This window comes from Indicator indicator, chromosome 10, assembly GCF_027791375.1.
Source record: "Indicator indicator isolate 239-I01 chromosome 10, UM_Iind_1.1, whole genome shotgun sequence".
NCBI lineage: Eukaryota > Metazoa > Chordata > Aves > Piciformes > Indicatoridae > Indicator > Indicator indicator.
In genome coordinates, this window is record NC_072019.1 from 35279665 (window position 1) to 35394724 (window position 115060).

Here is a 115060-nt window from a genome sequence, read left to right on the forward strand (position 1 = left end):
CACACAAGTCATCCATGACTGTGATATTTGTGCTGCTATTAAGCAGGCAAAGCGGATCAAGCCCTTGTGGTACGGTGACCGATGGTCCAAGTACAAGTATGGTGAAGCCTGGCAGATTGACTACATCACTCTACCTCGTTCTCCATCTGGTAAGCAGTATGTGCTGACTATGGTAGAGGCAAGCACTGGATGGCTGGAAACTTACCCAGTTCCTCATGCAACTGCACGTAACACCATTCTTGGTCTGGAAAGACAAATCCTATGGAGACATGGAACTCCAGAGAGGATTGAGTCAGACAACGGAACTCATTTCAAGAACAATCTTGTAAAAAACTGGGCCAAAGAGCATGGCATCGAGTGGATATTCCACATTCCCTACTATGCACCAGCTGCAGGGAAGATCGAACGCTACAACAGTTTGCTGAAAACCACTCTCAAGGCCATGGGGGGTGGATCTTTAAAAAACTGGGAGAAACATTTAGCACAAGCGACCTGGTTGGTGAATAGTAGAGGTTCAGTGAATCGAGCTGGACCTGCCAATCAGATTTGTTGCGAAAGGAAGAAGGTGATAGAGTTCCTGTTATCAGAGAAAAGAATCTGTTAGGCAAAACGGTTTGGGTATTTTCTCCTTCAGGAGAGGCCAAACCTGTCCGAGGGGTGGTTTCTGCTGAAGGTCCTGGTCACACCTATTGGGTGATGCAAGAAAATGGTGAAATTCAGTGTATTCCACAAAGAAATCTAACTTTGGCTGAGAGAGGTTAAATTCAGAGTGTTGCGCAGACACAGCATCGTGCCCAAGAGGAGAGTTCATGAGATCTACGGTGCACGAACCCTGAGAGCCCTGAGTCACCTGAGAGTCCCTGTTCCTTTCTTCGCTCCATCTGCGAGGAAACAAGCTGTTTGCTGTTTTTCCTGTGATTTGACTCTTTTGAATCATCTACATCTGAGATAGCCGGAATGGACTATGGTCTTTATTCACCTAGTGTTGTAGATATTATTTTAGATTAGATAAATGATAGTAGCAGCCAATGGAATTGTTTAGAAGGGGTGGACTGTGGTGGTTTGAAACTGTCTTTTTAATTTTTCCTTGCAAAGTTCAGAACAGAGAAAGTGAAAGAATGTAAATAAGTCACTATTGGGTGTAAGAAAGCAAAATAACGATTGTTCTAAACACTTCCATTGGATAGATAGAAATGTTTAAGAACTATTACCCAAAACAAAGTAGGCACTCTGCACATTCTGCGTTCGGCAGTGGGGGCAGTTGCTGGGCTGTCTGGTTGCTGTTTCTTCTTCTCTTCTGGCTGAAGATAACACACTGACCTTGGCAGCTAAGTTAACAACTTTCTGCTTAACTAACTCTGCTTCTCTGTCCAGGGGGGTCTGGGGGGGAAGCTCCTGGGAGAGAGAGGCCCCTTTGGGAGGGTCCCCTTGGGGGGAAGCAAAGGGAGATCGGTTGTGCTTTTTCTGCTGATTGTATATATTTGTGAATGTCGTGAATTTTGTATATTTGTACATATTCATTGCATTTCATTGTAGATTTTAGACTCTGCTTGTAAATACAGCTTTTCATTTGCTTCCAGACTGAGCTAGCCTGGTTATTGTTGTTGGGGGGGGGAATTTCAGCTCACACCGACACAGGATGTGATTGACTTTACAGGCTTTCATGCCTAAATGGAGTGCAGACACCTCTCTGTGGTGAGAGATGACTGCTGTTAGAGCAGCAGATGCAGGACTCTGTACCTTACAGAAGGAAAACTCCTATGATGGAACCTGAAAAGCAGAATTGATGCCTACCCTGAACACATCTGTAGCTCCCTGTGGCTTGGGAGGTCTAGGGGCTTGTAATGCCTCAATAATTAAGGAACAATATTTGCTTGTTCTGCTGGCCTGAATGCTCTGTGCTGGTTTGGAAGGAAGGACAGCATGCCCTAACACTAAAAGTCTCTGTGGGAATACAACTAAGCTTCCATCGTATCAGGAATAGAAGAAGGAAAAGAGATATTCCATTAACTGCAGTCTCTTCCAAACCTGTCTTTAGTGGCTGTCCACAGGCAGAAGCTTTGTGAGAAGAGGGATGTCTTGCTCCATCCATACATCTCCAGCTATTGGTGCCTTCTCATCTTAAAGCCAGCAAGGAAAAGAGGTTTGGTTCTATTGCAGGAGAAGTGATTAACCACTTCACCTAGCAGTACTCACCATCCCATCTTTATTTGCTCCCTGCAGCACCACTCATTAACAGACTGCTACGAGTTTGCTTTGTCAGCCTGTGAAATACCTAAACTATCCTGTGACTCAAATCTGCCAAAAGACTCAGCTGAGCCAAATCCATTCCCATAGAGCATCTTCCAGGATGTAGAGGTGCAACCATTGCTACTTTCTAACTGATGGGATCTGAGGGTTTGTCACTTAAAACAGGAGCCTGGCAGTTCCTGTGAACATTGTGAGCAGTGATTCTGTGCTTCCAGAATGGCAGAAGTAGCTAATCCAAGGTAATCATGAGTCCCCATTAATGTGTTATGTAACCTTCTCAGTCTTCAGCTGATTTATCCTTACCATGCAACACCCTGTTGAATTAGAAAACTGCTTTTCATTTGTTTATAGACAGGAGGCAAACCCTGTGTTCTTGTGGTCACTTGGCCATGAGATCACAGGAGAAGTCTGAGACAGTGCATAATGAATTGAATTTAAGCACTGACCACCCTTCCCATACTATTGATCTCATCCATTTGGGGTTTTGTGGGGCAAACCCTTTTATGAGTTGCAGAAGTATCAACCAGTGTGTTCCCAAGTAGTTAGGAATGTAATTTTATTTATTGCCTTCTTAACTGTATGTGAAATCAGAGGCTACAGCAGGGAATTTAATGCATAAATTTAATTTGCAGCTTGGTCCTTAGTGAATGAATGCAAAAAATGAGGCTGTTGTGGAGCCTCTTTTCCAAATGCAGTGAAGCTGGGTATTTCCAACTGTTGTTGTTGCAAAGGGCTGTGCTCCCCCACTGTAAGACAGGCAGCCACAGTATTCCTGTAGAAAAACCTGCCTGGCTTTCTCTCCTCACTGTTTCTAGTTCTCAGTTGGAAGGCTGTGATCTTAGCCAGCTTAGTGCCTGGGGGGGTGGTGGGGTCACATTTCCACTGTGACTGCAATGAAAGAGGGCTGTCTTGACGTGAAAATGCACCTGGTCCTTCAAAAGAGGCACACACTTAGCAGAGGGCAAGATAAAAGGCAGCCTGAGCTTTCCAAATGCAGCTCAGTTCCCAGGTGACACATATCAACTACCTTCTGCTAGTAATTACCTCATTCTTACAGAAAGCAGAGAAAGGACTCAGGTCATTTCCAAGACTGTCCACCTGGCTTGAAGATGAAGCTTTCTGTCTGCTTTGCAAGGATTACAAATCACTTTACTGTTGTCAAAAAGGGACTGCAATGGCTGTTGGTTGTAGAATGGAAAGCAAGAGCTCGTCAAATGGGGATGTTAAAGCATGACTGTGTTTTCTGAAGTGCTTTAGAATGGCTGCCACAGCACGGGGGAGCCTGCAGTTTAATAGTTTGGAGCATTATTTAGATCATCTTTTTTTTTTTGTGTATTGGGATACGTATTCATCTGACACAAATAAGCTTAGCTGCAATTAAGTGATTTAAATAGCAACAGTTAAGACTGGCTGAGAATACGAGTAACTGCATTAGTTCCGCAGACTTCTGTGTTTGGGCTGGGAGACAAAAGCTCTGTGGAGTTTGTGGGATGCAAAAGTGCTCAGGCTGTGTCTCATTCTCCCAATTATAATTCCTGCACAAGGATTTATGACAGCAATGCACCACTTCAAAACCTCCTTGGCATTGCCAACATCCTCAAGAACCTCTTTTAGGTTCTCTTCAGTGATGTTTCATGACACAACAATCTGCAGTGGCTTCCTTCCTCTCAGTAGTGTCTCTACGGCAATGCAGTTGCAAACTAAGCAACAAAGTGTCTGTCTCTGGTAACTGTGTGTTCCTTTGGGTTACTTGCCAAATGATTTCTTCCCTAGCTGTACGCAGTACACCACCCTTAATTATCTTCTCTCCCTCCTCAGCACTCTCCCCTAGTGTGCGTGCTTTAATTGGCTGCGTTCCCTTTCTTTTTAGCAAGGGGAGGTAACTTCAAAATAAGGTTGACTGTTGCCAGTTAAGAAATATGTGCTTTCCACATACACTTCAAAGTGTTCTGTGCAAAAATTAGGGCTTGATTGGTTGACTGATTTCTCTTTTTTTAATATGAAAGCTTTCAGACTATAAAACTTTTTTGGTTTTATGCTCTGCATGTAGAAGCAGCATATTTACCAATGCAAATCTTGCACTCTGACTTGATAATCAACAGCTTCATTATTTCTGTTGGAAAGAAGTGCAGAGCTACAGGCTGGGGTCAGAGTGGCTGGAGAGCAGCCAGGTGGAAAGGGACCTGGGGGTACTGGTTGACAGGCACCTGAACACGAGCCAGCAGTGTGCCCAGGTGGCCAAGAGAGCCAATGGCATCCTGGCCTGCATCAGGCACAGTGTGGCCAGCAGCAGCAGGGAGGTCATTGTACCCCTGTACAAAGCACTGGTTAGGCCACACCTTGAGTACTGTGTCCAGTTCTGGGCCCCTCAGTTTAGGAAAGATGTTGAATTGCTGGAGCATGTCCAGAGAAGGGCAATGAGGCTGGTGAGAGGCCTTGAGCACAAGCCCTATGAGGAGAGGCTGAGGGAGCTGGGGGTGTTTAGCCTGGAGAAGAGGAAGCTCAGGGGTGACCTCATTGCTGTCTACAACTACCTGAAGGGAGGTTGTAGCCAGGAGGGGGTTGATGTCTTCTCCCAGGCAACCAGCACCAGAACAAGAGGACACAGTCTCAAGCTGCGCCAGGGGAGGTTTAGGCTGGAGGTGAGGAGAAAGTTCTTCACAGAGAAAGTGGTTGGCCATGGAATGGGCTGCCCAGGGAGGTGGTGGAGTCACCATCCCTGGAGGTGTTCAAGAGGGCATTGGACGTGGCACTTGGTGCCATGGTTTAGATAGGCATGAGGTGTAGGGTGACAGGTTGGACTCGATGATCTTTGAGGTCTCTTCCAGCCTTCTTGATTCTATGATTCTATAGCTGGAAAATGTGAACAGTGCCATGCATGCAGATGTGATATGGAACCTGCTGCTAGCCCATCAAGCTGCTTGACAGCAAACACCATGAGATGCAGAAAACAGCCAATGTGAAGGAATTCTCACCATGAAAATGATTTTAACTTCAGTGCTTGCCTCTCCCTAGTTAACAGTGGTGCCTTGTGTTCAGTACAGCATGACTGCAGTAGCAGCCAGAGGCTCCAATCAAGGTGGCACTGCCCTAAGCAATGTATAGTTGCCAGAATTAAGACGTGAAATGCTGTAGGCCTCTAGTTAGCAATAATTGGTACCACAAATCATAAAGGTCAGGTGAGAAACTGGTGTACTGTGTTCCTCCCAGCTGAAGGGGAAGCACATATTGATTAAACCCCTGAGTTTTAAAGATCTGAACAGTATAAAGGGAAAAAAAGAAAGCATTTCAAACTTGGAAAGCAAAACTGGGCACTCTTTGAATAGGGTTTGAATGCAGAAGGCTTATTTGAAACCAGCCTGTTGATTCCATACAATACGCCTTCATCCATGAGAATTCCACATTCCCTGCTTGCCAGAGTAGGGCAAAATTGTGATTTTTCTTTGTTCTGTAGGGCTTGTGTAGCACAACTGGCTGCTGCTTCTGGTCTGTGATGCTTTATCTCATCTGAAGTTCTCCCTGTAGAATTCACAGCTTCTTAGCGCTGGAGTTGGCTTAGACCTCTTGAGGTGTGACTAAGCTCAAGAGTGTCAGACTGATAAGCTGGCAAAAGGATTTGCACTTTGTAGTTAGCCAAAGGTTGTAGGTGGCTGGAGAAAAAGGCAGTGGTAAGGCTAGAAGCTTGTCAGACTATGGCACCTTGGCATAGTGTGTGGGCAGACTCATCCAAAATCACTTAGTTTGGAACTACTCACTCCAAATCTTGGATCTACTTGGTGTCTTTCACCACAGTTTTTATGTATGTGCAGCAGTTGTAAAGTGTTAGGTGACTGGTAGGATTTTACTGTCACTTCAGACAGCTGAGGCTGACTGTGAAGTTGAAACTTGATGCTATAGTTTCTTTGCTGGCAAAGCCAGCATGCAGAGATCCTGCCCTCTCCACATGAGCCTACCCTGCTGCTTACTCTTGTCCCTGTGTCACCCCTTCCCTTGTGTTGACACAACTGTCTCTTGGGACTGTGCTTAAAGCCATATGTGAACTGGTTTGGATTAGAAATACTTTTCATCTGATTGTTCTTCTGGCCTCTTGAATAACTGGGTCTGTACAGCTGGGAGAGGAGGGAAGGCAGTGCAGGAAGGAATGGGCAGCTGGGGAAGGATGAAGGGGACCTCCTGGAGCTGTCAGTGCTCCTGAAAGGAAAGTGTAAGATGTTGTGTTTGTCAGCTGTGGCTTCTTCCCCTTCAGAGAGGCACAGAGCAGCCCAGCTCTCTCTAACCACTCAGTCTACAGAGCAGGTCCATTCTAGAACTTGTTCAGGAGCAAATTGTTCTGAATAATTTCGGTTCTTCCCTGTTCTTTGTGTTCTGTGTTTGTTGTTTTCACCCTAGGATCAAATCAGGAAAATAGTTACCAACTGTAGGTATTTCCAAATTAATACCTAATTCCTGAGGACTTACAGGCAATAGGATGTATGTTTGTTCCTTCTGGCTTTACCACTCCATAGTTCAATTACCCATAGTACAGCCCTCTGAGGCCAGTAAGTAGACCATGGCAAAAGAAATAGTCTGAGCAGGAGCCCTCAGAGCAGAGGTGCACATTCCAGGAAACCCACTGATCATGTGCATGAAACCCTTCTGCTTCTGGTGAGTGCAAAAACTGTGCTGACTGGGTTCTTTTTTTCTCTGCAGATGTGAGGAGCATATTACAATACCAGGCACAAGGGATCTGAAACTGATATGCCACGAGTAGATAAATGTAGTATGTCAAGTGTGTGATCACTGGGTCAAATCCTAGCTTCTGGAAGGCTTTTTCTCACTTCCGCTCTGCATTTTGGCAAAGAAATAAGAAGACAGCAGTAGCAGAAGTGCTCAGCCAGCCTGGGTTAAATGGCAGGTTTATTAAAAACGTTCTCTATCACAAACATTGGAAACATACCCAGCAGATTTTATTGTAATGAAAGATTCAGTAGAAAGGGAGTGCCTGTCAGTGTAGGTGAACCACTGAATTCTGAGAGGAACTGGCCAATTTCCACAGCAGACTCCTCACAAAGACCCCAAGCATTGCTCAGCATCATCGGGTTCCAGTTTGTGTTCTGTCTGCCCTTAGCATGAAGCCTCTGGTTCACAATCTTGAGCTTTGGGTTTGCACATATTTACAGGAGGACAGATTACAGGAAGAGGACACATTAGCACCAGTGCCTATGGGTTAGGGCTCACCTTGCCTCTGCCACTGCCTGTGCATGGTGCTGGCTTTGCTGGAGAGTTAGGTTAAAAACAGTTTTAAGTCTGGCACTTGGAAGGCAAACTGCTGTGCAGTGACCTAGGAACTCTGTGCTATGGATCACATCTGACTGCCTGTCTCTGAAGGCTGCCCACCAGAGTGTGCTTTCTTGCAAGGATGCCTACTTTGCTTTATCTCTGCTCAGAGTGTTAGGTAGTAATATACATAACCCCTTGAGACCAGGAAATCAGCGTGGTTTTCTTACTGCTCTTCTAGAGCTAAGCACAAACTCTGTATTTAGCAAATATTATACAAAGTGAGTATCTTTAGCAGTTTTGGTCAGCCTTTTTTAACACAGCAAAACCTCTACATAAATACAGTGTTCAGAATTATTGATATTCACACACACACAAAAAAAAAAAAAAAAAAGAAAGAAAAAAAAGACAAAGAAAAAGGCTTTGGTTAGAAAATCCAAAAGGGTCACATAAAAAACAAGCTTATAAAAAAGGAAGCCAAAGGAGTGTCAAACACTACACTGGAGTCAAATGAGTGCAGAACGAATCAGTTGTCCATTAGTTAGTTTCCAGTGTTCAAATCTTCCACCTAAGAAGCCCCTGTGTCCGTCAAGCTGTGTGCCTTCCCCGCTGATCACAGCTGGTCTGCTAGCTCCAGTGCAAGCAGGGTGGCGAGAATCCCACATTGTGCTGTTCAAGGCAAAGAGTCCCTCTGCCAGCTGTGAGGTAGAGATTGGGTATCAGGGTGTGAGACACCACTGAGTGCAGCAGTCACACGTTTGTTTCTAGTTCATTTATTTCAATAGTGCAGTGGTCTTTACTGTTGGATTTCTTTGTGTGGTTCTCTACTGAGCTTTCTTCTTGCTCCACTTGTACAGGTATGTGCTGCTGAAACCCTTTCACTGTGTCGGGTCCACGAGTTTCATTCATGGTCTTCACACAGCCATTTCTCTGGTAAGCCACAATCTGATGGATGTTAATAGGCTTAGTTTCACAGATCAATGGCACCTATGTGAAAAGCATTAAGATCTGGAATTCTGCCACTCTTTGCTGTATATGACAGGAGAGGAACTTAGACTTTGAAAGCCTGTGGGCTGTTCTACACTCTCCAGGATTAACCAGGGCCTCCACAGACTTCCAGAACCTGTTTCTCATATACCCTGGAAGTGACAAGACTGGTGAGGAGGCTGGAGGGAAAGTCCTGAGGAAAGGCTGAGGGAGCTGGGGGTGTTCAGCCTGGAGAAGAGGAGACTCAGAGGGGACCTTATCACTCTCTACAACTACCTAAAAGGAAGTTGTAATCAGGGGGTCAGGCTCTTCTCCCAGGCAACTTGTGACAGGACAAGAGGGCATGGGATGAAGCTGTGCCAGGGGCGGTTTAGGCTGGATATTAGGAAGCACTTCCTGACAGAAAGGCTGAGTAGGCACTGGGATGGACTGCCCAGGGAGGTGGTGGAGTCACCACCACTGGAGGTCTTTAAGCAAAGCTTGGATGTGGCACTTGGTGGCATGGTTTAGCTGATGTGGTGCTGTTAGGTCATAGGCTGGACTTGATCTCAGAAGTCTATTCCAGCCTCAGTAATTCTGTGATTCTGTGATTTTTGCACCATCTGGACAAACTGAAAGTGTCCTCTGAATACGTCAACATGTAAACTCAGACAGTACTAACTACTTGCATCAGTAAAGTGATGTTAGTAGGGTAAGTAAAGACTAGACTTCGAGGGCTAAGTGTGAAAGGTAGAGTCTCAAAGGCTGCTGTGCTGAGCTGGGGGAACTGCTTGCTCCTGAGTGCAATAACACAGATGAGTAGCTCATTTGTTGTTGCCTTCTGCCTTTCTTCTAAGCCAATAAGCTAACACCTGTCTTTTCAGTCTGCACTGTTTTAAAAGAGGATTTTATTGACTGAATCATAAGTTAAATATTGCCAGATGTTTTGATGGGGAAAATAAGACATAATGACTGGCAGAGAAAAAAGGTGGGCTTGCAGCTGAGACAATTTGGCCTTTGGATATCCACTGCTAACTCCACAAATTATACAGCCAAAACATATGGCAGAATAATGGGATATTTTAAGACAATTATAGAGCAATTATAGATGCAAAGAAAAATCTCATCACAGATGACTAAATAATCCCATAGGAGGGATTTTATATTCTTGGAACTTCTCTTCCTGAGTTCTGGGCAAGTGCTAAATACAGCAATGAAATGCAGGAGGCCTATGTTATGCAGGAACTCAGACTACACTTCTGGCTTCACAACAGATGCCATACCTTACCATTTCATGGTGTGTTCAGGGGGGTTTGTAGCTACCTATATGTGCAGCACCCACATTCAAACCTAATCTTGTCATCAAGTACTGCAGGTGCTAAGTAACTTGGAGGATAAGGCCTTGCTATATAAAATGTGAAAGAGCAAGAATTGTAAAGGCATATGGCAGGAAGGCCTGAGAATGGGAGTTACCAGACAGACTCTCTGTAAAACAGGAGGAATAATAATAAGACTTAGCTATTTATACTGTTGTCCTTTGCTGAGTACTAGAAATTATGCAGAGAAATGAAACATGCCTTGTGAAAATTAGTCCTGATGAATAAACATTTCCTGCATAAACTATTCTGTCTTTGGGGAAGAAAGCTGGTGTGAGTCTGCCATGAAGTTCAGTGATTCGAGATTAGCACCTCCAGATGTGATGGGTTTGTGGAATTAGGAATCTCCTTTGTCAAGGATTTGAAGGAAGAGCATGAGAAGGAGTTCCTAGTATAAGGAAAGATTGAATGATGCATGCCAAGGAGGGAGACAGGGGCAGAATACCTCTGTATGTGTGGTGTATGGAATGAGATCTGGAGAAGGAAAAACAAGGATGTAAGAAGGGAGTCATATTGAATGTAGAAGGCATGAAGGTGTCTGAGAATACAATCCAGAATGGAGCAGCAATATGCTTGTGCTAGTCCAGAAAGGAAATTGCTGCAGTGGTGGCTTCAGATTATGCTAACACAGAGGCTATAAAAAACCAGGGTAGCTGCTTTTGTTGTTATCTTATAGGTACCTGTACCTCCCCCTACACACACGTTTGTCCTTGCTCTGTTGCTGGTCACGTTTTCAGAAGAAGGACAGCTGAGTGGCCAGTCAGGATTGGGTGCTGTGTGAGACTCACAGCTTCATCTTCTCCTGCATTTGCAGGGTAGTGCAGCTGCTTCTCCTGCTCCCAGACCTGCTGTGCCAGTCACAGCTGGGTGATAAGCTTGGAACTTGAGTGGCTTTTTGCATGACCTCATGGAAAAGGCTCCCTCCACCCTATCCAGTTCTGTCCTGTCTCTGAACCCCCTTTCTAAACTGGGTGAAGCAGCTGTGGGTGGCCCAGAGGTGGCTGGCTGTGTGCCGTAGCGCAGCACTGCTGGCACCCTTGCTCCTGCCATAGTTACCTCATCCCCATCCTTGATGAACTCCTTCCGGCAGATGTGGGCCATGATCCCTGCAGCCAGTGCATCTCCCAGGACGTTGATCATTGTTCTGAACCTGTCTCTGGAAAATTAAATAGGAAAGGCAAGTTGCTGTTATTTGGGTACATTCACAGGATCACAGGATGTTAGGAGTTGGAAGGGGGGACCTCCAGAGATCGAGTCCAACCCCCCTGCCAGAGCAGGACCATAGAATCCAGTACAGGTCACACAGGAACACATCCAGATAGGTCTTGAAAGTCTCCAGAGAAGGAGACTCCACAACCTCTCTGGGGAGACTGTTCCAGTGCTCTGGGACCCTCGCAGCGAAGAAGTTCCTCCTCATGTTGAGGTGTGTGGCAGTTCAGGCTGGGTGCCCCCTGCCACTGCCACATAAATTACACCTCTGGTGTCCTGGGTGCCCACTCAATAGGGGTGGACACAGGAAACGGCGTATTTCTACCCATAAATCCTGCACCCTATAAAGCCATCTGCAAAGTCATTATCTTTCTCTTTCTTCCCTCTCTGCTCCCATGGGAGATGTCCTCTCTTATCGGGTAATGCCGGGGGAGTATCCTCAAGGCCTCTTAGGCCTGTCTAGGCCTAATGCCAGGAGGAGAATGGAGGGGGGCACTCTCAGACCTGGCCAGCCTGAAACTTGCCTAGCAGCGGGAGGGGGGAAGAAAGAGCCCTGGGGATTTGGGTTTACCCTCAGGTGGGGGGAAGGGAAGGATTGGGAAGATTTGGGAATTCTGTGAGGGGTTCTGTATGCTTTTGGGATATTCTTGGCACTATCCTTTGTAGTCTTTTGTAGCTTCACCAATTGCTTTTCCATTTAAACTTTCCATCACTCTCCAATCCGTTTGTGTGAGTCTCATTCTTTTGTCCCTTTCGGGGCAAGAGAGGATCTGTCTGGCCCCAAACCAGTACAACGTGGAACCTCCTGTGCTGTAGTTTATATCCATTGCCCCCTGTCCTACCACAGGGTGCAACTGAGCAGAGCCTGTCCCCTCCCTCTTGACCCCCAGCCCTCAGATATTTATAAACATTTATTAATCCCCTCTCAGTCTTCTCTTCTCCAGACTAAAAGGCCCCTTGTCTCTCAGCCTGTCCCCATCACTGCAGCAGTCATAGCTGAGAGCCAGTTTTGCTGGCTTTGAGCTAACAAGTTTAGGAATGGTAGTGAGGAGTTTGGCATGGGACTGCCACTAGTTCCTGAGCTGCTCAGCTGGGTTTTCCAGCCTCTTCTGAGCTAAAGGCACTGAGCTGCCACATTTTTAACTGAGCTAACCAGAGCAGCTATGCCTCCTTATACATGCAAGCTCAAGACTGCATTTATGTCTGAATTTTTATGTTAAGGTCCAGTATTAAGGCTTGATTTGGAGGCTGGTGCTGCAAAACTCTTATGCAATAAAAGTAGGGAGCAGCCCCTGCAGCCAGAACCTTCTATTAGTTATCAGGGTCCCAATTTCAGCAACCTCAGATTATTGTAATGGTAGGACATGCAGAATACGACCCAAATTATTCAGAGGACTGCTAAATAACCCCACTCACAAAGTAAGCAGGCCCTGCCCATATTTAAATCATTGCTGATGAAGTCATGGTTGCTATGGCTACCAGTGGCCCTTAAAGATTCTCAGCTTTTCCAATGTAAATGTCTGTGCCTGACAGGAGTTTGCATATATACAGCTTCACTATATTTCAAGTATTCATTTAGGGGATCATTTCCTCCTTCTTTACACCTTATACCCCACTATTCAAATACAGGCTGCAAATGCAGTAAGTGGCTGTCACAGGCAAGTGTTGTGCTTGAAGCAGCTTGGACTCTGTTAGTAAAAATGGATGAGGTTTCCAATGGTCACTGTGGGGTTCAAGTGAACTCTATCACCTCTGTTCCAAGAAAAACACACACCTCTGAAAACTCTCATCTTGCTAACTTCATTTATAAATCTGGCTTAGAAAAGGGAGGGTCAGAAATCCCTCCAGATGTTTGGCTTGTTAAAGTCAGTGGCAGTCCAACATCAACAGTGCCCAGATTTCTGATCCTGCATCTTAATATAGAAAGAATTGAAGCTCTGTGCCCATTCTTTCTTTTTTTTTAAAGGCATTTTAAACACGTGCTCTGTGCATGTAGGAGTGGAGCAGCTGCTTGCTTAATTACCATGCAAGTTCCTGTGTGGAAGGTTATTTACAGTTGCAAGTACCCTCAGCAATAATAGTCCACAGCCTACACCATGGTCATTGACTCCAGGACCCAATCCTGCCCTTGTTTGCTGGGTCCATTTTTCTAATTCCTGCTGTTCTGACTTTGGATTTTGCTTTCAGGAAAATTCCCCCAAGAATATGTTAAGCAGGGAAAAAACACTGTTACAGCAAACAAAAATAGACATTCCTGTTACACACAGACTTTGTTTACTTGCTTGATCATCAGATTTTGATTCTTGGAAAGACATTCTGAGTTGTTCGTTTTGGATTGTGCCAAGAGTCAATTGTTGTCGGGAAGAAGCTGTAGGAGTGGAGCTCAAGAGTTTGGCCTCCATCTTGGGCTCTAATGAGCATTTCTTGAAGAGAGGATTCTTCTGAGGAATGAGTGCACCATACTGAAACCCTGAAGAACATGGACTGCCTAGCATGGTGTTTGCTCAGTTCTGGTTAGTCCATGTTCCTCTGTGCACAGAGTCATCTGTACCGTGTGTGTAGAACTGCACCACACACCACTGCCATTTTTCTACTAAGAGGCCAAGCTGCTGCTGGTGGCATTTATTTAAGTGCAAGCATATGAATCAGGTGTTGCAGTGCTATTTTAGCTTTAGATTATACTATTAAAGATGCCAACATTTTGCCTGATGTTTAACAAACTAGCTGAGAAATGGTTTGATTTCCTCCTTATGTCCCCAGGCACCAGCTAAAGGTAGGAAGCTCACATGCCTCTTATGGCTACCTAAACGAGTTGCAGTACCTGCAGTGCATTGTAATTGGGACTTCAGTCTCATGAGATCAGCCTTCTTCATACTGCAGCACTTCCAAAACCAATACTGAAAATATTCATCATCTCAACCACGTTGACACTTTGCATCTGCAGGCTCTTGAAACCACCAAGTGCCCAAATAGAGAAATATACTTTTTGTATGAAAGGTCATCTACAGAAGACAGAAAATTGGATCTGTTCCTTGCTCACTTTTTAATACCATCTGGAACTACAGTCTGAAAAAGTTCTTTGTCTGTTGTTTTGAGAAGTTCTGTCAAACAAAAAAAACCCTCATTCCCATATATGCTGGAAGGTTTGCTGGAAAAACAGGGAAATGTTGATGGTACAAGAGCTGGGTGAAAAATGAGTGATACAGAGGGAAAGGCTTTTGCAGTGCAGCTTGAAATACTTTGATTTCATTGTGCTTCATTAACTATTGAGCTTCAGTGGCTAGCATTAGAAAGGCTGCTTCAGCAGAACCTGAACTGGTATTTCCAAGCTGAGGTGTCCACAGCAGGTGTTACTTAGCCTTCACAGAAGAGTATTCCTGATAATCCTAAAGTAAAATGTCTTAAAATATGCATACAACACAACACTCATGGGTAATAATAATAATAACACACTGAACAGGAAAGTAAATAATTTCTTCTCAATTCTTTGTACCAAAAAAAAAAAAAAAAAGAAAAAAAATCAGTAGCTTTAAATGAAATAAATTAGGATCTGTAACAAAATGGATTTTTAACACATTGTTACCCAGAACCTTGCAGTAATTTAACTCCACTGTATGAATAGGGATATATTGTAGAGATTGAACAGAAAAGAGTGTGGACTATTTCCTTGTGGATTCTTATGATAGTAGGTAACTGAAATACTAATGAGCTAGGGATGAGGATTTTACAATGCATCTTCCTAGACTATTCAACATTGATTGATTTAAGACATTTATATACAAGTTAAGAGTTTGAATCAGCCACTCCTTATGAACTTTCAAAGTGACTCTTCTCATGGGTGACCTGATTCTCATTTGTTCTGTGTTAAGTTTTAGCCTCTGCTTCTGCTGGTAAATGCTCAGTGATCAGGGATGCAGCAAAATAACCTGCCTCCAGAATGGCTGCATTTGCAAAGTGTGGAGCAACCTCCCTTGCCTGACTATCCTTCTGGATAAAAATACTTCTTAAACTTACCTGTGATCTGCCTCAAGGTACTTCCTTTGCTCTGCTTCTCCATCCTCCTTTATATCAGAAACTGCTGTAGTGATTTAATGCTTCAGCCTTTCCATGTAGGTCCTATTGTCCAAGTCCCACCTAGACTCTCATTTGCCTGTCTTTTTGCAATATAATGCCCACTTGCCTTTTTAGCTTAATGTTACTTACAGTGCCCAGTCAACAGCAATAATCAGTGTGATGTCATCTGTTGGGAGCCCAACCGAGGTCAGAACAATGACCATTGTCACCAGGCCAGCTTGGGGGATCCCTGCAGCACCTATGCTGGCAGCTGTTGCTGTGATACTTTAACAAAGAAAGAAAGGAATGAGTGTTACCTTGGCTTGCAAGAAGCCACACCATGTTTCTGCAGGAGCTTTCTTAAACTATAATACTTCTCCGTGGGACAGCAATGTGTGCTTGTGGCCAAGAGAGCCAGTGGTATCCTGGAGGACATCAAAAAAAGTGTGTCCAGCAGGTCTAGGGAGGTTCTTCTCCCCCTCTACTCTGCCCTGCTGAGACCACACCTGCAATACTGTGTCCAACTTTGGTCTCCTCAGTTCAAGAGAGACAGAGACCTGCTGGAGAGAGCCCAGTGGAGAGCCACAAGGATAATCAGGGGACTTGAGCATCTCCTCTATGAAGAGAGAGAGACTGAGAGACCAGGGAATGTTTAGTCTTGAGAAGAGCAGATTGAGGGGGGATCTGATCAATGTCTATCAATATCTGAGGGGTGGGTGTCAAGTGGAGGGGGCCAAACTCTTTTGGGTGGTGTGCAGTAATAAGACAAGGAACAATGGATATAAACTTGAACATAGAAGGTTTCACCTCAACATGAGGAAAAACTTCTTTACAGTGAGGGTGACAGAGCACTGGAACAGGCTGCCCAGAGAGGTTGTGAAGCCTCCTTCTCTGGAGACTTTTAAGACCTGTCTGGATGCATTCCTGTGCAGACTACCCTAAGTGATCCTGCTCTGGCAGGGGGGTTGGACTCGATCTCTGGAAGTCCCTTCCAACCTATAACATTCTGTGATTCTTACATAAGCCGCTGCATGGAAGTGCCAGTGTTTTGTGGACAGAGGCCAGGCCAGATAGCAAGAACAGACCAAACTCTCTGCCCAGTGCTAGACTCTCATCCTGTACCTGTGCTACCTTGGCACTGGTGTAGCAGTTCTGTTATCTCTTAATATCAGAAGTGCAGAGAAAGGAGGGTAGCCAGGCTGTGGGGCATCTCTGAGCTATGTCAGCTTCTTGTGGGCCATGGCACCAGGCAGTACTGCGTGCCATGAATCTGCCAGCACTCCTCATCGCTGCTTCACCCTTGGCAGCAGAGCTCCTAGCAGACATCTGTGAGTCAGCAGCAGCAGTTCCTGTGCCAGGCAACTCGGCGGCTGGCTGCAGCTAGGGCCACTAATGCCAACCCATCAGCAAGGGGCTGGACCAGGGGTGAAGGCCTTGCATAGAATGGGCTTTGCATGCTTGGATCTAAATAGGAAGCATGTGTGAATGTGACTGCATCTCTTCAGTATCTGGAAAGCATTTTTACTTGACTTTCACGCTGTTTTTTCAGCCAGGCAAGCAGAAACAAACAGGGGACTAGGGCAAGAGTGGACATGGCAGGCTTAGCATTTTTTCTCATAATGCTGGTTTTAGGGGAGGGATTTAATTCCTTTTCCCAGGAGCAAAAGTCACTTGGATGTATTCATTTCCACCCACATGGCCACTTGCAGGAGCTCAGCCATGCAGCAGAAAGACAAAACCCAAATGCTGACAAATGAGAAAATATGACATAAAGCACACAGACTGATAATCCACTGCACCCATCAAAGGCAGTGCCAGAGCTTTGGGCAGGCAGCTAGGTCTCATTAACCTCTTATGATGGAAAAGGAGGGTAACAGGATTCATCCATATGGAAACTGAGACACAGATATCCAGTAGCCTGCTCACAGCTGTACAATGTACCAGTAGAGCAGCATCAGTATATAAAGCTAGAGTCCTTTCCTACAGAGGGAGAACCAGATTTGCAAGTGGGTGTGATGGGGACCGAGAAAGAATGAACACTGCACTTTGAAAAAGCCAGCTTGTGTAGCACTGTAAGAGAACAGAGAGAGAAAGGATGGGGTAGAAGCTCAGTTGTTGAGTAAGAGGTAAATCTAGCGACCATTAAAAGGTTCTTGAGTCAGTGCTACACGCTGGCTAGCTGGCTAGGGCTGCCTCTGTCTCCTAAGTCAGTTCGGGCCATAAAGTCTCATGACTGAATTGGGAGCAAACCAAAGAATGTTCAGCTAAGATTGTACAGAGAAGCTCATCTACTATTCCGTTCAATTTTGACCTTAATGTAGCTGTTTCTTGCCTTGATATGCTCAACTGATGGGACTAGGATCTTTATTCTCTTTTTCTGCTGCATCTAGATTTGCACAATCACAGATCTCTGGGTCCTAAACTATCAAGCTCTGGGGCAGCTTTGGCCCACAGAATACACTTAGAATTTAGCTTCAGGTATTCAAGGTACTGAATTCACTGTGATTTCCTATTTACCTCCTTCTTTTGCAAGTCTGTTTATTTCTTTTCCTTCCTTGAATTTTTCCAATCTTCATTTGTATTTTCCTTCAGCTGTCTTTAATCCTCTCTGGTCCATATATACAAGCAGTTAAAATGGGGAGGGAAAATCAAGAGATAAAATAGGGCTCTGATAAGAGAAATCTTCCCATTTACTATCACCCTCCTCGTCTTCCATTTCTCAAATCCCCATTCTCTGCTTCAAGATGTGTATAATGTCTGCCCATGCTCTGGACCACATTCTAAAAGCATCTCGAAATGCCAAAGTACCAACGCCTAAATTTTAGCACAGTATTTTTCAGAGAGAGATTCTGAAGCAAGAGCTCATGTGGCCACAATTTATTTCTTCTGCTTCTAATCTAACCAGATCTTGCCAGAAGCCCATCAGCAAAGAGCTGTCATCGGGTTTAGTGTCAGGACTCTCCTCTTGTCATGAAGGTTTTCAAGTCCGGCAGAAGATGGGCAAAGCCCAGAATTGTAAACAGGGCAGCGATGAGGTCACAGGGTGGGTAGGTAAGCAGATCTCAAATGTGTTGCACAAGGCTCTGGCTCTGATCAATGTCTTTCTAATCATTTGTTCCCTGCTGGAGACCTGCAGGTTTCAGTCCCTGGGGCATTTTTTGGCAGTCCCTGGAGTTATTCTGGCAGTAACTGTTCAGCTGGATCTTCTAGTCCCTTGGAGCCATTACAGACCTTTGAAGGACAGATCCTGCAGTTCCAGCACTACCCACTGCAAGCACAGCTGCTTATGAGGTTTCTGCTTAACCAAACAGCAGAGAAGACATTCAAAGACTATCTCAGTGAAATGACATCTTCATAAGAACTTGCCTTGACAGGAGCAGGTGTCCTCCTTCCCTGTTCCCCTGCTCCTCTGAGGTTTGACAAAGAGCCTCCTAACACACACTGTTACCTGATACAGGATCTCACAGGATCACACAGGGTCACAGGATGTTAGGGGTTGAAGGGACCTCCAGAGATCATTGAGTCCAACCCCCCTGCCAGAGCAGGACCAGAGAATCTAGTGCAGGTCACACAGGAACACATCCAGATGGGTCTTGAAAGTCTCCAGAGAAGGAGACTCCACAACCTCTCTCAGCCTCTCCTCATCAGGCAGTGCTCCAGTCCCTTCATCGTCCTTGTAGCCCTCCCTTGGACTCTCTCCAGCAGATCCGTGTCCCTCTTGAACTGGGGAGCCCAAAATTGGATGCAATAGTCCAGGTGTGGCCTCACCAGGGCAGAGTAGAAGGGGAGGAGAACCTCCCTGGATCTGCTAGACACACTCCTCTTAATGTACCCCAGGATCCCACTGGCCTTCATGGCCAGAAGGGCACATTGCTGTCCCATGGATACCTTGTTATCCACCAGGACTCCCAGGCCTTCCACAGAGCTGCTCTAGTTTTGCATTTTTTTTAACCTTTTCCTCTCATGTAAAAATGCAAAGCAGACTTAAAGTGGAAAATATTTCTGATGCTTAAAATAGTCTTTTAAACACCAATAATAATAACAGCAAAATGTTCCCATCCTAGTAAATCATAGAATCATAGACTCAGTCAGGGTTGGACGGGACCTCAAGGATCATCCAGTTCCAACCCCCCTGCCATGGGCAGGGACACCTCACACTACATCAGGCTGGCCAGAGCCTCATCCAGCCTGGCCTTAAACACCTCCAGGGATGGAGCCTCAACCACCTTCCTGGGCAACCCATTCCAGGCTCTCACCACTGTCATGGGGAAGAACTTCTACCTCATGCCCGGTCAGAATCTCCCCACTTCCAGCTTCATTCCATTCCCCCCAGTCCTGTCACTACCTGATAGCCTAAGGTCACCTCAGAGCCTTCTCTTCTCCAGACTGAACAGCCCCAACTCTCACACTCTCTCCTCATAGGAGAGGAGCTCCAGCCCTCTGCTCATCCTGGTGGCCCTTCTCTGGACACCTTCCAGCATCTCCATATCCCTCTTGTAACAGGGGCTTCTGAACTGGACACAGTACTCCAGGTGGTGTCTCCCCAGAGCGGAGTAGAGGGGGATGATCAGTGGGTTGCTGTGAAGTAAAATCAGGCTGTTGTCCTCCAACAGAGGCACGTTTTCTGGTGCCCACATGTGTCTGTTGAACAGCACCAGCACAATTTCTCCTTGTGCAGTCCCTGTTCTCTGCGTTACTTGGAACTAACTGTCCTATAAGGGGTGCATCCTTGGAGAATGGCAAAGCTGGGCTTTGTTCTGAGCACTGCCACACATGGAAATCAGCAGTGTCAGGCCCAGCCAGAGCAGCAAATAGCAGCACCTGGAGTCAGAGGCTCTCACCTGATAGTGATGATCTGCCCAAAGTCCAGCTCATAGTTGTTCACCTGGGCGATGAAGATGGCAGCCACGGCCTCGTAGAGAGCCGTCCCGTCCATGTTGATGGTGGCTCCCACGGGCAGCACGAACCTGGCGATCCTCCTGTCCACGTGGTTGTTCTCCAGCAAGCACTTGAAAGTGATAGGCAGTGTGGCTGAGCTGCAAACCAGCAGAGCAGTGCACAGTGAATTGCTTTCATTTCTGGGGAATTGAACAAACTGTACCAAACCCTCTCCAGGGAGGATAAGTTTTACACTGAGCAGCTGAGTGCTGCTGCTCACTCCTTGGTCCGTACCTGTTCTCACCTGACCTGGAACTTACTCCTTTGTTTGGTGGAGGATAAAGACAATTACATTTGCAAATGTTACTGCAAATGTTGCTTTCTCAGAATTAAAAATGTCTTCCTCTCTTCCCTCCTCCTAAGGGAAAGGGACAGAAATCCCTTGGGGGCACACTCACCTACAAGACAGGAGAAACACCCTGCACAGCTTATTAATGCAGTCTCTGCAAACTGAAATAGAAACCCATTTTTAAATAGCAAGAGTAACCATAAACCAAGGAAATGTACAAAGCAAGAAAGGCTCTTAACTCACTGTAAGGAAATATTGTGTAAAGAATTGTCATAGAATCATAGAATCAACCAGGATGAAAGAGAGCTCCAAGATCATCCAGTCCAACCGATCACCCAGCCCTAAGCAATCAACTAGACCATGGCACTAAGTGCCTCCTCCAGTCTTCTCTTGAACATCTCCAGTGATGGCAACTCCACCACCTCCCTGGGCAACACATTCCAATGGGAATCACTCTCTCTGTGAAGAACTTCCTCCTAATATCCAGCCTAGACCTCCCCTGGCACAGCTTGAGACTGTGTCCTCTTGTTCTGCTGCTGGGTGCCTGGGAGAAGAGACCAACCCCCACCTGCCTACAACCTCCCTTCAGGTAGTTGTAGACAGCAATGAGGTCTCCCCTGAGCCTCCTCTTCTCCAGGCTAAACACCCCCAGCTCCCTCAGCCTCTCCTCACAGGGTTTGTGTTCCAGACCTCTCCCCAGCTTTGTTGCCCTTCTCTGGACACGTTCCAGTACCTCAGCATCTCTCTTGAACTGAGGAGCCCAGAACTGGACACAGGGCTCCAGGTGTGGCCTGACCAGTGCTGAGTACAGGGGAAGAATAACCTCCCTTGTCCTGCTGGCCACACTATTCCTGATGCAGGCCAGGATGCCATTGGCCTTCCTGGCCCCCTGGGCACACTGCTGGCTCATGTTCAGCCTACTATCAACCAGCACCCCCAAGTCCCTCTGTGCCTGGCTGCTCTCCAGCCACTCTGTCCCCAGCCTGTAGCACTGCTTGGGATTGTTGTGGCCAAAGTGTAGAACCCTGCACTTAGCCTTGTTCAGTCTCATCCCATTGGCCTCTGCCCACCCATTGAGCCTGTCCAGGTCCCTCTGCAAGGCCCTTCTACCCTCCAACAGATCAACACCTGCTCGTAATTTCGTGTCATCTGCAAACTTACTGATGATGGACTTGATTCCTTCATCCACATCGTCAATAAAGATATTGAACAGGATGGGGCCCAGCACTGATCCCTTAGAGACTGTTCCAGTTCTTAGTGAATATTGACAGTAAATTGATGACCAATTTAGGCATTGATGGCAGGGAGAGCTTATAAGAGCTTGGAATGCTGCTTGGGTTGAACTCTTAAAACACCCCAGTGGGTGACAGCTCTGACCAAGAACCTGCTCCTTGTTTTGGCATATAATGCATGAATGGAGTAACATGCACCTCAGGAAGAAACAGTTTAGGGAAAGATCTCACCAGCAGCACGCCTAGACAGAAAACCTGCAGACCATACTCTTGTATTCAACACCATTGCCTCTGTGGGACACATCTGCCCATGGCCCTTGTGTGATCAGACAGCAGTCAAGTGATTGCAGGTCGTGTCATCACGTGTACAGATGTGAACGAGATGTAAATAAGTGTGTGGAATGGTGTGGAATGCAGTGGAATTCCAAGGTTCTTTAAAGACATAAGCAGTTCTGGGGGCAATATCAGCATCATGATACTGAGGTCTTTCATTTTATTCTATTCTCCTGTGATCTACATGCCCCAAGGTGGTGGAACACTGGAACAGGTTGCCCAGGGAGGTGGTTAGGGCTCCTTCTCTGGAGATATTCAAGGCATGACTCGACAAGGCCCTGGCAACCTGAGCTAGTTGGGGATGCCTCTGCTGGCTGTGGGGAGGTCAGACTGGATGACGTTTGAAGGTCCCTTCCAGCCTGGACCTTTCTGTGATTCTCAGTTGTGAAATCCAGCATCTGTCCACGTTTGGGCAGTTCAGCTTGCACACTTGCTGTGTGTTGTCAGCCTCACATCAGCAATCTGGCTCTGACATCAACATCTTACAATGACCATTATCTGTTCCTTGTTGAAGACAGAATCATAGAATGGCCTGGGTTGGAAGGGACCTCTGAAGGTCATCTAGTCCAACCCCTTCTGCAGTAAGCAGGGGCAAGATAAGACATTTGATATACAAATGAGTTCTCAGTTGTTACAAGGGACTTACAAAAGCACAGAGAGATTCCAAAAACTCTGCAGTTACAGCCCCCAGTTTGCAGGAAGGCATTAGCAAAGTGTTGCAAAGTGTAGCAAAGTAGGAGGTTGGCATTTTGTGTTTGTGCAAGCTGTTGTTTGAGGAAAGTAGAAGTGTTTGGAAAGGAAAAGCAGCTTCCTGCAATAGAGATAGGGAAGGAAAAGGCAAGTCCATGCTTTCATTATGGTATCTTGGTTTTGTGTAACCTTTCACAGTCTGGCTGGTGAATGATTTACTACCTGCCCTGATAATCTGGACAAAAAATAATTCTCTAAGTATGCAAATAAACAGAAAGGGCAAAAAAGCAATTGAAATCTCATTACCTCTTCTCCCTGGAGTACATTAAACTTTTTCTTTCCAACAGTCCTAACATTGAATCAGTATTTACTTTGAACAGTGCACACAGAGCAAAGCATAAGCCCCCAAGGTACCCATCAGATGGCATTTCTCTCTTGGCATGCCTATCATGCTCTTCTCACTTGTGCCCTGTGATAGGACAAGGGGCAATGGATGGAAACTACAGCACAGGAAGTTCCACCTCAACATGAGGAAAAACTTCTTTATTGTAAGGGTCACAGAGCACTGGAACAGGCTGCCCAGAGAGTTTATGGACTCTCATTTTCTGTAGACTTTCAAGCCCTATCTGGATGTGTTCCTGTGTGACCTGCACTAGATTCTATGGTCCTGCTCTGGCAGGGGGGGTTGGACATGAAGATCTCCAGAGGTGCTTTCCAACCCCTAACATCCTGTGGTCCTGTGATCACTTTTTAGATACACATTCGTGAATGACTGAAATCCTTTATGCCTTGTTTACCTTAAAATGTTCATAAAATACAAGGGTGAGCCTGAGGCTTGCAGATAATGTAGAAACCCCTGGAGTAGCTGCAGCTGGGAGCAGACTGCCACAGCAGCACTTGTAGACGTTCCTAAGCATGGCCATGGCAGGAAACATTCACTAAGCTTACTGCTCATTGTCTCCCCTCCCTGTGAACGTTTTGCTTCTTATCGCTTTTAAAGACTTTCCTCAGTCATTTGTTTTGCTGTGATGGAACCCTGTCTAATTTCTTTGGGGTAAAAAGAGGAGAAAAAGGTCATCTTGCAAGTCCTTCCCACCACAGAATTTTAAACCTCAACATCTTAGAACAAGAGGGAATGGCCTCAAACTGCAACTGGGTAAGTTTAGACTGGACATTAGGAAATTCTTTTTTCCCAGCAAGAGTGGTCAGAGATTGGAATGTGCTGCCCCAGGAGGTGGTGGAGTCCCCAAGCCTGTATGTGTTTAAAGGTGGTTTGGATGTGATGCTTGGGGATATGGTTTAGGGGTGAACCTTGTAGAGTAGGGTTCTGGGTTGGATCCTGAGGGTCTTTTCCATCCTGAATGTTTCTGTGATTCTGTCTTCCTGGTCTGAAGCTGTGTAACAGGCTAATCTTCTGGCTTGTTTGAGATGTGACAAGGACCATGCCAAACAATCCTAGAACACCAAAGGCACAGCCAGCAAACTGTGTGTCTATTTCACTGTTGCAAACAGAAGGTGTGATGCTTTTTGTAAGTATTCAACTACTAAACTTCTGCATTGTCCCCAGAGACAGGTGTGTCTTTCACTTGAATGCTGTGCTGTTAGAAGAAAAATTTCTAAGGCATGGATCTGGATGGAGCCAGTCCAGAGGAGGGCCACAAAGATGAGCAGGGGGCTCGAGCATCTCTGCTACAAGGAGAGGCTGAGGGAGCTGGGATTGTTCAGCCTGGAAAAGAGAAGGCTCCAAGTAGACATAATAGCAGCCTGCCAGCACCTGAAGGGGGCCTGCAAGAAGGCTGCAGAGGGACTGGTTGCAAAGGCCTGCAGTGACAGGACAAGGGACAATGGTTTGAAATGAGAGAACAGCAGATTTAGATTGGATGTTAGCAACAAGTTCTGCACCATGAGGGTGCTGGAACTGTGCAACAGATTGCCCAGGGAGGTGGTTGAGGCCCCATCCCTGAAGATATTCAAGGCCAGGCTGGACAAGGCTCTGACCAAGCTGATCTAGTGGAGGATGCCCCTGCTGACTGCAGGTGGCTTGGACTAGATGACCTTTGGAAGTCCCTTCCAACCTAAACCATTCTCTGATTCTATGTTGGTTGAATTGGTTTATTAAGTGTTGTCATAAAAAATGAAATGGGCAGAATGTAAATGCAAGCTGATGGAAAACACTGCAAGATCCTGAAAGGAAGCACATTGGCAGGTCACAGATTCTTGTACCTTCCTCACAGACAAGTGCTACATCCAGTTTCACTCCAATTTCTGACACCACATCTTTCTGAGAGCTAGCATACTCTGGCCTAACCATTCCTATTGACAGCCTTTCCAGAACTCACTGTTCAGATGAGAAATCCAATTTGTTATCTAGAATCATTCTTTCCACTTTCCACTATGTTTGCTTTTATGTGCTCTATGCCCTTCTCCAGCTGGTACAACACACATTGAGTTTTGTCCCTTCTCAGCCTGTCTCAGACTTTTCAAAGTCTTCTCTTACAGGATTGCTACTTTACAACCCTAATTACCCTTTCAGCACCTGCTTCAATCTGAATGAACTTTTCCTGGATATAGGTGACAAGAGCTGTGTGGAGCATGCTAGGCAAGGCTGTCTGCCCAGCCAGGGGTCATTTTTACTCATGAAGTGTAATCTGGCACACCTCATACTGGCTACTGGTGACTTATAGGTGGCAATTAAACAAAAAGGTTCCTGCTGTCATTTTTGAGTTATATTAATAGATCATGTCAATGCCTGAAGAACAAACACTGTCAGATAAATACTTGGATTTTCTTTCCAGTTCAATTAGGTGAAGTTTGTTTTCATCTCATGTTGGAGCAGTAACATGAAAGCCTGGCATGTAACATTTATTAGGAGCAAAAAAATACTCTGAAGCACTGATCTTAACCTGTTCTTTTAAAAACTGCCCTCAAGCTTTCAGCTAAGAGCAGAGGTATCTCCTCCCAGCATTCTCTCTAACAATTAAAACGACATTTTGAAAGTCTTATCTCAATTTTGGGATAAAAGGCTGCAGCTGAAGTGACTAAACACCAGCCCATGCTGGATCAAGCCAAGCTCTTACTAGTGTGAGCCACAAAGCCAGCGAGTCACCATGAAGAACAGCTGTTCAGCCTGCTCTGTTTATCTTACCACTCAAATGTATTTTGATATTTGCTCCAAAAAATCAACAAACTGATCTCATCTCCCTTTGGCTAAATCTGCCGTTAATTTACACTGTGCAAGAGCCAAGATCTTGGTGTTTCATAAGCAGCAAAAACCCTTGAAAAACTCATGGTGCATTATTTGTCTTCAGAGAAGAAGAAAACTGCTTCTTTTTGATGGGATTGTGCCACTGAGAAGATGCTGCTTTAATTCACTAATGATATGGAAAGATGACCTAAAAAAATAACATTCCCTCTTACCACGGGAACGAGGAAAGCTAAGCTCCAGAGGAATTTTGCCTGCAGGCCAAACCGTGCATTTGCAGTAGAGTAAGAGGTGACAAGACCAGGAGGATATGTTGGGCAGCAAATTGACACCCACAGCTCTGCAGCCTGGACACCAGAGAGCAGGGCAAGGTGGGCAGTGGCAGCACATGCTGCAAACATCTTACTGGGGTTGTGAAGAGGAGCTGTGTATGTATGCCATGGATGCCTGCTGCCAACTCCAGCCCTAATGAGGCCAAGAGTTTGGCTTCAGGGGCTGGCTGAACAGGTGGCTGGTGAAGGGATTGGTGTTAGTCAGAGGATACAAGCACATGGTGCCCTAAATGGTGCACCAAAGGAACAAGACATCTTCTCCTCTGTCCCTGCCTCTCCAGTTAATGTCTGTGCAAACTGAAATATTGCTGGGGCTGAGATTTCTTGAGAAATATAAGGGGAGTGAAATGTGGTCAGAACCTTTCACTAAAGGGAAATGGGTTGAAATAATGTTCAGGTTCAGTGAAATCACTGCCATGAGAGGGCTGTTTAGTGCCTTTCAGGTTCCCTTGTGTTACATCCTAGGTTTTGTAAATGGTATTACTTTTGATTCTTGCAGTTTGACTTTTAGCTTAAACCAAAGCCTTCCACAGGTGCAGAGTAGCTGGGATGAATATCAGGATACTGATCTGTGGTCTTCTTTCTATCTTTAGATGTAGACATGAACCAACACAGAAGCATCCCCAAGAAACACATCAGTATGCTTAAAACCAACTCTTTGTTCTCCTCTAAGATGATCTGAAAATCCAATACCCACATTGTGAATGTTATATAATGCCCCTGTGGCAAGTATTGTTTAACCAAATGCAGATGTGTTGACTGTCAGGAGAAGCAGCTCTTCTGTCCAGCCCTGATTATTTGTGCATGTTCTTTTGGCAACAGCTCAGTTATGTGCAGTATCCATTCCTTTCAATGTAACAAAGGTGAAAAGTTCATCTCTCTCTAGACAAGGCACTGCTATTTGAGCAGAAAAACATTAAAGCTGTGTTGTGCCTGTGTTGGATTTGCAAAATGTACACACTTTTAAGATGGGGCAAACGGTGCTAAATCTGTCCAACATGTTCAAACCCCAAACCCAGAAGTTCAGAGCCTTTCCTCAGGGCTCACCTTGACTTTGGTAGCACATTAGCTTCTGACAATAAAGACACTGAACTGGGTAATAAGTCCTGCTGGTCACTCTCGACAGGCTGAGCTGCCAGCTGGTGCCACAGCTCTGTTCCTAAACTGCACCCTCTCTGGCCCTGTAAATATGAGATAATTCCTTGCAGAGTGGAAGGGGAGAGAAGTGCTAGCTCAGAGTACTCAATATCAGGAGAGGGATCCTCTCCTGGGAGTCAGAACCCAGGAGAGTGAGAGGCAGCACTGGTTTAAGGGACAGCTGATTTCCCAGGGTATTATTCCCCACTGTCAGTGGGCACTCTCACATCAGCTTGGGGTAACAAAATGGGCCTGGAGAAAACTCAGCTAAGGACTGGTTCACCTTGAAGAGATTCAGCAGACAGAGACATCTTTCCCTCTTCAGTTCTGCAGGCTGAGATATTTTCTTTACAGCTGTGCCTGCTGCCTGCCTAGCTCTCCTTACCACGCTTGGCTTTTGGGTCTCTTTCCTAGGAGCCCAACTCTCTCAGTAAGGAGTTGAGTTCCAAGATGAGCCACAGGCATCCTACCTGGTCAAAAGCTGCCTAAAAGTTAAGCTTTGCACAGTGCTGATCCCTGTGACACACAGCACATAAGCTAGCTCACGTTTGCTAGAGCTTCTCTATGCTTCTACAAGTAACTGAGAGAAAAAAGTAACACCTGAGACTTCTCCAACCAACCAAGGCTGGACTTCTCCAAGCAGTAACATAACTTAGGTACTCATGTGAGACAGGGAATCAAACCTCTGCAGCCCTTTATAGGTCTTTGATGACTCCATAGCATCCCTGTCGTTTTGCTTTAGTACTACGATTGGTGATAGTGGAATTGGAGCTTTTCTAAGCCCAAAATACACCCCAAGCAACTTGACCTGAATATAATATGAAGGACAAAGAGGGGACTTCATGATTGTAAAGTAAGTTGACAGAGCTAGAGTAAGGAGAGGAGATCCACTGAAGAAACAATGAACTGCCTTGATAGGAATGGCAGATCACTAATTCAAAAACACAAGCTCTGAAAGTTCCCAGACCAGGCCAGGACTAGTAAATTGGTTATAAAATCAAAGTGAGGCGCTGGTGCAAAAGAACAAAAATTAGGAAAGGTCATTTGTTTTTTAATATGGTGGAGTATCTGCTGATCTTTTAGGTCTTGATTAAACCTCTCTTAACAAAGGGATCTCTGGCTGTGAAAAAGTTGGGGATTTTTGTTGCTCATTAATAGAAAAGAAGAGGGGAGGACAAACTCTTTTATAGATGCCAAAGGGGAAAATGAGGAACAAAGTATTTCCTTTTCTTTTCGTAAAAAAAGAAGTGTTCAGATTAGGTTTTTAAGATCAAATCTCTTTTCCTAGAAAAAGAGAAAGAATGGAATGGCACAGATTAAACCCCTGAGCTGTCAGAAACAGTTTTCTTGGAAAAGCTTGACAAACCTTTTCCAATGCTAACGTCTTTGAGTGTAAATTGAATCTGGAGATATGCCAACTTCTCAAGCTACAAACTTCTAACGTTCTAATAAAAAAGCTTGCCTTAATTATTGAAGCCTAATTTGAGTTGGAAACACCACCCAGCACATCATTTTGTCTTGATTTTGTATTTCACTGTGTGTTGCTCTTTATAGATCATTTTGGAGCAAACTTTTAGATATGAAACCACCTTGTAGAATGAAACATAGTGGAAGGCCACTACCTCCCAACTGTACTGAAATCCTCATTCCCTGCTCTCCTTTCTTTGCATTCCTATATATTCCTTTTGCTCTGCTAATTCCTGCCCTAGCATCTGTGTGTATGTTCACAAGAAACAGCCATCTGCATTTGACCTTCCTGCCCCAGATTACCTTGTCAGACCTTACTAGAACTACAATGAGCTGGGGAGAAACATTTCAGGCTCTTTTCCCAGGTCTGCCAAAGGAGCAGCACAGCTGAAGTGTTCACTTTGCCATAGTCCCCTCAGTAAAAGAGAGATTATTTCTCTTTCAGCATTGCTGCTAATTGAAGATTCTGCAACCAAAATAAGTTTTGCAGGAAGATAAAGCAAAAATTAATGACCTCAGCTCATCTGAGTTCAGGGAAGCTATGTTGTTATTCCTCTATTTATTTATTTAGTTAGCTCATCTGCAGAAGAGTTCCAGGTTTCTGTAAAACTCTCAGAATGACTTAGCAGTGCTGATGCCCTACACAAAGCCAGATGTGCTGATTACATAAGGGCCTGTGTATTGGTGTGTGTTTGACTGCTTTTCCAACCTTTTGATCTATGTCATTCTTGCCTTTTCCTCTTACAATCCCTCCAATTACCAAGGTCCTTCATTTCTAACGGGGTCAGTCCAGTATAGGAGAGATCAGGTGAATTCTTCCTCAAGATGCTTGGGAAGTTGTAGGGGAAATTAAGATTAGAGGCACAAAGGATAGGGAGCTAGTACAATGCTACTGCCTGCAAGGATATTTTAGTCATCAGAGCTCAAGTTATTAAGGGCTTGTGGATGCTGGTGGATGAGAAACTCAACATGAGCTGTCAGTGTGCACTTGCAGCCCAGAAAGCCAACCAGAGCCTGGGCTGCAGCAAGAGAAGTGTGGCCAGCAGGGCGAGGGAGGTGATTCTCCTCCTCTACTCTGCTCTGGTGAGACCCCACCTGGAGTACTGCATCCAGTTCTGAAGCCTCTATTACAAGAAAGATCTGAATGTGCTGGAACATGTCCAGAGAAGGGCCACAAGGATGATCAGAGGGCTGGAGCTCCTCTCCTATGAGGACAGACAGAGAGTTGGGGCTGTTCAGTCTGGAGAAGAGAAGGCTCTGAGGAGACCTTCTTGTGGCCTTCCAGTATCTCAAAGGGGCCTAGAAGAAAGATGGTGACAGACTGGGGGGAATGGATCCAAGCTAGAGGAAGGGCTGATTCAGATTGGATGTGAGGATTGCAGTTATTAAACAAGGATCAAGACCTCTTCCCCAGAGAGAATCTAGGAACTTCAGATCTCCTGCAGCCAATCTTTCTGGCTTGTTAAGGACATCTCCTGTGAAGACAGATTGAGAGAGTTGGGGCTATTCAGTCTGGAGAAGAGAAGGCTCTGAGGAGACCTTGTTGTGACCTTCCAGTATCTGAAGGGGTCCTACAAGGAAGCTGGTGAGGGACTTTTTAGGGTGTCAGATAGTGGTAAAACTAGGGGGAACGAAGCAAAACTAGAAATGGGTAGATTCAGATTGGATGTTAGGAAGAAATTCTTTCCCATGAGGGTGGTGAGACACTGGAACAGGTTGCCCAGGAAGGTGGTGGAAGCCTCATCCTTGGAGGTTTTTGCAGCCAGGCTGGATGTGGCTCTGAGCAACCTGATCTAGTGTGAGGTGTCCCTGGCCATGGCAGGAGGGTTGGAACTAGATGATCCTTGAGGTCCCTTCCAACCCTGACAATTCTATGATTCTATGATGTATGATGACATGGAAGAAGGAATCATTATTCAAGTGTAACTAGATTAAATACTCCTCACTCATTATTGTTTGTAGAATAAGCATTTGGGGGTTAATAAAACATTTATTTTAATTGTTCATTATGTTTCCTTATAAATCAATGTTCCAGATTTCTCACTGATTTTGTACTAATTGCTAATTTGAAGTCTAAATTAGGTTGATGAAGGTAGGTGTTTGAAACTCAGCTGTCACCATGTCAAAATCTGAATGTAGTACTTTGCAGTGTCTCTGTGAGATGACAATAATAACTTTAAAAATCCCAAATCAAAGATGAAGTAAAAGAAGGGGGTCTAGTCCTTTCTTTAGCCCTTTTGCTTTGTAGCTGGCAGTAGAAAGAACAGATATGTGAGATTTGCTAAAGAGTTCTCCCTGTTGACCTTGCATTTCTACTTGCACTTGCTGCTTAACACATGGGAGGTGTAGCTGCTCCTGATGCAGAGTGACCAACTGTTGCAGCCCCTGTTCTAAGGGCAGCTGCTGGATACGTGCAGAGTGTAGGATTCCTTAGCTGGCCAATTCCTTAGCACTCTGCCTTGAGTAAAACAATCACATTCCCTGGGTGCCAAGAACAACATCCTCACCTTGGCACCCTGTGATTGGAACATGCTGCAGAAGCCACCTCCTTGACATGCTGGCACCTCTCATTGGGAAAAGATTGTAGCTTATCTGTGTGGTTGGGTTTTACTGATAACAAAGAGAATAGAAATAGCCACTCTGAGCAAGAGTCACTGAGGTTAGGGAATTAGGTTAGGAACAGCTTGGTTGGGGTTTGGGGCTGCTAGGAACTTCTGCTTCTGGTAGTGAGCTACTTCTGGTCAGGGCTTCAGTGTAGGGATGCTGCTAGGGATATGCTCAGACTTCCGTTAGCTGCTTTGTCTGTTAAGGCCTTTGGGACTTCTGCTGCTGAGGAAACTCTCAGTCTCTGAACTGCAAAGGATCCTACAATGCAGTAATAAAGGACTTCTGGGAGGACTTCTGATCTTCTCTGCTCTCTGCATTTCTGGAATCTTGTTGCTATACAGCAGCAGGGTTTGTGCCTCTATTCATCACCCAATGGCACCTCCTTATAAGGGCTCTACAACTAGATTCAGCTCCCCAGACCAGGGGAGCAATAACCAGCCTCTAGCCACAGGTGCCATGGAACTTTGCTTTCATGATGCCAGCTACACAGAAGTGTTCTTTTATATGTTGTTCTTGTCTCCACTCCATGCAAGTCAATGCCAGCCCTCCTAGCCCTTCTCATGCACCACTTTACCCATGGTGGGATAGCCAACCAGTCTCATAGCCAGTTCACAAGCTGCTTCCCATTTTCACTGTACCTTTGTTCATCTGTGCTTAAAACTCACTCTGCATCACCAAAACTATTATTGCTGGAGTAGAACTTTCCCTGTGTAGGACAATAGTTTGAAACCACAGCCTTTCCTTAATGTGCCAAGGAACAAAGACTAAGATGAATCACAGAATCCTAAAATGGCTCAAGTTGGAAGAGACCTGAGAGATCACAGAACCACAGAATTGTCAGGGTTGGAAGGGACCTCAGGGATCATACAGTTCCAACCCCCCTGCCATCAGCAGGGACACCTCACACTAGATCAGGTTGCCCAGAGCCACATCCAGCCTGGCCTTAAAAACCTCCAGGGATGAGGCTTCCACCACCTCCCTGGGCAACCTGTTCCAGTTGTCTAATCTAAATCTCTTCCTGATGTCTAATCTAAATCTCCCCTCCTCTAGCTTGGATTCATTCCCCCCATCCTCAAAAGTCCCTCCCCAGCTTTCTTGTAGCCCCCTTCAGATACTGGAAGGCCACAAGAAGGTCTCCTCAGAGCCTTCTCTTCTCCAGACTGAACAGCCCCAACTCTCTCAGTCTGTCCTCATAGGAGAGGAGCTCCAGCCCTCTGATCATCTTCATGGCCCTTCTCTGGACATGTTCCAGCACCTCCAGACCTTTCTTGTAATAGGGGCTCCAGAACTGGACACAGTACTCCAGGTGGGGTCTCACGAGAACTGTGTAGAGGGGCAGAATCCCCTCCCTCGCCCTGCTGGCCACACTTCTCTTGCTGCAGCCCAGGCTCTGGTTGGCTTTCTGGGCTGCAAGTGTACACTGGCAGCTCATATTGAGCTTCACCAGCACCCCCAAATCCTTTTCTTCAGGGATGCTCTCAAGCCAGTCATTGCCTGGCCTGTATCAGTGCCTAGGATTGCCCCAACCCAGATCATCTACTCCAACATCCCCACCATGTGCAGGGACACCTCTCAACTAGACTCAACTGCTCAAGGCCTCATCTAACCTGACCTTGAACACGCCCTGGGAGGAGGCATCCACAAGATGAGCAGAAAGGGTAAAACATTTCCATATGACTGAACTAGGAGGTTCTCCACTAATAGCACAAACAAAGCCTGGACAAAGTGTGTGTCCCTTATATACACTGACTTTGTAGAAGCACACTCTTTGTTTTTATGGAAACCCACCCTTATTTCCTTTCTAGTCCTCTGAGGAAAAACCCAAATGTTTTAGTCCAGTGTTTTTTTTAAACTGAGGGAAAACAATGTGGCAAATGTTCTTGTCAAATGGCTCCCACTTAGAACTTCCAAATGTTGGGAGGCACACCTGTTACAAATACACCAGGGAACCTGACACAGCCCAGGGTGCAGATGGTGTCTGCTCCAGGACAGCTACAGGGTGCTGCTCTAAGGAGAAAACAGGGGTAAGCAGCCAGCAAGTATGTTGCTCTGTCTGCCCAGAAACTGCATAATACCTGGAAGATGTAGCCAGAGCAATGAGCAAGGCTTGAAGAATCCCTCTGATGAAGACAATGGGGTTCTTCTTGGTGATGAAGAAGTACATCATTGGCAGGATGAACAGCCCATGCACCACCAGGCCACAAACCACAGTGATGGCATAGAAACCCAGCTTCTTCCCAATGGCTGAAGGGTCATCCATTTCCAGGATTTTACCAGCAATTAGGAACACAATTCCAAATGGGAAATACCTAAGCAAAAGGACACACGGACACTATTAGCAGACAGCTCACAATATGAGCTGGGAAGCCCTTCCAGTAGCAGCCTGTCTGGAAGAGGCAAAGCTTGGTTCCATTGTTTCATGAGATTAAACCCCTCCCTCCCACACTTGAGGAGTGTGCCTCAAGTACTGGGCAGAACAAGCTTTTGTGTGGGGTACTCCTCAGCACAGCTGAGGCTATGGTGCTGGTCAGGAATGAATTTAGGTTCAGAAGGAAGCTCTGATTTTTTAGCTCAAGGCAGGTCATTTACTGGGGAGAGGAGGAATGAATCCTAAGCTCTGCTTGTGTGTTTGTGCTCATGTAACTGCTCATGGATTTTAGTTGGAAGCTCTTAAGAAAAATGTTTATGTTCCCTTTGGAAGACATAGGAAAAACCCCAGTAAGCATTAGACATGCTCTTGGACTGCTTGGGAGTTTGATGTGGGGCTAAGGGGTAAGCAGAAGAAGAGTTAGTTTCTGACCCCTCTCTGGACTGGATGTGGGATAGGTGCTTTATCAAAGCTGTTGTGCTTCTGTGCATGGCTGGACACAAAGCCATGGGTGCCAAAAGAGCTTAAGGTCAACAAAAAACAGTAATAAAAAACCCTGGGGGCATCCAGCCATCTTCCACCAGCAGCTGTGCCATCTCCAGAGACTTGCCACTTCCCCCACATCCTTCCAGAAATTACTATCCCCTCAGACTCATCTAACCAAGCAATCATTCCCTGACCCAGCTCAGTCAGACTGGGCCAGGTAGCTGGAAATAAAGCCTGAGTACTGGTAGGGGGATCCTCACCATGGGCTGAGCCACGTAGGGGACCTTCTGCTAAGGTGATAGATTTTGCTGTTGGCAGTCACCTACTCTTCCTCTGATCTTCAGGGAAGGTGGCTTGGCAGGCCTAGCTGGCCCTCAGTGTAATTTAGGACTGTTCTGAAGGCTTTTCCTAAGTGACATGGCTTAGGATGCCTCATTGAGGGCTCTTCTGCTGACTGGAGACGTCCCAGTGCCAAGCACTCTGGGTATGATATCTCCACTGTGCTGTTCAGTGCAGAGAAAACCATGCTAGCAAGGGTACAGTGACAGCAGCACTACAGCCCAGCACCCTCCTGACCAAGCTGAAGCCACCCCACCACTTCTAGTGGAGCAGTGCTGGAAGGGCTGGAAGCAGCAGCTTGAGCACCTCACCTTGCTTCTCCCTTTTGTGGGCTGGGTGTGTTACAACCCCTTGAGCCTGCCCAAGGCCTGGCAATGCCCCCAGTGCATGCAGTGCACACACCCAGCTCTGCCAGGTTTCATTGCTTGGCAGTAATCTACAGGATGGCTCTGTCAAAGGGACAGCACAGGCCAGGAACAGGATCTGTGGGGCTGCATCTCCTTCAGACCCTCAGGTTCCCCGAAGCCAAGGGTCATCCACCCTCAGTTATTTAGTTTAGGAGATTTCTGTTGGATTTTTCTTGCTCTTTTTTAAAAATGTTCCAGAGATGTTGTTAGTAGAACAGTCACTTACCAAACTGCGACTGCCACTATCTTCATGACAGACTCGTTTAAGCACTGGCAGAAGCTGACCAGAGGAACACCACTGTTCCCCATTCTTCCCAGCATTATACCTGCAAACAAAGGCATTCAGTTTCTCAGTGGCCTTCAGGCCAAGCCCCACTGCTTTCCCTCCCTGCTGTCATTCCAGGTGAACTAAGTGAGAGGATGGATCTGGACATGCTGGAACATGTCCAGAGAAGGGCCATGAGGATGATCAGAGGGCTGAAGCTCCTGTGCTATGAGGAGAGACTGAGGGAGTTGGGGCTGTTCAGTCTGGAGAAGAGAAGGCTCCGAGGTGACCTTATTGTGGCCTTCCACTATCTGAAGGGGGCTACAAAAAAGCTGGGGAGGGACTTTTTAGGGTGTCAGGTAGTGACAGGACTGGGGGGAATGGAGAAAAACTAGAAATAGGTATATTCAGAATGGATGTTAGGAAGGAATTCTTCCCCATGAGGGTGGTGAGACACTGGAACAGGTAGCCCAGGGAGGTGGTGGAAGCCTCATCCCTGGAGGTTTTTAAGGCCAGGCTCTGAGCAACCTGATCTAGTGTGAGGTGTTCCTGCTGATGGCAGGGGGTTTGGAACTGGATGATCCTTGAGGTCCCTTCCAACCCTGACAATTCTATGATTCTATGAGAATAGATCTTTCTGGCCTATAGAGACATGGTATCTGGAGATCTCACCTCTCAGGAACATGAGAGTGTGGCGGAGCCAGGACCCAGCCATGTGCTCTGGCTCCATACTGGGCACTCTTCCCTACCTGGGTGGCCTTTCAGTTGCAGTGCCTTGAAAGTTTCACTGTGGGGGTGCTTTGGTGCTCTAGATTTAACACCCCTGGTAGCTCTTTCCTTAACTATCTTTCATAGGACCCTGAGAAGGTTTTACCTGCTCTGAGGGAGCCATGGAAATCAAACTAAAACCCACATTTCTAGTGAAGGAAACTGTCTTTGCCCACAGCCTGTCTGCCTTGCTGCTGGGCACTGCGTACAGCTGGGCACCATCCACGAGACGCTCCCAGGGCAAAGCCAGCATCTGAGGTTTGTTCTTGGTAGCATGAGGTCTCCATCTTATTTTCACTTGTTATCTGTCTTCATAACAATAACCAACCCTCACAATCAGGGGGGCTTTACAGAATTGGCAGAGATAAGGAATTGCAAATCGATGTGAAGAAAAGCCAAATCAGTCTGCACAGACTAACCAGCAAAGAAGAAAACAAAGAAAAGCCACTGGTGTGCATCCAGTGCTCAGAAAGATTTAGACTGGATATCAGGAAGAAATTCTTCCACTATCAGGGTGGTGGAACACTGGAACAGGTTGCCCAGGGAGGTGGTTGAGGCTCCTTCCCTGGAGATATTCAAGGCGAAGCTCAATGAGGCCCAGGGCAACCTGATCTGGTTGGGGATGTCCCTGCTGGCTGTGGGGAGGTTGGACTGGATGACCTTTGGAGGTCCCTTCTGGCCTGGACCATTCTGTGATTCTATGAAAGGGAGGGGATGCAGCATGGGGATGTGCCATCTAACCAGATATTCTCCAGGCAGTGCTAGTTGCCAATAATACATACAAATAGACAGCATTTCCCTAGTTTGTTAGTTTTCTGCCATCATTCCCTAAAAGGATTAAAAGTAATTAAGTTAACTGCTCAAGGAAGCACTTTAAGAGCCAGCAGCACCAAGTGAGGCTGACTTGGGAGGGAGTTTGATGAGGGAGCAGGGGGCTGTGAGCAGGATGAGTGCTGCCACATGCTCTGGCTCTACAGTGTCCTTGCTGTGAGCAGGGGCCTGGGCCCTGTCCCTCAGCTCACAGCTGTGCCTGTGAGCAGGGTTTCTAGCAGCAATACCCTGGGGAGGCAGGCAGGGAGGCCTCAGCTGTTTTACTCAGGGATTTCACAGCAATGCATTCAATATGTGGGTTTGTAAGCCTGTTAATATTCATGTAAGCTGTAACTTTTAGGCCAGAAAGCAGCATCCTTTTATTAAGCTTGTTGCTCTTCTTTGGTCATTAAACACAGCTCAGCTCTTCTAGCCTAGTCAGTGGCAGTTTTAGAAGAGTCTTGGCTTCTAATTCTGGATAATGCCAAAAAAACCCCAAACAAACAAACAAAAAACCCTCCTGGAATAACTGACATTTGCTCTTCAGAACACTGTCCCACCTAAGCATGAAGCTATTGGTGGGCAGAGATGGGAGCAGGCAGGATTGTGGCCTTCTCTCTGCAGCCCTGATGTCCCAAGTTCCATTTCAGTGCAAACATTTTCCTTGTAATGAATAAATAGTATGTGTTCCTCCAAGAAAGAAAGATCAGATATCTCAGCACTTAGCCACTCTCATAATCTCAAACAGAAATCTTTGCATGCTGTGAGAGAAGAGGTAGTGCAGCCAGTCATGGCTGAGCCCAGCATCGAGGGTTTTCATCTGTCTTGACCTCACACTATGCCTGTCAACTGTTGCCCACTTTAATGCATGCCTGGGCATAGAAGCTCAGTGTTCATGCCAGGATTTATTCCTGGACTAAGATTACTCAGCAATTTGCCTCCTGCTTCAGGAGAAGTTCGAATTAGAGTTTGAGAATTAGCTCAAACTCTAAAGCTAAATTCTCATCCCTTTATGCTATTCTTACGCTGTTCAAGGAGCAAACCTGTTACAAAGCACCAAGGCCTGTCCACATGTCTTTGCAGCAACTACAACCTTTGAAAGGATGTTCTTCCTTTATAGAAGCCCTAGGACTTCTCTTTCATTGCTTCCTGTGTTGTTTGTGGGGGTGCAGAAAGCTGAAGACAGTGATAAATGCTTGGCTGCATCCTTGTTTAAAATGACAGCCTGACACAGTCACTGGTAGATGACAAGTTGTGAGGGTTTAGTGTGTCAGGTTTGTCTGTGGCTGACACAGCCACAGCTGATCCAGCAGCCAGGGCTGTGCTGCATGTAGCAGGACTGGCACAACTGGCAGGACTTTAACACATCTAAGTGCTGGGTTCTACTCATTGGCCACAACAACCCTGGGCAGCACTACAGGCTGGGGACAGAGTGGCAGGAGAGCAGCCAGGCAGAAAGGGACCTGCGGTTGCCAGCAGCTGAACATGAGCCAGCAGTGTGCCCAGGAAGGCCAATGGCATCCTGGCCTGCATCAGGAATGGTGTGGCCAGCAGGAGCAAGGAAGTCATTCTGGCCTGTGCTCAGCACTGGTTAGGCTACACCTTGAGTGCTGTGTCCAGTTCTGGGCTCCTCAGTTTAAGAAAGATGTTGAGTTGCTGGAATGTGTCCAGAGAAGGGCAACAAAACTGGGGAGGGGTCTGGAGCACAAACCCTGTGAGGAGAGGCTGAGGGAGCTGGGGGCGTTTAGCCTGGAGAAGGGGAGGCTCAGGGGAGACCTTCTTGCTCTCTACAACTACCTGAAGGGAGGTTGCAGCCAGGTGGGGGTTGGTCTCTTCTGCCAGGCAACCAGCACCAGAAGAAGAGGACACAGTCTCAAGCTGTGCCAGGGGAGGTTTAGGCTGATGTTAGGAAGAAATTCTTCCTAATGGAAGAGAGATTTGCCATTGGAATGGGCTGCCTGGGGAGGTGGTGGAGTCACCATCCCTGGAAGTGTTTAAAATAAGACCGGATGAGGCACTTAGTGCCACGGTTTAGTTGGTTAGATGGTGTTGGGTGATAGGTTGGACTTGATGATCTCAAAGGTTTTTTCCAACCTGGTGAATTCTGTGATTCTGACTTTTTCTGAATGTCAGCCAGGAAGAAACCAGCTCTCAGCTTCTATCTGTTGGGCCCCAGGCCAGCAAGACTTAGGGGCACAGTAAAACATTCAGTTCTGGGAGCACAGTGGACCATCCTCTGTATAAAATTGCCCTTGATCCTAATCAGCATCTGTAATTAAGTCATTTATTTCCAATACTTTCTGACTGGAATAGTGTTTGCTGTGCCACTGTACTTTGGGAATTGACTGTAAAATCCTACAAACTGGGGGAACAGTCAGTCTCCAGCAGTGTTACATATGGAACACCAACCACTGGAGAAAGCAAAACACCCAAGAGACATAAATCTGCTCATTTCAGACTTGATTTTTGACCCCTTGGGCTGGTAGGAATCATAAAATAATAAACACAGTCAAAGATACAATTTTTCTGTAACTATCTCTGCTGCCCAGAATAATTTCAAATAATAAACCTAGATAAGGCAATTTGATCAGTATTTCCTTGTAGAAATCATCAGAACTCTATTATTAACCAGGGCATGTTTGTTTCAAGTCCCTCTTCCAAACCCACAAACATAATGGAACACACATGGCACCAATGAGTTCGTCCAGCAAGTGAAACCAATTAGATTGGCCAGGCAGAAGCTCTTAGAGCTCCACTGGGATAAGCTGCTAGATTGTGTATAATACCCACACTGCATGACGCAAAAAAAGCAAAAGTTTCAGGCAAAGAGAAGATCCACAGATTTAAAGCTCATAAAAGGATGTACCTCTGTGGCTCACTCATCTGAGATCTCACCCAGGCTTGCTGTGTGTGTTGGGCTCCTGCTCAGGTAAGTGACAGTTATTCTCTACACCAATAATGTGGCAAAACTTGACTAAGAATGGGCAGAGAAGACTAAGATAGGGCAGGTTCCAGGGATAATTTTCTGCCTGCTAGAGGGAACTTTAGCCAAGGAGCTGGTATAGGAGCAGATTTTTCTTGGGCATGAGAGCAGGGAGTATCTGAGAGAAATGTGGGAAGTTTTTTGTTCTTTTAGTGCAACACCTGGACTCTGGCCATTAGAAGTGTACTGACTTCCTGGGCTTTGGGAAAAAGGTCTGCCACAGACTTTTTATTTCAGCATTCCTTGAAACTTTCTCTGTGACTTCTGCTACTCGTCAGAGAGTGACACAGTATTGGCAGATAGGCCGTGGGTCTGACCTGGTGTAGTAATTCCTGCTTCTTCTGAGCACACTCTAGTAGTGTTTCTTACAGCCAGGACAAAATGGTTCATAAATAAAAGCTCAAAATAATCCAGAGAAAAGATGAACCCAGATGCATGGAAGTGCATGAACCAGAAACAGAACTGCATGGGACAGAAGTCACCAAGGGTTTTGGAGCTCTATCTTCCAAAGTTTGGGAGAAAGCTCTGTGACAGACTTGCCCCATAAAGTTTAGCTATAGTTAAAGTTGAAAAAGGTGAATGAAGAAACCAAAGAACCCAACCCCTATTTTTTTTTCTCTTAAATGGATCCCTGGGTTGTTACAGACCAAAGATGCCTGAGCCGTACCCATCGTGGCAGAGAATATCACAATCCCGAGCACGTTCATGCCATCACTAGTGCCTGGCTCTGATTTGTAGATCACTTCAGGGGGAGGAGTGATATCCAAGGCAAAATTCTGGACATTGGATCCATTCTCATCCTGGATTCCATAGATGATGATGCGACGAGTGGTGCTTTCAGACGCTGCTTTGTTAGATTTGATGATGGGAATGCTCTTGGTGCGATACTGAAAGAGAGCAAAATGGGTTTGGTTATGATAGCCCAGCAGGAACTCACAGTTCCATGAGACCTCCTAAACACTCTGCTTCAGCAGAGCTGCATGTTAAAGGGACAAGCATGAAAGGAAGAACAACAGCTCCTCTGTGCTGCTGAAAATCTGTAAAAGCAGCTGAAGTTTTGGGGAAGCATAACAAACCCAGAGGTTCCTACAGAATAGTTTGGGTTGGGAGGGACATTTTAAGGTCATCTAAGTCCAACCCCCAACTATATTTACATAATCAGACCCTTGTGTTTCTCTGTGCTCTCCAAGAGATTCCAGCTACTCTGTGCCTGCAGCCCTGTGTTAAAGGAAACCATACTCTAGGCACACTAGATAAATTGTTCTGCTGCCCTACAGCACCCTTCTGAAGCTCCTCAAAGGCCTGGCCTCAGGTGGAGGTGGAGCTGATGCAGATGTGCAGCTCTAGTCACACTGTTCATTTTATGCTTGTTTTTGCCCTCAGATACCAAAGCTGCTGAGGGTAATGGAAAGGAAGTTACTGATTGCTAAGTGCTGAAGGCACTAGCAGTATCTCCAGTACTATGCAATGTGTGTGTCTGGATTCTGGTTTATGAAGATAACGTGCTTTATGTGATGCTAGCTCATCTTTTTCATCAGTGGCAAAAGGATTTTAGCTACTTACCTGTTTGAATGTGGCCTCAACAAGATTGGCTGGAAACATGTTCCTAAAAATGAACAAAGAAAAGAATCATTTCTGTGGTCTTGAATCATAGGTTGGAAAAGACCTCCAAGACCATCCAGTCCAACCGATCACCCAGCCCTATCCAATCAACCAGACCATGGCACTAAGTGCCTCAGCCAGGCTTTTCTTCAACATGTCCAGGGACAGTGACACCACCACCTCCCTGGGCAGCACATCCCAATGTGAAGCACTTCCTTCTAACATCCAGCCTATACCTCCCCTGGCATAATTTGAGACTTCTGCTGCTGCTTGCCTGGGAGAAGAGACCAACCCCCACCTGCCTACAACCTCCCTTCAGGTAGTTGTAGACAGCAATGAGCCTCCTCTTCTCCAGGCTAAACACCCCCAGCTCCCTCAGCCTCTCCTCACAGGGCTGTGCTCCAGACCCCTCCCCAGCTTTGTTGCCCTTCTCTGGACACATTTCCAGCATCTCAACATCTCTCTTGAATTGAGGAGCCCAGAACTGGACACAGGACTCAAGGTGTGGCCTGACCAGTGCGGAGCACAGGGGAAGAATAACCTCCCTTGTCCTGCTGGCTACACTATACCTGATCCAGGCCAGGATGCCATTGGCTTTCCTGGCTGCTTGGGCACACTGCTGGCTCATGTTCAGCCTTCTGTCAACCAGCACCCCCAGGTCCCTTTCTGTCTGGCTGCTCTCCAGCCACTCTGTCTCCAGAAGCCAACTTCTGTTTCATATATCCCTCCTAGAGAGCAAGGCCCGGATGGGAGCATGTCTGCCACTCTCTCCCACTCATGCCATGCAGCTGTGGAAGGCTCAACAATGAGACATTTCCTCAGAATTCAAGTCTGGGGACTTGCTTATAAATATTTGAGGTGCCACTCAGGACACTCTAGTGTCAGTTACTGGCTCTGCCACAGTCTCTATGTTGTAACTGGGTCAACAAAATTGCCATCATTCCCCTCCCCATCTGCTAAGTGAGAAGAATAGTCCTTTATTCCATATTTTTCTTTCCTACTTAGAGCTGTTCAAAACAGAGTCAGTGTTCAGGGGTGGATTCCTGAGACCCCTGAGTGCTGTAATCTACTTTGGGATTTTCAAGTACTCCTGTGAGGTGACTCAGAGTATTACCTCCTGATGCCCTTTCATTACTAAAATTACAGTTTTGGTCAAAACCAGTTTGCTTTTCAAAAAGAGGATCTCATCCCTGTTTAAAACAATCAAGATGAGAGCTGCAGAATCTCTGCTATATTTTATTTTAATATATTTCTGGGACTTCAGAGCAAAGAGACTGAAGTGAGGCCAACAGCTTCCTCTCTGCTCATGGCTGGGCTTATGGAGGAGGACAAGGACCACACTCTGAGATGTGCAGTGGTACTGACAGATTCTTAACTCCAAAAGTGACTCTTGTCATCTTTTCTGACCTTCTCTGTTCCTCTGCCCATAACATTTCACCCAGTAATATCTGGAGCTAATGTTTAAGTGCTGTTTGAGCTAGATTGCTAGTTTGCAGAGAGGCATGCAATCCCAGTTTGAAATGGAGAGCACACCCTCTACAGGCTTCCAAGAGGAATCAGAGCAGAGCTGAGTGGAAAAAAAAAAAACTAAAAAGTCCTATTTCTGTGCAGCATTTGGGAATCAAGATTTGTGTGATGATTTAAACAGGATCATCTCCAGAACTGATTTATTTTGAGCCCAAAGCTTCTGAACCTAGAGGCAGAAGACAGTGCCTGCCTATCACCCAATTATATGCTTTTCTACACCTAAATTCATGCAAGGAGAAACTCTTCTAATCAACTGTGGTGGGTTGAAATCACCCCCCATAATAAAATTGCCAGACTAGCTCAGTGTCACAGTATCACAGTCTCACAGTATATCAGAGGCTGGGTTTGGAAAGTCTCCAGAGAAGGAGACTCCACAATCCTCCTGGGCAGCCTGTTCAGTGCTCTGTTACCCTCACTGTAAAGAAGTTTCTCCTCATGTTGAGGTGAAACATTCTATGTTCAAGTTTGAACCTGTTGTTCCTTGTCTTGTCACTGTGTACCACCCAAAAGAGCCTGGCCCCCTCCACTTGACACCCACCCCTCAGATATCTATACACATTTATGAGATACCCTCTCAGTCTTCTCCAGACTAAACAGCCCCAGGGCTCTCAGCCTCTCTTCACAAGGGAGATGCTCAAGTCCCCTAATCATCCTTGTGGCTCTCTGTTGGGCTCTCTCCAGCAGTTCTCTGTCTCTCTTGAACTGGGGAGCCCAAAACTGGATGCAGTATTCCATTGGAAGCTCTATTTACAAGCACACTAAAATCTAGATATAGGAAATGCAATGAATCTGTGCAAAATATACAACATTTACATGTATTTACGATTTATAAAAAACACAGGAACCCCCCTGGACAAAACCAGGGGGTTACCAACAGCATCCCCCTCTCTGCTCCCTTCCACCCACCCTGTACAAGAGATAGAGAAGAGCAGAGAGTATCTTGTTAGTACTTAGCCAGAACAAGAATGCAGCCAAGGTCAGCAACAGCCAAGCAAAAGCAACCAGCTAATATCTGCTAGAGTGAAGAAGCCAAAAAGAAAGCAAGAGTTAGTTTATACAACCAACTTAATTTTACTAATCAGAACAATGGGACTGTGTAGACTTTATCATTATTTTCCCTTTTACATCCAATGGTAATTTATTTCCATTCTACCACTTTTCTACTCAATCTGTGGAAAAAAATTCCTAGGCATCAGCCAACAGATGTTTTATCCAAAGTGCAGCTCAAGCTCCAAGGCAGGACAGCTCCCAAGTCTATGTGAATAGCCCATTCTCATTGCAAAGAGAACTGCTGCATTGGGAACAGTTAAATGCAGGTTGAACTGAGACCTTCCCCAGCCCTGCCCTCCTCCTGGCAGCAGCAGGTACCTGTGCTAGTGGAGCCCTGTGCAGCACTGGCTTAGAAAACCCAATGTTATTGCTATTTTAAGTGATCATTATGTGACATTATGGTTTTAAGTGATCATTGTGTGACATTATGGTGACACTTCAAATGATGAGGTGCAATCTGTTTCAACAGCATCAGGCACTGAGAGCAACTGCACGAAGAAATGACTGATCATCCTTTTCAGGGCAAAGCAGAGGGAGAAGAATTTTAATTAAAGGGCAGTGGTACTGTCTGATGATTGGGACAGAAGATTGAAAATGAGAGGATTATGTTGGCCCCCTGTGAGAGACCAGACAAGCCACATAAGGACATTGTTTTTGTGGCATAAGGACATAAGAGACATAAAGACATAAAGACGTAAGGACAGTCTTTTTGCTAAGGCTGATGCTTTAGGGCAAACTGGTGTTACACAGACTAGCTACTACCAGGGAAGACACAAGGGTGATGTGCAGCACTTTATTTACTTTTCTTTTAACTCTTCTGGCCTTTTCTTGGCCTCAGTGCAGACAAAACAGTTCAGTTTATTACCTGTTGCAGCCTGATGTCCTCCCTGGTAATCCTGCAGGATAACAGTGAACACAAGCTATGCTGGATACATCTCCTTCCATTTTACCAGCCCTGCTTTAGAGCCCCAGCAGCTTAGTCATAGAGTGGCTTGGGTTGGAAGGGACCTTTAAAGGTAATCCAGTCCATCTTTCCACAGGAGGGCATTACCATAAATTAGCAAGCTTTAGTTACAGCAGTGCAGTCCCTTTGTACACACTTTTTGGTTGGAATGCTTTAGCTTAGGACACTGTGTAGTGATGTGGTGAGCAGTGAAAACAAGGGCACAAAGCCTCGAGTTACCTCTGCAAGCCATCCATAAAGCTGAGGATGGTGAATCTGTAGCCAAAGCAAGACACAAACAGCAGCCAGCTGTGCATTGCTTTCCTATCAGATGCAGACACAACCTTCTACTGCAGCCCCAGGGGCCTAGCTGAAGAACAGATGGATGGAGCTAGACCTGGGAAGATGGAGAGGATATTTGTGGGAGGGGGAAGACCTGGGAAGATAGAGAGGATGTTTGTAGGAAGGGGGAAGCACTGGAGAGAAAAGATAGTTACTGGCTTATTGTGCTAGCAGGATTCTGCTTCTAGGTTGTTCAAGGCTTCATTAGTATTGGTCTTCGTTTTGAGACTGGAGATGATGAGATGAAAGGTGCTGCTGGAGTGCTCTGTGATGGTCGTGCTCTGCCCTGCTGTGTGAGTGTGAGCTGTTCTCTGAGCACAGATCCACAGGCAGGGCTGCTGCCCAGCTCAGTGTGAATGAGCTCTAGGAGCTGCAGCTTCACAAAGAAATGAGAATTTAATTGCTGATGAGTTCCATTTCTTTTCTCCCTGAGCTTTATAGTCCTAATTAGTAGAATTAAGAACAATTAAGACTGCTTGAGAAAGGAACTATCATATGGTTAGTAGCTAGATTAAATGTTAGACAAATTTGTGGAGGATTAAAGCATTTTGTTTCTTTATCATTCTTTATCCTGTGGGAATTACAACTCCCCACTTAATGCTGGATGCTGGAATTCTCCCAGTAGTTTTTAATATATTATGCACTGTGATCCAGCCTTTGAGACCACACTTACCAAAGCCACACAATTTATCTAGTGAGGGGCTGACCTGAGTGTGTTTGCCAGAGTGTCAGCTTAGTTTTTATTTTAAGCTGGTTTACTTGGATTGAAAAAATCCAGCATTAGCCAAAATTTAGTTTTGTTAATTAAAAACATTCAAGAGAGCAACTGGTGGATGGGAACTCTAGTGGGCTGAAAACAAGCAATGAGAAGAAAGCATCAAGCTATCACCTGGAGCTGGGAGGTGACTGGGAGTGGTTGTTGGCTTGGTCAGGCCTCTTCAGAAACACTTGAGAAATCTTTACTTTAGGGATATGTTGGCTGCACTTTGCTACCTTCAGCTTTGAGCTGGAGGTTTGGCAGGAATCTCCTGGTAATGGTTCAGAACAAGAGACTGCAGTGACACTGGTGCTGGAGGATTTCACTTTTTACCATGGAACTGGAATGAGGAGGGATGGCAGGGTCCTCACAACTGCCAGCCAGTCTGGCTGCCTTCTGGCAGCTCACCTGTGAGACTGTGGTTCACCAAACCTGTGCACTGGGGAGTGCCAGCTGGGGTGGGAGCTTCAGTCTAGCACAAAATCCAGACATTGAATTTGCCCAAACACAGCACAAGACTGATGGCAGGGAGCTGCAGCCTGTCAGTCTCTGCCCACCTCTTTTCCAGACATCCAGCCTGCCATCAGATGGGCCCCTGCAGACCTCTAGTCCTCTAGTATGGATTTACTGCAACTGTGCCCAGGACAAAGATCTACCCACACAGATTTGGGATCAGGATCATAGAGTGAGGCTGTCTCTCTGCTCAGAACAGGCACTGTGCTCATCGCTGGCATATACTGAATTAGAGAGACTGCCAGTGCAGCTGAGCTACTCTGCTGTCAACACCTGTAAATGCTGTTGTGCCTACTCAGTTAAGAAAGCTAAGCAGACAAAACGCTTCTACATTTCCAGCATTACTTTCAGATTTCTTACAAGGTACGGGACACAAAACAGTACAGGAAACGTAAAGCGATCTGGGATTCATTTCTCTGGTACAAACAACCTTGTCTCTAACCCCAGTGGCACAATTCAGCATTCCTAGCAGAAATAATTCCACATGATAATAGGGAATTACATGTAGCAAATAACAGTAAGTGAGACTGGTGTGGAACACAGATAAATCTAAGACAAGGACATGATTGTAAACCAGAAATTCAGACATATGGTTTCTGGTTACATAAAAAATGAAGAGCTAAACACTGTCTGCCCTGAGGAAGAACATTTCCCAGAGCATCTCCTGCCAGAGAGAGCAGGAAAGCACAACCCAGGCTAAGAGTGGATGTGCATAAAACTTCAATATTAGCTCACAGACTCTTATACAGCCCACGAGCTCTCGGCACAGCTGGCACAGCACCCCTGGCCTGTGTTTGCTGTGGGAGCAGCATGTGCACACAGGTGACCTATTAAACACCCCCTCAGCTACATCCTGCTGTCATGCACAGGCTTGCTCTCTCTGCTAGCAAGCTCTGGAGTCCTTCCCTAATTCTGTACAGGATGAGAGGATCCAGATGTGAGAATGTATGGAGCTAGAAATGTGTTTTGCATAACAAAGGCAATGTGTGTCGTACAGGCAAGGAGCCATAGAATTTGAAGAGAATCCTAAGGACTTCTATCAGGTACAGACAGCACCTAGTCTGAGGAGCAGCTCTGAGGGTGTAGCTTCCTAGACTACAAGTGGCAGGTCGTCTTTCCTTCTCCATTATCTCCCAGCAATTAACCTACCCATTAGCACTATTTGCCTGTTTTAGTTTCCCTAGATTTCATTTGCTTTAGGAAGCTGAATTGTGTTTGGAAGCCATTTTTTCAGGTCAGGGCATAACTTGGCACTGCAGCCAGGATGTGGGAGCCCTCTTGCTCTCTTCAGCAGGCTGCTGACTCTGAGAACTACAGCTGTGATACAACCTGCAGCACTGTTAATGTGTTTTACTGCTCATGCTGTTAGCTGACCTGTCCACACACCATTAGTTCACAGCTACTGGGATAGCCAGGCTGATGGATAGCCTCTATCAAAAATAATAGGCCAAATTCTGGTTGCAGTTGTCCTACTACCTATTTGAAATACTTATTCAGAGCCCTGCTAACTCCAAGCATTCAGGCTTTGCAAATCTTTTTAGTAAGAAATGAGAGCAGCTGCTGTAGCATAAGAGCAGCCACAGGTAGGGCAGATGTTGTTTCCTTCCCTCTGGGGCACTCTCCACTCTGCAGCAGCAATCTGGTTTTGCTCAGACGTTGATGTTATCAGTACCTAATCCCTGCCACACCAGCCAGTCTTTGGCTGCAGTCTCCCACGCTGTGGAATTAAAGGCACCAGCCTGGGGGGTTGCTGCATGTGTGTCCTCGTGATATTTTATCGGCCTACATTCGCACTGGGCATAAAGCAGCCGTGGACACAGCTTCCCTGATCGAGATCTTACTCTGTCACTCTGTACTGGAAGGGTAGAGAGAAAGGAAAAACTGAGTCTGAGTAGCTAAGTGTGACAGCTGTGTGCAGGTTTTACAGCTGTCCGCTAAAAGGAAGAGCACTTTGGTTTCCATTTACTATAGGCTGAGGCCCTTCTCTGTGTCACTATTTTACCTCAAAAACAATGCAGCTTTTGCTGTCCTCTGCACAATTGCATCAGCAACTATGTAGACTCCTGACTACTGTTACTGTACCACGAGCCACCAACCCTGTCCTTAGTCATATGGGTATACATCTGAAATACCTTCCTGCGGGCGTCAGTGGGCTCCATCAGGGTTTGCTCCCTTGAACTCAAGGGTACAATGTGATTCAGAAAGCCTGGACAAATTATCTATCTCAGGGCCTGTGGGACAATGCCTCTGGCACATTAGCAGTCACCTCCAGTGCCTCATCTTATTTCTCAGTATCAGTCTGCTGAAAGGACCAGGGAAGGCTTTTGCAGAATTAATGAGGCATTTGAATCCTCATTATTGTGAGCAAAGATACTAATAGCATGCAAAAATCACCTGCTGGGGTGAGGCCACTCTGTCTTGTTTGTCTTTCACAAAGCAGAGCATTCCACAACATGGAATCATTTTGCCAACCTTTTTCTCTGTCCTAAGCATGGCCTTTCAGTTTCAGTAAGGGATCTGGAGGGCAAACCTCCTTACCCTGCTTCTTCTGAAAGAAAAGCTGCAGACACAGTCCCATCAGGGCTATGGCTCCCTGAGCAAACCATTGAGTGGAAGCACAAGCACAGCTCATCTTTAGGAATCCTGAAAAGGCAGAATTGTATCAAAGGTCCAGGGTATTTCCACTGTGGCTCTGGCAAGGCAGAGTTAATTCACACACAGTGCGCATTTACACAGGAAGATGTCCAGGGCAGTTCTCAGAAGGATGAACAATTTATTCCCATGTGTGATGGTTTAAGGCTATACCTTTAATTCTTCTTCACATTCTGGTTATTGTTAATGTGGGAGGGGGATTCCAGCCCACCACACTGTAACACCATGGAGGGTTAATGCAATTTAACTTGGACACTTTTCCCTTTGTGCCTAGGGTCTCCTGACCAGAAAGCAGAAACTACTTAGTAGTTCATCAGTCTCCCCAGTGTTGTTTTCATCTTAGAAATATCTTTTTTCCCAATTATCTTTTTCCCCCTGTTAGTTTCCTTTTGTGCCAAACAGGAACCACACATTTAGGGGCATCAGAGTCCTTTGTAAATGTTTGAGGTTTGGGCTTCTCGGAAGCTTGAACTGCTTAAAAATTAACCAGAAGAGAACATCTGGTCACATACAGTGCAGAACAGTGCTGGCACCAAGCTGATTTTGTGAGATAAAAGAAAACTGATAGTCTGAAATGAGTGGAAAGCGGTAGTTTGTGGTAGGCAACAGGTAAATATTTCTATCATAATACACAAAGGCTTTTGGCAAGAGATGCAGGAATGGAGGGTAAACTTATTTTAAAGACTACTTCCATAGTTTAAACCCTGGAACAGTTAATGCACTCCTAAATATCTTATTGCTTATACAATTCAGTCTTTAGCTATAATCTTTTTGAAGTGTGATTTCTGGTTCTGCACAGCCTGGACTTTTTCCAAGCTACAGCAGATAGGGAGTTTCTTCTGCCCTATTTTCAAGAAACACAATTTCAATAAAATAGAGCATGAAAAGAGGGAAAGGAAATGATTTTAAAGAGTGCTCAGGATTCCCATGAAAACATAAATCCTCTGGTGTTTCTATCCTCTTCTAACTATTAATGGTATAAACCATTTTCCTTTCTTGCTTAAGCCAGATGGAGTTTCCTGCTACCTGCTATTAAATTGGATGCAATCCTGACTACTCAGTGGTAAAAAGCTCTGACTTATCCTTCCAACAGACTTCAGAAATGTACAGATGTGTGCCACTAGCTAGGGCATGATTTGTTTGTATTTAACTCTTCAGCCAAATGTGTTCTCCCTGGTGACAAATGCAAGGAGCATGATTTAAACTGCAGCAGGATTGACCCTTCTAAATCCAAAGTATTTTGATCATGGCAGCAGAATGCTACAATAACTGTTAATGTAGACAGTGTGGCCCTGAGTCATGCATCTTGTTTTATAAATGTGTGCCCCCAGATTATTGGCATTTTCTACCCTGCTTGCCAGGTGACTATCACATAGGATGTTAGGTGTTGGAAGGGACCTCTGGAGATCTGAATCCGAGTCCAATCCGAACTCTATGTTGCAGAGTTAAACAAGTGGAGTATTTGAAACTGAACACTCTTGCTGTAAATATGCCCCTTTTAGTCCTTTGGGAGAAAACTCTCTGAGTTTGAATTAATTTTAACAACTGTTGTCTTGCCTTTCTTCATTTCTTAACTCACAAGAGGCTACTAAAAGGCACTTTTCTGGTTTTAGGGACATAGCACGGAGTTAATGTGGATAATTCACACAGGGAAAGAAGAAGCTCTGTGTTGGTTCACTGCTGTTACTTCTATTGAGGTGCCCCAAAAGCCACATTCCTAGCACAAGGCCCCTACTAGGTCTTGCAGGAGCTGGGAGTATTTCCCTTGCCAGCACAGTTTTTTCTGAGCAGTCCTCAGTGAGGTAATTCCTTTTCCATGGGTCTTGGTTCTCTAGCTGTAAGACAGGAAGATGATTCTTGCCTTCCTGACAGAAGTGTTGCACATCATAAGAATAAATCCATTCACATTCATAAGGCACTGGGTGTAATAAAGAGAACAGGATGATCCTTAGCCTGAGGATTTATAGTTTTAAGTAGGGAAGAAACTATACTTTTGTGAGCCTTGCAGTGCTTGCACCAGAAATCATGAGTATAATTAAGGCAGGTTTGTATCTGTCTCAGCGTAGCAATGAAGTGGCAGCTAAAGAGAGAGGTATCACTGGAAGAGCATCTCCTGCACAGCTTCAGACTCACATCTGCCTTCTGCATTCCCTGTCCTTAGCCTAGATCCTGGCATGCTGCTGGTAGAGAGGGGCAAGTTATGCAAGGGGGAATTCCTGCACAGGTACCAAGGCCAGCTGCCTGGGCCAATGGGCATCTTGCACAGACAGCAGAAGGTGCAGCTGGATTGAAGCTGGATCAGGACTGAAGCAAAAACTGACACCTAGGGCTAAAGCAGCACTAAAGATTTTATAAAGAATATCTGCATCACCATGCCAAGATTGATGCCTTTAAAATAAACCCCACAGTTATCTCACATATATCAGGTGCTGAAAACACTCCTAGCATGCTGTGTTCAGTGGCCTCTTGGTCCAGACTGAATCCAGGAGGAAATCCATAGGGGCAGACTCACTTCCACAGATCTTGGCCCCAGTTTCTTGGGGTTTCCCTTAGAAAGGAAGTCTTTCAAGTAGTTCTGTTTAGTGTGGCAAAAATTGGTTGGCTGAGTTGTGGATACAATTTTTGAGGCATGCAATTCAGTATTGTTACAGATTGAAGGGGGAACTTTAACCTAGTCCCTGACTGCAAAGACTGGCAGTAAAATAAATTACCATTGGATGTAAAAGGAAAATAATGCTAAGGTCTATATAATTCATTGGCTTGCTAATGGGGATATAGACCAGAGGCATAAACAGTTCTGCTCTTTTTTTTCTCCTGTCCCTTCAGCTTGCAACTTTCCTCTCTCTCTTCCATAGCCTTGCCAGGGGATCTCTGTTTTGACTACTGTGTGAGGTGACAGAAAGGAAGGAGGGAGTGGGGGAGGAGGTGAACAGGTCCCCTGAATTTGTCCAGGGCAGTCTGAGGAGTTTCTGTGTTGTTTATAAATTGTAAAGATAGATATAGATATATGGTACATATATTGTCTATTTTGTAGGTATCCATGGCATTTCATATTTCTAGATTGTAGTTTGCATGTAAATAGAGCTTCATTTGCTTCCATCCCAAACTGAGCTGGTCTGGTCTGGCAATTTTATTTTGGGGATAGTTCTCCAAATTAGCTGGGGGGGTAATTTCAACCCACCACAAGTATGTTAATTTCCTGGTTGCTGTGAGGTTTAGAGCCATTTCAGGACTCTGCAGTGCATCAAGCTGCAGGTTTCATTGCCTTTTTTTTTTATGTGTAAGGACAAATACACAGAGGAAGCACCCTCTGCAAAATAACTAAGAACAATCATGTGCTTACTGATTAATGTTGCGGGTGTTTAGGGTAGTTCTTGGTTCCATTCATTGCTACACCCACACATTCTTTTAATTTCTGATTAAAACCACTTCTAAAAGCAAAATCCTTGCCCAAAAATTCAAGAAATGGAATTTCTAGCAACCTCCTTCCTGCCAAAAATTCCAGACCTGACAATGTCATCTATAACATCACAAGTAATAATGATAATAACATATTTCATCATTTCAAAATGCCTTCAGATCTGAAATCAGTGAGGGTGAATATGTGCATTCACCATGCCAGGGTCGATGCTTTTAAAATAAACCCCACAATTATGTCACATTTATCATCTGCCCACTTGGACACGTAGTATTCTTCATTTGCAGCATCCCAGATATTTCCTGTGTAAACTTCTGTGCACATATGCAATTGATAAATGGAGAGGAAATTAATGAATTGAGAAGATAAGCCAATCTGGGCTGAGATGGTCTCCAGCTGTGAATGGAAGTGATTTATCGCTGAGCTAAGGATCAGCTTGTCTAGCTCAAACCAGCAGCTACAGCATTGCATTTAATCCAGATTTCCACACAGATATTTAGGAGTTTTGCAATTGACTTCCCCAGAGCCAGGATTTCACCCACAGTGTTTGCCTAGGCTGGAAGCCCATTCCTCTCACTTGGGTTGTTCTATTTATTTAAGTAAATATGGTTATTTCTGTAGTGGAGGAATGAAATGAGGAGGAGGAATGAGTTTGTGCACTCAGAGTAGAGAGGCTGCAGCTGTGACTGCTGCTTAGCACAGCGAAAGGAGCCTGAGCCTTATTCTCTCTTCCTAAGCTTCAGTAATGAGAGTGGCTCGTTGGCCAGCGGCTGCTGACATCTGCCCACACCAGTGAAGACTTTAGGGGTTTGCAGATTAAAAGCTCAAGCCTGGCTGCTAACACGAAACCCTGACATGTGCGTGCAAGCTACTCCAGTGTGCTCAGGTAAATGTCTGTGGGAAGTGGCATTCTAGATGAGACTTGCCCTGTTTGGGTCAGGAGACAGTATGTCACCTGCAGCAAGGCTCAGCAGAATAAAGTGTTCCCCAAGCTCCCCACCAAGCCTGTGGTGTGTGGGGACTAGCCAGACAGAGCTGAAGAGATGAGATACTATGCCCAGTTTTGGGCTCCCCGGTTCAAGAGAGACAGAGAGCCATGAGGATGATTTAAGATCCTGTGATCCGTTTAACCAAAATGGTCGCCCTTAGGTTCAGAGCTTAGTCCCAGCTCTTCATGGAGCTGTGTATGAAACTCTACCTTCAGAGAGCAGAAAGAGGAGGGTGCAGTTACCGGATTAAGTCGAGCAGTGCATCTGCAGAGCTCATTATGGGCTTTCCACCGTCTTCAGTGATCTCCTTCTGGGCTGCTCCACCAGGATGGATGATGGAGACCATAATTATTCCCACAACCACAGCCACAAATGTTGTCCACAGGTAATAGGTGACAGTTATGATACCCAACCGACTGGAAGTCTTGGCGTCCAGGGCTGCGAGCCCAGACATTAAGCTGTGGAAAGAAAACAGCATTGATAGTTTCTTTTGCACCACATTAGTGCAGCTAACAGCCTCATTTCCTAATGAGTGTGCTCTACCTGCTTCTCTCAGGATTGCCTACATGGCAGGACTTTCAGAAGCTTGCCAGTAACGCTAAACCTGTAGTCAGCGCTTGAAGGGATGCTTCCCACTTGCCCTGTGGGATCCTGGTTACATAAAGGACCCTGCAAGCTCAGGCTGCACATGTGAGGACTGAATCCTGCTTCCTGTTCCCTGAGCGTGGACAGACAGCTTTGCACAGCCTTCACATGTGACCACTCAGTTCCCAGGAGCCACATCAATGAGCAGCCATAAAAACCTAGGGATGAAACTCTATGTATAATTTTACAGCATCCTGGGGTAATTCAGGTTCAAAGGGACTTCTGAAGGCTCTAGCCAACCCTCTCATCCCTCCCTGTGTGAGCAGGGCCACAACTTTGAAATAAAATCTACCAAGGGGCAGTTTTGTCAGAGTCACAGGATGGCTTGGATTGGAATGGACCTGAGAGCTCATCTGCTCCAATCCCCTCACCATGGGCAGGGAAATCTTTTAACCAAACTTGGCTGCTCAAGGCCTCATCTAACTTGGCCTTGAACACCTCCAGAAAGGAGGCATCCACAGCCTCCCTGGGCAGCCTGTTCCAGTGTCTCACCACCCTTGTACTGAAGAACTTCTTCCTAAGATCCAGTCTAACCCTGCTCTCCCTCAGCTTCAAACCATTCACAGAATTGAGGCTGGAATAGACCTCTGAGGTCATCAAGTCCAGCTTATGACCTTTTTCACCTGAAAAAATACCTGGTTTTTTTCTCCTACATTACTACAAAGTACTATTTATTTTTGCTTTATCAAGGGTACACTGGGGAGCAGAGGGTGATTCAGTGTGCCTCCACTGAAGTGGGGACAGTGTATGGCCTGCAGAGGAAACTCCTTCATGGGCAGCTGTGGCTGCACAGTGGAGAGCAAAGAAAGCACTATGGTCACCTCAGCCTTCTCTTCCCTCTCCAGCTCCCTGCCCACCACTGCCAGAGGATGACCAGTGTCCACCCTCTTGTTTGTATAGCTTGCCTCTACTAAGCCATACAACTGTCTACCAAGTCCTTTAAGTTCTCAGTGACCCTCTTCTATAGGCAAATTAGACAGGGCACTGTTTGGTCCCTGAAGTGGCTCCAGACTGCTCTGAGACAGACTCTGATGCTGTTTCTAAGAGTCTGTGATGTGAGCTTCCGAAGGAATTGATTTAGGGACCAGCATCCCAGACACTGGAGACATTGTGTCTCTGATGGGTGGTAAACCCTGGGAACAGAGTGCAGCTGTGTAAAAGGAAAACATAGATAGGTTGACTCCCCAGTGGTCACTGTGAGCTGTGGGGATTACCTGATAACAAGAACAAAGCAAAAGCTAGGATAGAGGAATATAGAATTATGGAATCCTTTATCTCTTGCCTGACGCTTGCTTAAGCCTTGGGAAAATACATGCGTTCGTGTGATACTTTCTCTCTGTAACCAATCATGAATTTACAACTGTAGCTTGGACATACTAATGACCAGTTACAAGCTGCTTGTATCAGGCTTTGTCCTGTCTCTCGCATCGCGGCAAGTTTCCAGAGACTCCAGTATTGCAGGGCTTTTAAACTGAGATTTAGGTTTGAATAATAATTCTCTGCACACTTTTCAAAACATACATCTCAGGAAAACTGCAGGTGACATAAAGTACCACATTTGCTGTTTGGTGTCTGCCAGTGCCTGGCCTTCTCATTAAAACAGAACCAGTTATCAGGCCTTTCCTCAAAGCCAGTCATTTACTAAGCTGCTCCTCTTTGAATGAGATGCCCTTGACCTCACTGCACAGTGAGGCTGTCTAGAGCCAACGCTGAAGTGCAGCTTAACCTTTAGAGTTGATTCAATGAAATCAAATGGGTGGGATTTAGTGCTCAGGGTCCTGCTATCTACCAGATTAATTAAGAAAATGTATTGCTTTTGTGCACTGCCAGCCTCTCCGCTAGCATGGGCTTTGTTAACACTATAGGAGCAAGGAGGAACAGTGATTGCACTGTAACATGACTTGTTTAGAAAATCAGCATCTCAGTATCTCTCACTCTTGTAACCATTGCTCTTCCCTCTCTTTTATCATTGCATTTGTTAAAAATCCACCTTCTCATGTGTCTAGGAAGCACTGTGTGCCAACACAGCGCTGTGTGCCAACACAGCACTGTGTGCCAACACAGCACTGCAGATTACAAAACCAGGAGCAGTAGTGATACTTATCTCCTTAGCACTTCCCTTGGGTGGGTCCTTATGGAAGAGTAAATACTCCAAACCATTCATGGAATCAACCAGGTTGGAAGAGACCTCCAAGAAGAAATTCTTCACCATGAGGGTGGTGAGACACTGGAACAGGTTGCCCAGGGAGGTGGTGGAAGCCTCATCCCTGGAGGTTCTTAAGGCCAGGCTCTGAGCAACCTGATCTAGTGTGAGGTGTCCCTGGTCACGGCAGGGGGGTTGGAACTGGATGATCCTTGAGGTCCCTTCCAACCCTGACAATTCTATGATTCTATGATCATCAAGTCCAACCCTATCTAATCAACTAGACCATGGCACTAAGTGCCTCATCCAGGCTTTTCTGAAACACATCCAGGGATGTTGACCCCCCCGCCTCCCTGGGCAGCCCATTCCAATGGCCAATCTTGTGATAGTCCATTGATCTCCGATCAGTGTGTTAGCTTCTGTAAAGCACCTTCCATGCTGTTATTAGATTTCTAGGCCTGAGCTCGTTTCACAGGCCACTGACACATTCAACAACTCATTGATGCCCAAAGAAGGTAATTATACTGCACTAGCCTTCAGCACTCTTCTACCTCCCACCTGAGCCTTCCCAGAAACAAAAGGGGAAATGGAACCAGGTCGAGTTTTGCCTAGCTGGCTGCTTTTCATGATAATCATTTTTAGTGTTCTTTATAAATGTATCATGCAGGGAAGCAGCCATCAGTGGTGTGAAGGCCTGACCATTGGCCACTAGATCTGTAGGCTGGACACCATGCAGAGGGATTACTTGGAGAGGGCATCACCAAGGACACAGAGAGTACACCTCTGTGCTCTGAAGCCACACTGCTCCTGTTGTCCTTGAAGCCATTGCATTGTGTTTGTTCTACAGAACAATGGAGAGGTGAACCCTGCACAAAGCTCTTGGACTGTCTTGACTGTTCACCTGAGAAGTGTGTCCAGAAGTACTCAAGGACAAAATCCTAATTAACTATGTCCAGTGGCTCAAGTGGCTTTGAGGGTGCTACCTCAGCCTCAAGATGTTGGGCTGTTAGGATCTGGGAGGACATTGTGAAGCTATAATCATACATTGGCTCTTAGGTGACAAATCCTGAGGGGGCTAATAATGAGATTGCTCTGTCTTGGGGATATTCATTAACAAGATCATCATCTGTAATGAGATTATCCTGTCACCAGATAAAGTCTCGCTCAATTCATGCTGTGATGAGAAAGTTCTCAAAAGTAATTAACTATGGAGATGCTGCAGGGGTGATGGTGGTGTGACAGAAGCATTAACCAAAGGTCTGGCTTCAGACAAAGCCCTGTGGGCTTCATGGCCTGCAATGCTCAGTTTGGAGCAGGGACCAGTGGAAGCAGTCCCCAGAGGCCGTGGTTACTCCACTGGCCATGTCATTTCAAGCAGATGGTGAGAGCCCTTTTCAGAAAGAAATGCCTTGTAGCATTGATGAGGCAACAATCATTAACTGTTTCCATCTGACCTCCTGTGCTTGATGTCAGGGGGAAGAGGGCAGGAGACAAAAAGGTTAAGAGAAATACTGATGGCCACAGTTCTTGTGTTAAGGAATACAGCATTACATCACACTGATCTCTGGAGCTCTAATGTCCCCATAGTGCAGCCAAAGAAAGAGCAGACAAAAGGCTCTTCTTATGTCTTAGGGCATAGGGAAGTTGAGAGAAAAGAAGCTTCCAGATGTCACAGTATCACAGAATCACAAAATCAATAAGGTTGGAAAAGACCTCAAGGATCATCAAGTCCAACCTGTCACCCAAGACCTCATGACCATTAAACCATGTCACCAAGTGTCATGTCCAATCCCCTCTTGAACACCTCCAGGGATGGTGACTCCCTTCTGTTCCCATGCTCCTCTGCTTCAGCTTGCACTCACTGCCCCTTGTCCTATCATTGGACATCCCTGAGTGGAGCCTGGCTCCATCCTCCTGACACTGCCCTTCACATCTTGATAAATGTGAATGAGGTCACCCCTCAGGTTCCTCTGCTCCAAGCTAAAGAGCCCTCAGCTCCCTCAGCTTTCCTCAGCAGGGAGATGTTCCACTGCCTTCAGCAGCTTTGTGGCTCCGCATTGGACTCTTTCAAGCAGTTCCCTGAGGTCCTTCTTGAACTGAGGGGCCAGAATTCCAGATGTGGCCTCACCATGGCAGAGCAGAGGGACATCAGAACCTCTCTGTACCTACTAACCACAGACCTAATCCACCCCAGGATGGCCTTGTCCTTCTTTGCTACAAGGGCACATTGCTGGCTCATGGCATCCTGTTGTTCTCTAGGACCCCCAAGTCCCTTTCCCAGATCAGCCTCCAGCCTATCCTGGTCCATGGGGTTGTTCTTTCACAGATGCAGGACCCTGCACTTGTCCTTGTTGGAGTTCAACAAGGTAAATTCAGCTTAGGTAATTCTAAACCTACTCTGCTTTGGTTTCTGGGCAATAAGGTGTTCTGAAGCAGCCAAACCTTTCTTGTCTCTTCTGTGAAGTTATTTAGCTACATTTGTATTGGAGAAAGTCAGAAGGGCAGCAAAGCAAATGGCAGCACTCTGAGCAAAAGCTGCATGTGGCCAATAATTGCTAAAAGTTTATTTACTTGCAGCATTCTATTTAAGACATTATTTCAGTAAGTTTTTAATTGTTTCATTGCTGTTTGTAAATCAAATCAAATCAAACAAATCCTAACTAAGTTATTTTACCTAGAATGGCTTGGTTAAAGTTAATTTACTTTTTTGGGACAGTCTCCCTGGGATTTATGAGAAGTTACAAAAGACTAGTTCTTTATGGGGCTCTTGCTGAGAGAGGAAGGTGAAGAGCAAAGCCATGATCAGTGGAAGATCTAATGAAACCTAGATGAAGCTTTTAAGGGGAAATTAGAAGGGAAGATGAAGACCTCAAAAGCTCCAGGAATTACTGTTAAATACAACTCATTAAAAATGTGAAGTCAGTTACTAGGTTGTTTAAAATATTGGCAGTAGTACAACCCAGTGAAACCATGACATAGTAAGGTTCATTTCTGCTGTGAGAGAAATCTGTGTAAAGCTGACAAAAGGGCTACAGCAGTTTTGATGTGATGAGGAGAAGAATTCTTTCAATATCTTGGCAATCTGATTAGTCCCATGCAAACAAGTAGCTAAACCCTTGTGAGCACCTCTAGGCTTGGAGAGTACTTATGAAGTATTTTATTTACAAATACAGACAGAACTTTCTACCTTCTCTGCAATTCTTTAGTTTTTGTGTTGCTCTCTGACAAAAGCACATTTTTTGGATCCATTCTCAAGATCAAAACCTACATCCCCTGAAAGGGAGGATACAAGAATCTACTACTAAGACCCCATCCTGCATGTTTATTTTGTCTTCCTCTCCACCAGAAGCCATCTGGATGTTGCTTTGAAATAGATGGATTATGGATAAAGTTATCAGAAAGGATTAGTGTGATTAGAAAGACATTAATCCTGTCAAGAAGTAATGGTCAAGTATTAAGCACCAACAGTTGTTCCTAGAATCATGTTTGCTTTCATTCATCCTGTACCCTCCCTCCCATTCTCATTTTGTGATTGCATGCCGCAGGAAAGTTCTTCCTAAGCAAGTCCTCCCAGGGAGGCTGGGAAGCTCCCCTGACAGCTACATTAGTGATGATTACAGTGCAGCTGAAAGCAGAGCACCATGAAAGTGAAGTGCTGGCTTCACTAATGCTGTTTGAACATGCAGACAGCCTGTCACTTACCTTTCCATTGAGGTCAGTGCCTGCAAGTTTCAATCAGGCTATAACCTCCATTTCCATAGCACACACCACTTCATCAGCTCCAAATGCTCTTCAGCATAACCTGCTACCACACAGGAAGGCAGAAGCTCTGTTTCACAGATGAGGAAACAGAGAAATTAAGGCACTTTCTTCAAAGACAAGCAGTTGACAGCAAAAAAAGCTATGCTTGCAGTGATCTCTGTGCTGCAGTGAACCCTCAGCCTTGTCTGCTATCTTTTATGCTTTTATGGCAGGCTGCTTCACTGCCATGGAGACAGCACTTAAGGAGGAACAGTCTGCAAGATGGGAAATAAGAGAGAAAGAGATAAGAAATTTGCTCTCTTTCTTTCTATAGTCTGGTCCTTGATTTTGCTTAGTTTCTAGTGTGGTTAAAATTATTTCATCAATGAGAGAGGGATCAGAATGACTTCTGCTTTCTAGGCTATTCTTTTGCTTTCTTCTAAGATGACAGAATTCCTACAGAGCAAGACAGTGCCTTGTCTGTGCCAGAGAAGCCTGACATTACATGCCAGAGTGACAGTGGTAACGGTGGAAGGATCACAGCCTCTCTCTACCTCTTTCACCCTACATAGTCTGACCTTGCAGCAGGTTTTGGGCTTCTACCTCCTAATGTCACACCACACTGCACAGGAAAAAAATGCCTCCTACCCATACCTGTGCCCACAGCTAGTTAGCACATCTGTACTTGTACACATATTACAGAACTTCAAGTGGCATCTTGATTGGAAGCTGGTGCCACCGTACACCTCTACTCCTCACATCTAAGTGATGCCAGGACCACCCATGTGCCATGGCATCATTTGTCTAGGTACAGAGGAAGATAAAATCCTGCAACAATCCATGCTCACCTGGCAAACCAAGCCAAGTCAGGTACATGTTGTGCACTTGCAGACAGGCAGCCCACTCCTTAAATGTCTGTTTGTGTACAGGCCAGACAGGCATCAGCAGGACATCCTGGATGAGGGGATCGAGTCCACCATTAGTTAGTTTGCAGATGACCCCAAGCTGGGAGCAGGATACGACCTGTTAGAGGGCAGGAGGACTCTGCAGAGGCACCTTGGCAGGCTGGGTAGATGGGCAGAGTCCAACAGCATGAGACTGAACAAGTCTAAGTGCTGGGTTCTACACATTGGCCACAACAACCCCATGCAGTGCCACAGGCTGGTGACAGAGTGTCTGGAGAGCAGCCAGGCAGAGAGGGACCTGGGGGTACTGGTTGACAGCTGCTGAACATGAGCCAGCAGTGTGCCCAGGTGGCTAAGAAGACCAATGGCATCCTGGCCTGGATCAGCAATGGTGTGGCCAGCAGGAGCAGGGAAGTCATCCTGCCCTGTGCCCAGCACTGGTTAGGCCACACCTTGAGTCCTGTGTCCAGTTCTGGGCCCTCCATTCCAGAAAGATGTTGAGATGCTGGAATGTGTCCAGAGAAGGGCAACAAAGCTGGGGAGGGGTCCTGGAACACAGACCCTGTGAGGAGAGGCTGAGGGAGCTGGGGGTGTTTAGCCTGGAGAAGAGGAGGCTCAAGGGAGACCTTCTTGCTCTCAACAGCCACTTGAAAGGAGGTTGTAGCCAGGTGGGGGTTGGTCTCTTCTCCCAGGCAACCAGCAACAGAACAAGAGGACACAGTCTCAAGCTGCATCAGGGGAGGTTTGGGCTGGATGTGAGGAAGAAATTCTTCACAGAGAGACTGGCCATTGGAATGTGCTGCCCAGGGAGGTGGTGGAGTCATGGCTCCTGGAAGTGTTTAAAAAAAGTCTGGCTGAGGCACTTAGTGCTGTGACTTAATTGATTAGATGGTGTTGGGTGAAAGGTTGGACTTGATGATCTCAAAGGTCTTTTCCAACCTGGTTAATTCTGTGATCAAGGTTCTCCAGGTATTTTACCCAGACTGCTGGTGTATTAAGTGGCTTCTGCTTATCTCAACACAACTAAACAACTATTATGATACCCCTGGAGGTGTTCAAGAAGCATGTAGCTGTGGTGCTTCAGGATATAGTTTAAATGCCATGGTAGTTGGGTTGTGGTTGGACTCAATGATCTTAAAGGTCTTTTTCAGCCTTAGTGATTCTGTGATGACTTGTAGTCAGTGGAATGCTCCCTAATATCAAGTGTTGGTTTGCAAGTTTCCTTTGAAAATCAAGGAACAGCTAACAGCATTTTTAAAGTGTAGGTATCTTGGTGTAAATGCAATAGTGTCTAAGCTCAAAGCCCACCAGATACAAGAAGTGGCTGCCCTCTTACAAACAGGACTGCTGCAGCAATTTCTGCATGGTTAGACTGTCAGTTGTAAATAGCACCTGAAATTAGCTTTGTAGAGAGTCTTGGCATGTAGCTATTTTACCACACAGTGGAAGCTCAAAGGTGTCTGGCTCTTAATCTTCAAACACTGAGCAATATCACAGAATCACAGAAACATTCAGGGTGGAAAAGACCCTCAGGATCACCAAGTCCAACCCAGAACCCTACTCTACAAGGGTCACCCCTAAACCATAGCCCCAAGTACCACATCCAAACCACCTTTAAACACATCCAGGGCTGGGGACTCCACCACCTCCCTGGGCAGCACATTCCAATGCCCGACCACTCTTGCTGGGAAAAAAATTTTCCTAATGTCCAGTCTAAACCTACCCAGTCACAGCTTGAGGCTGCTCCCTCTTGTTCTATCACTACTTACCTGTGAGAAGAGACCAGCAGCAGCCTCTCCACAATGTCCTTTCAGGTAGTTGTAGAGAGCCACGAAGATCTCACTATTAGTTATATACTGTTTGCAGTGATTATGTTTAACTTTACAGTTAGGCTGCTGGAAAAGAAACTGCAATCTATAAAACCCAAACCTACATTCCTAATACATCAGAACAGGCAGCTTTCCTCTGCTTTTTAAATAAGGCTTTAGAAAATAGTAAGTCCTTTTTTGCCCAGAATGGTGAGATCTTTTCCTTATTCTCCAATGGCTGTAACTGTTAATGACAAACTGACACACATAGCAAAAGTCCTGCCAGAAACTGACATCATGCACTGTGCTTGATGTGTGCAGTAGGAAATCTGGCTTTATGGACTAAAGCAAGCAAGGCAGGACTTTGTACAGCACACAGTGGAGACTGATGTCCAACAAATGCTCTGTCACTGCTTCCTCCCAAATAGCCCAAGACATGAGCCTACTGTGATACAGCTTTGGATGTTGGAGGGGATGAACAGCAACCTTTGACCACTGACTGATAAAGGGGATCTGAACCATTGTAGCACAGCTCATGCAGAATTCAGGCTGGCTTCTTGACTTCAGCTGTTTTGATTGAATTTAGGATTTTTATTTTTTAAAGGTCAGGATGCAAATGAAAACAAATTATCTGTTCCATATGGATGTGCAGCTTCACAGCTGGGGAAGGAGCCAAGACTCTTCATAATGTTTCATTTAGTTTTTTTCTGCCAGTTCTTTTGAGTTTTTATAGATTAAGAAAAGGGTAAAAGGATTTGAAAGAAATTTGAATTATAATAAATGTCAGATTTATTCGACTGTTTAGAGTTCATACATGTCTCTATCCTAAGGAAACACAGGGAATCCATCCAGCCCTTCGAGCCTAATGTCACTGCTGTTTCTTTTGTGAGGCACTAAGTGTTTCAGAGCTCTCAGAGAACTATGAACATTGATGAGGTTACAGATGGTAACACAGGGAAACCTCTGGTGATGTCTGAGACATGGAGGAGGAGGGATTCTTAATAAGGTTTCCTAGAACAGAATTTTCCTTTACAGTCCCAAGTAGTCTCAAAACATCCTTTGGGGAACTTTAGGGATAATCTGCCTTTAGTTCTGCAATATAATAGCACTATGGATAATTTAAAGTAGCATAATGGTGTCAAGTGAGATTGTTCTCTGACCTGCTCTTGCTGATGGGTAACACTTCTCTTTTAGTTACCTCCAAGTACAGTTTTCCTTTTCACTCTGAAAGTAAATACACTTATCCCCTCTAGCCACCTCCTTAAAACACATCTCTAGAGTGACTGTCTCCACAATCAAGGCTGTAGCTCACACATCCCAGGAAAGGGCTCACAGCTTGTTCTCACTGAGGTGAAAGGTATTTGTACTATTACAGTGCTACCCATGGTAGGCAGTTCAGAATGGGACATCATGCACACTTTAGCCTTATCATTCAAGGACCCCACAGATTTTCTCATACTAACCCAGGAGAAGAAGTTTTACTCTTCTCTCTTGGTGAAGACCTGGCCCTGAGTGCCAATATTTTTCTATTTCAAACAGATGAAATAGAGGGAAAAGTCTAGAGCTTAACAATCTGAACAAAAAGCTCTGTGTTTCCAAGTGTTATTTCATGCTAGGTGAAAACACAGCTGCTTTGGCACCTTATAAAACATTGCTCTGAGCAGGCTTCTCAGAGACCTGTAGGCTCCTCAACACCTCACTAAATAATATAGAACATAAATTTGGTTCCACTTGAGTACGTCCCAGTTTGGCAGCTGCACAAGCTGATATCTAGGAAAGAATGACCAGAGGGAATAGTTTAACTCCTACACAGCAGAAAAGACCAAGCCAAAATTGACCAGAAGCTTATACTGTCTATGCTTTCCCATGTGGTCTTCAGTTAAATGATGTAAATTTGTCAAGACAACACAGAAAGTATCTCTCAGTACCAGGGGTGGATCACAAGAACTAAGACAGCACACCTTGTCATTCACATAAATCCATTGTTATTCAGTGAATGAACTTTGGCTCTCCTCTTGGTTTAAATTCAATTATAAGTAAGCAAAAAGATTTCAGAGCACTTTAGAGCCCTGCATTTTCCTGCTGCATAGATATTATTTCACAGAATCACAGAACATTAGAGGTTGGAAGGGACCTCCAGAGATCATCAAGTCCAACCCCCCTGCCCAGGATCACCCAGGGAAGCCTGCACAGGAATGCATCCAGGTGGGTTTTGAAAGTCTCCACAGGAGACTCCACAACCTCTCTGGGCAGCCTGCTCCAGTGCTCCAACACCCTCACTGTAAAGAAGTTTCTCCTCATGTTGAGGTAAAACCTTCTATGTTCAAGTTTGTATCCATTGTTCCTTGTCTCATCACTGTGTACCACCAAAACGAACTTGGCCCCCTCCACTTGACACTCACCCCTCAGATATTGAGAGACATTGATCAGATCCCCTCTCACCCTTCTCTTTTCCAGACTAATCAGTCCCAGGCTTCTCAGTCTCTCTTCATAGGGGAGATGCTCAAGTCCCCTAATCATCCTCGTGGCTCTCCCTTGGACTCTCTCCAGGAGGTCCCTGTCTCTCTTGAAGTGGGGAGCCCAAAACTGGACACAACACTTCAAGTGTGGTCTCACTAGAGCACTGATTTTTATAGTCATGGTAGAAGATTCAGACTGCAAATGTCAGTACTGGCCTCTGAGAGGGTCAGATTTTACACCCCTAACAAAAGGTAAACTTAAGCAGCAAAAGAGACAGTCTCCAGTTGTTGTCTATTACCAGTTCCACCTCCAGCTGACAGGGAGCAGACCTGTACCTGGACACAGCTTGCCCAAGCTAACGCTGTGTCTCACAGTGTGTTTTGAACCGGCCCCAAACTGCCAGGGAATACGCTGGTGCTGAGAAGTTACTTAAGGGATGCCTGCACAGCCAGCTGCAGCCAGCCAGGATCTCGCTGTGCCTGCGCTCTGAGCCGCCAGGGCTGCTCCGGAAGCCGCAGAGCCACATTAGCCCTTCGCAGGAGCCTGGGCGCAAAGCCGCACTAATGCCGCTCTGCCGCTTCCGCCGGCGAGCTGCCACCGCTCTGCCCACTTCGGCTGCTGCCCTTAAGGGGGTTCACGTCTGCTTGCACCCGGAGCATGCTCACGTCTTCTTGCACCGTTTATACAATTGGCAGCTCTTCAAATGTAACTCCTGAGTGGCAATGTTTGCTATGGTGTAACAGCAGTGCAGCTGAGGACAGAATTCCATCAGAAGAGATGGAGCAATGTGTTTGAAGGAGAGAGTTGTTAAAACACCAAACCCTTCTTGAAACCAGAGAGCTGTGACAGACAGTTGTGTGTCCTGTAATGAAGTAGTTTCTAATTAAATACAAGGCTTTAACAGCATGAGTAAGAATGACCCACTCAGGAATCTGAGCAGAAGGATAAGGGATTACCAAACCAATGGCATCATGGACAGGAATCCCCTTAAAGAAAGACACTTCTATATTTAGCACAGCGTATTTAATTCAGCAACAAACCCCAGTAGTAGCAAAGATTTATTACTGCCCCCAAAGGAGACTTGAAATAAGTAAAAAATGTTATTAGCAGACACTTTCTTATGTCAGGCACAGCATGTTCAGAGGAACAAGCTTCACAATTTCAAAACCAGAGGTCAAAACAGTTATTTAGCTTTGCCTATAAAGGGAACAATCTTTCTTTAATAGATTCTCTGCATGGAAAAGGATTAAATTTCTGCTAGTCTTTATTTCTTGAATACCTAGAAAATGGCAAATAGATACAAAAGGTAATAATTCACAGAATCACAGAATCACAGAAACCTTCAGGGTGGAAAAGTTCCTTAGGATCACCAAGTCCAACCCAGAACCCTACTGTACAAGGTTTACCCCTAAACCATAGCCCCAAGCACCACATCCAAACCACCTTTAAACACATCCAGGGCTGGGGACTCCACCACCTCCCTGGGCAGCACATTCCAATCCCTGACCACTCTTGCTGGGAAAAAAATTTTCCTAATGTCCAGTCTAAACCCAGTCACAGCTTGAGGCTGTTCCCTCTTGTTCTATCACTAATTACCTGTGAGAGACCAGCACCAGCCTCTCCACAATGTCCTTTCAAGTAGAGAGCCATGAGGTCTCTCCTCAGCCTCCTCTTTTTCAAACTAACCATCCTCAGCTCCTTCAGTTGCTCTTCATCAAATTTATTCTCCAGGCCCTTGTCCAGGTTCCTTGCCCTCCTCTGCACTGGCTCCAGCACCTCCTCATCTCTCTTGTATTGAGGTGCCCAAAACTGAACACAATATCCTAAGCTCAACCAAAACAGACTGCTTTTGGTAAAGGGAATATTCCCTGGGATAACCAGCCTGTTGTAAGAGCTGACCATATAAACAAGGAGGGTGTTGAAGGAAAGGATGCAATTTTCTGTTACATATATAGGTAGACATACAATGACAGCTTAGCATTTTTTCTCTCAAATTACTCAGAGGGGGTGCAAGGCTCAAAAATAGTTAAGCGCTGTATGGTCTGTGAAACTACATGTCTGAACACGGGAAATAAAGAATCTGTGAGCTTCTAGCACTATCTTGTATAAGAACCAGGGGCTGCAAGCCCTGCCTCTTCTCCAGCCTGCCTCACAGATCTGCAGCACAGGACCTTTTGCAGTTAGGCTTTGCAGATGTGGTGCCCGTGGTGGTTTGGCCAGCCCAGGGCTCTGCAGCGTGCTGGGAGCCAGACCTCCTCCTCCCCTGTGAGCTCACTGGTACCTCTGTATTTCGGACAGGTAGGGAGAGCTGAATTTGCTCTCTGGGGTGTCACCAGCACCTCTGCATTTTGAACAGGTAGGGAGAGCTAAATTTGCTTTCTGCAGGTAGAGCTGAAGTTGCTTTCTGGGGTAAGTGTCACCAGACACCCGGGTCCTGCCTGAGCAGGCGCAAGCGCTCCGGCTCCTCGGGCTGCCCGGCAGCGCCATCTGCTGGCTGCAGGCTGCAGCGCAGCCCGAGGCTTCGCACGCCCTAGGTGGAAGCAAAGGTGGTTCACCAAACCTGAGCACCTTGTCCCAGCTGATCAGCAGATGTCTGTCTGAAGCCCTGGTTCTGTGGCTTTTTAAGCATCTCAGAGAACTCAGGGCAGGATGCACTGAGTTTCACCTCTGTCACGCCACGTATGTATTTATGTGCCTGTTTGAAATCCTGAGGTCTGTGTTGAAACCTTCTGCCGGACAGAGAAAACGGATTCTTTGCATTGCACTTATCAAACAAGGATCAAGACCTCTTCCCCAGAGAGAATCTAGGAACTTCAGATCTCCTGCAGCCAATCTTTCTGGCTTATTAAGGACATCTCCTGTGAAGACAGAGAGATTGGGGCTATTCAGTCTGGAGAAGAGAAGGCTCCGAGGAGACCTTGTTGTGACCTTCCAGTGTCTGAAGGAGTCCTACAAGAAAGCTGGTGAGGGACTTTTAGGGTGTCAGGTAGTGATAGGACTGGGGGGGATGGAGCAAAACTAGAAATGGGTAGATTCAGATTGGATGGTAGGAAGAAATTCTTTCCCATGAGGGTGGTGAGAGACTGGAACAGGTTGCCCAGGGAGGTGGTGGAAGCCTCATCCCTGGAGGTTTTTGCAGCCAGGCTGGATGTGGCTCTGAGCAACCTGATGTAGTGTGAGGTGTCCCTGCCCATGGCAGGGGGGTTGGAATTAGGTGATCCTTGAGGTCCCTTCCAGTCCTGACAATTCCATGATTCTACCTAACTGCTGAGCTTGAATGTGTAATTATGAATTCAGATTAGGCCCCTGTTCTCTCCCAGCTCTCCTGGGCCTAAACCCAGTAGCTGATGTTTATACATATCATTAGCTGTACATCTGGTGACTACAAGGCCTACAGCCGGATTTTGTAACCCTCCATCTCCTAGGACAAACTATCAGACGATTATCTGATGGCTATTTTTTTCTTTATGTTACTATAGAAGTGGCACCCATACAGCCAAGGGACAGGCACCCTTTGCTTGTTCTCATTGCACAGAAGAGCAAACTCTGTAAAGGAGACACAGTGGATGCTATTAGGTACAAGCAGGACTAAACCTCAGGCAGAGGTTGGGTGAAATAAATAGATACTTGTTTTAGAGTCATTGTATAATGCTAGGAAGCTTGTTTATGTGATTAGGTAGCTGGAATAATGTCAGTCCCCACCCTTAATGAATGTCTATGTCACAACAAAAACAAAAGCTCATGCAGGGCTCAAAGTGGCAGGTGGTAGCTTTTTCAAGATTTTTCTTTCTGTGGGAAAACAAAAGGTAAGACCACAGGTGACAGGGGACATGAGGAGCAGGTGTAGGAGCTCTGGAATACAGCAAGGGCTGGGACATTGTCAGCTGAAACCATGGACTGTACAGTGAAGAAACAGTCTCCTGGTGTTTGACTGATTTTTTCTGCATTCAAAGAACTTACAAAATACCACTCAGAGACACCTGCCCAGGACAGCCCATTCTCATTTCTAATGGATGCAATTTGCACAGTCCCTGTTTTAACTCTGTAGCTATCATGCCAAAAGAGAGCTAGTACAAAGTCTCAGCTATTTCTGCTGAAGGCTTCATCTGTGCAAGTTTTTCTAGGCTGCTGAGCCACACACTTGCCACCTTTTACTTCTGCTAAAACCCTTCAAGATGGGCTCTGGATTTGGAGGCAGAATATTTTGTGCCTCTTTTAGCTGTCCCATCTCACCTCTTCTTTATGAAAACTTGCATTAAACCAACCAGGAGAGTAAGATTTAAAGCTCTTTTTATGGTGCTTTACCCCTGACTTTTGTAAACAAGGATAGGGAGTAATTTAAAAGATAATTTAAATGCAATTGCTCCTGCAGGACAAGTTGGGAATTCCAAAATCCAGAAAGAAATGTAGTTTAAATGTGCATACAGATGAGTAAAAAAGCCATAGCATTGCTTTACTGTTTTTTTGCAATACATGTGTGGAAAATGCTGTGCTTGTCATAAAAACCCAAGGAGGACAAGAATGTAATTACATCTGCAGAATTTTTTTTGCTTGCAAATCCCTGGAATTTCAGTTTGCAATAGCAACTGATGGATAGTTTGTTATCCAGGGAGACAGTCTCAAGGAGAGTTAATTCCTTTGAAGATCTGTAAAGTTTCATCTCTCTCTTTCTCAGAGGATGGAATGCATCAGTTCTAACAGTGCAGCTCAGAGATTCACTCCTAACACTTCCGTAGGTAACCCAGAGGTTGGCACAGGCCATGTCAGAGCAGCAATTCCCTCCTGACATCTCTAAAGACCACGGAAGGATGCAAAGAACCATTCCTCTTAGGGAAGAGCAAGTGATTCAAGAGCAAGGGGTCCAATCCTGTTCCGTTCTCCTTACCACGTCAATTCCTCATGTGAGAGTCTAGTTTTCCTTGGAAAACTCTTCTTCCACCTCTCAAAAAGATCTCTTATCTGTTCTGTTTTGATGTTCCCTAGCTGCATGGGACAGAACCAGGTGTGAGTCTGAGGTCATATGGCCAGCTTTAGGCACAAAGCACCATGACTCAGCTGCATTCTGTGAAGAACTGAAAAGGCTGATGTAAAGGTAGATGTAAAAATACCCTTAGTGCTGGACCATGCTGATTTTCAGCACCTTTCAGTGATTTTAAGTCCTAAAGTGGAAGATGAGGGTTTGGTGTGTGTATTACATTTCAGAAACTGAGGCTCCCAAGGAAAGGCACCAAGTATTACAAGACTTTTTTTCCCAGATCTGGTAAGGTAAAGTTAGCTTTGTTACTGTCCATCTCTCCTTCTATCTTCTCTCAACACTGGGCACAGGAGAGAGCTTTTGGCCATCCAACTGGTATCCTTTTGTGACTGAAGCCATTTGGAAGACAGTCAAACTTAAGAAAACCCCATCCTAAGTTATGCCCACCCACTGCAAAGGCAGCAACCATGCACCATCCATCAGTACCATTCATTCTGCTGCTGATAGAGTGGCACCATTAAAGGTTCTGCCTTTAATATTCTAAGAGAATGCTTCCACTTCCAGCTGAAGTCAAGCACGTATTATTAGTTCACTGGAGACAGTGTTCATCATGTTAGAGCACATCTCTCCAAATCCTGCAGCAGACTCTAAATTAAGGGTGGTTTCATGATACTTGTATAAGATATTATCTCAATTGTTTAGTTTTAAGGGAGGCTTTTAGATAAGGTGAGCTATTTATTCCATATATTTAACTTCTTGTTAGCCTCGAGGAATAAGGCCTCCCATTACAAGGAAAGAAGAAAACATCATTGAAAAAAAATAGTTTTTTAAGCAAATAATACCTCTGTGAGGTGTTGTGGAAACGATGCTATTGATTAAAAGCCATCTTCATAGCCTCACTATAACTATGAATGTACAGTGGGCAGCAATGCTTCTGGCACTTTGACACTCATTCACTTAAAGCCAAAGCAGTTGGGGATGATGTTGGCAGTTAAGAAACTTCCAAACCATTGGCACAATTATTGTCCTCACTTACCTTGAAACAACCAGTGGGAGAATCAACATTTTCAGCATCCTCATCAGTAACTCACCAGGGAACTGGAAATAACTAATTTCCTAGAAATACATGGAGAGATGCTTATTGTTTTGAGACAAAGATATCTGTCTTCATGAGTGCTGCAGGGGTTGTGGGTCAGCTAACACTGGGGAAACCTGCAGCTTTTGGTGTATGAGGTGGCAAAGACAGGAAGCTTTAAAAGATCATTCTAAAACTAATTACATTACATGCTGTGTTGGAATTCAGCAAACACACTGCATTGTTTGTTCCTTTACAAAGGAAGACAAACACTAAATATGCAATCCTCTGGGGGCTGCTGTTAATAGATTGCCCTGAATAATCTCTTCATTCTGCATTTTTGTGTTTTCCTGGATGTTTATGAAGCTACTCCTTGGACACAAAAGGTGTTCAGACAATGGTTCGCAGTAGCCAAACACAGAAATGTTTTTGTTTAGTTACCAAGTGCCATATTTTTTAACTGATATTTATACTTTGTGCTCAAACAACACATTTGGCAATGCCTGTTGCCATGTCTGTTCTGTCCAACAAATACAGCAAAAGAAATGATACCTACAAAGAGCTTAGCTGAAGTATGCTGGGGAAGAAATCCCCAAGTGACGTTAAAAACAAGGTCTGCTAAGGATGGGAAATCTCCAGTTTGTTAATACAAAATACCATTGGAGTAATATTCACATCTGTGCCTCTCTACACCTGGTGATGAAAAACATTCCCAGGGTTTTCTTTAGAGGCAGATGTTCTAAAGGAACATAAAATCCAATGAACACATCCAATGACACACTACCAGTTCTAACAGCTCTCTATTAGATGCTACATTGCACCCAGCCTAAACACCCCCATTATCATCCATAGTAGCAACATGACAATGTGCTTATGCTCGACTTCCTTGGTGTCTTAAAGACCAGAATCCCTCACAGACCTATTGTTTGAGAAGGTGTGAAAAGACCCCCAAGAAGTGCAGATTAACAAGCAGGCGGCAATTAAACAAAGCTATCAAAGATACACACATGCTTTCTAGCTTCAGGAGTCCATGCTGAAGCCAAGTTGCTCTGGCTTACATAAGCATGGTGTGTTCTCTGCAGTGATACCCTCCTGTGCCATGCTTACCTGCTGGGAGAGCCGCCTCGTCCTCAGGAAGAAGCCAAGGAGACAGCCAATGGTGACTGACAGCACCGAGAGAATAAGCAAACCATTCCTTTTAAAAACATCCTTGATCCGAGCGAGGATCGCATCCAAAGCCACTGCCATGCTGTTCTCCCTGCTCTCTGGAGAAGGATCAGCATCCCATGGAGAAAGAATTCACTTGCTCCTCTTGCCCAAGTAGACCTAGCTCTGTATAGATCAGATCAAAGCACTTCCAGCTCTGCTCAGCTGACCTGCAAGGTCACCCCTCTACCAATAGCCACCAAGCAAGCAGCTGGCATTATTGTTCCAAATTAATACCAACAATCCTATTATCAACTACATCATTAAGAGCCTGAAAGAAGATTAGGGGGCTCTGGAAAATTAGAACAGAATGCAGTAGTATTTCTAAAAGAAGACTGGTTCAAAACAAAGTGACACTCCCAGGAGAAAGATGGTGTCTGAGTGCACCTCTTGATCTTCCCATTTTGGGGTCTGGACACCCAAACCGAGCAAGGGCACATAACGAGCTGTGCATTCAGATGGGTAAAAGCAATGCCACTGCAGTTTTCCTAAAGGGCAGAGCAGGTAACATTTTGAGCTGGACTATCACAACAGGGCAAGCTAGGTGAAACTGCACTTCATTAATTGAAGCAGGCTTGTGTTCTTTGGTTTTGTGATGAAGAAAAGGCTGAATGAGTAGCATAAGTGACACATATTGAACAGAAAATAGCTGTGTACTGAAGCAGGCCAGGACAGCTGGAATTTGGCATTTGTTATCTTGCAAGTGAAATCATTTCACTTTTCTTCCAACCACTATGTTGATTAGAGTAGGGCCAATTTACTTTCAGAGGATTATCAGACTAAGCCATAGGGATTGCTTTCCTTTGCTGTGTCCGCATTCAATCCCAGTGCTGATTTTCATGCTAGTGAGTATCTGATAAAAATACACCACTGGGACTGTTCCCTGTGCCGCCATTTCTTACAAAAAACCCTGTAGTTTCTGGGTCAGTTTATTATTCAGTGTTGTTTTTAGGAAAAGTATTCCATACACTACAACCAAATCGTGTTTGCAGTATTTTATCCTGTAACACAGAATTTGTTGTGACATGCTCACATGTGAGTGAAAAAGCTCACCAGAGATGAAACGGTTCCTTTTGGAGGCAGGATGTGAATGCTCTATTGTAACATACATGGGCACACACCTAACAAACAGAGGAGAAATAATATATGGAGTCTTTATGTTGAACAAAGCGCTGTCACGAGAAGATCACAGGAAATGTGGGGGGGTTGCACTAATATTGGACCGTCCCACTGCAGGTGTTTTCTAATATCCAGGTAACTGCTGCCCAAATGAATTAAGTGAGAAAGGCTTCCCGCAGCCAGGCCGCCCGGCCACGCCAGCTGCTTTCATTAACAGCTGGACCCTCAGTTTCGCAGTTGCGACTTTTCGCCCGTGTGGAGCGGAGGAGCCGACGCCGCCCGAAGCCCACCCGGGCAGGGGAGGACTCGGAGAAGCCTCGGGGGTCTCGGGGCCTGAACGCCCTCTGGCCGCTCCGGCCCGCCTCTTCCCCGGGCATACGTCGGGGATCAAGCCCCAATTCTCCGACGCGCCGATGCAAACACGCCGCGAAGTGCCGAGCGGCCGCCTCCGCCCCGCCGCGGGGCGTTGCGAGCTCATCGCGAACGGGGCTGGGCGCTCGGCAGCGCCGGGCGGAGCGCAGCCTGCAGTGGCAGCGCCGGGGGTCGCGGCGGCCGCTGCCTGCGTCCCGGGACAGCGGCGAGCGGAGCGGCGGCAGGCAGGCGGGCGGGCGGCGCCTGGCGGCCTGTGACGCGCGGGCATCATGGCGTCGCGGCTGCTGCTGCTGCGGCGGTGGGGGGTAGCGGCGCGCTGGTGGCGGGGCTACAGCAGCGCGGCTGCCGAGTACCTGCACCGCAGCGTCGTGCCCACCATGCACTACCAGAAGAGCCTGCCCAGGTACGAAGGGCCGCTGCCCCGTTCGCTGCTGTCCCCGCCGGGCCCATTGGCCGACGGGTCCGTCCGCCTCTCGGCCTTCCTGAGGCGCCGCCGGGGCAAGGCCGGGAGCGAGCGTCCTCTGGGGAGCGAGCGGCACTGCCAGCCCCCGGGGCGGCCGCCTAGTGCAGCCGGCGGGCCGGGCTGCGGCGGGCCGCAGGGAGAGGTCGGTGGCCCTGTGGGGACGTCCGGCCTGGGGTGTCGGCAGTGAGGAGAGGGCAGAGGAAATAAGGAAAGAACCCCTTTCCGTTTGTGTTGCCGCGCTCGGGCTGCTCGCTTCTTGTGTGTGCGCTTCCGAAATCACAGCGGACGGGAACGATTCTGGCGTTTTAAGAGTGAATATGACTGTAAGCCCACTCTCTTCAGGTTGCAAAGTAACCTTCGCTGATGTAGTTGGATTATTTTATAGAAAGGGGAGCAAGGGAAAGTAGGCAGAATATTCAGCACCCAGCAGTGAGGTGAGTCCCGGCGCAGGGTGGCTGCTGAATTCTAAGCCTTCTACCTGTATCCCTGCTGCTCTTTGCAGTGCTTCATGTCACTGCATTCCCGGGAGACAAGTTGATATTTCACCTGGCTTTCCAAACACCTTACACTGACCTATGCCCACCAGCTGCTTTTTTATTTCCACAAACAACTTCTGAGCAGTTTGGGTAATGAAATTGAAGGAAGGATAGGGAAGATGGGAGGCAAGGAGGGACTGCTGTGTGAGAAACTCAGGCTTCATTAGTACTATTGCCCATAAAGTGTGTGTCTCTCTCTTCCTCTTCCCTCAGACTGCCAGTTCCCAAGCTAGAAGATACAATTAGGAGATACCTGAACGCTCAAAAACCACTTTTAAACGACGACCAGTTCAGGTATGAACAGACAAGATGCTCATGTTGCAGTGTCCTGGGCTGCTTCAATGCCCTGTGTTACTGATAAAAAATACAGCTTGTGACAGCATTTTGACTCCTTTACTGGTTGCTATAGGAAAACTGAAGAACTTGCTCATCACTTTGAAAAGGGGATTGGAAGGGAGCTGCACGAGCAGCTGGTTGCCCAGGACAATCAGAACAAGCACACTAGTTACATCACAGGTATGTTGGCCAACTGGGTATAGAGGGAGTCTGTGGATAGCTAGATAAGTTCATAATGCTGCAGTTAAAATAGGCTGAAGCTTGTTTTCTGCTCCATAAACTTGGGATTACATGCTGTGAATGCTGCCTCTGGCTGTACTAGAGCAAAGTCTGAGTCTCTGGTGGGAAGAATGCCCACTATCTAACTTTCATATACCAGAGTTCTGGATAGATTGATATTGAAGAAGCTGTATTTTTTTTCATGAGTTACTGCATTTAAATTTGAGTTATAAATTTAATATTTGTAGCTTTTTATATTGCTATGTATTTATGTTAATAGAGGAGCTTAACTGGTAATTCCCTTCAGGAAACTAAAGTAATCATTTTCAGACAATTTCACATTGCTACCAGCATGAAAACTGAACTCTGGGGAGGGCTTCAAAGAATATGGCTAAGCTTTGGGTGGCCAGTGCTATGGTCTTCAAACAAAACCTCTTGAAATTATGAAACCCTTTTCTTGTAAAGAGGAAAGGAAAAGGAGAGACAGAAAGAGGAAGATGAGAATAAAGAACAAATTAAGAGAGGGAGAGTATGCATATAGTTTTGGGATTTTTAATTATTGTTCCTTATTGTTGCTTCCACTGACACTCCAATACAAGTGTCTGCTTTTGCAAGTATGGGAGGGGTAGCAACAGAGGTGGAAATATTGAGATAGCCACAGAAGAAGTTTGTATAGTGCTCAGTGAACATACTTCTACCCTTGCTTTCTGTTGAGATGACCTTTAAGGGTGTTGGCTACCACAGATACTGCAGAGAAACCCAGATGAGTTCAGAGCAGCTGCTGTTTGGTTTGTTGCCCTTTATTTGCCATTCAGTTTGAACAACAGCTCTTTTAAAGTGGTGCCTTATGGTGTGTGTCAGTGCTAGCCAGCATGCTGCTTTTTGTCCGTGAGCTGTAGGATGTTTGCATTCCTTTTTGGTTGGTTATTATTCTTTATTAGGCCTTACAAAAGACCTGTTCCACTTGAAATTGGTTTCTGAAAGTATGTATAGGTGCCTCCACCCTGGACTTCTAAGTCCAAGGTTAAGCAGCTACGTGATGATGGCAGATGTGGTTTTAGAACTAGAGGAATGCAAGTTACTCATCTGTGAGGACCTGGAATTGAAATTGTAACTTAGGTCATTGAGTTACTCATTGCCCTTTTACAGCTCAGCCAACAGCTTCAACTTGGGACTGCTCCAGGCTTGTTAGTACCTCAGCTGCCTTGAAATGAAGTTGGTGTGCACTTGTGTCCTTGGTCTGCATCCAATCAGTGTGCAATACCAAATTTGAAGCTGATAATGATGAAATCAAACCTGCTTTAAATAGCCCTCCTCTGCCCTCTGGATTTTCATTTGCCCAGAGGCAGGTGTAAAGGTGTGACTGCCCTTTAAAACTGTTATTGATTCCCTTGGTTTTGGCAAGCACAAAACCTTTGGGTTACATTCATGCTTTTTGATACATTAAATAGACTGTCCAGATGTAATTCTGCTCCAAAGTCTGTTCGGGCACTGGGAAAATACCTGTGAGGTCCAGTCAAACCTTGGCTTTTTGCCAGCTTGAGGGATAGGTGGTCATGCATCGGTGTCAGGAGGTTGTGCTCTGTGCTGAACATTTCAGTGATAGAAAGAGGAAGGAGGTGGGAATGCAAGACAGTACACATAGATGGAGAGACACACTGGAGCAGAGAGGTTGCTCTGAGGAAAAGTATGGCCTGTGTGTTAGAGAGTTGCAGAAATCAATAGTTTAAGGGTAGACAAAGGCATGCTCCACTCCAAATGTAAGGTGTGCAGCAAAATACAGTGCTGGGGAACTACACTCTATGTAGTGGGGGTTATGGCTTATCAGAGAGCCAGACAGAAAACATAGAAATTGGCCCTCATTGCTAATGTCATTGACGCTTGGTGTGGATTACTCCAAACACAGTGTTTTTACAATTAGCCAGCAGTGTCTTTCTTCATAGCTGGAGCTTGGGAGAGTCCCTGGGGGAATTGCTGCTTATGTGTGTCTTGTTTGGGTGCACTTCAGGAGGTGGTGTGATCACTGCTGGAGTTGGCAATCCTCTGGGCTGACCCAGTAAAGCTGCTTTTATGTTCTGACCTGCTTCTCAACTCTCCATTTTCAGGTCCCTGGTTTGACATGTACCTAAAAGCACGTGAACCTGTTGTTTTGAATTTTAATGCATTTATGTCTTTTAATCCTGATCCAAAACCTGAATATAATGATCAGCTCATACGAGCTACCAACATGACTGTTTCTGCTATACGTTTCATGAAGACCTTCAGGGCTGGTTATCTTGAACCAGAGGTTTTTCACCTCAACCCAGAAAAAAGTGACACTCAGCTCTTTAAAAACATTATCCGGTTTGTGCCTTCTTCAGTTTCGTGGTTTGGTGCCTACATGGTCAATGCATACCCCCTGGATATGTCTCAGTACTTCAGGCTTTTCAATTCTACTCGTCTGCCCAAGCTCAACAGAGATGAGCTGTACACAGATGAAAAAGCAAAGCATTTATTAGTACTGAGAAATGGGAATTTTTATGTATTTGATGTCATTGATAGAGATGGAAATATGCTGAAGCCTGCAGAGATACAAGCACACTTGAAATACATCCTTAGTGACAACAGCCTAGCCCCAGCCTTCCCTCTTGGCTACCTCTCCAGTGAAAACCGAGATACATGGGCATTGCTGAGAAAGCAGCTACAGGAGAATGGCAACGAAGAAGCTCTTCAAAAAGTAGACTCTGCTGTGTTTTGTTTAAGCTTAGATGATTTTGCTGTTGAAGACTTCGTGCATTTGTCTCACACTATGTTGCATGGAGATGGTGCTAACCGCTGGTACGACAAATCCTTTAATCTCATTGTAACGAAGGATGGCACAGCAGGAGTTAATTTTGAACATTCCTGGGGAGATGGTGTGGCTGTGCTCAGGTTCCAGAATGAGGTTTTTAAAGATAGCACCACGAGACCAGCCATCAGCCCCCAGTCCCAGCCTGCTTCAGTGGACTCCTCTAGAGCAGTGCAGAAACTTGACTTTAAGCTGAATGATGCCTTAAAAGCAGGAATTACCAAAGCCAAACAGAAATTTGATGCCACTGTAGAGTCCCTGTCTCTCAATCTGATTCAGTTCCATGAAGGAGGCAAGGACCTTCTGAAGCAGAAGAAGGTGAGCCCAGATGCTGTGGCCCAGCTTGCCTTCCAGATGGCTTTCCTTCGACAGTACAATCAGACTGTGGCTACCTACGAGTCCTGTAGCACCGCAGCTTTCAAACACGGTCGAACGGAAACCATTCGTCCTGCCTCTGTGCATACAAAGAAGTGCTCAGAAGCTTTTGTCAGGGGGCTGTCCAAACACAGCACAGAAGAGCTTCAGAAGTTGATAGAGGAGTGCTCCAAATACCACGGGCGTTTGACAAAAGAAGCTGCTATGGGTGAGTTGCAATGCATCTAACACTCTTGCTTTGGCACTAAAAGGTCTTAAGGGTGTTGTGAAAGTGTACCTGAGACCTAAATAATTTTATTTTGACGGAGGGGTGATGTTAATGTAAACTTGAGGAAAAACAGAGCAGAGGCCTGCAGTTCAAAATGCATTCTCTTGGCTCATTTCTGGATAGAGGAGAATGCCTCTGTGCTTCCCACTTCACTGGTAATGTGTTCAGAATTTTTTCTAGGTTAGTTTTTGTCCTGAGAGCAGCTGGGCTGTTTGTAGATTTGTTAACTCCCCAAGGCAAATAAGAACTTTGGGTTTATGCCTGAGGAGTTACTGTCTTATCCCTGCAGGGGATAAAGGCTTTAACAGCTTCCAAATCACACTGATGCTTCAGTTGTGCTACTCCTGGTATTTTTCTAAGTGCTTTCATTTGAATTATCCTTCCCAGAAGCGTAACTTGCATTGTTTCAGTGACTGTAGAGCATCACCCCCAGAGTCTAAAACTGGCTTCTGTTGTTGGTGCAAGATTCTTTTCCTCTTTAGATTCCTAAATTTTAGGAGAGCCTTTCTCTGTTTGAAATAACTTGGATATGTTCAGCTAAATAAAAGAATGCAATGCATTATTCAAATGGTCTGATAACACTGCACTTGAGTTTACTCTGATGATTGCTGGCTGAGGCTGGCAGTAAAGCAGCGAGCCCCTGTTGCCAAGGATACTTGCATTAAAAGTGCAGAATGTCTGGGTTCTGAAAAAGAATATCTGCTAATATGAAAGTGAACCCCAGTTCTACAGGCACCTTCTATGGCTGAAGAACAAGGGGATGGCAAACTAAGTGAGCTTCCTTCCCCCAGAATTAGTCAGCCCTCTAATACTTGGTGTTTTGTTTTAACAGGTCAGGGCTTTGACCGGCATCTCTTCGGCTTGCGCAACGTGGCCTTGTCCAAAGGTATTGCACTGCCTGAGTTCTATCAAGACCAAGCCTACGCTCGGCTCAACCACAACATCCTCTCCACAAGCACACTGGTGAGCCCAGCTGTGCAGCTGGGAGGCTTTGGCCCAGTGGTGGCTGATGGCTTTGGAGTCGGGTATCAGGTACATGACAATTGGGTAGGTTGTAACGTTTCCTCTTACCCAACTAGGAATGGTAAAGAATTCCTTCAGTGTGTATACAAGTCCCTAGAAGATATCTTTAATGTTTTAAAGGGCAAGAAGATCAGTAGTTAAGACATAAAAAGTCAGAAGACTTTCTAGTTGCAGTACAAAATGCAGCCTGTGTCTAATTGGCACGCTAATCAGTGTTCAGTGGGACTGAGACTGCCCAGCTTAATTGGCTTCATTTTTCTTCATTGAACCTGAATACTGTTAGATCCACTTGGAAATTTGTATGCATTTTAAAGTACAGACCTTGAATGCCTGCTTCAGGCAATACAGGCACTCATGGTGTCAAAATTAAGTAACAGATCCTTCTGCTCCAACAGCTCCACATGGTTCTTAAAGGCCATTAGTTAAGATAGAAAGCACTGTGCTGAGTTTATGAGCTCAGAACATGTGTTCTGAAAGTGTTCAGGCTGACTGCAGTCCTGTGATACCACTCTTCAGCTGATTTTAAAACCCCCCATGCAGTAATTTTAAATAGGAATGGTTACATTTGTGCTCTTGCCACATTTAACTTCTCCCTTGAAACTTGAATGGGTATCAGAAGAGATTGTGCCTCAACTGCTTGAAGCCTTTCCACTTTTAACACTTTTTGAGGAAAAAAACCAAACAAAACTCCTGAGAGGCTTGAAGTAACCTGCAATCACTGTGTTGTTAAACTGACTGGAAAAGACTGTATTGTAATAAAGCCTTTGAGAACAACCACGATCTTCTCTTGCTAGATGGACAGTGTACAGCATGGCTGGCCCCTTCAGCAATAGCTCAGGCATCTTACAAAGGTTGAAGAGGGTCCTGCTGAAAGCATTCTGCAGTCTTGGCTCTCCCCTTTCATACCTGCTCTGTCCAATAATCTTGTGCTTTGAAAATCACTGAACTTTTATATTTTGGAGGTCTGAAAAGGCTGACAGACCTGGAGCTGTTTAGTCTGGTGGGGAGAAGAATGAGAGGGGATTTAATAAATGGTTATAAATATCTGAGGGCTGGGTGTCAGGAAGGAAGGGACAGCCTCTGCCCACTTGCACCCTGTGCTAGGACAAGAGGCAGTGGATTTAAACTACAGCACACTAAGCTTCACTTCAACATGAGGAGGAACTTCTTCACTGTGAGGGTCACAGAGCATGGAATAGGCTCCCCAGAGAGGTTGTGGAGTCTCCTTCTCTGGAGACATTCAAGCCCTGTCTGGATGTGTTCCTGTGCGACCTCCACTGGATTCTATTGTCCTGCTCTGGCAGGGGCGTTGGACTCGAGGATCTTCAGAAGTTCTTTCCAACCCCTAACATCCTGTGAGCCTGTGAAGCTGCACTCCACCACAACTGTACATCCCCCAAAAGGCAACACGAAGACAATGGCACAGTGGAGCCAAGAATACTGCTTCCAAAAGGGCTTTCAGTTTTTACTGAGGCTATCTCCAAGTACTTTGAGGAAAGTGTTTCAGTAGGGCATGCTGGAGGCAGTAAGCACAACTTAGGATCCCATTGCTAAAGTACAGCCAAGTGCAAAGTAACTCCCAGGAAACTGCATCTGTGATGGTTACAGCTTCTTCACCAGCAAGAAGCTCAGGATTTATTTGGGATATGAACTTCAGCATTTTACAAATTTATGGGTAACTTCGTAGATTCCAACAGATTCCTTCATTTTTTCATCATAGTCATTCCAATCCTGTGGGAAGTAAGATTTCAGTGTTACTCACAGAGGACAGAATGCAATCATGTCTAAAACAGACTGGAATTCAAACTGAAGCTAAACCTTACTCAAGTTTAGGGTCTTAAGACTTCTGTGGAAAGTACTGTGCAGTCTCTAAGCTAGGTTCTGGTATCAGAGAAGGAAGAGCATTGCCCTGAAATTAAATAACCTTCAGTCTGTGATTTTAACACTTTTTTGTATTTATTTTTTTTTCATATGTAGCCCACAAGCTGCAGTGGACAAGGCAGCAACCATGGCAGATGAAAGGATTAGCTATCATTTACAATAACCCAGTCAGGTGGGTAAGCAGACAAGCAGATCCCTGCCAAGTAGGATACCAGGGAACAAATTTGACCTTGAGATTCTTGCTCATAGCCAAGGAAGATTTGCAGTGCTGGAGTCATTAACCTGAGCTATGAAGGAGAGTGTCTTTACCTTACTTCTTAATATCTTTGCACACAGGAAAAGGTACAAGCACCTTCCTGAAAAATCAGTTCACCACTCTGAGTAACTCCAGCCACATAGTACTCCAGGTGTGTGCTCTCTGGAATTCCTGAGTGACTTAGGAAAATAGTTGCATTTCTATCTTTGTCAGCTCCTAAGCTGACAAAATAACACCGTTGGTACTGCTGGTTGCTCATTATTGATCTAGTTCCTCTCTCCAGCTATGACCTACATGAAAGAGCAAAATCAGTCTCCTGTGTGTGCAGTGTGTGTATTTTGGACTCAGGGTCAGAAAGCCAGGTAATGAGATTTACTGAGGAAGCACAACTTACCTTTTCTAACAAGTTGATATCATTGAAAGGTGTGCCAGATTCTGCACCTTCAGCAGCAAACCCTGCCTGCAAACACATTTGCAGTAAGTTTTTAAGATTAAATTGTCCCAAGGAAATAATAAGTATGGTCATTGAAACACGGTTAGAGAAAAGAACTCAGCACAAACTTCTATTGTTTTTCTTTCCAAGTAGGTAGCTCTTTCCTGGTGAAGGGTCAGTATAGGGTTGTGATCCTGTGTATGAGTTGGGAAAATTCAGTCTGAGCAGCCACAGAGTAAAATGAGGGAACACTGCTCCTCTATTTTCCCTGCCAAATGGATATTTCCAGGTATTGTAGCTAATGTTAAACCTGACTTTCCAAGTTGATGCAGCAGTGTCTTAACTACTAACAGCTTTGTGTTCAGAATCCCTACAGGCATTGCACAGAACATAGCTTCATAATAAACTTACACTGCAAGAAAACAACAGAAAGAAAATGTGGAAGAGTGTTAATAGTTTTGGCTTAAATATTGCCAAAACCCACACTAGAGAAGGAGCAGCTTGGATTGGACTTAGGTACAGGAGTGCCTAGCAAGCTTTATGTGAAGGAGGATGGAGGATCAGCTGGCTACAGAAACAGGTTAGTAAACCCAAACAATCAGAGGTCTTCATATTGTTAACTGTTGCTATTTTAAAATAATTGGAAGAAAGGCTAGCACTAGGAAGGAAATAGCAGTGAGGTACAGCACAAGAACGAGTTGTTCCGGTTTATCTTCTAGAGGAAGAGCTTTCCCTTGATAGCGTTCAGTTAGCATGCTGTAAATTCAGTTTTATTTCTTTTAAAGGTAAATTTATAAAGCTCATCCACCTCTGTAGCATACAGGAAGGTTTCTTACATTGCTGTTTCTAACTACAGAATTTTATTAAGCAGCTAAAAAAAGCACAGACAGCTTCCTCCTGGTTTTCTGCAAGGGATATGCACCTGCATTTTTGCTAAATCTCCAATAGTGCCAGTCATTTAACTGTAAAAATGTGTGAGATAAGCTATGTGATTTTAAAATATTGGAGGATTGGAATGGAGGGTTAGGTACTTGGGAGTTAAATAAACCACGGAGTGTGGCAGACAGAACAGGAGACCTACGGATGTGCAAGGCACGGTGGCAATATGGCCTTTATGGCATTGGCAGAAGCCCATCTCAAGGGAACTGCTAGAGCTGCAGAGAAGGATCAGCATCATGGCGCAAAATGCAGAGCTGCGGGACAGAACAAACACTGGAGATGTTGGCTAGCCCTCCAAGGAATAAGAAATCGTGTGGCTGCAAGTAGCAGCATCTGTAGCAGCCACTCGGCACCCTCGGCTCAGGGCAGGGCCTCGTTGCATTTGCGAAGGGAGATGCGCCAGGCAGTGACTTGTGCGCCCTCTGCTGGCTGCCGAGGGGCCGGCAGCGAAAGCCTAAACACTGGCGAGGCAAAAATGACAACAGGCTTTACAACATAGTGACCTGTCACACTTGTGTTACCAAGGAAACTACTGGCTGTGCTTCAAGGCAAAGAAACTTAAGAAGGTTTATGACAAAAGGCATAAGAAACCTCCAATTTTGAGCTGAAGCATTCACTTGGGGGCCAAATACAGTAACTATCCTCAAGTAAAGCCCAAAATCATCTATCAGATTGGCAGCAAGATGTAGCTACTCAAGCACATTGAACAAGAAAGGGAAGTAATTGGAGGGAAAAATTGTCCTTGCCCGTTCTTTTAACACACAAGTTTTAATTTGCTGTTGCACCTATGTAGGAAAAGAGGGTTTATAGCAGAGAATCAAAGGGTAGTTCCTCTTCTCAGGCTCAAATGATTTTTATTTTTAGAAAACTGGTGTAATTTAAATAAGACATAGATGTATTAAGCCACTCTAAACTGACTTCAGGTATGGTTGTGTTATGTCTATAAAATATACAAAAAAAATTCAGTAACGCTACAGCCAGTCCTGCTTGGTGCTGATCAAAAGCCAGATGTAAGGCTGTGGAGAAGGCAGGGTGGCTTGGATCATGTCAAACACAGTACAGTTTATAGAATTGTTTGGATCTGCATATGTTTACTCATTTAAATATCAGAAAATTCACTGAAATGCCTGCTCAGGCATTGAAGAATACTCTCCAACATAGTGTACAGACCACACTGAGAGAGTATCAAATTAAAAGCTTTATCACAGCTGTGAAGCCTCTGTTCTGCAGAGGAAAATAAAATCAACAGCTAGAATGCAGAGCTATAAAACAGTTTGCAATCTTTTCCTAGATTTTTCCTGGAAGTGCAAGTTCCTAGGTCTGGCTGCAAAGCTTTCAAACAGGAATAAAGCAGTCGCCTTTCTGTTCCTCAAAGAGGTGGGCTTCAAAAGATGAACTCCTGCAGCAGGCTGCAGTGGTGAGTTTATTTATACCAAATTCCTTGTAGGATCAGCTGTTTTGGTCAGTTTCTTAGCAGAGTGTCACAGTCTGAGGGAAGGATAAGACAGGTTTATATTTGTCACTCTATTTACACCTAATCCACTGGCATAATAGGCTAAATATAGCAGGGAGTTAGCTCGCATACAGCATGACCGTGCACAAGCAAATGAGTGACCCAAGACTGGCTTGGCCCTGAAGAAAGCCTTTCACTCTGAACCCTGAGGTGAGCTTTGCAACAGCTTTTAACTGCCATGCATCTGCAGGCTTTGTCTGATGCAAGTTTCAGGTGGAAAAATGCCAGCAGTATTCATTTCTCTCTGTAACACACCCAGAAGCCAGGTGTTGGTCCCCTAAATGTAACTATCTAATGATGCACCTCACAACTCCCCCTTGGCAAAGACTCCCTTTTGCAATAACCTGAGCACTGAGGACCTTCCAAATGAATTCAAGTGAGCAGTGCTGAGCCACCTGTAAGGCAATTTGAGAGTGACTCCAAGGTGTGTTTCATTTTAGACTTGGCTGGCACAAAGAACACCAGAGCCATGGTAGATACTTGTGGGGTAGCTTTTTTGGAATCAAATGAAGGAACAGCTGTGGAAAGGATGAAAAACTGGGAAGGTCTAAGACGTTCCAGGAAGAGCAGTACCATTTCAGTGTATGTTTTACCATTCTACAGGCTGTGAGAAGTGCTTTTAAAAACTGAGAAATCACAAGTAAGAACTCACCTGTGGTTGAAAGTCAACTGGCTCCAGACCTCGGCATTCGAACTCCACTATGGTTTTGAATTTCTCACTGTCTTCAGCCTACAATTGAGTGCAAATAACCATCAGTTGTCATCTAATCCAAACAGAGTGACAAGCATTAGTCTAGGAATGAACTCCTTTAAAGACAGGGCTATCAACTCTGATGTCCCAAGTGACAGCAAAATCCTAGGGCTCATTTAATAGGTGGTAATTAACTAGAATTTCTTAATCTGACACAAGGAAGCCTTCAAAAGGAAACTAATACATCCCTAACTTGAGAGGTACAGCTTTGAGCTTTGCTTATGAAATGTATCAGATTATTCTACACTTGAGACTGTGGAGGAGCCTACAAAACACAGTTTTCTGTCAAAGGAGAACACTAGCTTTTTGTGTTCTTGTGTGTCGGTGTGAGCTGAAATTCCCCCCCCACCAACAATAACCAGGCTAGCCCAGTCTGGAAGCAAATGAAAAGCTGTATTTACAAGCAGAGTCTAAAATCTACAATGAAATGCAATGAATATGTACAAATATACAAAATTCACAACATTCACAAATATATACAATCAACAGAAAAAGCACAATCGATCTCCCTTTGCTTCCCCCCAAGGGGACCCTCCCAAAGGGGCCTCCCTCTCCCAGGAGCTTCCCCCCCCAGACTCCCCTGGACAGAGAAGCAGAGTTAGTTAAGCAGAAAGCTGTTAACTTAGCTGCCAAGGTCAGTGTGTTATCTTCAGCCAGAAGAGAAGAAGAAACAGCAGCCAGACAGCCCAGCAACTGCCCCCACTGCCGAACGCAGAATGTGCAGAATGCCTACTGTGTTTTGGGTAATAGTTCTTAAACATTTCTATCTATCCAATGGAAGTGTTTAGAACAATCGTTATTTTGCTTTCTTACACCCAATAGTGACTTATTTACATTCTTTCACTTTCTCTGTTTTGAACTTTGCAAGGAAAAATTAAAAAGACAGTTTCAAACCATCACATCTTGAAAGAGGGAAGTGATGATAAAGCAAAAGCTAAAAATATTATTATTACTTATCTTTCACTCATAGAAAAGAGAAGGCAAACTTACGTTGTAAGGTTTGATTGTCTGACTTAAAATCTCTGGGGAAAAAAAAAAAAGAAAACAGAAATGTAAAAGTGAGTGGCATTATGGCTTCAGTTTTATTCAGCACTAACCAAGCACCAGCTGCTTCTTTCAAAGGCATTTCCTTATACAAAGTACAAAGGATCAAAGTACCCAAGCAGTTCCTGCAGATGGCCCTCAAAAGGTAGAGTTCAATTTTTCTCACTTCTAAGAACACCATTTTGTTAGCCACCCAATGCACAAAAAGAAGGAAGTGTGCTTTTGTGAAATGACATACGGACATGAGTTTTGGTCACACAGACACCCGAGCTCAGAGGAGGCCTTGCTGTCTCCTCCAGGAGCATTACAAGAAGTATGTGCCTGTTGTGAACTCGAGCACCAGTACACAAGGGACAGAACCCCCCTGGAGAATGCTCTTTACAGTGTTAAGCAAAAATGGGGACTGCAAAACCAAACTGAGCAAAAAAAGCGTAACACAGACGATGCCCCTTAAGTTTCTAAGCACGTACCAATGGAGTTCTCCCTGGAGCACAGCTTGCACTTCTGCACCATAGTGGCACTTCCTCTGCCTCCTTTCAGGGGAGCACTGTCCTAAAAGCCATGACAAGAGAGAGATCATTTATAACTGCACTCTAGCTGAGCCATTGGAAACCTCTGCAAAGGTGAAGTAGCTTTTACATCAGTGGCCTTTCGTGTTTTATAAACATTGCAGTGATAAGGCTTGTCTTAAACGAGAGATCTGTGATTCAGAAGGCTGTGCTTGTCAAAGAGTAATTCTGTTCTACACTTGTAACAACGCTTGATAGTTATGTCTTGGCCTATGGGCATGTTCCATTCATTGCTCAAAATACATTCTGACCCTTCAGTAGTACACAACAAAAGGGGATGATTGTTCCACAAGAACAGAACCTCCTCTTACACCTGACAGATTTTCTCCTGCTTTGTCAGTTTCCAGATGCTAATTTAGCACCCTCAACTCACTCTGAATTACCTCAACTTCTCCAAAAAGATTCCATCACATCATAGAAATACACTACAGGCACAAGCTTATTCTGGCATCACTTCATATTTTGCTTCCCCATGGTATTTTTACAGAAAGGTGGCTTTTCAAAGCAGACGTCACTTGTCACCAAGAGCCACCATTCCAGTGGTATATATTAACAACCTCCAAATGTATATATATATTTAATATAGAATATATCAGCATTTTCTGAATGCATATAGCTATCTCATCAGTGCATTCTAGTATCCTTTGTGTGGTGGGTCTGTTTTCTCCTTGTTCTGCTGGAGGTTCAGACGTACCATCAGGCGCAGATACTGCCACTTCTCAGAAACCTCACCACAGTTCCCACACTTCAGCTGAAAAACAATCAGAAAACGTAAAGCAGTCAGTAATGGGGGATTAAAAAGCTGAAGGAGCTGACCAAGCCCTCCAGATTCACAATCCCCACTGTTTCCTAGCGGATAGGAGCTGGAGGCAGGTACCAGCTGCCATCTATTCCAGCAGGCCCATGAGCTGAGTGGACATGGTAGGAATGCCTGCTGCACAGGGTCTGCCCTTCGGTGCACTGGGTGGCAGAGTGGTCAGGAAAAAGACGCAGGGTTGGGAGATAAAAGATGGGAATTGGTCATTGGTTACCTCACCAGTGGAGGCACCGAATGCAAGACTTTTCGTTATTCAGGCTCATGTGCGGTGCCGTGCATGTACCAATGTGTGCTGTCTGTATGCTTCTGCCATCATCTTCACTGCTCACGCAGCAGCGTCCTCGCACTGTACTGAAGCAAACCCCACATCGCTGTTTGAACCCCCTGATGTGACATTTACCGCCGCAGTCCTTGTCGCCAGCTGCCCGGCTGGACAGCCTCACTATCTCAGCGCCGAGAACGGCGCTTCCCAGCTCCCGCAGCCCTCGGGGCCGCCCCGGCCCGCCGCACCTTGAGGTACCAGCGGAAGTCCTCCCCTTCGGCCCGCAGCCGGGTGATGTTCTCCAGCGTGGCGCGCAGCTGCAGCCCGATCCTCTGCAAGGCAAGAGACAGCGAGAGAGGCCGTCGGCTCGGCTTGGCGCGGCCCGGACTGGTCCGCTTCGCTTCGCTTCTGCCCGGCCACAGCTCCTACCTACCCCCATGGCCTCGCAGGGCGCCCCGGAAACGCCGCGCTATCAGGACTCCTGAAGCCGGCGGGTCTGCTCTCGCGGGAGGAGATGCAGGTTTGGACCCGCTGCTGCGTGGTTTTAGTGTTGGGCTGTTTGTCCACCCTCCATCCCGGCACGCTTCTGCCCTCAGCCAAGCTGGCGGCCGCCTCCTGCTGCTGACGGGCTGAAGCCTACGTCAAGACGAAGCTGCCCTCGACCAAGATGGCGCCTCAGGATGGGCCCTGAGGGGCGGGATGTGCCCTGCAGGGCGGGCTGGGCCGGGCCGGGCCGGGCCGGGCCCTGAGGGGCGGGCCGAGGAGGGCGCTTCACCGGAGGGAAGAGGAATGAGGATGGGGGGGGGAGGTGCAAACCGAGTGGGCTAGCGGGAAAGGCAGCAGAGAGACGGTGCCTGTGGCTAGAGATGCATGCAGAGCCAGTAAGAGTTAGGTGTTTCCACCTAAGTCAGCCACGATCTCTCTTTAGTCACGGTGGCTGCTCTTCTAGGAAAACTAGGGAGGTGCTAGATAAAGCAAGGGCGTAATTTCACAAAGCTGCCACAGGGAACACCTGCGGGGAGCCTCAGACCACACTGGGGGCCCCCTACAGTGCTTCACAAAAACGTTGAGGCATGTTTGGTCCTTCAAGTCTCTTAATTCTGCACAAAAGCTCTGCTCACCTAGAACTTAACTTTCTGTACTTTTAATTTCAGTTTTTCTAAAGCTGGATGGGAGTATCGGTGAAGATTCTGAATGGCTCCTGGGTTGCAAGTTGTCTGCTTCTGTTCTGAAGGGGAAAGCACAGCAGCAGGTGCTGTGACCAGGTATGTGCAGTCAGAGCATCAGCTGTTTGGCACATCTGAGCTGGCCAACAGAATATCCAACTCAGGATAGTAACAAAAGTTTCAGTTCAGGGAATCAGATAATTCTATTTTCTACTGCTGCACAGATAGTGAAAATACAGCTTTGTGTGACGCAAGTGAAGTAACAGATCCTCAGTCTACCATGTTATAAGAAGTGTTAGGAAGTCAGTTTATCACTAGAACTCATAAATTAATACATTGGTGAGATTTGTTTTTATGAGATAGTCACTGACAGTTTGTAAAAAAGAAATAAAAAAGTTAACATAGATAAAAGCTTCAGGACAAAACCAGTGAGGAATTAAAACAGCATCCCCCCCCCCCCCCCATACAGACACTGGCATACAAATTTCAGTTTATTTGAATTAAATTGGCTTAATCTTGAAGTGTAGTCCAATAAGACTGAAGACTAGACACTTCAGGTCCTGCACCAGGTAGTAGAACACTCTCAAGCCTTCTGGATCCCTGCAATGCACAACAGAAGGATGAGAAATAAAAGTTAGACTGATGTTCTATAAGCAGCTTGTAGAACTACTCTGTTAGAGAAAACCCAAACACAGGGACTGTAAGGAGGATTTTCAGAGGTCATCTTTGACATTAATGGATTCGTTTAATTCTGCACTGATTGCTAAAATATTCTATGCTCCAGGTATGGACATTTGGTATGGACATTTGGACTTTCGGAGGGCAAACTTCAGGTTGTTCAGGCAACTTATTCGGAAAGTTCCCTGGGTAACAGCCCTTAAGAAGAAAGGGGTCCAGGATGGTTGGATCTACTTCAAACAGGAGCTCCTAAAGGCACAGGAACTGGCAGTTCCCACATGCCGTAAGACGAGCCGGCAGGGAAGACGACCGGCCTGGATGAGCAAGCAGCTCCTGAAGGATTTAAGGGAAAAAAAGAGGGTTTATTGCCTTTGGAAAGGGGGGGAGGCAACTAGTGATATGTTTAAGGATGTTGTTAGATCATGTAGAAGAAAAATTAGAGAGGCAAAAGCACAGTTAGAAATTAAACTGGCCGCTTCCGTGAAGGACAACAAAAAGCATTTTTATAAATATATTAATGCTAAAAAGAGGGGCAAGAGGAGCCTCCACTCTTTAATGGATGTGGAGGGTAACATTGTAACTAAGGATAGGGAGAAGGCTGAGATTCTAAATACCTTCTTTGCCTCCATTTTCAACAGTAAGGCAGGAGGACTTCAGGATAACTGGCCTCCTGAACTGGTCGATGGGGTCAAGGAGCAGTGTTGTACTCCTGAAATCCATGTGGAATTAGTTCGAGACTTGTTGAGTCACTTGGATATTCACAAGTCCATGGGACCTGATGGGATTCATCCTAGGGTGCTGAAAGAGCTGGCAGATGAGCTGGCCAAGCCTCTCTCCATCATTTTCCACCAGTCCTGGCTCACTGGAGAGGTCCCAGAAGACTGGAATCTGGCCATTGTGACACCCATCCACAAGAAGGGACGAACAGAAGAACCTGGGAACTACAGGCCTGTCAGCCTGACCTCAGTGCCAGGGAAAATCATGGAGCAGATTGTCTTGGGGGCAATCACTGCGCACCTGAAGGATGGCCAAGGAATCAGGCCCAGCCAACATGGATTTAGGAAGGGCAGGTCCTGCCTCACCAACCTGATCTCCTTCTATGATCAGGTGACCCGCCTGGTGGACGTGGGAAAGGCTGTGGATGTAGTCTACCTGGACTTCAGCAAGGCCTTTGACACCGTCCCCCACAGCAAACTCTTGGCCAAACTGGCAGCTTGTGGCTTGGACAGCAGCACTCTGTGCTGGGTTAGGAACTGGCTGGAGGGCCGAGCCCAGAGAGTGGTGGTGAATGGTGCCACATCCAGCTGGCAGCCTGTCACTAGTGGTGTCCCCCAGGGATCAGTGCTGGGCCCCATCCTGTTCAATATCTTTATTGATGATCTGGATGAGGGGATTGAGTCCATCATCAGTAAATCTGCAGATGACACCAAGCTGGGAGCAGGTGTTGATCTGTTAGAAGGTAGAAGGGCTCTGCAGAGGGACCTTGACAGGCTGGACAGATGGGCAGAGTCCAACAGGATGGCATTCAACAAGTCCAAGTGCCGGGTGCTGCACTTTGGCCACAACAACCCCATGCAGAGCTACAGGCTGGGGTCAGAGTGGCTGGAGAGCAGCCAGGTGGAAAGGGACCTGGGGGTACTGGTTGACAGCCACCTGAACATGAGCCAGCAGTGTGCCCAGGTGGCCAAGAGAGCCAATGGCATCCTGGCCTGCATCAGGCATAGTTTGGCCAGCAGGAGCAGGGAGGTCATTGTACCCCTGTACACAGCACTGGTTAGGCCACACCTTGAGTACTGTGTCCAGTTCTGGGCCCCTCAGTTTAGGAAAGATGTTGAATTGCTGGAGCATGTCCAGAGAAGGGCAACGAGGCTGGTGAGAGGCCTTGAGCACAAGCCCTATGAGGAGAGGCTGAGGGAGCTGGGGGTGTTTAGCCTGGAGAAGAGGAGGCTCAGGGGTGACCTCATTGCTGTCTACAACTACCTGAAGGGAGGTTGTAGCCAGGAGGGGTTTGGTCTCTTCTCCCAGGCAACCAGCACCAGAACAAGAGGACACAGTCTCAAGCTGTGCCAGGGGAGGTTTAGGCTGGAGGTGAGGAGAAAGTTCTTCACAGAGAGAGTGGTTGGCTATGGAATGGGCTGCCCAGGGAGGTGGTAGAGTCACCATCCCTGGAGGTGTTCAAGAGGGGATTGGACATGGCACTTGGTGCCATGGTTTAGGTAGTCATGAGGTGCTGGGTGACAGGTTGGACTCGATGATCTTTGAGGTCTCTTCCAGCCTTCTTGATTCTATGATTCTATGATTTACAAACAGAATGTTCATTTTTATCACATTAAATTCACAAAACATGACAGTCAGCTTAGGTGAAATCACAGCATCCCAGTACATTAGAGGTTGGAAGGGACCTCCAGAGATCATCCAGTCCAACCCCCCTGCCAAAGCAGGATGACCCAGGGGAGTCCACACAGGAATGCATCCAGGTGGCTTTTGAAAGTCTCCAGAGAAAAAAATTGCACAACCTCTCTGGGCAGCCTGTTCCAGTGCTCTGTCACCCCCACTGTAAAGACGTTTCTCCTCATGCTGAGGTGAAATCTTCTATCTTCAAGCTTGTACCTGTTGTTGTCTTATTATTGCACATCACCCAAAAGAGCCTGGCCCCCTGCACTTGACACCCACCCCTCAGATATTGATATACATTGATGAGATCCCCTCTCAGCCTTCTCTTCTCCAGACTAAACAGCCCCAGGGCTCTCAGTCTCTCTTCCTAGGGGAGATGCTCAAGTCCCCTAATCATCCTTGTAGCATTCTGTTGGATTCTCTCTAGCAGTTTTCCGTCTTTCTTGAAGTGGGGAGCCCAAAACTGGACATAGTATTCCAGATGTGGTCTCACCAGGGGAGAGTAGAGGGCAGGAAGAGCTTTCCTAGACCTGCTGTCCACACTTCTCTTGATGCACACCAGGATACCATTGGCTCTCTTGGCCACAAGGGCACATTGTTGTTCCATGGAGAAGTCATAAGGAAGTCTTGGTTCTTCCAGACACATTGATGTGGAGAGGCCAATAAGAGGTGAGCCTACCTACCAGGAGTTCCTACAGCTGGGCAAGTTTGAAAGCATTGTGTGTAATAACACAGCCTGAAAGCTTTTGGTGCCTTACACTGGAACACAGAGTACTTGTGCCCCCAAGAACTAGTGTGTGCTTTGAAGCAATATCAAACACAAATACCTGGCAATCAGCAAGTTGTACTACAGACTGCTACATGAAAACAACAGCAACATAAGAAACACATGGCACGTACTTGGACTGATTTACATCAATGAGGGAACCGATTTTGGACGTGGTAAAGGAAATGTGCTCATCACCGATGACTATTTCAAGCTCCTGAAAATGAAAGATGGCAGAAAATCAACCTACTGCTTTTTCTACTAATTGCAGAAATGCTGAGGTGATGGCTTTTCCATTGTGTTGCAAAGGTGTTGAACACAGCAGGTCTGTGAATCACAAGCTCTCAGCACTGAACTGCCATGCTTTCAAGCAGTGTTTGTTTCCCTATTGGCAAGAAACAATACTGACTCGAAGAAGTTCAGTTATGCTTCTCATAAGCTAACATAAAAAATCAGAGCAGCAATTAGAAGGGATACTGCACACCAACCTGTCGACCAACTCTGTCGGGTGGAGGCCACAGAGCATCGTCTTCTTTAGTGATTTCACTGTCATCGATGATCCTCTTCAGCTCCTCCATCACGCTCTTATGCACATAAGCCTATAAACAATATTCCAACATGACAACCCAAGTCCTGGCGCTCCCCAGCACGCTGCCCCAGTCTCTCAGCTTGCACAAACCAACGCATGACTGCTTCGCGTTGCCTATTGCCGACACAGCGCCCACTCTAGGCGCAGGCCAGCACAGGCGCCACCCCGCAGGCGACCGGTACCGCCGCGTTAGGCGACCCTTACCTCCTTTCGGATCATGACGTCGTTCTTGTAGTTGCTGTTGTTGGCGTAGCGCAGCTTCCCTGCAGAACAGAAGACGAATCTTAAGCCGCCGCCACGGCAGGGCCAGACAGGCACAGCTCCGCGACGGCCCCGTCCCCGTCCCTGCGACTGAGCCCCGCCTCGCCCCTCCCCCGCCCCCCCAGCCCGGTCCCACTTCGCCCCTCACCGTCGGGCCGGAACTCGAACTCGAGAAACTCGTGGCCGAACTTGCCCTTATGCCCCACGTAGTAGCGGAGATAGAAGTCGCTCGCCATCCTCCCGCCACCGCCCCGGCATGCACTGCGGCGGCGCGGGCGGATTGCGTCACACCCCCGCCGAGCGACCTGAGCCAGCGTAGCAGCGGCAATGACCGCGGCCGCCCCCTGCCGGGCCGGCAGGGCAAGACAGGGCTGTCCGCGCGCTGCCTCTCCGCGGGCGGAGGGGGAGGAGGAAGAGGGCAGGGCCTCAGCCTGGACGCAGACGAGGCGGCCGCGGAGCCCCACAGCGACACGAAGAGTTACCGGTGAGGGGAACTGCTCCACGCAGCCCAGTCCTGCCGATCTCCTTCTCCAGGGCACAGGCCTGGGCCTTTGGCGGGTGGCTCCCTTAGGGTGCTTGCAGCCCGGGTCATAGAATCACTAAGGCTGGAAAAGACCTGTAAGATCATCAAGTCCAACCGTAGCCCAACTGCCATGGCCATTAAACCCTGTCCTGAAGTGCCACCTCTACACCTCCAGGAGACTTCACCACCTCCCTGGGCAGCATGTTCAAATGCATCACCACACTTTTCGCTGTGTCCAATCTAAACCTCTCCTGGCACAACTCAAACCCATTTCCTATTATCCTATAGCTGGTTATTTGGGAGAAGAGACCAACACCAGCCTTGCTTCAGCCTCATTTCAGGTAGCTGTGGGAGAGCAAGAAGATCTCCCCTCTCAGCTTTCTCCAGACTAAACAACCCCAGCTCCGTCAGCCTCTCCTTGTACGACACCCTCCAAACCCCTCACCAGCCTCATTGCTCTTCTGCTGTATGACACCCTCCAAACCCCTCACCAGCCTCATTGCTCTTCTGCTGTATGACCCCTTCCAAACCCCTCACCAGCCTCATTGCTCTTCTCCTGTATGACACCCTCCAAACCCCTCACCAGCCTCATTGCTCTTCTCTTGTGTGACACTCTCCAAACCCCTCACCAGCCTCATTGCTCTTCTCTTGTGTGACACCCTGCAAACCCCTCACCAGCCTCATTGCTCTTCTGCTGTATGACACCCTCCAAACCCCTCACCAGCCTCATTGCTCTTCTGCTGTATGACACCCTCCAAACCCCTCACCAGCCTCATTGCTCTTCTCTTGTGTGACACTCTCCAAACCCCTCACCAGCCTCATTGCTCTTCTCCTGTATGACACCCTCCAAACCCCTCACCAGCCTCGTTGCTCTTCTCTTGTGTGACACCCACCAAACCCCTCACCGGCCTCATTGCTCTTCTCCTGTATGACACCCTCCAAACCCCTCACCAGCCTCATTGCTCTTCTCTTGTGACACCCTCCAAACCCCTCACCAGCCTCATTGCTCTTCTGCTGTATGACACCCTCCAAACCCCTCACCAGCCTCATTGCTCTTCTGCTGTATGACACCCTCCAAACCCCTCACCAGCCTCATTGCTCTTCTCCTGTATGACACCCTCCAAACCCCTCACCAGCCTCATTGCTCTTCTCTTGTGTGACACCCTGCAAACCCCTCACCAGCCTCATTGCTCTTCTGCTGTATGACACCCTCCAAACCCCTCACCAGCCTCATTGCTCTTCTGCTGTATGACACCCTCCAAACCCCTCACCAGCCTCATTGGTCTTCTGCTGTATGACACCCTCCAAACCCCTCACCAGCCTCATTGCTCTTCTGCTGTATGACACCCTCCAAACCCCTCACCAGCCTCATTGGTCTTCTGCTGTATGACACCCTCCAAACCCCTCACCAGCCTCATTGCTCTTCTCTGGACATGCTCAAGCATCTCAAGGTCTTTCCTATCCTGTGGAGCCTGGAAATGAACACGAGCTGTGGCCTCACCAACGCCTAGCACAGAGGCACCATCACTGCCTTACTCCTGCTGGCCACACAGGTTTTGATCCAGGCCAGGATGTTGTTGGCCTTCTTGGCCAGCTGGGCTCACTGCTGGCTCATGTTCAGTCATCCACCAACACCCCCCAGATTCTTTTCCACAGGGCTGTTTTCCAGCCACTCTGCCTCAAGCCCAGAGAATTGTTTGGAGTTAAAGACTATTAAAGACTGAGGCAAAGAAGGCATTAAGTGCTTCAGGCTTTTCCTCATCCTTGATAACAGTGATCCCTCTTGATAGCAGACTGGCAATATTTGCTGTTAGGAATTGAGTGCAAAGAGTGGAACTTCCAGATCTAATCTGTCCATGGAAATAACATGGTCTTTGCTATAGTATTGTGCAAATAATCAAATAAACCTTTTGATCTCAGACAGTTCTGCATGGAGGAAAGCCCTAGGTGTCCACACCTGGACATCATTCATGTACAAGCTGACTAAACCTCTCATTGACAGGTCAGCTTTGGCTGGAGTTTGTTTTTCAGGAGCTCTGTATTTTTTTTTTTTGTGATCTAGCTTCCTCTCCTGCCTGTGCAGGAGCTCTGAGCTTTCACTAGCCTAGTCAAACCCAAAAAGTGTTTGGGCTGGTGGTTGATTTCTTGTTACAGAGAGAGTCAACACAGTATGTTTCTGGAAAAATACAAGAATTTAAATCAAAGAGCAGGGTTAAGGAACTCCTTTGGATGAACTACAGTATGCCCCCTCCCTAGAGGTGTTCAAGGCCAGATTGGATGAGGCCTTGAGCAATGTGGTCTTGTGGAAGGTGTAACTGCCCAAGGCAGGAGGATTGGAACTAGATGATCTTTATGGTCCCTTCCGACCCAAACAATTCCATGAATCTGTGAGGAAAAAGAAGTTGCATTTTTGTCACATCAAATGCAAATTGCTGTTTGCTGGGGCCTAAAGATACTGTTTGCTGGGTGCACATCAAATGAAGAACAATTTATGACAGACAGAGAACTTTTAAGAAGGGAAGCAGAGGGAGGTGAAATATTTAAGGCTCACTCTTGAACAAGTAATGGTCTCCTGCTGTCATTCACTACGTGGTGATAGGTCAAGCTCCTTCTCTGCCTAGGTTAGACAGGGTTTCTAATGTTCTTTTTTCCAAAGGAACTGGAATCTCAGAGGGCTGTTTATAATTAAAACAGATGAGTAAAATTTACTGATTTCTTGCCTGTTGGTTTCTGAGTTTAGGCAGATTCTTGGTAATAGCTATGAAAATGTGGGAAAGGATTTACTGATTTCTTGCCTGTTGGTTTCCGAGTTTAGGCAGATTTTTGGTAATAGCTATAAAAATGTGGGAAAGGATTCCTTATTTTTTTGTGTCTTTGTGCTGCATTTTGCAGTCAGTATGAATTTCCATTCTGTAACATACCCAAAGGTTGGCCCTTCAGTGGAAGAGTCCTACTGAGACTGAAGTAGCTGACCAGTTCCTTTCTTACCAGTTATAGGCAGGGCAAAGAAATTAAAGTCAGTACTTGGGCCCAGTTTTGTTCAATATTTTTATCAAAGACCTGGATGAGGGCATTGAGAGTACCCTCAGCCCGTTCCTGGTGATACAAAACTGGGGACTGGCTGACACACCTCAGGCTGTGCTGCCATCCAACGAGACCTGGACAGGCTGAGAGCTGGGTGCAGGCAAACCTCATGGAGTTCAATAAGGACAAGTGCAGGGTCCTGCATCTGGGGAGGAATAACAGCAGGCACCAGGACAGGTTAAAGGCTGCCCTGCTGGAAAGCAGCTCCATGAAGAAAGACCTTGGAGTGCTGGTGGACAGCAAGTTCTGCATGGGACAGCAATGTGCCCTTGTGGCCAAGAGAGCCAATGGGATCCTGGGGTGCAGCAAGAGAAGAGTGGCCAGCAGGGCTAGGGAGGTTCTCCTGTCCCTCTACACTGCCCTGGTCTGACCACACCTGGAGTATTGTGTCCAGTTTTGGGCTCCCCAGTTCAAGAGAGACAGAGACCTGCTGGAGAGAGCCCATGGAGAGCCATGAGGATGCTTAGGGGGCTTGAGCATCTCCTGTGTGAAGAGAGACTGAGAGCCCTGGGGGTGTTTAGTCTGGAGAAGAGAAGACTGAGAGGGGATCTGATCAATGTCTATCAATATCTGAGGGGTGGGTGTCAAGTGCAGGGGCCCAGGCTCTTTTGTGGGGTACACAGTGATAAGACAAGGAACAATGGAGACAAACTTGAACATAGAAAGTTTCACCTCAACATGAGGAGGAACTTCTTCACTGTGAGGGTGACAGAGCACTGAACAGGCTGCCCAGAGAGGTTGTGGAGTCTCCTTCTGTGGAGACTTTCAAAACCCACCTGGATGCATTCCTGTGTGGAGTACCCTGGGTGATCCTGCTTTTGGCAGTGGGGGTTGGACTGGATGATCTCTGGAGGTCCCTTCCAACCTCTAACATTCTGTGATACTTTGATTCTGTGAAAAAGTGAGGCTATAAAAATTAACCAGATGGAAGGAATTTGGGCAGAACTGTTACCCTGCTTACTGTGTGAACTTGGTTGTCCAGCCTAAAGGTGATATCAAATATAACCTTTGCATGTTCAAGTTTAGAATGAACTTCTCTTTTTATGAGAGGATAAATCTCACAGAATCACAGAATTAACCAGGTTGGAAAAGAACTTTGAGATCATCAAGTCCAACCTGTCACCCAACACCATCTAATCAACTAAACCGTGCCACTAAGTGCCTCATCCAGGCTTTTTTTAAACACTTCCAGGGATGGTGACTCCACCACCTCCCCAGGCAGCCCATCCCAATGGCCCATCTCTCTTTCTGTGAAAGATTTCTTCCTCACATCCAGCCTAAACCTCCCCTGGTGCAGCTTGAGACTGTGTCCTCTCCTCCTGTCACTGGTTGCCTGGTCTCCTGTAATCATCTGCATTCTTTTATAAGCCTTTTCAGAATTACCAGTGCTTAATGCATTGTGGTTTGAATTACTGTGTTGGAAGGAGGAGCAAACTGCAGTGTGAGTTATGCTGAAAACCTGCATTTAAATTCATCTGAGAGGTGTCAGCTATCTCTGGGTTCTGTATAGGAATACTTTATGCTGATTGCACATGATGGGGGAGATGAAAATGTTGTGGTTTGTTTGTTTTTGTTTTTTTTTTTTTTGTTTCAGCGTGTCTGAGTTTGTTTTCTTAAAACACATCTCATGTCTGAAGGCATTGCAATAGATTCTGCTTTACTGTCACAGTCTTGTTTGGGTTGTCTCAAGGTGTTTGTAATCAAATAGGTGCTGTGCCTGAATGCAGTGACTGAAGGCTTTGCTTGTGACAGAAAGAAATGTGTGGATTGTAGTTCTCTCCCTTCTGCCTAAAAGCATATGCAAAAAGTCATTGTTCTGGCTCTGAAGGAAAGAGCTCTCCAAGCACACATTTGGAGTGTGGGTTTGGGCTTGGGGAAAGGGGCAATGGCTTTGAGCTGGAAGAGGGAGATTTAGACTGGGTGTTGGTGAGAAATTCTTGACAGTGAAGATGGTGAGACCCTGGAACAGGTTGCCCAAGAAGGCTGTGGATGCCCCCTCCCTGGAGGTTGTTCAAGGCCAGGTTGGATGGGACCTTGAGCAACCTGGTCTAGTGGGGGGTGTCCCTGCCCGTGGCAGGGGATTGGAACTGGATGATCTTAAGGTCCCTTCCAACCCAACCCATTCAATGAACCATTCTATTCTCTTTTAGATAAGGTAGAAGGACTGCACTGTAACAATGTGCCTACCACATCTTGATACTGGTACTGGCTTCTAAGGCTTTGTGTGGTTTTAAGGAGAGCAAAATGTACACAGTTTCAGTTCTGTGGGGAGCTGCAGGTACCTCTGGGACTTGGTGAAAGAGTAGGAATCAGATAAGATGCTCTGAATATGTCTGGGCTTTATTCTCATGGCAGTGAAAAAAAAGAGCTCTAATAAATCAACCTCTCTAACTTAGTTTTAAGGTTGCAAGATTTATGGACTGTCTTTTTGTGAAGACCTGCTTAATGCTGGTGAAATAATTGTATTTCTACAGGTTTTTTTTCTCTTAACTAGAAACACTTTGGGGAGCTGAGTGACAGAAGTTTTTGTAGAGATTCCATATACATCAGGCTCTTTTCTGGTATTTTCCACGTCTTTAAATGAAAGTGTGTTCGAAACATGCAGAATTTTTTGCAGTTCCTTTTCCTTATATGTAGAGGCTGTAATTCTTATTGATTTCCTAATCCTCAAAGCTACTTTCCCTGACTAAATTCACAGAATCTCAGAATATTAGGGGCTGGAAGGGCCCTCAAAAGCTCATCCAGTTCAACCCCACCTGCCAGAGCAGGATCACCCAGAGCAGGATCACCCAGAGCAGGAACACATCCAGGCAGGTCTTGAATATCTCCAGAGAGGGATTCTCCACAGCCCCCTTGGGCAGCCTGTTCCAGTGTTCTGTCACCCTTACAGGGAAAAAAATTTCCTCCTGTTTCCATGGAACTTCCTATGCCTCAACTTCCACCATTGCCCCTTGAGCTGGCATTGGGCATCACCCAGCAGAGCCTGGCTCCAGCCTCTTGGCACTCACCCTGCACATCTTTATCAACAGCAATGAGGTCATCTCTCAGTCTTCTCCTCTCCATGCTAAAGAGCCCTTAGCTCCCTCAGTCTCTCCTCATAAGGAAGATGTTCCACTCCTTTATCATCTTTGTGGCTCTGCACTGGACTCTTTCAAGCAGTTCCCTGGGGTCTTTCCTGAACTGAGGGGCCCAGTACTGGACGCAATACTCCGTGCAGTAACCCACATGAGCAGGGCCAATGGGAACAGGTCTCTGCCAGAAGGAAGAAATGCAAACAGAGCAAGCGTGCTACTTTAAGCAGCACAGTGCCTACAGTGCACTTACAGAGTAGGTATGAGGCTCTGCGGGAGGAACAGGTCGTAGGTAAGGATGAGGACTCAAGAAGGTCAGAAGCTGCACCAATGACAGGTTGCCACAGTCCAGCCATCAAAACTGATCCTGTAAAGAAACCTCGTAGGGTCATCGTTATAGGAGACTCCCTACTGAAGGGAGCAGAGGGCCCAATATGCAGACCAAACCCATTTCATAGAGAGGTCTGCTGCCTCCCTGGTGCCCAGGTAAGGGACTTTGTAGGTAAAGTTCCCAACCTTGTGAGTCCTTCAGACTACTACCCATTTCTGGTCTTTCAGGTGGGTAGTGACGATGTATCAATGAGAGGCTCACAATCAGTTAAAAGAGATTTCAGAACCTTAGGACAACTGCTAAAGGGATCAGGAGCTCAAGTTGTGTTCTCCTCTATCCCTCTAACGTCAGTGATAGACAAGGGAATATATAGGAAGAGCCAAGAGGTCAATTCATGGCTCCAGGGCTGGTGTCATCCACAGGGCTTTGGGTTCTACAATCACAGCTCAGTTTACAAGGCACCAGAGCTGCAAACAGCTAATGGGATGCACTTGTCCCAGAGGGGGAAAAGGATCCTGGGGCAGGAATTGGCAGGGCTCATTGATAGGGCTTTAAACTAGATTTGAAGGGGGAAGAGGTGCATAGTCTTTTGCTGGCCAGTGACAAACAGTGGGGCAGCTCACCAGAGGCAGAGGCATGGAGAGCTAGGAAGGGCTCTCAAGTTGCTGCCCTGAGGCAAGCCACGAATGATGCACCAGGACACTCTGTGGAAATCAAGGGGAGTTGGCACAAGAGGAGGACAGGGCCAGCCCAGCTGAAGTGTCTCTATGCAAATGCACGCAGCTTGGGCAACAAACAGGATGAATTAAGGGCCACTGTGCTGCTGGGATATCATGACATAGTGGCTATTACTGAAACTTGGTGGGATGATTCCCATGACTGGAATGTAGGGGTAGATGGGTACAAGCTCTTTAGGAAGGATAGGCAGAGAAGGAGAGGAGGAGGTGTTGCCCGCTATGTCAGTGACCAGCTGGAATCTGTGGAGCTCAGCTGGGGAAAGATGAAGAGCTGGTTGAGAGTGTATGGGTTAAAATTAAAGGCAAGACAGGGGAAGGAGATGTACTGTAGGGGTCTGCTACAGGCCAGCTGACCAGCAGAGCCAAGCAGATGAGGCCCTCCATAGGCCAATAGAAGTGGCTTCCAGGTCACAAGCTCTGGTCCTCATGGGTGATTTCAACCACCCTGACATCTGCTGGAGGGACGACACAGCAAGGCACCAGCAATCCAGGATGTTCCTGGATTGCATAGATGACAACTTCCTTCTCGAAATGGTAGAGAAACCCACAAGAAAAGGTGCTATGCTGGACCTTGTTCTCACCAACAGGGAAGGGCTGGTAACCAATGTGAGGCTGAGAGACAGCCTTGGCTGCAGTGACCATGAAGCAGTTGAATTTAAGATCCTCAGGGCAGCCAGGAGGACATATTCTAAGCTTACAACCCTGGACTTTAGGCATGCAGACTTTGATCACTTCAGGGATCTGCTGGCCAAAGTGTCGTGGGACAAAGCCCTAGAGGGAAGAGGGGCCCAGGACAGCTGGTCAGTATTCAAGGACCACCTCCTCTGTGTCCAGGAGCAGTGTATACCAACAAAGAGAAAAGCAGGGAAGAATGCTAGGAGGCCTGCCTGGATGAGCAAGGAGCTGCTGGACACGCTATCACTTAAAAGGAAGCTCTACAAGGAGTGGAGGAAAGGACAGCTGGAATGGGGGCAGGTAAGGAAGCTGCCTGAGCAGCAAGAGACCTGCTTAGGAAAGCCAAAGCACAGCTTGAATTGAATCTAGCCAGGGAGGTCAAAGGGAACACTAAGAATTTCTACAGGTATATGAATGGTAAAAAGAAGCCTAGGGAAGGTGTGGGCCCCCTCAGAAAGGAAACAGGTGAAATGGTCACAAGGGACCTGGAAAAGGCTGAGGTTCTCAAGGACTTCTTTACCTCAGTCTTCACTGCAAGGGCCTCCAGCCACACTCCTGGAATAGTCATGGAAGCGAATGGCAGGGACCGGGAGGAAGAACTGCCCATCATAAGTGAAGGTCAGGTTGGTGATCACCTGAAGAACCTGAAAGTGTTCAAGTCCATGGGACCCAACGGGATACACCCACAGGTACTGAGAGAACTGGCAGAGGAGGTTGCCAAACCCCTCTAGTATATTCCAAAAGTCCTGGCAGTCTGGGGAAGTCCCCACTGACTGGAAAAGGGGAAACATTACTCCCATTTTCAAAAAGGGGAAGAAGGAAGAACCAGGGAACCACAGGCCAGTCAGCCTCACCTCTGTGTCTGGTAAGATCATGGAGCAGATCCTCCTGGAGGCACTTCTGAGACAGAAGAATAGTGAAGAGGGGATTGGGTACAGTCAGCATGGGTTTACCAAGGGCAAATCCTGCCTGACAAACCTGGTGGCCTTCTATGACAAGGTCACAACATTAATAGATGAGGGGAGAGCAACTGATGTCATTGACCTGGACCTGAGCAAAGCCTTCCACACTGTCCCACACCACATCCTGGTCTCCAAACTGGTGACACATGGGTTTGATGTGTGGACCACGAGATGGATAAAGAACTGGCTTGATGGCCACACCCAAAGAGTGGCTGTCAATGGCTCCATGTCCCAGTGGAGGCCAGGGACAAGTGGAGTCCCTCAGGGCTCAGTCCTGGGACCAGTCTGGTTCAACATCTTTGTTGGTGACATGGACAGAGGCATTGAGGCACCCTCAGCAAGTTTGCTGATGGCACCAAGCTGTGTGGTGCAGCTGACACACTGGAGGGAAGGGATCCATCCAGAGGGACCTGGACAGGCTGGAGAGGTGGGCATAAGCCAACCTCATGAGGTTCAACAAGACCAAGTGCAAGGTCCTGCATCTGGGTCGAGGCAATCCCAAGCACAAATCCAGGCTGGGCAGTGAGTGGCTGGAAAGCAGCCCTGAGGAGAGGGACTTGGGGGTGCTGGTGGATGAGAAGCTCAATATGAGCTGTCAATGTGCACTTGCAGCCCAGAAAGCCAACCAGAGCCTGGGCTGCAGCAAGAGAAGTGTGGCCAGCAGGTCAAGGGAGGTGATTCTCCCCCTCTGCTCAGCTCTGGTGAGACCCCACCTGGAGTACTGCGTCCAATTCTGGAGCCCCTATTACAAGAGGGATATGGAGATGCTGGAAGGTGTCCAGAGAAGGGCCACCAGGATGAGCAGAGGGCTGGAGCACCTCTCCTGTGAGGACAGACTGAAAGAGTTAGGGCTGTTCTGTCTGGAGAAGAGAAGGCTCCGAGGTGACCTTCTTGTGGCCTTTCAATATCTGAAGGGGGCTACAAGAAAGCTGGGGAGGGACTTTTTAGGCTATCAGGTAGTGATAGGACTGGGGGGAATGGAATAAAGCTGGAAGTGGAGAGATTCAGGCTGGAAGTGAGGAAGAAGTTCTTCACCATGAGAGTGGTGAGACACTGGAACAGGTTGCCCAGGGAGGTGGTTGAGGCCCCATCCCTGGAGGTGTTTAAGGCCAGGCTGGATGAGGCTCTGGCCAGCCTGATGTAGTGTGAGGTGTCCCTGCCCATGGCAGGGGGGTTGGAACTAGATGATCCTTGTGGTCCCTTCCAACCCTGACTGATTCTATGATTCTATGATACTCCAGATGCAGCCTCAGCAGGGCAGAGTAGAGGGGGAGGAGAACCTCTCTGACCTTCTAATCTAGCCCAGAATGGCTTTGGCCTTCTTGGCCACAAGAGCACATTACTGGCTCATGGTCAACCTCCCTTCGCTGCTCTCCAGTAGGTCAGTCCTCAACCTGTACTGCTCCATGGGGTTGTTCTTTCCCAGGTGCAAGACTCTACCCTTGCCCTTGTTGAATTTCATTCCATTCCTCCCTGCCCAGCTCTCAGCCTGTCTAAGCCTGGCTGGCAGCACAACCCTCCTGTGTCAGCCACTCCTCCCAGTTCTGTGTCCTCAGCAAACTTGCTGACAGTGCTCCCTGTGCCCTCATCCAGCTCATTGATGAATACATTGAATGGAACTGGTCCCAGTACTGACCCCTGAGGGACTCCACTAGACACAGGCCTCCAACTAGACTCTGTCCCATTGACCACAGCTCTCTGACTTCTTTCCTTTAACCAGTTCCCATCCACCTCACTCCCCGATCACCCAGAGCACACTGCCTCAGTTTAGCTGCAAGGATGCTGTGGGAGATGATGTCAGATGCTTTACTGAAATCACGATAAACCACATCCACTGCTCTATAAAACTCATTCCGTCTGTGGGAGTCAGCACTCATCAAATGTTGCTTTGCAAGGTCTGTGATAGTGTTTAATGTGTTGCGTGGTGTGGCTCTTGAGTTTCCACAGAGATCCTGTTCTACCTGTGATGCTTCTTTAGTTGCTGGGAAGGGAATTATATTCTGGTTTTGAAGAATGTTAATTTCTCTGCCTCTGCATGATGTGAAAGATTATTAGTGCCAAGGCAGAGCTGAGTCAGCAGCCCTTCATGGCCATTAGAGACACACTGGCTGTGGGCTCCTGTACTAATACTGTGTGCTGCAATGTGCTGTTTGGGAGAGACATCCCCTTCTGCTGCTTCAAACTGAGAGAGCATGGATGAGTTCTCTCTTCTCAGTTTAACCAGAGCTCTCTAAGAAGTAACATCTGCTGTTTGGGTGCCCAGTGAAACGACCTTACCACTCTCTGAGGGAAGGTTTTCCTGCTGTGCCCTGCTGCTGCTGCCAGCTATTGACTGAAAGACATTCCTTACCAACACTCCTCCTTGCTTACAGGACAATGATCTTTGGATCTGACTTAAGGAAACAAAAAAGTGCTTCATTGACATCTGTAACGGAAGGAAAAATCCTAAGCCTGGCATGAGCTCAGATGTCTACATGAGTGTCTGAAAAGGAGAAAGGTTACTGGAAGTGAAAAGAGAACAGGGCTGGAGGGGACTGTCCTAGCAGCCATGTTCATCCCATGTCCTCAGACAAGACAAGCTATCTCTCACCTGAAGCTGGGGGGGGATTTTGATGAAGCTTTTGAGTCTCTGCCTTTTCTATTGATTGTTTTTTCCCTGGCAAATGCAAGTTTGTAATGATCTGCTGGAGAGCAGCCCTGTGGAGAAGGACCTGGGAGTGCTGGTGGACAACAAGTTCTGCATGGGACAGCAATGTGCCCTGGTGGCCAAGAAGGCCAGTGGGATCCTGGGGTGCATTCAGAGGAGTGTGTCTAGCAGATCCAGGGAGGTTCTCCTCCCCTTCTACTCTGCCCTGGTGAGGCCCCACCTGGAAGATTGCATCCAGTTCTGGGCTCCCCAGTTCAAGAGGGACAGGGATCTGCTGGAGAGAGTCCAAGGGAGGACTACAAGGATGATGAAGGGACTGGAGCACTGCCTGGTGAGGAGAGGCTGAGAGCCCTGGGGCTGTTTAGTGTGGAGAAGAGAAGACTGAGAGGGGATTTAATAAATGTTTATAAATACCTGAGGGCTGGGGGACAAGAGGCAGGGGACAGGCTCTGCTCAGTTGCACCCTGGGATAGGACAAGGGGCAATGGATATAAACTCCAGCACAGGAGGTTCCACCTCAACATGAGGACGAACTTCTTCACTGTGAGGGTCCCAGAGCACTGGAACAGGCTGCCCAGAGAGGTTGTGGAGTCTCCTTCTCTGGAGACTTTCCAGACTCATTTGGATGCATTCCTGCGTGACCTGTGCTAGATTCTATGGTCCTGCTCTGGCAGGGGAATTGGACTTGGTGATCTCCAGAGGTCCCTTCCAACCCCTAACATCCTGTGACCCTGTGAATTTGCTTTCTCATTTGAAAAGGCACCCCAGGTATGAATCTGTTTGCTTCTACCCTCTTTGCTTTAGCACTGCTAGAAGCTGGTGTGTGGTCTGGTGTATTAGAACTGCTAGGCTTGAAGAGTGGGATACAGCTGAATCTCTGGGCAGCCTGCTCCAGGGCTCTGGCACCCTCACAGGGAAAAAGTTTTCCCTTCTGATCCTGTGGAACCTCCTCTGCTCCAGCTTGCACCCACTGCCCCTTGTCCTGTCATTGGACATCACTGAGCAGAGCCTGGCTCTGTCCTCCCCACACTGCCCTGCACATCTTTATCAACGTGAATGAGGTTACACCTCAGGCTCCTCTGCTCCAAGCTAAAGAGCCCTCAGCTCCCTCAGCCTGTCCTCAGCAGGGAGATGTTCCACTGCCTTCAGCAGCTTTGTGGCTCTGCACTGTGCTCTCTCAAGCACTTTCAGAGATCTCTAGCAAGAGGCAGGCAAAGCCTCAACTTTCAAGACAGCCCTTGCAGGTAGCTGTTATGTGCAGGTGATGAGCTGAATTCCTGCAGGGTTGCCATGGCAACCTTTTCTTCTTTATCTAGAGGAAGACTGCTTTCTCAGTACCCTGTGGCTCTTGTTCTGGGCTCTCAAAGCTGTTAGAAGCAACAGCCAGGTGGGCCGTGAAATCAGCAGTGTCATAGGCCCTCCTGTGCATCTCTGCTCTCCCATGAAGAGATGGTATGCCCTCCCATCTTCTCTAGGGTGGTTTTCTTTTGCAAAAGACTGGCCCTTCCATACTGCCTGGTGAGAGAATTTCAGCTCCTGGGTTTTGAGCACTTATGATTTGATGGTCAGGAGATACAATTCTCAGTCCTGCTGTTCTCCTGTCCGCTCTCCCTGAGCTCAGAGTTCTCCCCAAGAGTCTGTTTTGTTGTTGCATAGCTGCTCTCCTGCCCCTAGGAGCTGTCAGATTGCTTCTGTTTGATGTCACTGCCAATTTTGTAGTGATGAAAAAAATGAAAATAGGAGGACGGAAATCCAAACCAAGATGGAAATTATGATACTGTCTGTAATAAACTAATCCCCTTCCAGAAGTCAAGGGAGTTACTCCTCCTCTGCCTTTGGATCTCACAATAAAGTGATTGGACTCTCTCAGGACATTGTTCTTCATTACCAGTCAGCCGGATTACTGCAGACCTGTCCCAAGAGATGGTGCATGAGCAGTACCTTACTGACAGTGGTGTAGCAGGTGGATGGCAGCTGCATGAATGAATGCATCTATGGTTATCTATTTACACATACACACAAGGGCATATGCTGCTTTTCTTTTTTTTTCCTACATCAAATAAAATATCTTGCCCACAGATGGCTCTTGGGATTAAAAGGATGGGAAATAATAACAACATATTTTTATTTTCAGTGAAAGAACCTGTCTTGCAGTTATCCCAACATCCATCTGTTGAACATCACTTGGGCACTGGCCCCACAAAAGAGAAATTACAGGTAAAAGGATGTTTAGTCTATCATTACATTAATTATGTCATTAGCTGTAGTTTACATTACAGTTTGACTTCATGCTGTTTGTTTTGTGTAGAGAATGCAGTAAGTGGTCCACACCTCACCTTGTGGCAATACCACAGGAAAGGGGCATTTCAGGAAAGGTGGTTTGTGCTTCTGGCTCTTTGAGAATAGCAAACAAGATGGTATCAGTATTGGATCTAACAGCTCAGGGTTGCAGCAGGGGAGGTTTAGACTGGGTATTAAAAGAAACTTCTTCCATGAAAAGGTTCTCAGACCTTGGCACAGGCTGGTGGCTGAATCCCTATCCCTAGAAGTGTTTAAAAGATACGAAGATGTGGTGCTGAGGAGACTCTGACCAGGGTTAGAGAATGGTTGGACTCAATGATCTCAAAGGGCTTTTCTCACTAGAATGGTTCTGTGATTCTGTGTTGAGAAAAGAGATATCCCATAAGCATATCTCAGTTTAATTCTTTTCACTGCACAGGCTATGAACTGGAACTTGTGCACTGCAGAGTCCTGAGGGGGCACAGGTACAGGCCACTCACACCCCAGCCTGCACTGCTCACCCTAATATCCACTCCTGTTTTTTCACCAGTCCTTGGGGTTTCCCAGCCTGGGTGGCCTTTGAGCCAGCTTTGGTGGTTCCTGCAGAGCCAGCAAACCTGCTGAGGTTAGGAAAGGTGTGCAGGTTTTCTCCTCTGTGGGGAGACAAAGCTGGCTCAGGAAGAACAGAAGAGCTTAAAAGCTTGACAACCACTTTGCATCCTGCAGCAGAAAAAGAAAGGTCAGGAAATAACTATGTTCAGAAAGAAGACTTCAGCAGAGTGGGTTTGGTTTGTTTAATAGTAAAGAAAAGGTCATGTCTTCTGTTCTTTTATCCTCACAGAAATTGATTTTGTAAAGCTGGAGTTGGTTTATCAGCGTTTGTGTTCTGTGGCTTTGTAATCTCAGTGCTGGAGAAAAGGTCACTTCCTAGTGGGGACCGAAGGCTACACAGGCTGTTAGAACTGCACTCCTTCTGCTGACAATGAACTTCTTTTCTTTCTTGCATTTTTTTCTTTCTTTTCTCACACTTCACCTGGCCCAAGCCAACCCAGCTCCAAGTGAGTACTTGGTCATACAGCCTAGTGTCTCAGAGGTGCCTGTGTGTGGTTGCGTCTTTGTTTTCTGTGGGCTGTACAACCTGGAACTTCTTGGCTGTGCTAGCCTGACAGCCTTCTGGATCCACCTAGATTTTTGTCATGCTATGGTCACTGTGCTCAAAGAGATTCTCACTCCAGTAGCTTTCCTTACAGGAGTGAATTGCATTATCTGCCTTAAAATGAGGTGTCAGTAGAAGACAGTGACCCAGCATTGGCATTCTCAATGTTTCACTGACCTCTAGCTTCTCAACATGAGGCTGCCCCAAGAACTGAAAGCCTTTCTGACAGCTTCATCTATCTATCTATCTATCTATCTATCTATCTATCTATCTATCTATCTATCTATCTATCTATCTATCTATCTATCTATCTACCTATCTACCTATCTATCTATCTACCTACCTATCTGTCTATCTATCTATCTATCTATCTATCTATCTATCTATCTATCTATCTATCTATCTATCTATCTCTATGTCTATCTCTATCTATCTCTATCTATATCTATCTATATCTTTCTATCTCTATCTCTACCTCTCTATCTATCTATCTCTATCTATCTATCTATCTAAATATCCTCTCTCTGATTTGTAGCTGAGCTCTCCCTAGGAAGATAGGAGGTCATCTCAGGATTACATCTCCCAGCCTCCTGCCACTCTACAGGCTTGGGGAGGAGCACCTGAAAAGCTGCTTGCAGGAAAGGACCTAAAGGTGTTGGCCAAAAGCTGTCTGACTGTCAACAGCCAGCAGTGTGCCTAGGTGGCCCAGGCCAATAGCATCTAGTGGAGTCCCTCAGGGGTCAGTACTGGGACTATTCAATCAGCAGCTTGGATGAGGGCACAGAGGGCACTGTCAGCAACTTTGCTGATGGCTGGGAGGAGTGACTAACACACCTGAAGGCTGTGCTGCCATTCAGCCAGACTTAGGCTGAGAGTTGGGCAGGGAAAGATGGAATGAAATTCAACAAGGGCAAGGGTAGAGTCTTGTACCTGGGAAAGAACAACCCCAGGGAGCAGGATAGGCTGGGGACTGACCTGTTGGAGAGCAGTGAAGTGAAGAAGGACCTGGGGGTCCTAGTGGATGGAAGGTTGACCATGAGCCAACAATGAGCCCTTGTGGCCAAGAAGGCCAAGGGCATCCTGGGGTGGATTAGAAGGGCTGGAGTTGGTAGGTCAGAGAGATTCTCCTCCCCCTCTACTCTGCCCTGCTGAGGCTGCATCTGGAGTATTGTGTCCAGTTCTGGGCCCCTCAGTTCAAGAAAGACCCCAGGGAACTGATTGAAAGAGTCCAGTGCAGAGCCACTAAAGGAGTGGAACATCTTCCTTACAGGGAGAGCCTGAGGGAGCTGAGGGCTCTTTAGCTTGGAAAGGAGGAGCCTGAGAGGTGACCTCATTGCTGTTGATAAAGATGTGCAGGGTGAGTGCCAAGAGGCTGGAGCCAGGCTCTGCTGGGTGATGCCCAATGCCAGCACAAGGGGCAATGGTGGAAGCTGAGGCAGAGGAAGTTCCATGGAAACAGGAGGAAGAATTATTTCCCCGTGAGTGTGACAGAACACTGGAAGAGGCTGCCCAGGGGGGTTGTGGAGTCTCCCTCTCTGGAGATATTCAAAACCCTCCTTTATGTGTTCCTGTGTGATCTGCTCTGGGTGCTCCTGCTCTGGCAGGGGAGTTGGACTGGATGAGCTTTTGAGGTCCCTTCCAGCCCCTGACATTCTGTGATTGACTTTGTGACATCTCCACCAGGCAGCACACCTGCTAAACTCTGAGCCAGGCTGGCTGCTGCTGTAAGAAATTGGACAGTAGTTCTATTGCAGGATCACTACAGAGCTTCATGAAGGAGAGAATAATTTCTTGGAATTATCCTTATGTATATCCTTTCACCAGGCATTAACAGCAGAGGTTTTGAGTGTTTACTAGAAATGCCTGGTTTGAATACTCTGGGGCATTTCACAATGTTTAACCATCATGAAAGGTTGCTTAAAGTGAGAAAATGCATTTATACTGTTCTGACTTTAGAACAGCCACTTCAGATGAAGTGAGGAGTCTTGAAAATGCGGTCCTGCAGCTGCCTCTAACACTTTTAACATTGCTGATATGTAGCAAACATTTCACTGAGACCTAACACAGTCCTTGGAAAATAATTCCTTAGTCAAGGTAGGTGTTACCCCTCTGTACCCTTGAGAGTGCTGCAGCTAATCATACGCTGATACATTTGTTTTCCTTTTCCTCTGGCACACAACATTTCTGTCTTGTGCCAGAAAAAACAGATGATCTCTTTTTCTATCCTCTGAATGAAAAGAGTAATTCCTAACCAGGTGTTTCAAGGTCTCAGCCTGAGCAACTTCTTGTTCTCAGAACTATGGACTGGAATCTTTGTTTCTTGTCTGTGTCGATTTCACCAAACCACAGAATTGTCAGGTGGAGGTGACCTCGAGGATCATCTAGTTCCAGACCCCTGCCATGGGCAGGGACACCTCACACTACAGCAGGTTGCTCAGAGCCACATCCAGCCTGGCTGCAAAAACCTCCAGGGATGAGGCTTCCACCACCTCCCTGGGCAACCTGTGCCAGTGTCTCACCACCCTCATGGGGAAGAATTTCTTCCTAACATCTAATCTAAATCTCCCCTCCTCTAGCTTGGATCCATTCCCCCCCAGTCCTATCACTACCTGATGCTCTAAAAAGTCCCTCCCAGCTTTCTTGTAGGCCCCCTTCAGATACTGGAAGGCCACTCTGACATCCTTCATGCCTGTAGCCTGGTGCTTGTAGGCACTTCATTGTAGTCACCCTTGCTGTGAGTCTGGCAGAACCTGCACCTGGAGCTGATATTGCTCAACTGGAGTGCAAAGTGGTGGCTGGAGAGGTCCTTCTGAACACTGCTGTGGTCATTAGAGTGCAAGCACTCAGCCATGAGATACCTGTAAAGTACTAACACCACATTGTCCTTAAGAGAGCTCAATAAACCCTGTGTTGGGCATCATGCAGTTGGACTTTGACTCAGGCAATGCACTTTTTGCTTGCAGTAAGAATGAAAATCAAATGAAAATGTCTAAAAATAGAGAGGTCTGGTGTGAAAGTTAGAACATGACTGTTCTGCTGAGGAAATAAGTCTTTTCCTTTTCACCACTGATCATTTGTCTGATTTCACTTTTACTCTAGCAGTCTTTGAGGTGATTAAAGAGGAACTAAAAAAAAGCTGACTTTAATCTGCTCATCACATCAGGGGTGATAGCCAAATGAGTGTCAGTGGGGAAAGGCTTCATTTGAGGGGAGTGGTAGAAAAGCAAGCAATCATCTTTGTTCTTCCTGTGTTGTCATAGCAGCATACAGTGGTGGCTTGAGGTGCTGCCTGTCTTTGTGCCAGAAATTACCCTGCAGTTCTTTGCCTGCTCTGGCTGAAGGGAGGGAACCCAGCACAGTGATTATACCTGAGCACAAATTTCAAACTGCCAGATGTTTTTGCTGGGCACTGAGGTCTGGCTGTAATGATCAGGTGCTGAATGCTGACATGAATTCACATGATTAAAAAAAAGAAGTTATCCAGTGTATTTTTTTTTCCTTATAGTTGCTTGCATTTCTTGTCAGCAGCACCTGTGTATATGCACTTGGGGGTTAAAGGTCCACCTCAGAGGGTTATCTGATCTTCTAAATAAGGGTCAGCTGGGGTCATTCCCTCTCCCAGAGTTCCAGCTCAGCTGCCCCTTGTTTATTTCTAATTGCCACTGGCCTCAGATCACTCCCCTTTCATGCCCTGTCCTGCTCAGAACCTTCCATCCTCTATGGAAGTAAAATTTACTTTCCTTTGATTATCTTTTTGACAGTTTCTATTGCCTTTGTTTTAAAAGTCTTGGTAGAGAAGAGGAGCTGTGTGAGGTCTGCTGCTGCTGCTGCAGAGATTGGGGTAAGTATAGAAACTTGACCTTGTGCAAGACTAATTTCACCCAACAAAATCTCTCCTTGATTCAGAAAGGACATCTTCCTGGGGTCAGAGCTTCTTTCTAGCCTCAAAGAGCAAGAAAGACCTAGAATCTTCTTCACCAGATGGGGGGAAGCCACTTTGCCAAGCCTCTTGAGTAAGATATCACAGTATCACAGTAAATTAGAGGTTGGAAGGGACCTCCAGAGATCAGGTCCAACCCCCCCTGCCAAAGCAGGATGACCCAGGGTATTCCATACAGGAATGCATCCAGGTGGGTTTGGAAAGTCTTCAGAGAAGGAGACTCCACAATCTCTCTGGGCAAGCTGTTCCAGTGCTCTGTCACCCCCACTGTAAAGAAGTTTCTCCTCATGTTGAGGTGAAGCCTTCTATGTTCAAGCTTGTACCTGTTCCTTGTCTTATCACTGTGTACTCCCCAAAAGAGCCTGGCCCCCTCCACTTGGCACCCACCCCTCAGATACTGATAGACATTGATCAGATCCCCTCTCAGCCTTCTCTTCTCCAGACTGAACACCCCCAGGGCTCTCAGTCTCTTTTCCGAGGGGAGATGCTCAAGTCCCCTAAGCATCCTCATGGCTCTCCCTTGGATTCTCTCCAGCAGGTCTCTGTCTCTCTTGAACTGGGGAGCCCCAAACTGGACACAGTATTGCAGGTGTGGTCTCAGCAGGGCAGAGACGAGGGGGAGAAGAACCTCCCTAGGCCTGCTGGCCACACTTTTCTTGCTGCACCCCAGATAGTAGGTCGTACTGTATTAATATCATTTGACATTGGATACTCACAGGATCTGATGAGATAAATATGCTGATAGCACTGTGTGTTGTTGTTGCTCTGTAGTAGTTTTGAGCTAGTCCCTAGCTTAGATACTAATTGTAAACAGGGATTTGAAGAGAATTCTGAGTGTAAGATAAATAATGAAGGGATTGAATGCAGAATAATAACAATAGAGAGGTTAATATAATTCCATTGGTGTATTGAGAACATTAGATCTTGCAGCAGAGCTTGTTTGGTCTCTTTGCTGCTGGGATTCAGGCTGTGCTGTCTCCCTTTTGACCTTGAGCCTTTGCTATTTGTTTTCTGTAAAAGGTGCAAGGGGGAGGGGGTGACTCTGCCTCTTCTCTCTCTCTCTCTCGCTCGCTGCCTCTTCTCTCTCTCTCTCGCTCGCTGCCTCTTCTCTCTCTCTCTCGCTCGCTGCCTCCTCTCTCTCTCTCTCTCGCTCGCTGCCTCTTCTCTCTCTCGCTCGCTCGCTGCCTCGTCTCTCTCTCTCGCTCGCTGCCTCTCTCTCTCTCTCGCTCGCTGCCTCTTCTCTCTCTCGCTCGCTGCCTCTTCTCTCTCTCTCTCCTCGCTCT

General features: G+C 46.4%; 4 protein-coding genes across 4 annotated transcripts; 1 reads left to right on the forward strand and 3 right to left on the reverse strand.

Annotated features, from left to right (window-relative positions):
- Positions 1-8256: 8256 nt before the first annotated feature.
- Positions 8257-72556, reverse strand: SLC1A7 (solute carrier family 1 member 7). The gene is made up of 11 exons (XM_054384018.1): positions 72416-72556; positions 71270-71349; positions 53799-54014; positions 41327-41369; positions 40431-40650; positions 35164-35263; positions 33413-33646; positions 19952-20146; positions 15261-15395; positions 10905-11004; positions 8257-8493 (listed from the first exon to the last, which is right to left on the reverse strand). The coding sequence occupies exons 1-11, from the start codon at positions 72554-72556 to the stop codon at positions 8257-8259; spliced, it is 1701 nt and encodes a 566-aa protein (XP_054239993.1).
- A 1718-nt stretch (positions 72557-74274) lies between these two features.
- CPT2 (carnitine palmitoyltransferase 2) lies at positions 74275-80824 on the forward strand. The gene is made up of 5 exons (XM_054384169.1): positions 74275-74408; positions 75218-75298; positions 75414-75520; positions 77665-78969; positions 79862-80824. The coding sequence occupies exons 1-5, from the start codon at positions 74275-74277 to the stop codon at positions 80191-80193; spliced, it is 1959 nt and encodes a 652-aa protein (XP_054240144.1). The 3' UTR covers positions 80194-80824.
- Positions 80825-81500: 676 nt separating this feature from the next.
- CZIB (CXXC motif containing zinc binding protein) lies at positions 81501-89146 on the reverse strand. The gene is made up of 8 exons (XM_054384382.1): positions 88951-89146; positions 88766-88849; positions 88133-88189; positions 87340-87421; positions 86816-86847; positions 85727-85804; positions 82584-82649; positions 81501-81783 (listed from the first exon to the last, which is right to left on the reverse strand). Exons 1-8 carry the CDS (start codon positions 88954-88956, stop codon positions 81706-81708), a joined length of 483 nt encoding a protein of 160 aa, XP_054240357.1. The 5' UTR covers positions 88957-89146; the 3' UTR covers positions 81501-81705.
- A 991-nt stretch (positions 89147-90137) lies between these two features.
- Positions 90138-94608, reverse strand: MAGOH (mago homolog, exon junction complex subunit). The gene is made up of 5 exons (XM_054384319.1): positions 94520-94608; positions 94315-94373; positions 94010-94120; positions 93656-93738; positions 90138-90283 (listed from the first exon to the last, which is right to left on the reverse strand). The coding sequence occupies exons 1-5, from the start codon at positions 94605-94607 to the stop codon at positions 90184-90186; spliced, it is 441 nt and encodes a 146-aa protein (XP_054240294.1). The 5' UTR covers position 94608; the 3' UTR covers positions 90138-90183.
- Between the last annotated feature and the right edge of the window lie 20452 nt (positions 94609-115060).

Excerpts from the sequence above, each read along its gene's own strand:
- SLC1A7 (XM_054384018.1), bottom strand. The coding sequence starts at position 72,556 with ATGGCAGTGGCTTTGGATGCGATCCTCGCTCGGATCAAGGATGTTTTT. Across the intron at positions 33,647-35,163 it reads ATAGTGGCAGTCGCAGTTTG|GTATTTCCCATTTGGAATTG; the intron begins GTAAGTGACTGT and ends CCTTTTGCTTAG. Across the intron at positions 15,396-19,951 it reads GGGCAGATCATCACTATCAG|TATCACAGCAACAGCTGCCA; the intron begins GTGAGAGCCTCT and ends TCTTTGTTAAAG.
- CPT2 (XM_054384169.1), top strand. The coding sequence starts at position 74,275 with ATGGCGTCGCGGCTGCTGCTGCTGCGGCGGTGGGGGGTAGCGGCGCGC. Across the intron at positions 75,299-75,413 it reads TTAAACGACGACCAGTTCAG|GAAAACTGAAGAACTTGCTC; the intron begins GTATGAACAGAC and ends TGGTTGCTATAG. Across the intron at positions 75,521-77,664 it reads GCACACTAGTTACATCACAG|GTCCCTGGTTTGACATGTAC; the intron begins GTATGTTGGCCA and ends CTCCATTTTCAG.
- CZIB (XM_054384382.1), bottom strand. Across the intron at positions 85,805-86,815 it reads AGACAATCAAACCTTACAAC|GCTGAAGACAGTGAGAAATT; the intron begins GTAAGTTTGCCT and ends ACTCAATTGTAG. Across the intron at positions 82,650-85,726 it reads CAGTTGACTTTCAACCACAG|GCAGGGTTTGCTGCTGAAGG; the intron begins GTGAGTTCTTAC and ends ATGTGTTTGCAG.
- MAGOH (XM_054384319.1), bottom strand. The coding sequence starts at position 94,607 with ATGGCGAGCGACTTCTATCTCCGCTACTACGTGGGGCATAAGGGCAAG. Across the intron at positions 93,739-94,009 it reads CCGACAGAGTTGGTCGACAG|GAGCTTGAAATAGTCATCGG; the intron begins GTTGGTGTGCAG and ends TTTCATTTTCAG. Across the intron at positions 90,284-93,655 it reads ATTGATGTAAATCAGTCCAA|GGATCCAGAAGGCTTGAGAG; the intron begins GTACGTGCCATG and ends TGTGCATTGCAG.